Source organism: Budorcas taxicolor, chromosome 8, assembly GCF_023091745.1.
Source record: "Budorcas taxicolor isolate Tak-1 chromosome 8, Takin1.1, whole genome shotgun sequence".
NCBI lineage: Eukaryota > Metazoa > Chordata > Mammalia > Artiodactyla > Bovidae > Budorcas > Budorcas taxicolor.
Window position 1 is genome coordinate 88272827 of NC_068917.1, and position 144179 is coordinate 88417005.

Sequence of the window (144179 nt, forward strand, 5' to 3'; positions counted from 1 at the left end):
CCTAAAGGAAATCAGTCCTGAATATTCATTGGAAGGACTGATGTTGAAGCTGAAACTCCAATACTTTGGCCACCTAATGGGAAGAACTGACTCATTTGAAAAGACTTTGATGCTGGGAAAGATTGAAGGAGGGAGAAGAAGGAGAGGACAGAGGATGAGATGGTTGGATGGCATCACTGACTCAATGGACATGAGTTTAAGTAAACTCCAGGAGTTGGTGAAGGACAGGGAGGCCTGGCGTGCTGCAGTCCATGGGTTCGCGAAGAGTCGTACATGACTGACTGAGGAACTGAATAGAACCGAAAGTTGTAACAGCTGAGAGCATTATAGCACTGTGCATGCCCGTCAGGAGGTGCTCATTCGATCTCGGGTTACAGTGTGCAGTACACCTGTATGGACTCCACCCATATAGCCGTGGGCATTACCGCTGCTGCAACCAGGCTGTGTCTGCTGCGTCTGCCTCCAGAGGCGAGGGGAGAATACAGCGTGTCTACAGTTGAGGCCGCTGCCTCAGCCAAGAGAGAGGTTGTGTTGTGTTAGGTTATGCCATGACTGTTGCCAGAAGAGAATAAATGTGTCTGCAGTTTCTCTGCCTCCTCGAACCTCCTTTCAGCCTCTTAGCTCGTGCTTTGCTTACCCTGGGTTCAACAAACCCCGTGTGTGCTGTGTGAACAGCAAGAGGATCGGCGCTGTGAGCAGGATGATCAGCGATACAGGCAGTGAGGTGTGAAGCAGGGCTGAGGTCCTCACTGTGTCAAATGCTGTGATCTGATCCTATTCTTGGCATTACCTCTTTAGAAACCTCTTTACTGTTTGCAAGAAAATGAAAGATAATAGGTTTGTCATGTGCTTCTGATTATCTAGTGACCAGTGCCCCTAATATCAGGAAGGATATTTACCAAGATGAGATATTAGCACACACACAAACACAAAAGAGCATGATTGCATAGCAAATATTGAAAACACAAAACTAAACTTTAGGAAGAATGGTGCAGTGAGAAACTATTTCATTTTCAAGTTTACTTTCAAAATAAAATTGATTGGTCAACATATCTCTAACTTTTACTACCATTTAGATGCTTTATAAGCATAAATTTCACATTTGTTGTTTTTAGTCACTAAACTATGTTTGAGTATTTTGCAGCCCCATGTACTGTAGCCTGCCAGGCTCCTCTGTCCATGGGATTTTCCAGGCAAGGATGCCATTTCATTCTCCAGGGGATCTTCCTGGGGATCAAACCCATATCGCCTGGATTGGCAGTTGGATTCTTTACCACAGAGCTACTGTTCAGTTCAGTTCAGCTCAGTTCAGTCGCTCAGTCGTGTCCGACTCTTTGTGACCCCATGAATCGCAGCACGCCAAGCCTCCCTGTCCATCACCATCTTCCAGAGTTCACTCAGACTCACGTCCATCGAGTCCGTGATGCCATCCAGCCATCTCATCCTCTGTCGTCCCCTTCTCCTCCTGCCCCCAATCCCTCCCAGCATCAGAGTCTTTTCCAATGAGTCAACTCTTTGCATGAGCTGGCCAAGTACTGGAGTTTCAGCTTTAGCATTATTCCTTCCAAAGAACACCCAGGGCTGATCTCCTTCAGAATGGACTGGTTGGATCTCCATGCAGTTCAAGGGACTCTCAAGAGTCTTCTCCAACACCACAGTTCAAAAGCATCAATTCTTCGGCACTCAGCTTTCTTCACAGTCCAACTCTCACATCCATACATGACTACTGGAAAAACCATAGCCTTGACTAGAAGGACCTTTGTTGGCAAAGTAATATCTCTGCTCTTCAATATGCTATCTAGGTTGGTCATAACTTTTCTTCCAAGGAGTAAGCGTCTTTTAATTTCATGGCTGCAATCACCATCTGCAGTGATTTTGGAGCCCCCCAAAATAAAGTCTGACACTATTTCCACTGTTTCCCCATCTATTTCCCATGACATGATAGGACCAGATGCCATGATCTTCGTTTTCTGAATGTTGAGCTTTAAGCCAACTTTTTCACTCTCTTCTTTCACTTTCATCAAGCGGCTTTTGAGTTCCTCTTCACTTTCTGCCATAAGAGTGATGTCATCCGTATATCTGAGGTTATTGAGATTTCTGCTGGCAATCTTGATTCCAGCTTGTGCTTCCTCTAGCCCAGCGTTTCTCATGATGGACTCTGCATATACGTTAAATAAGCAGGGTGACAATATACAGCCTAGACGTACTCCTTTTCCTATTTGGAACCAGTCTGTTGTTCCATGTTCAGTTCTAACTGTTGCTTCCTGACCTGTATATAGGTTTCTCAAGAGGCAGGTTAGGTGGTCTGGTATTCCCATCTCTTTCACAATTTTCCACAGTTTCTTGTGATCCACACTGTCAAAGGCTTTGGCATAGTCAATAAAGCAGAAATAGATGTTTTTCTGGAACTCTCTTGCTTTTTCTAAGGTCCAGCGGATGTTGGCAATTTGATCTCTGGTTCCTCTGCCTTTTCTAAAACCAGCTTGAACATCTGGAAGTTCACAGTTCACATATTGCTGAAGCCTGGCTTGGAGAATTTTGAGCATTACTTTACTAGCATGTTGGATGAATGCAATTGTGCGGTAGTTTGAGCATTCTTTTGCATTGCCTTTCTTTGGGATTGGAATGAAGACTAACCTTTTCAGTCCGGTGGCCACTGCTGAATTTTCCTAATTTGCAGGCGTATTGAGTGCAGCACTTTCATCATCTTTCAGGATTTGAAATAGGTCAATGGGAATTCCATCACCTCCACTAGCTTTGTTCATAGTGATGCTTTCTAAGGCCCACTTGACTTCACATTCCAGGATGTCTGGCTCTAGGTGAGTTTTCACACCATCGTGATTATCCAGGTCGTGAAGATCTTTTTTGAACAGTTCTTCTGTGTATTCTTGCCACCTCTTCTTAATATCTTCTGCTTCTGTTAGGTCCATACCATTTCTGTCCTTTATCGAGCCCATCTTTGCATGAAATGTTCCCTTGGTATTGCTAATTTTCTTGAAGAGATCTCTAGTCTTTCTCATTCTGTTGTTTTCCTCTATTTCTTTGCAGTGATCATTGAGGAAGCCTTTCTTATCTCTCCTTTCTATTCTTTGGAACTCTGCATTCAGGTGTTTATATCTTTCCTTTTCTCCTTTGCTTTTCACTTCTCTTCTTTTCACAGCTATTTGTAAGGCCTCCCCAGACAGCCATTTTGCTTTTTTTGCATTTCTTTTCCATGGGGATGGTCTTGATCCCTGTCTCCTGTACAATGTCACGAACCTCATTCCATAGTTCATCAGGCACTCTATCTATCAGATCTAGGCCCTTAAATCTATTTCTCACTTCCACTGTATAAAAATAAGGGATTTGATTTAGGTCATACCTGAATGGTCTAGCGGTTTTCCCTACTTCCTTCAATTTCAGTCTGAATTTGGAAATAAGGAGTTCATGATCTGAGCCACAGTCAGCTCCTGGTCTTGTTTTTGGTGACTGTATAAAGCTTCTTCATCTTTGGCTGCAAAGAATATAATCAATCTGATTTCAGTGTTGACCTCTGGTGATGTCCATGTGTAGAGTTTTCTCTTGTGTTGTTGGAAGAGGGTGTTTGCTATGACCAGTGCATTTTCTTGGCAAAACTCTATTAGTCTTTGCCCTGCTTCATTCCATAATCCAAGGCCAAATTTGCCCTTTACTCCAGGTGTTTCTTGACTTCCTACTTTTGCATTCCAGTCCCCTAGAATGAAAAGGATATCTTTGTTGGGTGTTAGTTCTAAAAGGTCTTGTAGATCTTCATAGAACCATTCAACTTCAGGTTCTTCAGCATTACTGGTTGGGGCATAGACTTTTATTACTGTGATATGAATGGTTTGCCTTGGAGATGAACAGAGATCATTCCGTCATTTTTGAGATTGCATCCAAGTACTGCATTTCGGACTCTTGTTGACCATGATGGCTACTCTATTTCTTCTAAGGGATTCCTGCCCTCAGTAGTAGATATAATGGTCATCTGAGTTCAATTCACCCATTCCAGTCCATTTTAGTTCGCTGATTCCTAGAATGTTGACATTCACTCTTGCCATCTCTTGTTTGACCACTTCCAATTTGCCTTGATTCAGGGACCTGACATTCCAGTTCCTATGCAATATTGCTCTTTACAGCATCGGACCTTGCTTCTATCACCAGTCACATCCACAACTAGGTATTGTTTTTGCTTTGGCTCCATCCCTTCATTCTTTCTGGAGTTATTTCTCCACTGATCTCCAGTAGCATATTGGGCACCTACCGACCTGGGGAGTTCCTCTTTCAGTATCCTATCATTTTGCCTTTTCATACTGTTCATGGGGTTCTCAAGGCAAGAACACTGAAGTGGTTTGCCATTCCCTTCTCCAGTGGACCACATTCTGTCAGACCTCTCCACCATGACCTGCCTGTCTTGGGTGGCCCCACGGGCATGGCTTGGTTTCATTGAGTTAGACAAGGCTGTGGTCCTAGTGTGATTAGATTGACTAGTTTTCTGTGAGTATGGTTTCAGTGTGTCTGCCCTCTGATGCCCTCTTGCAACACCTACCATCTTACTTGGGTTTCTCTTACCTTGGGCGTGGGGTATCCCTTCATGGCTGCTCCAGCAAAGTGCAGCCACTGCTCCTTACCTTGGATGAGGGGTATCTCCTCACTGCCGCCCTTCCTGACCTTGAACGTGGAATAGCTCCTCTAGGCCCTCCTGCGCCCACGCAGCCACCCCTCCTTGGACGTGGGGTTGCTCCTCCCGGCCGCCACCCCTGGTCTCGGGCATTGGGTAGCTCCTCTCGGCTGCTCCTGTGCTGTCGCAGCCTGGCACTCTCAGCTGCCATCCCTGACCTCGGATGCGGGGTAGCTCCAGAGCTACTGTAGAAACCTCCAAAGTACACATACTATACGTCAAAGACATAAGACATTGAATAGAAGATTAAATGTCTTGTTAGTATATAAGATAACTCATAAGAATAATATTTGAATATATTGGGTTAAATAAAATATATTATCAAAATTATATACACATTATCAAAATTAATTTCACTTGTTTATTTTTTTAAAATATGCCCACTAAGAAATTTAGAATTATATATGTATTCACATTCTAGGCTTGCACTGTGATTTTTCTGCACAGCTCTAGTCTAAATGGAGACCCCAAACCCACCCAGCTCTGCCACCCTATGGTTCTATTGTGCTGTTGTGATAAGACATGCATCAGTCTGCTGAGGCTCCATAACAAAGCATCACAGACAGAGGGGCTTAAATAACAAAATTTCACTGTCCCACAGTTCTGGAGGCCAGAAGTCCAAAGTCAAGGTGTAGACAGAATTGATTCCTTCTAGGGATGGTAACAGAAGGATGTGTTTCAGGCTTCCCTTCTTGGCTTGTAGATGGCCATCTTCTTCCTGGGTCTTCATTTTTTTCCGTCTAGGTGTGTGTGTGTGTCAAGTGTCCTAATTTCCCCTTTTTATAAAGACACCAGTCATATTGGAGTAAGGCCCACAATAATGACCTGAGTTTAACTTGGTAATCTCTGTAAAGAACTTTCTTCCCTATGAGGTCACATTCTGAGTTTCTGGGGGTTATGACTTCAACATATTAGTATCAGCAGGGACACAATCCATGTCCATAACAGGAAATGACAGGAGAATTCCCCTCTGGATGATTAGTACAATTTGTCAAATTGATAGGAATAACAGGATTCTAGCGCATTCCTTATAGGATAGCATCTTCTGCCAAATGCCATACATTTATAGATCCAGCTGGTTTACACAGCTCTCCAATGACAATGACAGAGAATTCTATTCTGATATCATTCAAAGGTTCAACTTGTTTCAGATCTTCCCCCAAAGACTTAAAACTTAGCTTTTTCTGAACTATTTTGATTTTTCTGGTAAAGGAAACAGCTATATCAATGCATGACTGTTTACTGGTGTCACTGTTGAAGTGTTTAAGCTTAAAATGACACTAAGATTGGAAAAAGATTTTTTAATAATAATTATTTATTCAGCTCTCCCAGGTCTTAATTGTGGGCATGCAAGACGTATCTTCCTTGAGTGTGTGGGATCTTTTCAGGAGGTGAACTCTTAGTTATGGCAGGTGGGATTTATTATAGTTCCTTGACCAGGGATTGAACTTGGGCAGCCTACACTGGAAGTATGGAGTCCTAGCCACTGGGCCACCAGGGAAGCCCAGCAAAGTTCATTTTACTACACCTGCTACAATTTATTTTCATTCCTATCTCAGTTAAAAAACTGTTTCTGAATTTTAAAACCCAATTTAAACATTTGCATATTTGTCTGTTTGAAAAACTTGGCATCACTGTAAATGTGCAAAAGTAGACCAGTTCAGATTTTGGGGCTTATACAAATGCATATTGCAGAAGGGCACAAATATCTTTTTTAAAATGTAAAGAAAGAAAAGAAGGGTTAAAAAAGTACTTTAGCAAGTCCTGGCTTTTGATGGTTTGCTGTGGAGGCAGGATTGAAGAAATTTGTGGCATAGAGATGCTTTTGCAAATAATTACAAGAATTTGCTTTCTGAGTTGATTTGAAGTTGCATCTGACCCCATTTAGAGCTGACGTAGGTGTGGGTGACTACAGGAACACTTGAAATCTCAGGAATTCTTAAGGGACTGAAACCAGCTCAAAACTGTGGAGCTACAGCTAAGCGCCTGAATGTCTGGGTGTCCACACTGAAGCTCCCTGAGAGCAGAACTTGCTCGCCTTGGCCTCGTGCCTCATGTTGGGACCAGTTTTAGCATCATGACTGCTGAATGTGTGTTTACAGGTAACTGGGTCCAAAGATGGCAAAAAGCAGCTCCACAGCAGTGGCTTGCAGTGGGATTGGGTTGATTCTTCCTCATCTGAGACACTGAGAAGATAAGGGGGATAATGCATGGGACTCACTCCACATGGAGGGTGCACTCAGGGGACATGGCAGGCAGATTCGAGCACAGGTGCATGGACATGTCAGCACTAAGATCCTGTGATCTTACCACATCTTGTCATGAAATCTCCAAGTGTGATCTCACCACATCTTGTCTTGAAATCCCCCAAATTTAACTTTTGGTAATTTTAAACACACTATCTAATAAACAATAACTAGGAGAAGGCAATAGCAACCCACTCCAGTACTCTTGCCTGGCAAATCCCACGGAAGGAGAAGCCTGGTAGGCTGCAGTCCATGGGGTCTCGAAGAGTCAGACACCACTGAGTGATGTCACTTTCACTTTTCACTTTCATGCATTGGAGAAGGAAATGGCAACCCACTCCAGTGTTCTTGCCTGGAGAATCCCAGGGACGGGGGAGCCTGGTGGGCTGCCGTCTACGGGGTCGCACAGAGTCGGACACAACGGAAGCGACTTAGCAGCAGCAGCAGTTTAACTTTGAAATGGCTGATTACCTCTTATTATTAAGTAAGACTTCATATTAAGAGGCTATTTAAGTGATTTTTCATGGAGGAAGGCAGAGGAGATGAGTAAAAGTCATCTCTGCCCAGAAGTACTGCTCAATTCTTTTTCTGTTTAATACAATGTTCTACCCATATTACTATTCTAACTAACGTTCTTTTGTTTGAGAGCAATGAATGTCTACTCACAGTGATTTAATCCAAAAAGGGAGAGATTTTTGTGATGGCATCATTGTAATGGCATGGAAGCTTCCATAAGGACCAGAACCAGAAGCTGGAGGAGCTCAGGATCTGACCCAGCTGCTCTAAGTAAATCTCCCTGGGCCTCTGCCCTATCCTCCCAGGTCCTCTCCCAATGTGGCTTTGCTTTTCTTTATAGACTCTATCTATCCGCTTTTCTATGTACTTGGCCAACACGGCAACTGAGAGGTCCCAAATTTAAATATTCTAAAATAATCTACAAGGACAGACCAGCATCCCCCAATCCTAACTCCCAAGTTCTGGAGAGAGAACGTGGTTGTCCCAGGTAGGGACAGTTGTTCCTCTTTGACCCACCTCTGGCTGACACAGGATCATACAGCCAACCTGGAGTGGGGGTGGAGCAGGCTTCAGAGTTAGAAAACTGGAACAGAGCAGCCTTCCCTAGTGGCTCAAACAGTAAAGAACATGCCTGCAATGAAGGAGACCTGCGTTGAATCCCTGGGTTGGGAAGATCTACTGGAGAGGGGAATGGCTACCCACCCTAGTATTTCGGCCTGGAGAATTCCATGAACAGAGGATCCTGGTGGGCTACAGTACATGGGATCACAAAGAGTCGAACAGGACTAAACCACTTTCACTTTCTTATTTTTAGACACACCAAAAGTATTTACTACAGTTATCTCATTCCACTACAGCCCTTTTTTGGGAGGGAGGGGCTGGTTTGTAGTAAGATCAACTCACTGAAAAATGTGAAAAGCTCATATCTCTTAGACCCAGGAAAGGAAAATTAACCATCGTCTCATGTCTGTGGTCCTCACTGTCCTTCCTTTTAAGTTAATTAAAAAGCTCATCCTTTCATGAACTTTAGAATTAAATAAGTAAATTTGTCTAGGAACAGTGTACAAATGGTGATCCATCTGCCAAAGCAGGGGAGGGAAGCAGCGGGCAGGGTCACTGCCAAGCCAATCCCTAGGTAAAACTTTTCTGCTCCTCTTTTTCCCATCCTCAGTCTTTTCTTTGACTTGGGACCTCCTATCTCTTCCTCAGTTTGATGGAGAGAATTAAGACTTCAGGGTTCCAAAAATCAGTGAAAAAGACTCAAATTTAAAGCCTAGATAGAAACTGCATCTTTTGAAATTCAACACTAAATTCACAATCTGCATCAGCTAAATGATTTATACCTGAAAAGTGAACCATAATATTATTTCCCTTGAAGGGAAAAGTACAACCATTTCTAAAGAAATGAGAGCGTGTGCTGTGAAAGAGAAAACAAAGATTCCTGATAACCACGGATCTTGGGACAAGCTTTGTTCTCTACAGGGCTTTCTGCTCTTAATCATCCCTAACCTTGTTGAGTTTTGAATCTCAGACCTAACAATGGAAACAATATGTCAGGAACTGGAGCTTGAAAACGGATACAAAATAGAGAGCTGGCATTTTAAGTTCACAAAGAGGAGAGCAGAAGAGAGTCATTCTTGTAACACTTTCATTGTTAAGACTATGGGACCTCTGATCTTCACCACATTTTCTGAGTTATTAAAAATGGAAGTGGGAAGAAAGCCAGCTGTTGTATGCAAAGTGTTGGCAAACAAGTGCAAAAAATGCAAAAAACAAATACAAAAAGTTTTTTATTAATGAGTCAGGATTAAGGAATGGCAAAAGTAAAATAGGGGATAATGAAATAAATGCCACAGTATCTAGTAGCAGAGTTATAGCGGACCGATTTGTTTGGAGAAAATTATGAAAAGCTGCAGGTCATCATTGATGACAATAGCTTATTAAATGGATAACAAAGTAATTGTGTTTTTCCTCCCTAAAGATTATGCACAAACGAATTCCCTGATTCTATTCAGTTCCTTTATTTCCTGGTGTCACAGATAATTTTCAGAAAAACAATGCCATTGGAGTTCAATATTTCTTTTCCTGAAAATGATATATTACAGGCTTGGCAACTGTAGGAAAGTTCCTAAATTTCCAAAGAATAGATACATCAATGAACATGGACTATTTTGAATATGGATGACAGATGCAATTCAAACGTGCTCTAGCAGGAGAGGCATCTCACCTAGTGTAACCAGTATGCTCAATATTAAGCTTCAGGTATAGCTGTATCCAGGGGAAAAACAATAGCTCGTATCGGGTCTTACCTTCTCTATTCCTGCCTGCCTTGAGCTGGGTTAATTTTCATCTTTTTTTTTTTTTACAATGACTCTTATTTTCTTTGTGTTGGTATTTCATAGTTCATATTCATTTTGTAGACAAGAACATGGGGAGCGCCATGACTGGGAACTAGCATCTCTCTCCTGAGCCCAGGTGAAAATTCTTGGAAGTGAATGTGGATTTGGACAATAGGATCCTAGCTCCAGGTGTTACGTGGAGTTTTCCATTAGAGTGAGGGAAGATGGCTTTCTTTTTTTCTGAGTGTGTAAGCTGTCTGACTCTGCGGATGTCATAAGGTACCTGAAGCTACTTTCCTTTTCCAACCTGAGTCACCTTCTTGCAGCACCCATCTCTCTCCCACTATTCACAGTCAAAAAGTCTTGGAGGATTCTCATTTCCCCATCTTCCACTCACCACTCCACCCACTCACAATGCATATATACCCCCTCCACTAAACAGCCCTTATGACGGTGCCCTAGTCTTCTATGCCATTCACAGTACGTAGATTCCAGGCACCTCGTGCTTGACATCTCTGCAGTAGGGACACTTGTGATGGCTCACTCATTCTGAAAGCAGGACTATTTCAACTCCCACAGACCACGGAGCCTAAGTTCCCTACAGAGTTCAGTCCTGGGCTCACCCTCCATCCATACCCTTGCTTGGTCCCTTCCTCTGTAAGCAGAAGACACAAAACACACAGGCACTCCATAAATGTGAGTCAGAGGGACAGCTGGACGAATGCATAAGGGATGGATGACCAAGGTTCTAAGCACTCCGGGACTCTGGGCAGCTCTTCCAAGCCTGATGGGCATTGACCTCTGCAGGACCACTCAAGAGACCCCACCCCACCTCTGCTGGGCATGGCATTGTCCCTCTGGGCCTGGGAAACCAGTTCCCAAATCTTTTCTGAATCTGCACATCATCCCAGAGTGGTTGGTGAAGAAAAGTTCATTCCCATCTCATGTGGTTCCCGGGTACTTGCAGAGAACCATTCTTCCTCTGTCGACCCACTGGCAGAGAGAGAATAACCTTGCTTGCAAAATGAAGCCATCTCATTCCTTCCCACATAAGTATTGGAGCTTTCCATGCTGGCCCCAGATGCTACTAGAGCAATGTTGTCAGTGGTCGCCACAGCCAGAGAAGGACAGCACCCATCATTCATTCCCTATTCAGGGAACCTGATTTTCACTGACTAATAACTGCTCTGAATTCCCACAGACATATCATAGGTAGCATTGTCCTTTAAAATAAACACATACAAAGTGTTTGATATGGTGGATTATATTTAACATAAATATACAAGCAAATAGATACTAATAAAATCTATTGAGAGCAAAAGTTTTTAAGTTTTGCGTGACAAAAGAGTTATATTAAGACAGAACTTTCAAAAGCCATTTTGACAGGCAATTTAATCTTTCTTGACAGTCCAAGTTATCAACTTTGTAATTAGCAACTCTATAGACAAAATAAATAAGTAAAGAAACTTCATTGATACTTTTTTGGTATCTGAGGAAAAGAGAGAAATATATGTGGAAAAGTCAAGTGCTATTTTATGACAGAGGAGGTCATTTTTTCCTGCTGGAACTACAACAGTAAAATTTATCTAGTTATGGGTGTATACATATATGTGTGTCCTTTGATTCTGGATAGTTTTGAAAACTTTTAATATTTTTAATATATTGTACAAATACTTTACATGGAATTTAAAACTAACAATATTAAACATTAACAAAGAACAATGAATAACTCCTATTGGGGTTATTTACTTTTATCTTATATCTTGAGCATTTTGGTTATATTTACTGCTGCAGAGCTTTAACATGGACATATTCAAAAGTGGCCACTTCCATAGCATCCCAGTTTGATTTGTGTTATCAGACTCTGGACCAGATCTGCATTGTATAATACCGCCCCCTAGTGTCTGAACGCTTCATCGCACAGCAACCCTAAATAGCTGTTGAGGAGCTAAAGTGGTCCACTGGAGAAGGGAAAGGCAAATCACTTTGGGATTCTTGCCTTGAGAACCCCATGAACAATATGAAAAGGCAAAAAGATATGACACTGAAAGGTGAACTCCCCAGATTAGTAGGTATCCCATATGCTACTGGAGAAGAGCGAAGAAAGAGCTCCAGAAGGAATGAAGGTATGAGAAAGCTGAGCCAAAGCAGAAACATGTCTGCATTGTAAATCAAATAATTTCCTGATGCTGGGAAAGATTGAGGAAAGGAGGAGAAGGGGATGACAGAGGATGAGATGGTTGGATGGCATCACCCACTCGGTGGACATGAGTTTGGTTCTAAACTCCGGGAGTTGGTGATGGACAGGGAGGCCTGGCGTGCTGCGGTTCATGAGGTCACAGAGTCGGACACGCAACTGAAGTGAGCTGAAATCAAATATACACCAGTAAAAATTAATTTTAAAAAATTTAAAAGAAATAACTTCATATAAAATACATGCTTGGAAACAAAGGCATATTTCAGTCCTTGGGCATGTGAACAGGCTAGGGCGGGGCTGCCCTCCCCAGAACCTCTTCTCTTTGGTGATGGAAACGGGAAAGAACAGACAGCAGTCAAATTAGATGTATACTTCATTCCCATGTTTAAATCGGAAGATTTTCAACTCCATTTTGAAAAATCTTACTTTATTAAAAATTATTAATCAACAAAGATGCTACTGCAATCAACTTTAAAAGACAAAGACAAAATTGTATTGATGACTTTTTATGGGCAGCTGATAGACATGTCCAAATTGAAATTTGGTGGAGAATGAATACTCAGTTATTCTGTGCTTTCTAGATACTCCTTAAACTTCAGTATCTTAATGTTTTTGGTAGAAATCACATGGCCCTTAACAGCCCCGGACATCAAAGAAGCTCAGCCCTATGACGTATTTCCCATGAAGTTCAGTTTAGTTTAGTCGCTCAGTCGTGTCCGACTCTTTGCGACCCCGTGGAGTGCAGCACACCAGGCTTCCCTGTCCATCACCAACTCCTGGCGCTTGCTCAAACTCATGTCCATTGGGTCGGTGATGCCATATAATTATAGCTCTTCTAAAAGGATCAGCACTACTCTAGATATATTTTTGTTTGTAATTCAAAGATGATCAGCTTATTTTTCCGCTTATTCAGTATAGAAATTACCACCAAAAAATAGCCAAGTAAGGTAGTGAAGATTCTCTTCAAGTCAAAGAAAGGCGTCTCCTGAATCAGAGAGTAATCAATCCATATATAGCTCAGTATTATTTATTCCTTTGCAAAACACCTCAGTGATCCACATTATGATGCGTATAAGTGTTTGTTCTATATTTGCATTACGTAGAGGCCTTACATACCAATTTTCAATTATTCCACCTTCACAGAGAAATGTATCGATGTATTTATTACATGTCTATTCATACTCACTACATGAAGGTTTTCTTTAAAGTTGCATAGAGGAGGAAGGTGGTGGGAAGGTATAAACTTCCAGTTATAAGTCCTTGGGTTGTAACGTACAACTTTATGAAACAGTTAACATTGCTGTATGGTATATATGAAAGTTGTTAAGAGAGTAAATCTAAGAGTTCTTACAAAGAAAAAACATTTTCTCTTTATTGTATATATATATATATGAGATGATGGAGGCTAATTCAACTATTTGTAGTAATCATTTCACAATAAAAGTTTAAACCATTATGCTATACACCTTGAAGTTATACATTGTTACATGTCAATTATATTTCAATAAAACTGGGGAAATTTTTCAAAATAAAGTTGCACAGAAAAATAAGCATAACACCACTGCAAACAGATGTCTCTGCCCGAGTTTCACAGATTTATTTCCTTTTCTTCCAAACCACATCGAATATCACATGGTCCTTGAGTAGTCTCTCTGGATCATGTGTGAAGAGATGGTCATCACAGCCCCTTTGGTAGCACTGCTTTTGCTCTGGGAACCCTGAAGGAATAACGCCACTTGCTGCTAAGGTGCTGAACCATTTGCTTCTCTTGATTATCTGGTGTTTCAGAAGATACCAGCTCCTCTCCATCTACATATATTTTAAAACAAAACAACATCATCTTTTAAAATGTTATGAGATCCCATCCATTAATCTCACATTTTCTCTTGTTAATTTCACAGCTGTTAATGAACTTCACAAATATCATATTGCTCTGATTTCTTAAAGTTCATAGTGGATGAACATGGCAAAATTTCAAGAATAGTAAAACAGCATTAATGAAGAGAATTTAATGTTCAGTGTAAGCCACGCTTAAAAAGAGATCTATTGTGACTTTTATCTACAAAATGACATTATTTCACTGGAAGGAGAGGGCAATCATATTGGTGTCTTTTTACTTTGCTGTTTTTCTCCTACCAGATTTCTGTGGCTAAAGGATATCAAAATTGTTTTTTATGTTGAAAACAATTATAATGATTGTAACTGAGCAAAGCATTTCTGAGGCTCCTTGCAGAAGGAAAAGGTACTGAGGTGGAGTAAGGGGACCCCACTTCCCTTCTCCTGGAGGTAAGAGTCAATCTCTACTTGCTGCTGCTTCTGATCTTTGGGGAAGGACGCACCCTAAGAATCTAGGACTTACTCTGTTTCAGCTCTTCATATCTAGAAGTCAATAAACTGTCACCCAGAAACCCTCAAAACTGTCTTAGACTCCAAAAAGAAAATAACAGTGCTTCTATGGGTTAAATGGTGTCCCCTTAGAAGATGTCATCCTGACCACCCCCCATCCCCCCACCCCGCCTCCACCCCGGCAGGTGAATGTGATATACCTTATTTCCAATTAGGATCTATGCAGAGGATTAAGTTAAGATGAAATCATTGGGGTGGGCCCTAATCTGATCGTGTCCTTATAAAAAGAGGAAGTTTGGACACAGACAAGCACAGGGAGTATCCACATGAAGGTGAAGGCCCATATCAAGGGTGATGCACCTGAAAGCCAAGGAACACGGATTGCCAGCAAGTCACCAGAAGTTAGCAAAGAGACAGGGATAAGGTTTGTTCTCACAGCCCTGAAAAGGAACTAGCCCTGCTGACACCCTGATCTCCGATTCTGGTCGCCAGGACTGAGACAATACGTTTCTGTGGTTTAAGCCACCCAGGCTATGGAAGTCACCACAAACTAATTCTCTGCTGTGCTAGATAGTCCATCCTATAAATTAAATAAGAAAAAAGGAGAGAGAAACCCATCCCTATGACTTGTCTCACACTTCATAGCTGCTACTGTTTATAACGTGGGCGGAAGAAGTTGGAGCAGGGTGACGCGGTGGACTACGTCTGCTTCCCAGCTGTGCACTAAAGCTTGACGTACGTCTGGTCGCAGAGCCGGCTGGGAAATGAATGGCTTTTCACAGTGAGCGTTCAAATGGTGGATTAGTATTTCCAGGTGTTTATGTCCAACCAGCAGTCCTGCTTTAAAAATAGCTGGAGTGTGCAACAAGTAAATGTTTTTATCTCTACTGCTATGTGAGGATGAAAGAGAAATACTCTGCCAGGAGCACATCCCAAGACTGTGTGTAAAGGGCACAGACATTCACGACAGACCCTCTCCACTCACTGGCTCTGTGACTTGGGGCACTCAGCTAGAGACATGGTTTCTTAGCAGAAGTTTTACTAAGAAGAAGTTATTTCTTACTTGTCTTCTTATTTTTGAAATATATTAATCTAATTGTCTCCAAAAGAAAAATATTTAGGGATCCTTCACTATTCAAGGGTCGAACCTAAAATAATAAAAAAAAGATTACCATTTCAATGAATGCTTTTAAAAATTAAATTATATGGCTATTTGCTTACATATAAAGAATTAAGAATAAATATATTCTATTTAAATTGCCCCCTCAATTAAAGGAAATAAATGGTGTTACAAACTCATACTGATAAAATTTCAAAAGCATGAATATTGCAGATTTTAAAAATCTGAATATTACTAATTTAAATAGATATACATATTTCATTCTTCTATTAACTTCCTGACAGTTATCAGTAACTAAAAGATTTTCCTGAGAAGATGCATCTGTCCTGTGAATTTATTTTATCAAACTAAGTGTGACTTGTTCACATTCAGAATGCTGGAAAAGTATATTTTAATATTTTATGTAGTGGGACAGTACTTACAAAAGTTTTTGTTGCTGCTAATATTGTTTAAAGTGGGGCAAAATCTCACATTTAATTGTGAATACTTCCTTCATCCTTTCCTGTGTAAACTTCCTTTTTGATGGCTCAAGCTATATGTACTCCACATATGTAAGAATTAACTATTCTTAAATCTTCAAGCATGGCCTTCTCTTAACAAAACAGCAGTATTTTTACTTTAACATTTTAATGTATATTTCAAATTATTTACAGTATAGATACAAAATTTTTATTTTATTATGAATCTGAAATTCTAATTGAAAATCAGAGCTGAAGCACAGCTTTGGTTATATACTGTTATAACCTGTTATATACTGTTCCTTTTTTTGCCAGTAAAATTTTCCTTCACAGGATGAAAAATTATACTAAGTGAAAATTAGTGATAAATACAAGTGACTAAGGTGAAAGTGGGAAGTAATATCTGTATTGTATGATATAAATATGCATGTGTGTGCTCAGTCGCGTTTGACTCTTTGCAACCCTATGAACAGTTGTCCACCAGGCTCCTCTGTCCATGGGATTCTCCAGGCAAGAATACTGGAGTGGGCTGCTATGCCCTCCTCCAGAGGATCTTTCCGACCTGGGGATCGAGCTTGCATCTGCTTGCATCTCCTGCACAGCACGTGGATTCTTTACCCACTGAGTCACCTGGGAAGCCCCAAATATACATATTTTATCTATATAAATAAACAGCATACATTTATATCATGAAAATCCTACTTTATATAATGCAACTAAATATCACAGGAGAGTTCTTGTACTAGTAGCAAAGTTAACCAATTTGGTTTCTGTTGGTTATTTTTAGTCTTAGCTAAGCCTCTAAATTACCAAGTACACGTTAGAAAGTCTAGCAAATAAATGCACAACTGAGTTTCCATATTCAGTCAGTAATTCATAAGTCACATGATTTCAGTGTCGAGTCACCTTCTTGAGGGGGATGGTCTGGATCCAGTCCATGGTGTTCACATCAAAGATGTCCACTGCGTTTTCACTGTACACTGAGAGATATGGGGCATTATAACCTGGGAGAAGGGGAGGAGGTAATAGCAAGTGTGGGCTTCAGGATTCATTTTTCAGTTAGAATTTTTTATTAGAATAGTTATAAATTCACATGCAACTGTAATAACACAGAAAGATCTCTTACACATTCTGCCCAGTTTTCCCCAATGTAACATTTTGCAGAACTAGCATATTGACCTTGATAGAGCTGACCTATCCATCTTAAGCAGATTTCCCCAGTTTTACTAGCACTCATGCACATGTGTGTGAGTCAAGGTCTATACAATTTTACCACTTGTATAGGTTTATGTGTCCACCACCACAAGATACAGAATAGTTCCAAGGATCTCCCATGATGCCCTTTTATAATCCCACTCACTTCTTTTCCATCTTCCTCTCTTTCCTTAATCTCTTACTCCATTTCTAAAATTTTGTCATTTCAAAACCATTATGTAAATAGAATCATACCGTATTCATGATTAATTATATCTGCTAAGCCCAAAAACATTTTAAGAAAAACTTCAGATTGGAAACCAAAGAGAATCCCTCAATAATATTTTAATTATTATATAGTAGCTCCCTCAAAATCTTTTTTAATAAACAGGATTAACATAAATTAAAATGGTAAATAAATGATGCACATGTGTCAAATTGTAGATTAAAACACATATGTAAAATCTGACCATGATCTTTCTAATGCTATTAGATAATAGCAGTGTCATTAAGTAATTTCATAACTTTTCAAAATCTATGAATCCTAACCCATGTCAGCTCACTGAAAGAGTATGGCATAAGATTAGAAAAGTATATCTGGGGAGTGAAATCAATGAATAATAAAAACAGTTGATTTCTCCTCAGAAATGATGGATGTTAGAAAACAGTAGAATGACATTTTTAAAGTGTTGAAAGAAAAAAATGACTCAGTTTTTTAGCTGACCTTCCCAAACTCACTAGTTTAGATTAAGCTTTCCTCCTTCATGCTTCTATAGAATACTGTACTCTCTATCACAGCACTTGCTTAATTATTGATTTCATACCATGATTATAATCTCCATAGGATTCACTCTGTCTGTTTTACCAGGTTTAATATTGTGCCCTTAACCTTTAGCATAGCAAGTTGTTCATATTAAGTGCTCAATTACTATGCTCTAAGTGAATAAAAAAGAGCTGTACTAAAATTATAAAATGATACCCTGTATCAATAAAATATCAAATAAGCTAAAATTATTTTATTTTAATTTAAATAATTTAAAATTATTTAATATCAAATTATTTGAACAATCTATGTAGACTTTACATAAGCTAAACCCAAAAGGCAAAAAGTAATTTACTTAGTAACTATTTCTTACAGTTAGTCAATGCTTATGTGATTTTCAGTGATCATGAAGACATCTGCTTAGGATCTTACAAAAAGCAACAACTTGGGTTAAGAATATATTCAAGGTGAGTTATCCAATGAATATAGTAAACTTTGAAGGCTAAGTTATTTCACATGTTTGACTTAGATATAACTTCTTTAGAGCTCTTCTACTTGAAAAGACAGAGACAACTTAGGAAAAATCTTCAGTGATGGTTTCAAAAATTAAAGCTGTCATTAACAATATTTAGTCATAGGATATAAAACTGTAACAACAAGGACAGAACTGTACAGAGAGACAAGAAAATAAATTGTAAGATAGCCTTACAGCAATAAGTTGGAGGTGCTGGCCACATCAGTTCAACTGGCCTGGATCTGAGGCCTCTGCTGTCAGTGTAAATTCCAATGCTCTTGAAACATAACAGATACTCAATACTAGAGATCTCAACGGCACAGAGAGCATCCACTGGTTGATGAGCAATAAATGACAGTGTAGGGTCATGGAAGTGCAGCATCCTGTATGGAACTCCTTCTCTCCTCAAGGGGTATCTGAGGAATCCTGACTGAAATCCTACACAGAGCTGTTCACTGAAGATGCCCATCCACTGGACAGTGGTTGGGATTTGGAGTTCTTTAAATTTTCTGTGAGAAATTGTATTGCTCTGAAACAGCTCGTAACAGAAGACTTGGCTTTTCCTAGCCACACAGAGGCATGTATGGGCCCCTTGGCACACTGTTCCAGAAGTCATGGTGTGGCACCCTTTGGTTTCTGCCAGCTTGTGACTATCGGTCTTTCCTCCTTCCAAAATTGACATGGGAAATAGCTGCACGTGGTGACTTCGCCCTGAGATCACTGCAATCATCTGGCCACGGGGGATAAGCTCAATTTGGTGAATCTTCTTGATGTCACTGACGCGAATAATTTCTACACATTTAAACATATTTGTAAGTCATTTTCAAATTCAATATAATTTGTATTTACTTATTTCAAAAGTTCTCCAAATTTCACCCGAAGCAATTAAGAAAGGTCCTAATAAAAATGATCTAATAAATCTTCTTAATGTCACTAATTTGACTATTTTCTCTACAAATAAAATGGCAAGTCTCCTTCAAATTAGGAATGTTTTCTTATTTTTTTAAAATCTCTTTATTGAGGTATAATGGATATATAACAATATATTAGTTTCAGGTGTACAACATAATGATTCAATATTTGTATGTATTGAGAAATGGTCACCAAAATAAATCTAGTCAGTAGCCAACACCATATATAATTATAAGTTTTTTCTTGTAATGAAAACTTTTGCAGTCTACAAACAATAAATAATGAAGAGGGTGTGGAGAAAAGGGAACCCTCTTACACTGTTGGTGGGAATGCAAACTAGTACAGCCACCATGGAGAACAGTGTGGCAATTCCTTAAAAACTAGAAAAACCATATGACCCAGCAATCCCACTGCTGGGCATACACACTGAGGAAACCAGAATTGAAAGAGACATGTGTACGCCAATGTTCACCACAGCACTGTTTACAATAGCTAGGACATGGAAGCAACCTAGATGTCTATCGGCAGAGGAATGGATAAGAAAACTGTGGTATGTATACACAACGCAATATTACTCAGCTATTAAAAAGAACACAGTTGAATCAGTTCTAATGAGGTGGATGAAACTGGGGCCTATTATACAGAGTGAAGTAAGTCAGAAAGAAAGACACCAAAACAGTATATTAATGCATATATATGGAATTTTGAAAGAACAGTAATGATGACCCTATATGTGAGACAGCAAAAGAGACACGGATATAAAGAACAGAAGGTGAGGGTGGAATGATTTGAGAGAATAGCATTGGAATGTGTATATTACCATACGTGAAACAGATCACCAGTCCAGGTTCGATGTATGAAGCAGGGCATGCAAAGCAGTTGCACTGAGACAAACCAGAGGGATGGGATGGGGAAGGAGGTGGGAGGGGAGTTCAGAACGGGGGGGGGGGGGGGGGGCACATGTACACCTGTGGCTGATTCATGTCAATGTATGGCAAAACCCACCACAACATTGTAAAGTGATTAGCCTCCAATTAAAATAAGTAAACTAATTTTAAAAACTTTTTGCAATTAACTCTCTTAGCAATTTTCAAATATGCGTATTATTAACCATAGCCACTTGCCTGTACATGACATACCCAAGACTTATTGATGACGGGAAGTTTACACCTTTAAATCCCCCTCACCCATTTTTCCCATTATCCCCACCTCCAACAACCTCAGTTGTTCTCTGTATCTGTCAATGTGTTTGTGTTTAGATTCCACATAAGTGAGATCATATGCTATTTATCTTTCTCTGACTTTTTTCACTTCAAGTAACACCCTCGAGGTTCATTCATACTGTTGAAAATGGGAAGAGTTCTTTCTTTCTTATGGCTGAATTAAATATATATAATTGTTATTGCTCAGTTGCTGACTCATGTCCGACTCTTTGTGACCGCATGGACTGCAGCACGCCAGGCTTCCCTGTCCTTCACCAACTCCCAGAGTTTTCTCAAACTCATGTCCATTGAGTTGGTGATGCCATCCAACCATCTCGTCCTCTGTCGTCCCCTTCTCCACCTGCCTTCAATCTTTCCCAGCATCAGGATCTTTTCCAATGAGTCAGCTCTTCGCATCAGGTGCCCAAAGTACTGGAGCTTCAGCTTCAGCATCAGTCTGTCCAGTGAATATTCAGGACTGTTTTCCTTTAGGATTCACTGATTTAATTTCCTTGCAGTGCAAAGGATTCTCAAGACTCTTCTTCAACACCACAATTCTTTGACACTCAGCTTACTTTACTCAGCCTACTTTATGGTCCAACTTTCACATCCATATGCAACTACTGGAAAAACCATAGCTTTGACTATACAGACTTTTGTTGGCAAAATAATGTCTCTGCTTTTAATATGCTGTCTAGGTTGGTCATAGCTTTTCTTCCAAGGAGCAAATGTCTTTTCATTTTAAGGCTGCAGTCACCCTCTGCAGTGATTTTGGGGCCCAAGAAAATAAAGTCTGTCACTGTTTCCATTGTTTTCCCATCTATTTGCCATGAAGTGATGGGACTAGATGCCATGATCTTTGTTTTTTGAATGTTGAGTTTTAAGCCAGCTTTTTCACTCTCTTCTTTCACCTTTATCAACAGGCTCTTTAGCTTCTCTTCACTTTCTGCCGTAAGGGTGGTATCATCTGCATATGTGAAGTTATTGATATTTCTCTCAGCAATCTTGATTCCAGCTTGTGCTTCATCCAGTCCAGTATTTTTCATGATGTACTCTGCATGTAAGTTAAATAAGCAGGCTGACAATATACAGCTTTAATGTACTCCTTTTCCAATTTGGAACCAGTCCATTGTTTCACATCCAGTTATAACTGTTGCTTCTTGACCTGGATACAGACTTCTCAGGAGGCAGGTAAGGTGGCCTGGTATTCCCATCTCTTTAAGAATTTTCCACGTTGTGTTGTGATCCACACAGTCAAAAGCTTTAGTGTAGCCAATGAAGCAGATTTTTTTTTTCCTTTAATTCTGTTGTGTTTTCTATGACCCAACAGATTTTGACAATTTGATCTCTAGTTCCTCTGCATTTTCTAAAACCAGCTTGAATATCTGGGAGTTCACAGTTCACTTACTGTTGAAGACTGACTTGGAGAATTTTGAGCATTACTTTACTAGTGTGTGAAATAAGTGCAATTGTGGGGTAGTTTGAGCCTTCTTTGGCATTGCCTTTCTTTGGGATTGGAATGGAAGCTGACCTTTTCCAATTCTGTGACCACTGCTGAGTTTTCCAAATTTGCTGGCATATTGAATGCAGCACTTTCACAGCATCATCTTTTAGGATTTGAAATAGCTCAACTGGAATTCTGTCACCTCCACTAGCTTTATTCATAGTGATGCTTCCTAAGGCCCACTTGACTTTGCACACCAGGATGTCTGGCTCTAAGTGAGTGATCACACCACCATGGTTATCTGAGTCATGAAGATCTTTTTTGTCTAGTTCTTCTGTGTATTCTTGCCACCTCTTCTTAATATCCTCTGCTTCTGTTAGGTCCATACCATTTCTGTCCTTTATTGTGCCCATCTTTGCATGAAATGTTCCCTTGGTATCTTTAATTTTCTTGAAGAGATCTCTAGTCTTTCCCATTCTGTTGTTTTCCTCTATTTCTTTCCATTGATCACTGAGGAAGGCTTTCTTATCTCTCCTTGCTATTTTTTGGAACTCTGCATTCAGATAGGTATATCTTCCCTTTTCTCATTTGCCTTTCCCTTCTCTTCTTTTCTCAGCTATTTGTAAGGCCTCCTCAGACACCCATTTTGCCTTTTTGCATTTCGTTTTCTTGGGGATGGTTTGATCATCGCCTCCTGTACAATGTTTCAAACCTCTGTCGATAGTTCTTCAGGCACTCTGTCTATCAGATTTAATCCCTTGAATCTATATATATGTATATCTATCTCACATCTTTATCTGTTCATGTGTTGGTAAACAGTTAGGTTGTTTTTGTATCTTGACTAGTACAAATAATGCTGCAGTGAGCATGGAGGTACAGATACGTTTTTGAGTTAGTGCTTTTGTTTTCTTTGATAAAATATCCAGAAGTGAAGCTATTGGGTCATACAGTGGTTTTATTTTTAATTTTTGAGGAACTTCAATACTGTTTTCTATGTGCCTGTAGCAATATACATTCCCAACAACAGAGTACAAAGGTTCTCTTTTCTCCACATCCTCACCAATATTTATTATTTCTTGGCTTTTTGATAATAGCCATGTTAACATGTGTGGGATGCTATCTTATTGTGGCTCTGATTTGCATTCTCCTAGTGATCTTGAGCACCTTTCTTGTACTGGTTGGCCATCTGTGTGTCTTCTTTGGGAAAATGTCTATTCAGATCTGCCCATTTTTTAATCAGATTGCTTAGCTTTTTTTCTGCTGTTGAGTTGCACAAGTTCTTTATGTACTTTGGATATTAACCCCTTATAAGCTATGATTTGCAAATATTTTCTCCCATTTGGTAGGCTGCTTTTACCTTTTATTGATGGTATCCTTTGCTGTGCAAAAGAATGTTTTTGTATTTTTTTAATTCTTTCCAATTTAATTTAAATCTCCATTGGATTTAAGTCATGTTCTAATAAAATCACAGACATAACTTAGAGGATAGATTTGAGGACAAAAAAGGATGAGAAGAGAAGAGGTCAGAAATTATATGTTAAAAACAGATAATTATTCCAGAGATAATATAATTACCTTAATCATAAAATTAGCATAATAAAGCGCTCAACTTAATTCTGATATTTCAGATGGCAAAGGAAACATCCCTCAGTGTCTGATGAATAGAAGTATGCTGCTTTTCTTTCTTTTTTTCTTTCTTTTGCCTTGCTGCAAGGCTTGAGGGATCTAGATATCACCAGGGATAAAACTTAGGGTCTTGGCAATGAAAGTGCTAAGTCCTAACCACTGGACAGCCAGGGGAAAAAAAGAAAAACAAAACTGCCCTCTTTTTTCCTGGCACTAATTTGATTCCTTTATTGCACAAATATCTGTTGAGTGACCACTATGTGCCTGGCACTTTTAAGTGCATGGGATACAGTGCTGAAAAAAAAGACACAAGACCCTGCTCTCAAGCTGCCACTTGGTGACCTTTCACGGGTCTCCTCACCAGGACTGGGAAGCCTTTCATGGAGAATAGCTAATGTCCTTCAAATGCAGGTTCTCCTTCATCTAACTTATCATTTGAATGCAAGACATTCACCGGAACAGCTGTATTAGAACGGCTCCTCTTCATGTCAGCTATTCACCCACTTCTCCCTCAAGCAACTCTGAGAACCAAACAAAAACAAACAAAACAAACAGAGAATTCTGCTGTCTTCTCTGGGAAAGATTAAATTTATGTGGTTACTCTTCACGGTGTCCATGTACTAGTGAGGGAAGGGGCATTCAAGCAGCAGTGTTTTCCTCCATGCATCAACTGGAAGATGGTACATTAAGATGGTGTATTTCACAAGGTAAAATCCCTTGTGAATATATATGGACACCCTACTACATATAAAATAATTAACAAGGGCCCACTGTATAGCGCAGGAACTCTAGTCAGTATTCTGTAATAATTACATGGGTAAATTATCTGAAAAAGAATGAATAGGTATAATTGAATCACTTCACAGGACACCTGCAACTAACACAACATTGTAAGTCAGTTATACGCCAATAAGAAATTTTTAAAAACACGTTTGACCTCTGGAGGATTACGGATCTCTGAAAGTAGGGAAGTCATCCTGTGACTTGAAAACACATCAAACCAGATGTGGACAAAAGAGAACAAATTTGATAATATTATTATTAAACTTTAAAGTTATTCCAGAACATTAAAGACTCTCCTTACCATCTATGATAACGTGGACAACAAATAACCCTTCTTCATTTCCCAGAGCAATTCTTTTGTGATCTATATTTGACACATAAATAAAAACATCAAGGAATTTGGGGGCAAACTAAGCAAATCAATTTATCAATGTTGAAAAATTTTAGAAGTCAAATTAAATATATAATTAGAAATAGTCAATGAAAAGAAACATAATAAGAACCAATAATTTATACTATGATTCTTTCAGATTACAGAAGCACAATAAAACATGGTTTTTCTCAATAGAAATTTCATTTTATAAGGTAATCTTTATGAATACTTGAAAGCATAATAGTCAAGTAATGATACACTTTCAGATTTGCTGTAACTGATGTTACACAAATGAAAAAATTTTATAAAATAATTTCTCAGTGACCATGGCTTGAGCTACAACAGCATGGGGGTGTGTGTCAGAACACAGTGAGAACTAAAAAATGCAGATACCACATTAAATGAAGGCTTTGAATACAGAGCACAGAACTTAACATATACAAGTTCATTTAATCCTCTCCGTAACTGAAAAACTGGAATTATCTGCATTTAACACGTGAAAGCTTAGTAACTAGCTCCATGTCACCAAGGAGGCAATAGCTAAGCGGCTCTTATTGTCACCAGTATCTAATGCAGAAATATGCTGTTTAAGAAAGGCAAGTATTCTTGTTTACTGATAAAACTTTCAGTATCAATCTTGGCAATTCATTCATTGATTCCTTTGCTTTTCACTTATTTATTGAGTATTGGGTGTTGGGATTTGAAGGACAGTCTCTGCCCTCAGGGTAAGTAGTTCACAATTACACACAGGGTCACACTCTTTGTGTGTTTGGGGCTAGATGTGTTTGGAAACTAAGAATTTTTCAGACTTGGAAAGGTATAGCTGTAGATTAAAGAAACACCCCTTTAGGCAGAGAACCATAATATAATCAAATATATTTTTGCGGAGAATCTGATGAATAGCCATGGGATGGAGGAAGAAGGACCTCTCCCTTCACCCCACCCCTGCCACCCAGAGAGCCTCATTCAATCAGCTTTTGCTGACAAATGAGTTGTGGATAAAGTTAGTGTTTTCAGATTTCAACACTGGAACTGTGGTGAGGGGTGTGAACCTAGCAGGATAATGTAGTAAATCCATACCTATGATTGCAGCTGTCTGGGTGGATTTGATCAGGGGTAGACTGCTGTCATAAGCCTCTTTCAGAACATAGATTGACCGGTCTCTGGAATGACTTTTTCTCAATATCTTGTGCAATTCACTCAGCACGCCCACCCACTCACTCTTCTTATTCTCGCTATCTGCTAAGATTGGGATTGAATATCTGTTACTAGGTGCTGAGAGCTGGGAAGCTGTGACCTAGAACGATGTAAGGAATATCTAGGTTATAAGAAGGTAGACATTTTCTATGCCAGTCTGTCTAGCATTTTCCCATTACACTTACAACTGGTAAATGACACTTCTAATATTACCCTCTTCCTAGTAGTACTCTTGCCTGGAAAATCCCATGGGCAGAGGAGCCTGGTAGGCTGCAGTCCATGGGGTCGCAAAGAGTCGGACACGATTGAGAGACTTCACTTTCACTTTTCACTTTCATGCATTGGAGAAGGAAATGGCAACCCACTCCAGTGTTCTTGCCTGGAGAATCCCAGGGACGGGGAGCCTGGTGGGCTGCCATCTCTGGGGTTGCACAGAGTCGGACAGGACCGAAGTGACTTAGCAGCAGCAGCAGTAGTAAAATAGGTGATATGAGCCATCAGAGGCAGGCCAGAAAGAAAACGTCAGAATCACTTCTATTTCGATCCTCATAAAACCACCAGTGTTATCTGACTACCTAAGATCTTTTACTTCATCAAATGAAAATAACTGCTATTTATTCCCTGGTGGCTCAGACTGTAAAGAATCTGCCTGCAATGCAGGAGACATGGATTCAATTCCTGGGTTGGGAAGATTCCCTGGAGGAGGAAATGGCAACCTATTCTGGTATTCTTGCCTGGAGAATTCCATGGACTACCTACAGTCCGTGGGGTCGTGGCAAAGAGTCCGACATGCCTGAGTGACTAACACCTTCACATTCATTGTATGCTGTCACTGTACCAGGAACTGCTCTAAGAAATTTACATGTGCTAATTGAATGAATCTTCACGGAAAACTCAGTGGGTAGTTAGGACTCTTCTCTCCATTTTATGGGTGCGAGGACAAGAGCACAGCTGGGTAGAATGCAGGCAATCTGATGCCAGAACCTCCACTCTGAGCCTCTATTTCTTCAGTTCTAACACACACCTTTGCACCTTTATCTCTGAAATGGCAGTGCTTTGTGCAATTGCAATCATCACAATCAATTGTGATGCTACAGAATGCTCAATAGCTTTTTGTTGTTACATTAGAAATATTCAGAAACACTCATGCTTTCCTGACTGCTGCATGTCTATAATTTATATCATTACTCAGTCAGTCAGGTCAGTCGCTCAGTAGTGTCCGACTCTTTGCAACCCCATGAACCGCAGCACACCAGGCCTCCCTTGTCCATCACCAACTCCCGGAGTCCACCCAAACCCATGTCCATTGAGTTGGTGATGCCATCCAATCATCTCATCCTCTGTCGTCCCCTTCTCCTCCTGCACTCAATCTTTCCCAGCATCAGGGTCTTTTCAAATGAGTCAGCTCTTCGCATCAAGTGGCCAAAGTATTAAATGACAAATAAAATTTAAATTTTAAGATGTATAATTAAGCTCAAAGTCTACATTTCTATATAAAACTTTCTTTTGTGATCATCAAGTAAGCATCAGTGATATAGTAAGCTACCACTCTAAGTCAGTTCCAAATAGCCAGATCTTTGTAGGGGCTCTTGTTAGTTGAGTAACATCTAAATAAATGTCTATCTTTGGGTTAAGGAACTAAGAATACTCCTGTGTGGCCTTTGTTAAGGCCAAGATTTCTAGACTGACTAACCACAAGGGTCTCAAGGGAATAACAAACCTTTGCTCTTTCTGTCACCTTATTGTACCCATTCCAGAATCACTTTAATTTTTACATGAGTTTTAAGGAGCAGAGTGTCTGTATTTTAGATTGCAAAATAACATCTTCCCCCAATTTTTCCATTTTGTACTCTTGGTTTGAATCTGAATTATGGCTTCAAAATGTTGCCTCAGAGAAGACTTATTTTACAAAGTGACTATAGTTTTAGAAGCCACTCACTCATGTTACTGCAGGTCCATGAACTGACCTCCCTGCACATCTGACCTGGAAGAATATATCACTCTTCCTCTGTCATTGTTTACCCCTGTTCTTTCACATCCTCTGCCCCAGCACTCTTCTGTTTTGTAAGCTTTCCCTGTTTTCAGCTGTGAATCATATCTGTCTGATTACCTTAGTGTGGAGTGAATGGACACCCTACAGAATATTTGTATTTTAAATCATGGTGTTGGAGAAGACTCTTGAGGGTCCCTTGGACTGCAAGGAGATCCAACCAGTCCATTCTGAAGGAGATCAACCCTGGGATTTCTTTGGAAGGAATGATGCTAAAGTTGAAGTTCCAGTACTTTGGCCACCTCATGCGAAGAGTTGACTCACTGGAAAAGACTCTGATGCTGGGAGAGATTGGGGGCAGGAGGAGAAGGGGACGACTGAGGATGAGATGGCTGAATGGCATCACTGACTCGGACGTGAGTCTGAGTGAACTCCGGGAGATGGTGATGGATAGGGAGGCCTGGTGTGCTGCGACTCATGGGGTTGCAAAGAGTCTGACACGACTGAGCAACTGAACTGAACTGAACTGTAGGATGAAAGACCATGATACCTGTGAAAACCTATTTATAGTATGTTCGAATAAGAATAAGGGGGCTAGATTTCTTGTGGCAAGTGGGATGGAGTGGGGAACAATTCCACAGCCCTTCTAAAATCTTAACCTCCAGGTACTAATACCTTTACCAGCCCAAAGAGGCTTGACCCCTATGAACAGACAAGAAAGGGATGAAACAAAATATATAAGGGATCCAAACAGCAGCACAGACACTTACCTTAAACATACGAGGCATTTCCTTTCTCCTTGCAGGAACAAAATCAGAGGGCCAGACTGAACTGACAGAAAACGCTCCATCCCTGAAGGAAAAGCAAGACTCTGGGAGTGAATTGCCTGAAAGTGAGTAAAATGATACAAAAACATAATCCTCAAACTTAATTTCCCTAACTTTTAACATTCTTTTTTGTAGGAACTGACAGTGATCAAAATATTGTAACAGCAGTTCTCAGCCAGTTACATATTATCAGAAAACCCAAGTTAACTCTGGGCTGTTCATGGAGGAGTCAACTCCCTGTGACTCCCTATATTCACTGGTGGCTCAGACGGTTAGAGAAGGAAATGGCAATCCACTCCAGTACTATTGCCTGGAAAATCCCATGGACAGAGGAGCCTGGTAGGCTACAGTCCATGGGGTCACAAAGAGTCGGACATGACTGAGCCTTCTATGGGTAAGAAAGGAGCACATGTCTGACTGCAAAGCCATTGGCCCTAGAATATGGGCCATATGCCCTCAGATCAGCTTGCTTGTGTATTTTGTCAATGTTACTGAGATACACTTGGCATGTAATAAACTGCATATTTAAAGTAGACAGTTAGATAAGTTTTGATTTATGTATACACCTGTGAGACCATCACCACAATGGAGATAATGAATGTACCCATCACCCCTGAGTTTCTTGGAACAGCTGTGTAACCCTTACCTTTCTCCTTCCTTGGAACTCTTCCTCACTCCCCCACTGATCTGCTTCCTGTCACTCTAGATTAATTTGCATTTTCTAGCACTTTATAGAAATGGAAAGGTACACTATATATTCTTTTTGTCTGACTTTTTCTTAGCATAATACTTTTGAGTGCATTAGTGTTGCTGCATGGATGAATACTTCATTTCTATTTATTGATGAATAATATTTCATTGTATGGATATGCCACAGTGGATCCATTTACCCATTAGTGAACATTTGGCTTATTTCAAGTTTCGGGTGTTTTAAATAAAGGTGCTATGTATGTTCATGTCTGTCTTTGTGGACATACGTGTTCTCTTGGGGAAATACCTAGGAGTAGAATGACTAGATTATATATTCAGTTCAGTTCAGTTGCTCAGTTGTGTCCGACTCATTGCATCCCCATGGACTGCAGCACACCAGGCCTCCTGTCCATCACCAACTCCCAGAGTTTATTCAAAATCATGTTGATTGAGTCGGTGATGCCATCCAACCATCTCACCCTCTGTCTTCTCCTCTCGCCTTCAATCTTTCCCAGTATCAGAGTCTTTTCAAATGAGTCAGCTCTTAGCATCAGGTGGCCAAAGTATCAGAGTTTCAGCTTCAACATCAGTCCTTCCAATGAATATTCAGCACTGATTTCCTTTAGGATGGACTGGTTAGATTTTCTTGCAGTCCAAGGGACTCTCAAGAGTCTTCTCCAACACCGTAGTTCAAAAGCATCAATTCTCTGGTGCTCAGCTTTCTTTATAGTCCAACTCTCACATCCATACATGACTACCAGAAAAACCATACCCTTGATTAGATGGACCTTTGTTGGCAAAGTAACGTTTCTGCTTTTTAATACGCTGTCTAGGTTGGTCATAATTTTTCTTCCAAGGAGTAAGTGTCTTTTTATTTCATGGCTGCAGTCACCATCTGCAGTGATTTTGCAGCCCCACAAAATAAAGTCTGTCACTGTTTTCACTATTTCTCTATCTATTTGCCGTGAAGTGATGGGACCAAATGCCATGATCTTTGTCTTCTGAATGTTGAGCTTTAAGCCAACTTTTTCACTCTCCTCTTATATATTAGGTGTGTGTTTAACTTTTAAAATATTTTTCAAAGTGATTATATGATTTACAAAGCAATGCATGAGAGATTTAGGTCTTCCACATCTAGGTCCTCCAATGCTTGAAATAGTCTTTAATTTTAGCTTTTCTTATGGATATAAAGTGATATCTCATGGTTGTTTTATTTGAATTTCCATTGGAAAAGACCCTGATGCTGGGAGGGATTGGGAGCAGGAGGAGAAGGGCACGACAGAGGATGAGATGGCTGGATGGCATCACGGACTCGATGCACATGAGTTTGAGTGAACTCTGGGAGATGGTGATGGACAGGGAGGCCTGGTGTGCTGCAATTCATGGGGTCACAAAGAGTCAGACATGACTGAGCGACTGAACTGAACTGAATTGAATAATTAATGACATTGAGCATCTGTTAATGTGTTTATTTGACATATGTATCATCTTCTCTATTGAAGTATCTTTCCAAATTCTTGCCCTTTTTTAAATTGAGCTATTTTCTTATTATTGATTTAAAGAATACTTTTACGTATTTGGTATGTAAGTTCTTTTTCAGATATTTTATTTGCCACCAGTCCACCATTTCTATTACTTCTCTTAACAGAGTATTTCAAAGAGCAGAAGTTCTAAATTTGATGAAGTCCAACTTATCAATGTTTAAATTTTATCTGTTGTGCTTTGATGTTATATCTAAAAATTATTTGTCTTATACAAGGTCAGAAAGGCTTTCTCCTAAGTTTACTTCTAGGTACATTACAGCTTTAGGATTTTCATTTCGTTCTATGGTATATTTTGAGTTAATTTTTATACATAGCAAAAAGTACAGATCAAAGTTGATTTTAAAATATATGGATATCTAAAATTCCATACCATTTGTTGGTAGCTATTGTAAGATGTTGAAAATACTGTACATATTAAAGTAACAGAAGAGAAAATATAGAAATAATTTACATATATATGTTATACATATATTATAAATATATATGGTTTATATGTATATTATATATATTCTATATATTTGGGTATATTTATTAATTTGTTCTTTATTTCAAAATTGTTTTGGCTTTTCTAGCTCTTCTGCATTTCCCTATGAATTTTAGAATTAACTTGTCAATTTCTTTTTTTATATTAAACACTCTCCAATAAATTTTTTTACATTTACATATATTCACTCTCTTTTAGATTCTGTTTCCATACAGGATATTGAGTAGAGTTCCCTGGGATATACAGCCAGCCCTTATTAGTTTTCTATTTTATATGTAATAGCATATATGTTTTCATTCCAATCCCAAAGCAAGGCAATGCCAAAGAATGCTCAATACCACACAATTGCATTCATCTCACACACTAGTAAGGTAATGCTCAAAATTCTCCAAGCCAGGCTTCAACAGTACATGAACCAAGAACTTCCAGATGTTCAAGCTGGTTTTAGAAAAGGCAGAGGAACCAGAGATCAAATTGCCAACATCTGCTGGATCATGGAAAAAGCAAGAGAGTTCCAGAAAAACATCTATTTCTGCTTTATTGACTATGCCAAAGCCTTTGACTGTGGATCACAAGAAACTGTGGACAATTCTGAGAGAGATGGGAATACCAGACCACCTGACCTGCCTCCTGAGAAATCTGTATGTAGGTCAGGAAGCAACAGTTAGAACTGGACATGGAACAACAGATTGGTTCTAAATAGGAAAAGGAGGATGTCAAGGCTGTATATTGTCACCCTGCTTATTTAACTTATGCAGAGGACATCATGTGAAATGCTGGGCTCGATGAAGCACAAGCTGAAATCAAGATTGCTGGGAGAAATATTAATAACCTCAGATATACAGATGACACCACCCTTATGGCAGAAAGCGAAGACCTAAAAAGCCTCTTGATGAAAGTGAAAGAGGAGAATGAAAAAGTTGGCTTAAAGCTCAACATTCAGAAAATGAAGATCATGGCATCTGGTCCCATCACTTCATGGCAAATAGATGGGGAAACAATGGAAACAATGAGAGACTATTTTGGGGGGCTCCAAAATCACTGCAGATGGTGACTGCAGCCCTGAAATTAAAAGATGCTTGCTCCTTGGAAGAAAAGTTATGACCAACCTAGACAGCATATTAAAAAGCAGAGACAGCACTTTGCCAACAAAGGTGTGTCTAGTGAAAGCTAGGGTTTTTCCGGTAGTCATGTATGGATGTGAAAGTTGGATCATACAGAAAGCTGAGCACCGAAGAATTGATGCTTTGAACTGTGGTGTTGGAGAAGACTCTTGAGAGTCCCTTGGACTGCAAGGAGATCCAACCAGTCCTTCCTAAAGGAAATCAGTCCTGAATATTCATTGGAAGGACTGATGCTGAAGCTGGAACTCCAATACTTTGGCCACCTGATGCAAAGAACTGACTCATTTGAAAAGACCTTGATGCTGGGAAAGATTGAAGGTGAGAGGAGAAGGGAATGACAGAGGATAAGATGGTTGGATGGCATCGCTGACTCAATGGACGTGAGTTTGAATAAACTCTGGGAGTTGGTGAAGGACAGGAAGGCCTGGCTTGCTGCAGTCCATGGGTTCGCAAAAAGTCGGACATGACTGAGCCATTGAAGTGAACTGAACTGAAGTGTATAAGTGTCAGTTCCAATCTTCCAATTTACCCCTCTCCCCACTTACCTCCCAGTGACCATAAGTTTATTTTCTACATCTGTAACTCTATTTCTGTTTTGTAGATAAGTTCATCTGTAGCCTTTTTTTAGAGTCCACATATAAGTGATACCATATGATATTTATCTTTCTTGCCTGACTGCTTCACTCAGTATAACAATCTCTAGGACCATCTATGTTGCTGCAAATGGCATGATTTCATCTTTTTCATGGCTGAGTAAGTAATATTCCATTCTATATATGTACCACAATTTCTTCATCCACTCCTCTGTTGATGGATATCTAGGTTGCTTCTATGTCTTGGCTATTGTAAATAGTGCTGCTGCAAACATTGGAGTGCATGTATCTTTTCAAATTAGAATTTTCTCTGGATATATGCCCAGGAGTCCATAGTGCTAAAGCTGTGGTTTTATCAATAGTCCTGCACAGATGGAAGAGCTGGACCATAAAGAAGGCTGAGTGCCAAAGAACTCAGGTTTTTGTATTGTGGTGCTGGAGAAGACTCTTGAGAGTCACTTGGACTGCAAGAAGATCAAACCAGTGAATCCTAGAAGGTATCAACTCCGAATGTTCATTGAAAGGACTGATGCTGAAGCTCCAATCCTTTGACCACCTGATGCAAAGAGCTGACTCACTGGAAAAGACCCTAATGCTGGGAAAGATGGAAGGCAGGAAGAGGAGGGGGTGACAGAGGATGAGATGGTTGGATGGCATCATTGACTCAATGGACATTAGTTTAAGCAAACTCCAGGAGACAGTGGAGGACAGGAAAGCCTGCATGCTGTAGTCTATGGGATCTCAGAGTTGGACACAACTTAGTGACTAACCAACAACAACAATATGCCCAGAAGTGGGATTCCTGGATCATATGGTTGCTCTATTTTTAGTTTTTAGAGGAACCTCCATACTGTTCTCTCCATACTGTTGCCACTAGCAGTGTATAAGGGTTCCCTTCTCTCCATACCCTCTCCAGCATTTATTGTTTGCAGATTTTTCTGTGATGGCCATTCTGACTGGTGTGAGGTGATACCTTATTGTAGTTCTGATTTGCTTTTCTCTAATAATTAGTGATGTTGAGCATCTTTTCACCTGCTTTTAAACCATCTATATGTCTTCTTTGGAGAAATGTCTCTTTAGATCTTCTGTCCATTTTTTGATTGGGTTGTTTAGTGTTTATATATATATATATATATTGAGCTGCATGAGCTGTTTGTATATTTTAGAGATTAACCCCTTGTTGGTTTCTTCACTTACAAATATTTGCTCCCATTTTGAGGGTTGTCTTCTCTTTTGTTTATGGCTCCCTTTGCTATGCAAAATCTTCACAGTTTAATTAGGTCTAATTTGTTTATTTTTGTTTTTATTTTCATTAGTGTACTCTAGGAGTTGGATTGAAGCTTGTCAGTTTCTATAAAAAGAATTAAGAAGCTTACTGGGATTTTGATTAAGACTGTGTGAAACTATAGATCAACTTTGGGGACACTCACATTTTTTTAAATACTGAATTTTTCAATGCATGAACACAGTGTCTCTCTCCATTTATTTAAGTCTTCATTAATTTCTCTCATCAATATTTTATACTTTTCAGTATACAAGTCTTACATAGCATTTGCCAGATTTATTTCTAAGTATTTAATATTTTGATGTTATTGCAAATGGTATTACTTATTTATTTTTGATTTCTGATTCTTTATTGCTAATATAAAGAAATGCAATTTATTTTAGTATATTGACCAAGTATCCTGCAAACTTGATAAGTTCCTTTATTACTTCTAAAAGTATTTTTTAGACCACATTGAATTTTCTGCATAGATATTTATTTTGTCTATGAATAATTTTCCTTCCTTCTTTCCAACCTGGATGTATTTTGTAGTTTTTTCTTCCCTGGCCTAGATATCCAATACAGTGTTAACTAAGAGTGGTGAGATCAAATATCTTTGTCTTTTTCCTGATCTTAGGGAGAAAGTATTCACTCTTTTGCCATTAATTATGACGTCAGCTATGGGATTTTCATAGGTGTCCTTTATCAGGATGAAGAAAGTCCCTTCTAAATGTCCATCAAGAATATATAAACACATTTCGTCAGATGTCTTTATTGTATCTATTGACATGATTGTTTCTATTTGTTTATATGATAAAATACATTAATTTTTTAATGTAAATCAGCCTTCCTGAGATACACTACATTTGCTCAAGATGCAAAATAATTTTTACATAATATTGAATTCTATTTACTAACATTTTGTAGCTTTCCTCACATGCATTTGCTGATCAATATCTTGCTGAATCAAGCCAGATCCTCTGCAGGGCCTTGCAGAGCTAATGCACGATCTCTATCAATCCCTATTTCTCTCCCTCCCCGCCCCCCCCCTTTCTCGTCTCTGATACTCTGTCCTGTCAACTCAGGACTCTGGGCCCCTCTGGACTCTCAGTTATATCACACAGGGAGTTCACCTGGGTTTGCGTTATCACTTCAATACAGGGAGTTCACCTGGGTTTGCCTGGAATTCCCATTTTATGTACTGGAAACTCTCATAAGGCAGTAACCATGGGCAAGTATAGAGCTCACCTCACTTGTTTCCTTCATTGTCTGATGGTTAGCACCTTAAATCATTTTATCCTTGTTATTTCAGAGGAAAGGTTAATATAAACATGGCCCCTGTTACTCCATCTTGGCTGAAAGTAGAAGTCTGTTTGATCTATCTCACTTGATAATTTTCGACTTCTGCCACACTTTGAACTAACTCACTTCCTTCCCCTAATGCTCCATCTTGGACACCTTACATCTGTCAATGTGACCCTCAGTTTTTCAGTCTTGATGACTTAAAAACCTCAGTACCATCTGGTATTGTCACTCTTTTCTTCATCTTTCTTTTTTCTGCCACTCACCATGTCCCATGAGGTAACTTCAGTAATATTTCCTGCACCCATTTTTCTTTGGTAATTCCTGCAGCCACCATTTTAATGCAGATTCTTATCTGATCTGAAGGATGGACAGTTGCAGACTGGACTTCTTGGCTCCAGCACTGCTTTCATTTTCTCTGTGCCCAGCATCAAACACACACAGACACACACACACACACACACACACACACACACCTAAACTAACTTTTGATTAAAAATCTACTTCCAGAGTAACCTTACTAAAGTCACCTTCAAGATTATCTTCTTTCCTGTATCAGTTATTCAATGTACTACCAAATTTCTGACAAAGCTATTAGCTGAGGTAAAGAATATAGAAAAGTGTTTGTTGCTGAGGAATCAAAATAAGATAGGATGAATATGCAGACCCACAGAATCTGTGATAAGCAGAAAATTCAGGCTGAGCAAGCATACAGCAATCACAGTACAGGTTACACCTGGTAAAGTAGTATAAAGGAATAATATGAACAAGTTACTCGTTACCTGAACCATAGGAAGTGGAGGAACCACCCAGGGAGTGTGCAGAAAAGGAAGGAAAGAAGGCCAAGGGCAGATGCTCTGAGATACTAAGAGGAAAGTTAGAGGAGCCAAAAAGATTCAGCAAAGTTAGGGAGAGCAGAGAACATACTGCATTTTCCTAAACTGGATACACTTGCTATAATTTCACTGATTCAGTATTTTTTATTAAGCACTTAAACAGTGTCTGGAGTGAAGTCAAAAACAGCAAAGTAAGGGTCTCTGAATGTTCTCTCCTTCATTTAAAAAAAAATGAGAAAACTATCAAATTCATCAGAAACAACCTTTGCAGAACTTGTAAATTACCCAAGTTTTGTGGCAACCTGAGAAGAATTAATTTTTTAGAAAAATAACTGAACCTTGGTAAGAATTATGAGCTTTGTGGTAGTTTAACTTGCCCTGGTGCTATGCTCTATTTCCAGCTCCTCAGTAGACTTGAAAAATGGAAGTCTGTGTTCACAGTACATCCTAGAAGCCTCTAGACACCTGAGGAAGCTAGAAAGAGGAGAAAGAAGGAGAAAGGAGTTGGTGTATGACTTGATTCAGAGCTCTCCATGGGAAAGGTCTATTCCCCAAGGGGCACTTAAAGAAAAGAATTTCATACAAGTATTTTAACTGCATAGCTGCTTACCCAGTACTTAGCAGTCAGACAAGAACTATATATTAACCAAAAATCTTAAAAGGAGAAGACAGAAACTGAGATATCCATAAGGGTTCTGAAAAGTTCTGACATATTGCTATGAATCTTGGTCATCATGTACACGCATAGAACTGTGAACATACTTAGGGTTATGTATATGCTCCAGAAAGACCAGAGAAGGACACACGTTCTCACCTCTGACACTGGATTTGTATATAAATGGTTTTCATCAGACTTTGGAGGCTTTCAGACATTATTTCTTACAACGTTCTTGAGCATTTGCACAAGAAGAAAGTGTTGTAAACTGCCTGGTGGAGTGTTGAAGAAATGTCCCATTTGCACACAGAGCCCTTCAGCAAAGTCTAGGAAATTCATCAGTTCCAAATGTTTAAAGAAATCTCTGCAAAATCATTAGCTGACTACTAAGTTAACAAAGGGGAAACTTCAGTAACCATATATGACTAAGAATAAAGACTTTACAGATTAGTTGAGGCACAAAAGTATGACCAATACACAAGGAAAAAGAGCATCTCTGAGGAAAGCCAGATGTTGGATTTACCAAAGAATCAGCTATTTTAAATATATTTGAAGACCTAAGTGAATCCATGCCTAAAGAAATAAATAAAAGTATGATAATAATGACTCAACAAACAAGAAATATAAATAAGGAAATATAAATCATAAAATAGAACCAGACAGAAATTCTGAGGTTGAAGAGTACAATAACTGAAATGAAAAATTTACCAGAAGGGCTCAGCAACAGATCTGAGCAGGCAGAAACGAGAACCATTGAACTTGAAGACAGGACAAATAATACCATCCAATCTGAGGAAAAGAAAGAAAAAAGAATGAAGAAAAATGAACAGAGCATCAGCGTTCTTTGGGAAACCTAAAGAATGCTAAAATATATTTAATAGAAGTTCCAGAAGGAAAGGAGAGAAGATGGGGTAGAAAAAAATAATTCAGTGAAAATCTCAAATCAATTTATAATCTAACTTCCCATCTTAAGAAACTAGGAAAAGAAGAGCAAACTAAACTCAGATCAAACAGAATGAAGGAGATATAAATTTCAGAGTGGAAATTAATAAAACAGATAGTAGAAAAATAAGAGAAAATGAAGAAAACCAAACTAAATTGACAAACTTTTAGCTAAACAACCAAGAAAAAATCAGAGAAACCTCAAATTATTAAATTCAAAAATAAAGTAGGAAAGAAAAATAAAATAGTTACATTACTTCTGATCTTCCAGAAGTTAAAAGGAAACATAAGGAAATACTATGAATAAGTTTATGCCCACCCCCCAAATTAAACAGTTCTAACTGAAATGGAAACACAAGTCCCCCCAACCAGGAAACTTTCACAAGGCACTGGTCCAACCCCAACGAAGGAGAGCAGACTCTAAAATTAAGAGGAATGAAAAGAAATGAGGACAACATTAAGTGCACCAACATTTGAATGATAGGAATCTCAGAAAAAGAAGAGAAAAAAAAAGGTATGAGAAAACATTTGCAGAGATTGTAGTCAAAAATTTCCTAACAAGGGAATGGAAATAGCCACCCAAGTGCAGAAAGCCAAGAGAGTCCCATACAGGATAAGAGAGAAACATGCCAAGAAATATATGAGTCAAACTAACAAAAATTAAAAGAAAGGAAAAAAGATTAACAGCATCAAGGGAAAAGCAAAAAATAACATATCAGGGGATCCCTATAAGGCTAACAGCTGATCTTTCAACAGAAACTCTGCAGGCCAAAAGCGGGTAGTAGGATAACTTAAAGTGATGAAAGGAAAAAAAAAAAACTTACTACCAAGATTACTTTAAGCAACAAGGATCTCATTCAGATTCAAAGGAGAAATCAAAAGCTTTACAGATAAGCAAAAGTTAAGAGAATTCAGCACCACCAAACCAGCTTTACAACAAATGCAAAAGAAACTTCTCTAGACAGATAACACAAGAGAAAGAAAAGGCCTACAAAAACAAACCCAAAACAATAACATAAATGATAATGGGATCATGCATATCAAAAATTACCTTAAATGTAACTATATTAAATGTTCCAGAAAAAAAGATATTGATTGGCTGAATGGATACAAAAACAAGACCCCTCTATATGCTGTCTACAAGGGACACTTTTCAGACTTAGGGATACATTGTGACTGAAAATGAGAAGCTGGCAAAATATATTCCGTGTAAATTGAAATCAAAAGAAAGCAGTAGTGATGCTTTCTTATTTCAGTTAGAACTGTTTAATTTGGGGGGGTGGGTATAAACTTATGCATAAACTTGAAACTTTTTCAAAGCTCTATTTTATCAGATAAAATAGATTTTTAAATAAAGACTAGACAAGAAAAGACACTACATAATGATCAAGGGATCAATCCAAGAAGAAGATATAATAATTATAACATTTATAAATGTATATGCACCCAACATAGAAGCACATCAAATCAATATGTAAGGCAAATGCTAACAACTATTAAGGGAAACTGGCAGTTAATTTGGCAATAATCGTGGGAGACTTTAACACCCCATCCACACCAATGGACAGATCAACCAGACAGAAAATGAATGATATATTGGGACATTTGTACCTAATTGATATTTACAGAGCATTCCATCCAAAAATAGTAAATTTCACTTTTTTCTAAAGTGCATGTGGAACATTCTCAATGATAGATCACAAATCAAGCATTGGTAAATTTTAAAAAAATTGAAATTATTTCAAGTATACTTTCTGACCACATGCTATAAGATTAGATTTTATTTCAGGGAAAAAAACTATAAAAAACACAAACACATGGAGGCTAAATCATATGCTTCTGAAGAACGAAAATGTCACTAAAGAACCCAAAGAGGGGAAAAAAAAAATACCTGGGAGCAAATGAGAATGAAAACGTGACAACTCAAAACCTATCAGATGCAGTAAAAGCTGGCCAAGAGAGAAGTTTATAGTAATACAAGCCTACCTCAAGAAACAAAAGAACCATCAAGTAAACAACCTAACTACACTTGTAAAACAACTAGAAAAAGAATAATAAAAATACTCCAAAGTTATATATCCTGAGGAAGCCACAGTTCTAAAAGACACATATACCCCAGTGTTCATTGCAACACTATTTACAATAGCTAAGACATGGAACCAGCCTAGATGTCCACTGATAGATGAATGGATAAAGAAGATGTTGTATGTATATACAATGGAATATTACTCTGCCATAAAAATGAACAAATTTGAATCAGTTCTAGTGAGATGGATGAACCTAGAGCCTATTATACAGGTAAGTCAGAAGGAGAAAAACAAATATCATATATTAATGCATATATCACTGAAGAAGGGAATGACAGATCACCTCAGTATTTTTGCCTCAAGAACCCCATGAACAAGGGACATGCTCAGATAACAGAGTAGAAGGATGTGCATTCATCTCCTGTGAGAGAACCAAGACTGCAACTAGCTGTTGAACAACCATCGGCAAGAGGACACTAGAACCCACCAAAAAAAATGATACTTCATATCCAAAGACAAAGAAGAGGCCACAGCGAGACAGTAGGTGGGGTGCAATCACGATAAAATCAAATCCCATACCCTCTGGGTAGGTGACCCACAAAGTGGAGAACAATAGTATAAAAGAAGTTCTGCCACTGTTGTGAAGGTTCTGAACCCCACGTCAGGCATCCCAGCCTTGGGATCCAATACAGGGATGAGAATCCCTAGGGAATGTGGCCTTGAAGGCCAGTGGATTTGACTATAGGGTTTCCACAGGACTGGGGGAAACAGAGACTCCAGTTTTGGAGGGGAAAAAACAAAATCTTGCATGCATCAAGACCCAGAGGAAAGGAGCAGTGATCTTACAAGAGACTGAACCAAAACTACCTGCTAGTGTTGGAGGGCCTCCTGCAGAGGCGTGGGTTGGCAAGGGCTCATCACAGGGACAGGGGCACTGGCAGAAGCAGGCTGAGAAAGTCCCCCTTGACACAAACTCTCTTGGATTTAACCCTACCTTAGAGCCTAGGGCTGGGTTACCTCAGGCCAAACAACTAACAGAGAGGGAGTGCAACCCCGTCCATCAACAGATATTTGGATTACAGTTTTACTGAGCAAGGCTCTGCCCACCAGAGCAAGACTCAGTTTTTCCCACTGCCAGGCCCTCCTTCAAGAAGCTTACACAAGCCTCTTAGCCTCATCCATCGGAGAGCAGACAGAAAAAGCAAGAAGAAGCATAGTCCCACAGCAGCTAAAACAAAAATCATATTACAGAAAATTAATCATGATGAAAAAGGAGAAATTTATGTCCTAGATGAAGGGACAAGATAAAACCCCAGAAAACAGCTAAATGAAGTGGAGATAGGTAAACTTCCAGAAAAAGAATTCAGAATAAGGATAGTGAAGATGATCCAGGATCTCAGGAAAACAATGGAGAGGATGCAAGAAGTGTTTACCAAAGACCTACAGGAACTGAAGAACAAACAGAGAGGCTACTAGAAGGAATCAATAGCAGAATTACTGAGGCAGAAGAAGGGATAAATGACTTGGAAGACAGAATGGTGGAAATCACTGGCACAGAACAGAATATAGAAAACAGAATGAAAAGAAATGAAGACAGTCTGAGACTTCTGGGACAACATTAAATGCACCAACATTCACATTATAGGAATCTCAGAAGGAGAAGAGAAAGAGAAAAGACCTGAGAAAATACTTGAAAATAGCTGAAAACTTCCCTAACATGGGAAAAGAAATAGTCAGTCAAGTTTAGGAAGCACAGAGAGTCCCAGGCAGGATAAACCCAAAGAGGGAAACACCAAGACACACAGTAATCAAACTGACAAAAATTACAGACAAAGATAAAGTATCGAAAGCAACATGGGAAAACAACAAATAACATACAAGGAAGCTCCCATCAGGTAATCAGCTGATTTCTCAACAGAAGCTGCAAGGCAGAAGGGAATGGAACAATATATTTAAAGTGATGAAAGGGAAGAAACTACAACCAGGAGTACTCTACCCAGCAAGACTCTCTTTCTGACTTGATGGAGAAATCAAAAGCTTTCCAGACAAGCAAAAGTTAAGAGAATTCTGCACCAACAAACCAGCTTTACAGCAAATGCTAAAGGAACTTCTCTAGGCAAGAAACCCAAGAAAAAGAAAAGACCTACAGAAAATAAATCCAAAACAATTAGGAAAATGGTAATAGGATCATACATATCGACAGTTACCTGAAATGCAAATGGATTAAATGTACTACAAAAGACATAGACTGGCTGTGTGGATGAAAACATGTGCATGTATGCACTTCCACTTAGCACATGACTCTGCTCAACCCCCTAAATTGTACATAATTATTTTATATTGTTAAGTCATTCATGTCCCATTATGACCTGGAAAAAAAAAAAATCCCATTAACAGTATGAAAATGTAAAAGATATGACACCGGGAGATCTAGCCGCCACGTCGGTTGGTGTCCAATATGCTACTAGGGAAGAGCAGAGAAATAGCTCCAGAAAGAATGAAGAAGCTGGGCCAAAAATGAAGGGGGCAACAGAGGATGAGATGGTTGGATGGCATCACCAACTCAATAGACAGGAGTTTGAGCAGACTCCAAGAGATAGTGAAGGAGAGGAAAGCCTGACATGCTGCAGTCCGTAGAGTCGCAAAGAGGTGGACATGACTTAGTGACTGAAAACAACAAATACCACATATATATGGAATCTAGAAATATGGTATTGATCAACCTATTTGCAGGGAACCAATGGAGAAATGCTGGGCTAGAAGAAGCACAAGCTGGAATCAAGATTGCTGGGAGAAATAGGGAAAGGAGTACGTCAAGGCTATATATTCTCACCCTGCTTATTTAACTTATATGCAGAGTACATCATGAGAAACGCTGGACTGGAGGAAACATAAGCTGGAATCAAGATTGCCGGGAGAAATATCAATAACCTCAGATATGCAGATGACACCACCCTTATGGCAGAAAGTGAAGAGAAACTAAAAAGCCTCTTGATGAAAGTAAAAGAGGAGAGTGAAAAAGTTGGCTTAAAGCTCAACATTCAGAAAACAAAGATCATGGCATCCGGTCCCATCACTTCATGGGAAGTAGATGGGGAAACAGTGGAAACAAGACTTTATTTTTGGTGGCTCCAAAATTGCTGGGACCTAACAAATGCCATGATAGGCTTCAGGGACAAAGGTAGGACTCACAGGAAAGGCTGAGTCATTGCCCAGTGAGGTCATCCCCGCGGATGCCAGGACTTGTCTAATCAGCATACTCCCTGTAACCTGGTTTGAGTTTATCAGGACATAAAAGACATCCCCCTGCAGCCAATAGCCAATTAGTAAATACCAGGAAACCCCTGCAGCCAATAAAGATTAGCCAATTAGTAAATACTAGGAAACTCCTGCAGCCAATCAGCCCTTGCCAACTCTCTGTTCTAAAACCTATAAATACTGCTGTAAATCTGGGCTTGGGGCTCCTTGCTCCACTCCACTGTGTTGGATGTGGCGGGAGCCCTAGCTCGAGCTAGAAATAAAACCCCTTCATGCTTTTGCATTGCTGTGGACATCTTATTCTCTCAGTTTTGGGGACTCAGACTCTGAGCATAACATTTGGGGGCTCGTCCGGGATCCCTTTAACTGGGAAGAATAACACTTTCCCGGTAGAAGGGGTTTCCTCACTAGGAGGAAAGATATCTGAACACCGGTATTAAGTCTGGTTAAGTCCAGCGTAAGGCCGAGGCCCAGCATACACACTGGAAGGCAGCTGGCTCTTGTTAGGCCTAATCAGAGGTGAATTAGTTGTCCTAGCCAGTGTAAGACCGAGGCCCAGTGAGTGTGCTGGAAGGAAACTGGCAGCCAGCATAAGACCGGAGCCCAGCATTCGTGCTGGAAGGCAGCTGGTTCTGTGAGGGATTGGGAAGGAACATCTCTCCTGACGCCGAATCTGGTGGGCAGTGGACGCCCTTCGGTGAGATGACATTGGGAAGCAAGACAACAGTAAGCCGGGATAGACCTAGTCCTGTGTTTTCGGCCGATATTTGTTTGTCTTCTGTCTGTCGCCTTTCTTTGTGTGCCGGCGCCATTTTTGTTTTTTTTTTTTTGTGTTCGTTATGAGCTCCGTCATTATGGGTCAAAGCTCTTCCACCCCTTTGTCTGTAATGACTGATCATGAATATCGGGAGAGTCAGAAGAAGAAGCCAATACTCCAGGAATCCTCTTTATATCCTAGCCTGATTGACTTAGACACTGAGATCTCACCTCCCCCATATATGCAGCCACCCTTGCCCCCGCAGTTACTGCAGGTGTCGTCCGTAGAACAAAGGAGGGACCCAGAACCCTCGGCTCCGCCATGGGAAGGGGGCCAGCCCAAGGAACTCGTGGAAGGACTCCAAGGGGCAGAGACTTGTCTGAGGACGGAAGCTGGGAGGCTCCTTCATCCACAGTTCTGGCATTCCCTGTCTGGGTGGGGTCAGCAAATCCTGGTGGGGAGCGAACATACCAGTACTGGCCGTTTTCTACGAGTGATTTATATAACTGGAAAACTCAAACCCCTTCTTTTTCCGAAAAACCCCAAGGTCTTATTGATCTCTTAGATTCTATCTTGTTTACTCACTATCCTACTTGGGATGATTGTCAGCAGCTATTGCAGGTGCTCTTCACCACGGAGGAACGGGAGCGAATTCTATCAGAAGCATGAAAACATGTTCCAGGAGTGGATGGAAGACCCACCACGCAGCCCCACCTAATTGAGGAGGGGTTTCCTTTGATGCGACCGAACTGGGATTTTGAACGCGCTGAAGGTAGGGAGCATCTCCGAGTGTACCGCCAGACTCTGATGGCTGGCCTCCAGGCAGGCGCCAGGAAACCAACGAATTTGTCTAAGGTAAATTTGATAAGGCAGGAGCCAAATGAGAGCCCGGCAGCCTTTTTAGAGAGGTTAATGGAGGCTTTCAGGCAGTATACGCCCAGGACCCTCAGGCTGATGAGTCACACGCAGCAGTTTTGCTAGCCTTTGTTAATCAGGCAGCTCTGGATATCAGGAGGAAGTTACAGAGGATAGAGAGGCTGGGAGAACAGTCAATACAGGATCTAGTGAGGGCAGCTGAGAAAGTGTTTAATAACAGAGAGACCCCTGAGGAGAAGGAGGAATGAATTAGATGGGAGGAAAGGGAATTTAGAGCTAAGGAAAACCAAAGAAATCAGAAAGAGCTGGCTCAAATTTTCTTTGCGGGGACAAGACTGGGACCTGATTCCCGGAAGACTCAAGACACCCAGCCGAAAGGAAGGGAAAAACCAGCTAGACTGACCCTAAAGAGAGACCAGTGTGCCTATTGCAAAGAGCAAGGGCACTGGAAAAATGAGTGCCCCAAGAGAAACCTGAAAAAAAGGACTGTAAGAAAAGAAGAGTCTCCCTCGGGTGCCCACATTTTATATGCTGGAGAAGATAGTGATTAGGGGGGTCAGGGCTCAGCACCCCTCCCCGAGTCCTGGGTAACTATTAATGTGGAGGGGAAACCGGTCAGTTTCATGGTGGATACGGGAGCCCAATACTCGGTCCTCAATCAAAAATTCAGGCCAATGTCCAAGAAGACTAGCTTGGTCCAGGGAGCCACCGGGACAAAAAGATATTACTGGACTACTAAACAAAAAGTGGACTTGGGAGCCCAACGGGTGTCCCACTCATTTCTGGTGATCCCGGAGTGTCCGGCCCCTTTATTAGGACGAGACCTATTGTCCAAAGTCAATGTGCAAATTCACTTTGACTCTGGAGGGATATCAGTCACAGACGGGCTTGGACAACCAACTCATGTTTTATCCCTGGCACTGAGAGATGAATACAGACTATATTCACCAAAACCCCCTGCAGCTGTGGACCCGGCTATGCTACAATGGATCCAAAAATACCCTCTGGCCTGGGCCGAGACGGCAGGAGTAGGACTGGCAAAACAAAGGCCTCCCATCATTGTTGAATTAAAAGCAAATGCTACCCCTGTGAAGGTAAAGCAGTACCCCATGAGTCAGGAGGCCCGGCAAGGAATCACGCCACACATACAGCGCCTCCTGAAGGTAGGGATTCTTAAAAAGTGCCGGTCCCCATGGAATACTCCCCTGCTGCCTGTGAAAAAGCCTGGGAGAACGGACTTTAGACCCATCCAAGATCTTCGTGAAGTCAACAAACGGGTGACATTCATCCCACTGTCCCTAACCCATACACCCTCCTGAGCGGCTTGCCACCAGACTACATCTGGTATACAATCTTGGACTTAAAAGACACCTTTTTCACTTTGCCTCTGGCCCCCCAGAGCCAAGAGATCTTCGCATTCGAATGGACTGACGAAGACAGTCAAACTGTAGGACAGCTGACCTGGACTCGCCTTCCACAGGGATTTAAAAACTCGCCGACGTTGTTCAACGAGGCTCTAGGCGAGGACCTCTGTGAGTACCGGACTAGCCACCCCCACGGTGTCCCATTGCAGTATGTAGATGACCTCATGCTGGCCGCTACTACCAAGGAGGTATGCCTAGAGGCCACAGGCGACCTCCTTCAGACTTTGGGGACATTGGGGTACCAGGCGAGTGCAAAGAAGGCCCAAACTGCTAAACAGGAAGTCGTTTACTTGGGGTACAAAATAAAACAGGAGCAAAGATGGTTGACTCAGGCTATGAAAGAGACTATTTTACAGATCCCCGAGCCAATGACTCTTCGGCAAGTGAGGGAGTTCTTAGGGACTGTTGGGTACTGCAGGCTATGGATCCTGGGGTTTGCTGAAAAGGCCCGGCCTCTATATGAAAGAAGTAGAGAAAATAAGAACTGGACTTGAACTGAGCCAATGAGGCGGGCGTTTCAGGAACTCCAGCAGGCATTGCTAGAAGCCCCAGCCCTAGCTCTCCCTGACCCGGCTAAGCCATTTCAACTGTGGATGAAAAGCAGGGAGTGGGAAAGGGAGTCCTGACACAGCAATGGGGACCTTGGAGGCGGCCTGTGGCATACCTCTCTAAATGGTTGGACCCGGTAGCTGCTGAATGGCCACCCTGTCTCTGTATCATCACGGCCGCTGCTCTCCTTGTCCATGATGCTGACAGGTTGACTTATGGACAGCGCCTCCTGGTCTACACTCCCCATGCCATAGAGGGAATCCTCAAACAGCCACTGGGTAAGTGGATTTCTAACGCTCGCTTAACCCATTACCAAGCCCTGTTGTTAGATGCTCCCCGGATACACTTTCAGAAACCTTGTTTTCTAAATCCTGCTACTCTCTTGCCCATCCCGGAGGAGGATGGGCCTCTCCATGACTGTGTTGAAGTATTGGCTGAGGTAACCGCCATACGTAGAGACCTCAGTGACATACTATTAAAGGACAGTGACCTGATATGGTTCACAGATGGGAGCAGTTATATAAAGGATGGGCAGAGAAAAGTGGGGGCAGCCATAGTAGATGACACTGGGAGGGTCATCTGGGCCGAGGCTTTGCCCCTGGAACATCCGCCCAAAAAGCAGAATGGATAGCTGTGATACAAGCACTAGAGAGGGTGAAAAGAGAAAAGATCACCATTTACACTGACAGCCGATATGCATTTGGCACCGCGCATATTCAAGGCCCTATATATAAAGAACGGGGGTTCTTGACGGCAGAGGGGAAAGAGATTAAGAACCTACCTGAAATACGCAGACTCTTGGCAGCAGTCCACTTGCCCTGGGCGGTATCCATAGTACATGTCCCAGGACACCAGAAAGAAGATGCCAGGGCCTGAGGCAACCGTGCTGCCGATGTAGCAGCCCGCGAGGTGGCTGCTGGATACTGCCAAGCTCATCTGCTGGCTGTAGGATTACCACCGCCAGGGATGGGGATTCTCCCCCCAAGCCCCATATACTCCCCCTCCGATTTAAGCTGGATGCAGGATAACACCAACCACCCTGCGAGCAAGGACGGATGATATCAGGACCAGGATGACAACCTGTTGCTTCCTGCTGACCTGGGCAGACATCTCTGTACCCATTTACATCAAACCACCCATTTGGGAGAGAAAAAGACTTTGACGCTTCTACAAGCAGCGCAGCTGCGGTTTCCCCGACAAAAGAAAACCATACAGGACATAGTCTGCACCTGCAAGGCCTGTCAGATGATGAGACCGGGAAAAGGACAGCACATGGGTGTAAGATACCAGGGGGAAAGGCCAGACAGCATTGGGAGATAGGTTTTACAGAGGTGAGGCCAGGCAAGTATGACTATCGTTACCTGTTAGTTTTGGTTGATACATTTTCTGGGTGGGTAGAAGCTTACCCCACTAAAAAGGAGACACAATAATAGTGGCTAAGAAGCTCCTAGAAGAGATAATACCTAGGTTTGGGCTGCTGGCATCTATTGGCTCTGATAATGGACCTGCATTTGTGAGCAAAATTGTTAAAGGACTGGTCTCAGCCCTGGGGACCAAATGGAAGCTACATTGCGAGTACAGTCCCCAGAGCTCAGGACAAGTAGAAAGAATGAATCGGACCCTAAAAGAAACTTTAACAAAGCTGGCAATAGAGACTGGTGGGGACTGGGTAACCCTCCTTCCCTTTGCACTTTTTCAGGAGCGCAATACCCCCTATAAACTAGGTTTGACTCCCTTTGAAATTGTATATGGAAGTCCACCCCCCATTTGTTCAGTGTTTGAGGGAAAGACTAAACCATCTCTCTTGCTACGCACGTTCCAACAAGAGATGCTGGCTTTAAGTCAAGTGCATAAACGTATCTGGTCACTGATACGAGAAGTTCATGAGGGCCAGAGTAAAGGAATGATCCCGTCCCATGATATGGGCCTGGGAGATTGGGTCTGGGTTCAGAGACACCAGTCAAAAACCTTAGAGCCAAGATGGAAGGGCCCCTATGTTGTTCTCCTTACCACCCCCACTGCCCTAAAGGTGGACGGAATTGGACCCTGGGTGCACTGCAACCATGTGCGTCATGCCACCCCAGAGGAACAAGAAAAGGCCCAAAAAGAATGGAAGGCGACGCTGCATCCCACCAACCCCTTAAAAATGAAGCTTGTCCACCAGCTGGCCCCAGACGAATCCCCCTGACTCTCCTGTTGGTGGCCCTCCTTCTCCACTCCGGAACTGCTGGTGCTAATCCACATCAACCTGCTAAGATCATCTGGATGCTTCATAATGGACTAACCCATGAGGTACTCAATTCGACTACTGGAATCCCCCCAATACTTGGTGGCCAGATTTATTCTTCGACCTTGGACCTTTGTAAAAAGAACATATCAGTACAGTTCAAGTGATGATGCTGAGACAACAATATCAGGAAATGTCTCAGAATGAAGAGGAGGATTCCTCTCCATGATCAAAGGACAGGGGGGAATGTTGGGACCTAACAAACGCCATGATAGGCTTCAGGGACAAAGGTAGGACTCATGGGAAAGGCTGAGTCATTGCCCAGTGAGGTCATCCCCGCGGATGCCAGGACTTGTCTAATCAGCATACTCCCTGTAACCTGGTTTGAGTTTATCAGGACATAAAAGACATCCCCCTGCAGCCAATAGCCAATTAGTAAATACCAGGAAACCCCTGCAGCCAATAAAGATTAGCCAATTAGTAAATACTAGGAAACTCCTGCAGCCAATCAGCCCTTGCCAACTCTCTGTTCTAAAACCTATAAATACTGCTGTAAATCTGGACTCGGGGCTCCTTGCTCCACTCCACTGTGTTGGATGTGGCGGGAGCCCTAGCTCGAGCTAGAAATAAAACCCCTTCATGCTTTTGCATTGCTGTGGACTTCTTATTCTTCCCGTTTTGGGGACTCAGACCCTGGCCATAACAAAAATCACTGCAGATGGTGACTGCAGCAGTGAAATTAAAAGACGCTTACTCCTTGGAAGAAAAGTTATGACCAACCTAGATAGCATTTTCAAAAGCAGAGACATTACTTTCCAACTAAGGTCCATCTAGTCAAGGCTATGGTTTTTCCAGTAGTCATCTATGGATGTGAGAGTTGGACTGTGAAGAAGGTTGAGCACCAAAGAATTGATGCTTTTGAACTGTGGTGTTGGATAAGACTCTTGAGAGTCCCTCGGACTGCAAGGAGATCCAACCAGTCCATTCTGAAGGAGATCAGCCCTGGGATTTCTTTGGAAGGAATGATGCTAGCTGAAACTCCAGTACTTTGGCCACTTCATGCAAAGAGTTGACTCACTGGAAAAGACTGATGCTGGGAGGGATTGGGGGCAGGAGGAGAAGGGGACAACAGAGGATGAGATGGCTGGATGGCATCACTGACTCGATGGATGTCAGTCTGAGTGAACTCTGGGAGCTGGTGATGGACAGGGAGGCCTGGCGTGCTGTGATTCATGGGGTTGCAAAGAGTCGGACACGACTGAGCGACTGAACTGAACTGAACTGAACTGAATCACTGCAGATGGTGATTGCAGCCATGAGATTAAAAGATGTTTACTCCTTGGAAGGAAAGTTATGACCAACCTAGATAGCATATTCAAAAGCAGAGACATTACTTTGCTGACTAAGGTCCGTCTAGTCAAGGCTATGGTTTTTCCAGTGGTCATGTAGGGATGTGAGAGCTGGACTGTGAAGAAAGCTGAGTGCCAAAGAATTGATGCTTTTGAACTGTGGTGTTGGAGAAGACTCTTGAGAGTCCCTTGGACTGCAAGGAGATCCAACCAGTCCATCCTAAAGGAGATCAGTCCTGGGTGTTCTTTGAAAGGACTGATGCTGAAGCTGAAACTCCAATACTTTGGCCACCTCATGCGAAGAGTTGACTCATTGGAAAAGACTCTGATGCTGGGAGGGATTAGGAACAGGAGGAGAAGGGGACGACAGAGGATAATATGGCTGGATGGCACCACTGACTTGATGGACGTGAGTCTGAGTGAACTCCGGGAGCTGGTGATGGACAGGGAGGCCTGGCGTGCTGCAGTTCATGGGGTCTCAAAGAATCAGACACGACTGGGCAACTGAACTGAACTGAACTGAATGGAGACACAGATGTAGAAAATGGACTTGTGGACACCGTGGGGACAGAGTGGGATGAATGGAGGAAGTAGTGTCAACATATATACACTACTGTGTGTAACATAGGTAACTGGTGAGAAGTTGCTATGTAACACAGGAAACCCAGTCTGGTGCTCTATGACAACCTAGAGGGGTGGGATTGGTGGGGGCAGGGAAGAAGGAGGCTCAAGAGGGAAGGTATATATATATAATTATGGTTGATTTATGTTGTCATACATCAACACAACTTTGTTAAGCAATTTTCCTCCAATTAAAAAATAAATTAAAAAAATAATGTAATAAATTATGGGAGTTAAGGGAAAAACAACAATGATCTCAAGAGACCTGAAAAACCATGTCAATATCCAACAACACCTTTCCAGATAAAAAGACTCAACAAACCAGGAAGAGAAGGCCAGTTTCTCAACCTGACAAAGGGCATCAGCCATGAAAAATGAAGTACTGATAGATGCTCCATGGGTGAGTCTTGAAAAATTATGCTTAGTGAAAGTAGCCAGTCACAAAATTCCACATATTTTATGATTTCAATTATATAAAAATTTTAAATAGGCAAATCCATAGAGATAGAAACAGATTAATGGGGCTGGGGGCAGTGGTGAATGTAGAGAGCCACTGCTAATTAATAAGGGCTTTTTTTTTTTTTTGATGTGATGAAAATCTAAAATTAGTTTATGGTGATGGTTTTACAAGCTTGTGATATACTAAAAACCAGTGGATTGCACGTTTTTAAATGGTGAATTTTAAAATACATAAATAATATCTCAATGTAAAGAACTTTTGGTTTTGAGATTGTATTTCCTTTCCTGCTATACACATGTGCTGTTCTGTGCTAAGTCACTTCAGTCATGTCTGACTCTTTGTGACCCCGTGGACTGCAGCCCACCAAGCTCCTCTGTTCATGGGATTCTGCAGATAAGAATACTGGAGTGGGTTGCCATGCCCTCCTCCAGGGGATCTTCCTGACACAGAGATCAAACCCGCAGCTCCTGCATTGCAGGCAGATTCTTTACTGCTGAGCTAACAGGGAGGCCCTGCTATAAACACATGCAAACATAATAAGAAAATAAACTTCTGACTAAAAAAAAAAAAAAAAACAACCAAACTCTTACAAATATTACGCAGTTATAATCCACATCTAAGAGGTAATGATGCAAACTTTAGGCAAAAATCTTTTTTCAAGTCCTCACGGCAATGGTGAAAATTGGGAACTTAAGTTGTGACAACACTACTTAAAAGAATATCAGAAACCACTTTTATTCCAGATCTTGTTTTGATAAAAACATTCTCCCTTTCAAAGCTTACCTCATGTCAATCACTTGACTCACTACAACACTGGGTTTTGAGTCTTCTTCGTTCATATCATATAGGAAGAGTTTGAAGTCACAAACTACGGCCAATGCCCTCTGCCATCCTCTTTTCCTGCCTGCTTTCTTTGGAATCTTTAGTTTTTATTTTTCAAGAAACAAATAAAAGCAGTCCAAGCTGAAACATCAAACACTACACAATTATGACATACAAAATTAAAACAATACAAGTGTGTTACAAACACTTTTCTTGTTAAAAGATTGGAACCCAACAACATAACATGATTGAAATTTAAAAGCAAGGCAATTCTTTTGATTACTGAATAATTCATGTGTGTGAAAAATATATTAATTCTATTTCAATAAACACAAGCAATTCATTCAAATAGTCACAGCTTTGCCTCTAAGGTAACATTAAATTCAAATTTGGTAACTCCAAAATCACTTCAGATTTTAAATATTTCTCAGGAAGATTTTTTTTTCACTTTTAATCTCATAAGTTATTATTGCTGACTGGAAATCAAAGTTACATCATTAGGACAGATTTTAGCATTTGTTCATTGCAAGGTAATGTCTCAACAGAAAACTTTGGGAAATTTGAAAATATCCTATTGGGAGCAGCTACACTTAGTTTTGAAATCATGTTCTTAGGATGCAAAAAATATTTTCAATTTAATATAATTAATACTGTATAACATATCATAAATACTTCTGACAAATATTGTACATGCATTTTGAAAAGTGATTAATAAACTCTTCAAGAGTTCATGGGAACCCAGAACATTGCCACTTACCCAGACATGGCCTTCATATGCTGTTCCCAAGCCTTTCTGTGGGTCTAGACAGAAGGCACCTTTCTTCTGATGAAAAGGCACTGGACAAGCTCCTGGAGCTTTTTCTACACAGGCTGTGTGACATGAGAACCCACATGCTTTTTGAAGGAAATAGAGAGATATGATTGTAGCAGGTAAAATGGGTTGATTCCCTCAACCCCCACTGCATTTCCGTCTACTCTATCCTAGAGATCAAAATGCTAAAAAACTACCTGTCCCAGACTCCCTTGGAACTAAGTTTTGGACCTGACATAAGTTCTGCTGGTAAGATAACCTGTGAGACTGAATTGAGTCAAGCTAGGATAGGGAGGCCTGGCGTGCTGCAATTCATGGGGTCGCAAAGAGTCAGACACGCTGAGCGACTGAACTGAACTGAGGAGAGCTGTAAAATGCAGCACGTTGATTTTATTGGCTTGGATACTGACAGGGAGTGACAGCTGCAGGAATGGCTTCTGAATTTGATGGGAGCTCTCTTAACTCCGCAGCAGCAGGGTGTTTCTTGACGCTGGCAGACGTTGCAGGTTTTGAGGGCTGCAGTGGTAGTGGCATCTTCCAGATTCACCATCTTCCTGTGACACTGGTGGGAGCTGTTCCAGGCTCAGCAGAGACTGAGAGATGCTGGCAGCAGGAAATGCTCTGGGAGCTCAGGTCAGAAGCTGCCTCTGCTGCCCTGGGAGGATTGCATGGGCACAGAATTCCCCATGTAAAGTCCCACTTTGTTTAATACGCTGGGGTGCATTTATGGTTAAGGCACCTCTGATTGTCATAGTGCTGAGGACAGGAAAGCTGTCTTACTCTGCACCATGTGTTCCTGAGTGGGCACTCGAGAGACTGGCTATTAACACAGAGTCTGTTTCCTAGGATGAGGTATGAGGTGTCAGTGCGGTACTGTGAGATACTGTTTGATACTTCCAAAACTATATTTCTTTCTTTCAATGATGTCATAATAAATTCAATGAGTAAAATAAAAGGATTACAACTCAAGGCTAGCATTCTATTTTCCTGTCATATATGCTGGTGAATGTGGTCCTCACACTCTACTATTGCTATAAACAACAAAATGTATCTAAACACATTTTCCTAATAACTGTGGCCCTGCCTGAAGACTACACAGCACACCTCCCTGGGGTGCTTTCACGTGGGCTGTGAGGGGATGAGGCTGTTTGGAGCTGCACAGTGCAGAGGTCTCTTCAGAAGCCCCCATATGAAATAGATTCAGAGGGATTTTTAGTAATGTGATCAGTTCACTGTCGTGCTTCCACAATTCAAAGAGAATGAAATTTCTGACTGAATGTTGTGTTCCTTCATAAATGATATATCAAAATCGTAATCCCCATGTGATGGTGTTTGGAGATGGGGTCCATATGAGGACATGGGAGTGGAGCCCTCAAGAATGGGATCAGCGCCGTTACAAAAAAGACCGCACAGAACTCCTTGTCTCACATGTACCCCAATGTTCATCGAAGCACTGTTTATAATAGCCAGGACATGGAAACAACCTAGATGTCCATCAGCAGATGAATGGATAAGAAAGCTGTGGTACATATACACAATGGAGTATTACTCAGCTATTAAAAAGAATACATTTGAATCAGTTCTGATGAGATGGATGAAACTGGAGCCGATTATACAGAGTGAAGTAAGCCAGAAAGAAAAACACCAATACAGTATACTAACACATATATATGGAATTTAGAAAGATGGCAATGATGACCCTGTATGCAAGACAGCAAAAAAGACACAGATGTGTATAGTGGACTTTTGGACTCTGAGGGAGAGGGAGAGGGTGGGATGATTTGGGAGAATGGCATTGAAACATGTATACTATCATGTAAGAATCAAATCACCAGTCTATGTCCGATGCAGGATACAGCATGCTTGGGGCTGGTGCACGGGGATGACCCGGAGGGATGTTGTGGGGAGGGAGGTGGAAGGGGGGTTCATGTTTGGGATCGCATGTACACCCGTGGTGGATTCATGTCAATGTATGGCAAAACCAATACAGTATTATAAAGTAAAATAAAGTAAAAATAAAAAGTTAAAAAAAAAAAGAACTCCTTGTCTCCTCCACCAGTTGAAGACACAGCAAGCAGGCAGCCGTCAGCAGCCTGCAAGAAGGCCTCCCCAGAACTGGGTCATACTGACATTCTGGTCTGAGACTTCCAGCCAGTGAGGACCATATGACTGTGTTTGGAAATCACCCAGTCTCTGTACTTTGCTATGGCGCTGAGTTGGCTGAAACACTTAGATACAAGTATTAGGAGTCTGACTCCATGTATTCCTCTCTCAGATCTCACCGTCACAGGTGCAGCCTTGTCTTATCAAACCCACCATCAGAGATGTGCACTGATGACACTTGGTGGGAGCAGTAAAGGATGTGAGGAAAAACCGGTGGGCCTTATGCTATAAAACAAAGAGACCAAATGCACATTGTTAAACAACTTTGAACAGGTGATTCTGGTGATTCCTTCAACCCCTCCTGCCCCACACAAAGAAAAGCAGTGTTCCCTTTTCTCACCAGCATTTAAGATTCTCGCCCCTAAGTACTTCATAATTGGAAAATTCTGATTTAAAAAAATACCAAGAAGAGAAAAGGGGTGCGGAGGAGGAGAAGAAGAAAGAGAACTATTTAAGTGGTGATCAAACGTACATTGTTACTACTTGGAAGTAGTAGCAATAAAGCCTGACTTCTATTTGAGCTGATATGCGCTGAAAATTTAAAAAATTCTAGACTGACAAATTCTTCAAATCATTCCTTTATAACAAATAGAGTCAAAATTGCCTATGTATACATATTTTTATCGGGGAGGGGTAGCAAAAATAAGATGGGTTTTAAAACCTTTAGAAGAAAGAGTAATTTCAAAATTTTATCTCTACAGCAAATTATGTGTTCCATTTTCTACTATCAATTAAAAAAAAATATGCTCCAGGAGATGGGACACTCCTATTAAGTTAAGCAAGACCTATTATACCTTCAGGACAGAAGGCACCCTGAAATTTCTCACTGAAACCCCAAGAACTAAAATTGTAAATGTTTTCACAGAATTATCAAGTTGACAACCCACTATAGATTTTCCATTTCTGTATCATGTCTTTCTGACCTGAAATTATTGTCATAAAATAGCAATATGTATAACAAAATTATAACAAAATCTGGTTTTCCTAAACATTAGTTGGCCAGTTTTCTCACCTTCCTTGTGTCTGTTTCCTAATCTGTGATGGGGACAGACTTGCACTCCCTGCCGTGTGCCGTGGGTGGTGTGTGTACAGGGGCTACTTGCTCTTTCTCAGATGATCAATCTATTCCTCTCTTCAGCACTGCAAGTCACCCCTGCCTCCTGAAGAATCTGGTGTCTCTAGTTCCTGAATGCTTCTAGGTGTGCAAAATCTTAATTATCTTGTGACTTAGCAAGACCTTTCTAAGCCCTTGACATTCAGATTTTTCAGCCCTCCTAACCTCTCACTCAGGTTCTTCCATCTTCCAAAATTACATTGACTTATTTGTCTACTTTTTCTTTCTCTTTGGTTGGATTGGTAAGTTTCATTAGAAAGCAAAAAAAAAAAAAAAAAAAAAGTATGTATTTTTGAATCTGCTATGTTTAACCAGAAGTCTCCAAGGAAAATAAGAAGGAAAGAAGGAAGGGAAAAGAAGGGAAAGTAAGGGGTAGGTTAGAGACCAAAACCAACTTGTCATTTTTCAAAAAGACTTGCTAAATTCATAACTAAATCAAGTACCTTAGTTGGAAAGAGGATTCTACTATGACATTCCTTTCTCTTTATTGTTGGTGTGTGGACTGGAAGGTGAGCAGAATCTGTGATCTGAAACAAAAAGACAAAAATAAAGATAGGTAAGTCACCCATATCACCAAAATGATAAGAATTAAATTATTTCTCAAGTAAAGCAAAAGAATTATATTTGCTATACAAAAAAACAGTAAAAATAAAATTCTCACAGGGCAAAATATATATTTTAAGTAATTTAAATCTCTGCTTTTAGTTTCTATTAAAATATACTTATTTCATATCCTATATTTCAATTTGGCTATTTTAAAATATATGTCATAACATGTAGACTATATTAAAGAAGAATTTTATTTTTTGGCTGAACCCTGCAGCCTGTGGAACTTCCTCTAGCATGTACTGAACATATGACAACTGCAGTGGAAGCATGGAGTCTTAACCACTGGGCTACCTGGGAAGTCCAAAAGAAGAATAGTAATCCTAAACATATTTGAAAGATAATTTTAACAAGTAGATACATGATCAGAATCTTCAAAAGATTTTTGAACTACTAGTTTTATAAATGTAGAAGTAATTTATGATTTGAAATCTGCAGAAATATACTGAAACAATTATAGAGGGTTCAGCAAGATCATGTGAATACTAATAATCTAAAAATCGTGGCATTGTAACATGTGTACTATCATGTAAGAATCGAATCACCAGTCTATGTCCGACGCAGGATACAGCATGCTTGGGGCTGGTGCACGGGGATGACCCAGAGAGATGTTATGGGGAGGGAGGTGGGGGGGGGGTTCATGTTTGGGAACGCATGTACACTCGTGGTGGATTCATGTCAATGTATGGCAAAACCAATACAGTATTGTAAAGTAAAATAAAGTAAAAATAAAAATTAAAAAAAAAATAAAAATCGGCTCAGATAATTTAGATTATGTATCTTAAACAGACTTCAAAATCATATAAAATACAGCTGTCTATGTGACTGGAAAAGGTAAGTTTTCATTCCAATCCCAAAGAAAGGTAAAGCCAAGGAATGCTCAAACTACCGCACAATTGCACTCACCTCAAACGCTAGTAAAGTAATGCTCAAAATTCTACAAGCCAGGCTTCAGCAATACGTGAACCGTGAGCTTCCAGATGTTCAAGCTGGTTTAAGAAAAGGCAGAGGAACCAGAGATCAAATTGCCAGCATCCTCTGGATCGTTGAAAAAGCAAGAGAGATAAAAACATCATTTCTACATTATTGACTATGCCAAACCCTTTGACTGTGTGGATCACAATAAACTGTGGAAAGTTCTGAAACAGATGCGAATACCAGACACCTGACCTGCCCCTTGAGAAACCTGTATGCAGGTCAGGAAGCAACAGACAGAACAGGACATGGAACAACAGAATGGTTCCAAGTAGGAAAAGGAGTACGTCAAGGCTGTATATTGTCACCCTGCTTATTTAACTTATTTATATGCAGAGTACATCATGAGAAATGCTGGGCTGGATGAAGCACAAGCTGGAATCAAGATTGCCAGGAGAAATATCAATAACCTCAGATATGCAAATAACACCACCCTTATGGCAGAAAGTGAAGAACTAAAGAGCTTCTTGATGAAAATGAAAGAGGAGAGGGAAAAAGTTGGCTTAAAACTCAACATTCAGAAAACTAATATCATGGTATCCGGTCCCATCACTTCATGGCAAATAGATGGGGAAACAGTGGAACAGTGGCTGACTTTATTTTTCTGGCCTCCAAAATCACTGCAGATGGTGTCTGCAGTGATGAAATAAAAAGATGCTTACTCCTTGGAAGGAAAGTTATGACCAACCTTGACACCATATTAAAAAGCAGAGACATTACTTTGCCAACAAAGGTCCGTCTAGTCAAGGCTATTGTTATTCCAGTAGTCATGTATGGATGTGAGAGTTGGACAGTAAAGAAAGCTGAGCACCGAAAAATTGATGCTTTTGAACTGTGGTGTTGGAGAAGACACTTGAGAGTCTCTTGGACTGCAAGGAGATCCAACCAGTCCATCCTAAAGGAAATCAGCCCTGAATATTCATTGGAAGGACTGATGCTGAAGCTGAAACTCCAATACTTTGGCCACCTGATATGAAGAGTTGACTCATTTGAAAAGACCCTGATGCTGGGGAAGATTGAGAGCAGGAAGAAAAGGGGATGGCAGAGGATGAGATGGTCGGATGGCATCACTGACTCAATGGACATGAGTTTGAGTAAACTCCAGGAGTTGGTGATGGACAGGGAGGCCTGGCATGCTGCAGTCCAAGGGGTTGCAAAGAGTCGGATGTGACTGAGCAATTAAACTAAGACTTAATTTTTTAGAACACTCAAGGATTCACAACAAAACTGAGGGGAGAATACAGAGATTTCCCATACAGCCCTTACAAAAGCATAGGCACCCCCATCATCAAAATCCCCCACCAGAGTGGTACATTTGTTACACTTGATGAAGCTACACTGATGCATCCTGATTGTCCAAAGTCCATAGTTTACATTAAGGTTTACTGTTACTGTTATGCATTCTATGGGTTTAGACAAATGTTTGATAACATGTATTTATCATGACGGTACCAAAAAAGTAGTTTCACTCCTGTGAAAGTCCTTGGTGATCTACCTGTTCATTTCCTCACCCCAACCCCTGGAAACTACATGATTTTTACACTACATAGTTTTGCCTTTTCTAAAATGTCATGTACTTGAAATCAAACAGAATGTAGCCCTTTTAGATTGGTTTCTTTCACTTGGTAAGGTGCGTTTTAGATTCTTCCATGTCTTTCAATGGCTCTATAACTCACTTATTTTTATGGCTGAGTAATGTTCCATTGTCTTCATATACCACAGTTTATTTATCTAGACACCTACACGAACCAGATAATCATGATGGTGTGATCACCAACCTAGAGCCAGACATCCTAGAATGCAAAGTCAAGTGGGCCTTAGAAAGCATCACTATGAACAAAGCTAATGGAGGTGATGGAATTTCAGTTGAGCTATTTCAAATCCTAAAAGATGATGCTGTGAAAGTGCTACACTCAATATGCCAGCAAATTTGGAAAACTCAGCAGTGGCTACAGGACTGGAAAAGGTCAGTTTCATTCCAATCTCAAAGAAAGGTAATGCCAAAGAATGCAAAAACTACCACACAATTGCACTCATCTCACACACTAGCATGGTGAAGGCAATCGCACCCCATTCCAGTACTCTTGCCTGGAAAATCCCATGGATGGAAGAGCCTGGTGGGGCTGCAGTCCATGGGGTCACTAAGAGTCGGACACGACTGAGAGACTTCACTTTCACTTTTCACTTTCATGCATTGGAGAAGGAAATGGCAACCCACTGCAGTGTTCTTGCCTGGAGAATCCCAGGGACGGGGGAGCCTGGTGGACTTCCGTCTATGGGGTCACACAGAGTCGGACACAAAGGAAGAGACTTAGCAGCAGCAGCAGCAGCACGTGCTAGCAAAGTAATGCTCAAAATTCTCCAAGCCAGGCTTCAGCAGTACGTGAACCATGAACTTCCAGATGTTCGAGCTGGTTTTAGAAAGGGTAAAGGAACCAGAGATCAAATTGCCAACATCCATTGTATCATCAAAAAAACAAGAGAGTTCCAGAAAAACATCTACTTCTGCTTTATTGACTATGCCAAAGCCTTTGACTGTGTGGGTCACAATAAACTGTGGAAAATTCTTAAAGAGATGGGAATACCAGACCACCTGATCTGCCTCTTGAGAAATCTATATGCTGGTCAGGAAGCAACAGTTAGAACTGGACATGGACAGCGATTGGTTCCAAACAGGGAAAGGAGTATGTCAAGGCTGTATATTGTCACCCTGCTTATTTAACTTCTATGCAGAGTATATCATGAGAAAGGCTGGGCTGGATGAAGCACAGCTGGAATCAAGATTGCTGGCAAAATATCAATAACCTCAGATATGCAGATGATACCACCCTTATGGCAGAAAGTGAAGAGGAACTAGAGAGCTTCTTGATGAAGGTGAAAGAGGAGAGTGAAAAAGTTGGCTTAAAACTCAACATTCAGAAAACTAAGATCATGGCATCTGGTCCTGTCAGTTCAGTTCAGTCACTCAGTCATGTCTGAATCTTTGCAACGCCATGAATCACAGCATGCCAGACCTCCCTGTCCATCACCAGCTCCCGTAGCTTACCCAACTCATGTCCATTGAGTCAGTGATGCCATCCAGCCATCTCATGCCCTTCTCCTCATGCTCCCAATTCCTCCCAGCATCAGGATCTTTTCCAATGAGTCAACTCTTTGCATGAGGTGGCCAATATTGGAGTTTCAGCTTCAGCATCAGTCCTTCCAATGAACACCCAGGACTGATGTCCTTTAGCATGGACTGGTTGCATCTCCTTGCAGTCTAAGGGACTCTCAAGAGTCTACTCCAGCACCACAGTTCAAAAGCATCAACTCTTCAGTGCTCAGCTTTCTTCACAGTCCAACTCTCACATCCGTACATGACTACTGGAAAAACCATAGCCTTGACTAGACAGACCTTTGTTGGCAAAGTAATGTCTCTGCTTTTTAATATGCTGTCTAGGTTGGTCATAACTTTCCTTCCAAGGAGTAAGTGTCTTTTAATTTCATGGCTGCAATCACCATCTCCAGTGATTTTGGAGCCCCCCAAAATAAAGTCTGACACTGTTTCCACTGTTTCCCCATCTATTTCCCATGAAGTGATGGGACCAGATGCCATGATCTTCGTTTTCGGAATGTTGAGCTATAAGCCAACTTTTTCACTCTCCTCTTTCACTTTCATCAAGAGGCTTTTTAGTTCTTCGCTTTCTGCCATAAGGGTGGTGTCATCTGCATGTCTGAGGTTATTAATATTTCTCCTGGCAATCTTGATTCCAGCATGTGTTTCATCCAGCCCAGCATTTCACTTGATGTACTCTGCATAGAAGTTAAATAAGCAGGGTGACAATATACAGCCTTGATGTACTCCTTTTCCTATTTGGAACCATGTTCAGTTCTAACTGTTGCTTCCTAACCTGCATATAGGTTTCTCAAGAGGCAGGTCAAGTGGTCTGGTATTCCCATCTCTTTCAGAATTTTCCACAGTTGACTGTGATCCACAGAATCAAAGGCTTTCACAGAGTCAGTAATGCAGAAATAGATGTTTTTCTGGAACTCTCTTGCTTTTTCGATGATCCAGAGGATGTTGGCAATTTGATCTCTGGTTCCTCTGGCTTTTCTAAAAGCAGCTTGAACATCTGGAAGTTCACGGTTCACGTATTGTTGAAGCCCGGCTTGGAGAATTTTGAGCATTACTTTACTAGCGGGTGAGATGAATGCAATTGTGTGGTAGTTTGAGCATTATTTGACATTGCCTTTCTTTGGGATTGGGATGAAAACTGATCTTTTCCAGTCCTGTGGCCACCGCTGAGTTTTCCAAATTTGCTGGCATATTGAGTGCAGCACTTTCACAGCATCATCTTTCAGGATTTGAAATAGCTCCACTGGAATTCCACCACCTCCACTAGCTTTGTTCATAGTGATGCTTTCTAAGGCCCACTTAACTTCATATTTCAGGATGTCTGGGTCTAGGTGAGTGATCATACCATCATAATTATCTGGGTCGTGAAGATCTGTTTTGTACAGTTCTTCTGTGTATTCTTGCCACCTCTTCTTAATATCTTCTGCATCTGTTAGGTCCATACCATTTCTGTCCTTTATTGACCCATCTTTACATGAAATGTTCCCTTGGTATCTCTAATTTTCTTGAAGAGATCTCAATTCTTTCCCATTCTGTTGTTTTCCTCTATATCTTTCCATTGATCACTGAGGAAGCATTAATTATCTCTCCTTGCTATTCTTTGGAACTCTCCATTCAGATGCTTGTATCTTTCCTTTTATTCTTTGCTTTTTGCTTCTCTTTTATTCACAGCTATTTCTAAGGCCTCCCCAGACAGCCATTTTGGTTTTTTGCATTTCTTTTCCATGGGGGTGGTCTTGATCCCTGTCTCCTGTACAATGTCACGAACCTCCGTCCATAGTTCATCAGGTACTCTGTCTATCAGATCTAGTCCCTTAAATCTATTTCTCACTTCCACTGTATAATCATAAGGGCCATCATGGTCATCCAAAATGCAGTACTTGGATGCAATCTCAAAAACAACAGAATGATCTCTGTTCATTTCCAATGCAAACCATTCAATATCACAGTAATCCAAGCCTATGCCTCAAGCAGTAATGCTGAAGAAGCTGAAGTTGAATGGTTCTATGAAGACCTATAAGACCTTTCAGAACTAACACCCAAAAAAGATGTCCTTTTCATTATAGGGAACTGGAATGCAAAAGTAGGAAGTCAAGAAACACCTGGAGTAACAGACAAATTTGGCCATGGGGTACGGAATGAAGCAGGGAAAGACTAATAGAGTTTTGCCAAGAAAATACACTGGTCATAGCAAACACCCTCTTCCAACAACACAATGAAGACTCTACACGTGGACATCACCAGATGGTCAACACTGAAATCAGATTGATTATATTCTTTGCAGCCAAAGATGGAGAAGCTCTATACAGTCAGCAAAAACAAGACCAGGAGCTGACTGTGGCTCAGATCATGAACTCCTTATTTCCAAATTCAGACTGAAATTGAAGAAAGTAGGGAAAACCACTAGACCATTCAGGCATGGCCTAAATCAAATCCCTTATGATTATACAGTGGAAGTGGAAATAGATTTAAGGGACTAGATGTGATAGACAGTGTCTGATGAACTGGTCCTGTCACTTCATGGCAAATAGGTGGGTAAACAGTGGAAACAGTGGCTGACTTTATTTTTGGGGGCTCCAAAATCACTGCAGATGGTGACTGCAGCCATGAAATTAAAAGACGCTTGCTCCTTGGAAGAAAAGTTGTGACCAACCTTGTCATCATTTTAAAAAGCAGAGATATTACTTTGCCAACAGAGGTCCGTCTAGTCAAAGCTATGATTTTCTAGTAGTCATGTATGGATATGAGAGTTGGACTATAAAGAAAGCTGAGCACTGAGGAATTGATGCTTTTGAACTGTGGTGTTGGAGAAGACTCTTGAGAGTCTCTTTACTTCAAGGAAATCCAACCAGTCCATCCTAAAAGAAATCAGTGGAATATTCACTGGAAGGACTGATGCTTTAGCTGAAACTCCAATACTTTGGCCACCTGATATGAAGAGCTGACTCATTTGAAAAGACCTTGATGGTGGGAAAGACTGAAGGCAGGAGGAGAAGCAGACAGCAGAGGATGAGATGGTTGGATGGCATCACCAACTCAACGGACATGAGTTTGAGTGATCTCCAGGAGTTGGCGATGGATCGGGAGGCCTGGTGTGCTGCAAGTCCATGGGGTCACAAAGAGTCGGACACGACTGAGCGACTGATCTGAACTGAACTGAAGAAGGTTGCTTCCAAGATTGGGCCGTTTAATAAAGTTTCTAAATATATCCATGTACAGCATTTTGTGTGGAGATAAGTTTTCATTTCTTTTGAATAATATCAAGGTACATGATTCCAGGACTGTATTGAAAGAGTGTTTAATTTTGTAAGAAATGGCTATACTCCCTTCCAAAGTAGCTGAACCATTTTGCACTCGCACCAGCAATGAATGAGAGTTCCTATTGCTCTACATTTTGCCAGCGCTTGATGTTGTCTGTGTCCCAGATTTTGATGTGTAGAGGTATCTCATCGTTTTAACTTGCATTTTCTGATGACATATATACAGACATTTTTCCTGTGCTTATATGCAATCTCTGTATCTTCTTTTTATTGAGGTCTCTGTTTAGTCTTTGACCCATTTTTAATCAAGTTTTTTGCTTTCTTATGAGTTTCTTCTTGAGTTTTAACAGTTTTTGTATATTTTGGATGACAGGTTTTTAAAATCATATGTGTCTTTTTATTTTCTCCCTGTCTGTGTTTAGTCTTCTTAGTCTCTTTTACAGAGCAAAAGTTTTTAATTTTAATGAAGTGCAGCTTATCAAAAATTTATTTTGTGGCTCTTGCTTTTGATTTTATATTTAAGGAGTTATTATCTAATGCAAGTTTGCTGAGACTTTCACCTATGTTGTAGTTTTGTGTTTTAAATGTAGGCTTATGATCCGAAGTCATTATCTAACGCAAGGTTTCTGCGACTTTCACCTATGTTGTAGTTTTGCATTTTAAATGTAGGCTTATGATCCATCTTGAATTAATTTTTTGAAGAGTGTAAGGTCTGTGTCTAAGGTTTATATTTTTTGCATGTGCAAGTCCAGTTCTTCAAGCACCGTTTGTTGAAGAGACTATCTTTGTTCCTCTGTATGATTCTGGGGATTTTGTTATATTTCATTGGTCTATTTGTCCATTCTTTGCCTTAAAAACAATTGAAATTCTGGCACACACGATAACATGGATGAAATATGAAGATACTATGCCAAGTGAAATTAGCCAGACAAAAAGGGGCAAATATTATACAACTCTACTTATATAAAATATATAGAATAGGCATATTCATACAGATGCAAAGTAGATGAGAGTTTACCAGGGACCAAATGGAAAGGAAATGTCAAATTATGGTTTAATGAGGATAAAACTTCTGTTTGTGGAGATGGAAAATTTTGAGAAATAAATACTGTAATAGTTACATTTGCAGAACACTGTGAAAGTAATTTATTCCACTGAACTCTACACTTAAAAATGAATAAATGGAATATTTTATGTTATGCCAATTTTGTTGTTGTTTTTCACTAAGTTGTGTCCAACTCTTTTGTGACCCCACGGACTATGCCTGCCAAGCTCCTCTATCCATGGGACTTCCCAGGCATAAATACCAGAGCGGGTTGTCATTTTCTTCTCCAGGAGATCTTTTGAACCCAGAGACTGAACTCATGTCTCCTGAATTGGCAGGCAAATTCTTTACCACTGAGCCACCTGGGAAGCCCTTATGTATATTTTCAGTTCAGTTACTCAGTCGTGTCCAACTCTGCAACCCCATGGACTGCAGCATGCCAGGCTTCCCTGTCCATCACCAACTCCTGAAGCTTGCCCAAACTCATGTCCATTGAGTCAGTGATGCCATCCAGCCATCTCATCCTCTGTAGCCCCCTTCTCTTCCTGCCTTCAATCTTTCCCAGCATCAGATTCTTTTCCAATGAGTCAGGTCTTTGCATCAGGTGGCCAAAGTATTAGAGCTTCAGCTTCAGCATCAGTCCTTCCAATGAATATTCAGGACTGATTTACTTTAAGATTGACTGGTTTGATCTCCTTGCAGTCCAAGGGACTTGCAAGAGTCTTCTTGAACACCACAGTTCAAAAGCATGTATATTTTACAACCAAATAAGTAAGTAAATAACTAAAATAAAGCTGGTATATGATAGAAGTGATGTTACAAATTATTAGGAGTTGATAGACTAGTCAATGAATTGGGCCTGGAACAACTAACTATCATGGTATCATGGTGGCAAAAGTCAGATTGCTACTTCAGAGCAAACAAAGATATAATTTCCTGTTGATTTAAGGACCTAAATGCAAAAAGCAAAACTTTAAATCTTTTTGGCACTTCGAGGACCGAAGAATAGGATAGAAATGGAATTCTTAGAAAACAATTAAAAACCTCAAGCAGTAAAAGGAGATATATTTTACTAATAGAATGAAAAACCTCTACATGACAAAATGAAAGCAACAATTAGATACCACTTCATACCTGTCAGAATTACAAAATTTCAGTGGTCTAGTAGTGGCAAGTGTCAACATAGGTATAAGGAAATGAGAACTCTTATGTGCTGCTAAGTTACAGTAGAAATTGGTTTTTAAAAACTCTGTTCCCAGCAAGGTGAGATGAGTGTGCACATGGAGGGTAATCTAAGATAGCGACACAGAGCCCATGCACTGTGAGAAGTAATGAGGTCGTCTGCAATGTGGGAGACCCGGGTTTGGTTCCTGGGTCAGGAAGATCCACTGGGGAAGGAAATGGCAATCCACTCCAACACTCTTGCCTGGAAAATCCCATGGACGGAGGAGCCTGATAGGCTACAGTCCATGGGGTTGCAAAGAGTCGGACACGACTGAACGAATTCACTTCACTTCACTTCACTGAGAGTATAAAGGGGCAAGTTTCTCACTGTCACAGAAGGACGTTACCAATATAGAAAAGGAGAAAACTAGGATGAAACCTATAATGTTGGTTTGGAATTAGAGGTATAAATGTGTGTATGAACTCATAGATTTTATAGGTAAGTAGTTAGATAAGTAGGTAGGTGAGTAGGAGAGTAGAGATGATAAATGAACAGATAGATGACAGATACACAGATATATAGATTTCTACATAGAGACTGATACGTAAATATATTTTTCTCTATCTCTATCCAACAAGCATTCTGGAATAGTGACATCCCATAGCAACGAGCATACCTAACACCCAGATCTTCTAAATACCATTTTCCACTGAAAGCAATCAGTGCTCCTTGGAGAGATGGCTAAATCCATGGCTGGCAAAATACAAGATGAGCTATACAACCATTTGAATACTAGAATAAATTATGACTATAATGGATTGTAAACAATGAAGTAAAATGAAAAACTATGTGTCCATACAGATACAAGTAAATTGCAAATAGTTAAGAAATGTGGTACTTACTGCTTCAAAGTACCTCTATACAAAATACTTATTAATTACAAAGGAAAAAAAGTAATTTCACAGTGGACAGGCCTGGAAATTCCCACCTTAGTGCAGAGGTCAAGTAAGCATGATCAGCAATGGAAAATATCAAAATCATGAACCACCTGATTAGCATATAAGGAGAAGACCACAGCGTCACTTCTGTGATATTTTTGACAAACATGCATAACCTGAATCAAGTCACGAGAAAGCCTTTGTAACATGAGGGATATTCTATTCTAAACCAGCGTGTGATTTTTGAGAGTATCAAGTTAATGAAGTCAAAGAAAGACTTCAGCAAGAGACTAATATGGCAAGAGACTTCCATATGGCAAGAAACTAATGAGAGATGACAACCAAGAGCAAAGATCAGTTTTCAACTGCTTTTTATTTTTTATTTTTTTTGCAATGATGGACACGAGGGGGCAGTTGGTGACACCTGAAGGGGTCTGAGAATTAGATAGTCGATAATGATGCATCAGTGTTAGTGATAATGGTTGTACTCTATACGTATAAGATGTAGGAGAACATTCTTATTTGTAAGAAGTACAAGATTAAGTATTCAAGGTGATGGAAAATCAAATGACAACTTTCAAATAGCCTAGGAAAAATAAATATATACCACACTTACAGTATTTCTGTAAAATGTGTGACTGTTTCAAAAAATTAAAACAGTTGGCAAAATTATGCATTGAAAATATGCATTTCTACTAGCTAGTAGCTAACAAATTCTCCCATATGTACATAGCCAAACAGGTCCCAACAGGCTCTTTGTAATAGAGAAATTGTAATAAGGAAAAAAGACATCAATACATAAAAAGGAACATAATTATATAAATCATGCTGCTGCTGCTGCTGCTGCTAAGCAGCTTCAGTCGTGTCTGACTCTGTGCGACCCCAGAGACAGAAGCCCACCAGGCTCCCCTGTCCCTGGGATTTTCCAGGCAAGAACACTGGGTTGCCATTTCCTTCTCCAATGCATGAAAGTCAAAAGTGAAAGGGAAGTCACTCAGTCGTGTCTGACTCTTCGTGACCCTATGGACTGCAGCCTACCAGGCTCCTCCGTCCATGGGATTTTTCAGGCAAGAGTGATGGAGTGGGGTGCCATTGCCTTCATGGTTATGTAGAAATAAGTATATTTATAATCTAGAATACTACACAGCAGTTAAAGATGAACTGTCTTGACATGAATAAATACTGTGAAAATAGGTTATTTTCACAATAGGGATATTATTTGTGAATTTTGAGCAGACCAAGCAATCCTTTGAAATTGAAGAACACATGTCTAGGATATAAAATATAAGAGGGTGGACAGAAGAATGCACACCATTTCAAACTATCCGATCACCTCCCAGGACAAAAGAATGCAGTTAGATGGGCTCAACTGTTCTGTATCATTCCAATTTTCTTTTTATCTGAACAAAAATGGCAAACTGTTTTCTTAATTTGTGGGTAATAGGTATATGAGCTTGTGATAGATTATTCCTTGTACCTTCTTCCTCCATGAGAGAGATATTATTAAAATTTTAAAACAATAAACTAAAATTGTTATCAAAATTTTAAACGCTCTGAGCAGAATTTGAAAACAATGTCTGACCTGGTTATAAACCACAATGAAATTTTCCAAACTAAACCAGGTATCTCTGGGAGAACTCGCCTCCTAGTCCCCAGGATTCCAAAGTGGGGTAGCAAGAAACCCTACCCAGATTAGCCAGAGTGAGTGAGATGCAGAGGAGGGAAATAGCATTTCTGAAGATGGAAAATATGAGCTGGAAGACACCAAACCCTTTGATTTCTGGAGGAAACATTTGCAGAGAGTCATGTTCTCTGATTATCATAAAGAGCCACAAAGAGCTATTTTGTGTGCCATTATGTGAGACATAAAATTATCTTACATTTTAGTAAGAACAGTAGCAAAGCATTTTTTGTCTTGTTTTGTTTGTGGGGTTTTCTTGTTGTTGTTGCATGATGGATGGCCTCAGGAGGACTATTTGCAGTTTTGTTTTAATTTAATGTTAGAATATAGTGATTTATGGGTTTCCCTGGCAACTCAGCTGATACAGAATCTGCCTGCAGCGCAGGAGACCCCAGCTTGACTCCCGGGTTGGGAAGATCCCCTGGAGAAGGGATAGGCTATGCACTCTAGTATTTTTGGGCTTCCATGGTGCCTCAGATGGTAAAGAATCTGCCTGAAATGCAGGAGACCTGGGTTGGATGCCCGGGCTGGGAAGATCCCCTGGAGGAGGGCATGGCAACACACTCCAGTATTCCTGCCTGGAGAATCCCCATGGACAGAGGAGCCTCGTGGGCTACAGTTCATGTCATTGCAAAGGGTCGGACAAAACTGAGCGACTAAGCACAGCACAGCACGTGTATTGTTAATCCCAAATCCTAGTTTATCCCTCTCTTCCCTGCCCAAGTTTCCCTTTGGTAACCATAAGTTTGTTTTCAAAGTTTGTGAGTCTGTTTAGCAAATGTATTTTTTTTTTAATTTTAAAATCTTTAATTCTTACATGTGTTCCCAAACATGAACCCCCCTCCCACCTCCCTCCCCATAACATCTCTGTGGGTCATCCCCATGCACCAGCCCCAAGCATGCTGTATCCTGCATCAGACATAGACTGGCGATTCAATTCTTACATGATAGTATACATGATAGAATGCCATTCTCCCATATCATCCCACCCTCTCCCTCTCCCTCTGAGTCCAAAAGTCCGTTATACACAGCTGCGTCTTTTTTCCTGTCTTGCATACAGGGTCGTCATTGCCATCTTTCTAAATTCCATATATATGTGTTAGTATACTGTATTGGTGTTTTTCTTTCTGGCTTACTTCACTCTGTATAATCGGCTCCAGTTTCATCCATCTTATCAGAACTGAATCAAATGAATTCTTTTTAACGGCTGAGTAATACTCCATTGTGTATATGTACTACAGCTTTCTTATCCATTCATCTGCTGATGGACATCTAGGTTGTTTCCATGTCCTGGCTATTATAAACAGTGCTGCGATGAACATTGGGGTACATGTGTCTCTTTCAGTTCTGGTTTCCTCGGTGTGTATGCCCAGCAGTGGGATTGCTGGGTCATAAGGGAGTTCTATTTGCAATTTTTTAAGGAATCTCCACACTGTTCTCCATAGTGGCTGTACTAGTTTGCATTCCCACCAACAGTGTAGGAGGGTTCCCTTTTCTCCACACCCTCTCCAGCATTTATTAGCAAATGTATTTTTATGCCTTACCTATTACCAGAGTTTATGTTGTGATAAGATTATGTAAAATATTCCTGTTACAGCTTAACTCCTTGATGTTAATTAAAGCAATGCAAATAATGAGAGCTCTCTCCCTGCCAGACCATGTTCCCTCATGGACATGGTTATCAGTTAAACTTAATATTAACTATCACCTGATAAACTTAGTATTCTCTATAGACTGTTCCTATCTAAGCAATGCATCTGATTAGAGAGAAAGGGCACTGTTTCTGAACAGGATTCAGTCTCTTTTTGTTTGGTACAAGTGAAAAGTTCTGAAGCAAATCTACCCCAGAGAGGTACCTTCACTGTGTCTGCTTCGTCTCCACTATATGAAGATGGAGATGTGGACCTGGAACTGATGTAAAACTTGATCTTTAGATTCTGTTCAAATATATTGTCAACTGGATCGCCCTAGAAAAACAAGTTAAGGAAAACAAAAATTCAAGAGGTCACTGTATAGAATTCAGCACTCTTAACATAAGTCATGAGCATAACACTACTTTCCAATAATGGGTGATAAAACTGTCACTTTAGTATTTTTGAAAGAAGTATGTCAACACTCAAAACTGTAGCCATAATCCTTCAATGGTGGACACAGCTGCTCCTACCTGCACCTCTGAGCACTTCTCTTAGGTGCTGTTTCACATCCATCATTCCATTCCATGTGGAAGTACCATGACATTAAAAAAAAAAAAAAAAGAGCAGGTGGATTCCACTCACAGTGGGTTATAGAGAAATGGATCAGAAACTACAGATAAGAACTCTGTCACTGAGGGCACCTAGTGAAGAGGATCAGAATATGTCACCCCCAAGTATGTCACTTTGGCATATTGATTACTTGAATTAAAGTACTTGAGAAACAGCCATGCAAGGCTACTCTGCCCTCCTTTGTTCTCCTGAAGGAGGAAGGATACAAATCTTCCCTGCAAAAATCACCCTTCCTGTGCCAGGAGGAGGGAAAAACTTTATCACCAGAAACACGGAATTCAAGGCTAGGAAGGCTGTATAAACAAAGATATGATTGTTAAACTACCCATATTTTCCTTGTTACTTCACCATTTGTGACTCATAACCCAAACCCCTTTGTCTTATCGTTTCTTCACAAATATATTGTACCTTTGCCTAAAAAGTATAAAATCTTCCTTTCTCTGGTTACTTAAAGTCTTCTTTCTCTTGGGAAGGCTCCCATGTACATGTAAAAAATTAATAAGATATGTATGCTTTTCTCCTGTTATTCTGTCTTATGACCAATAGAAGGAAGACAAGAATTTTTCCCACCCACAGTGAATTAGGCATTAAATGAAAGTAAATGAAACTGATCACGGTTGTATGACTAACGGCATCAATGTAAACCCCTGCTTATTTAACAGCATAGAAATACTGGCACACAGGGGTCAACATCTATTATCATCAGAATTTTTGTGACTTTACTTTGGAAGATCATGTAGTGCATAATTTAGTGATTTCCAAAGTTATAAAGTTTCTTAAAATGCAGAGGCAGCTCCGGGATTTTTATATAAGTGAGGCTCAATCAGAAGATGAGGTGAAGCTATAGGTCAGCCTTCCTGGGGTTGCATACACACAGTGAGTGTTCCACATGGTACTAAAGAGTATTTTGCTGTTTTCTTTACACATAATGTTTAATATCCATGAGATGATGGTGGTGGTGGTTGTGATGGTGATAGCAGTAGTAACTGGGATTTAGGGGTAGGAGAGCTGGTAGAGATTATTGAAAGGCCAGCCTGCCTGAGCATCCCCCCCCCCCCTTAGTCTCAAGAGCCACAATTGTCAAAATGTCCTATGCATTTGTATGAGCACGTTTTGGGGGTAACAGAACAAACTCTCTTCAGAAAATAAAGCCAAATAATAAAGAGCATAAATAACTGACAATGTGCAAAGCAAAGAGTTTTGTTTAGTAAATTACATCTTAAGCTTGATTTCAGTTCAAGGCAAATTCAGACACATGGCTTAAATCCCCAAATGCCCTGTTCATTTTCTCAGGTTGGATACAGTATCTTCCATTGTTAACTCATGTGACCACTATGGTGAAATATGAATTATTGTTTGTATATTTTATTGATTTTTTTTTGGTGTGGAGAATTTAAAAGTCTGTCTTTTGGATTGATTCCAGGTACAATTTTCTATGTGGCACAGTGGTAAAGAATCCACTTGTCAGTGCAGAAGACCCAAGAGATGTGAGTTTGATCCCTGGATCAGGAAGATTGCCTGGAGTAGGAAATGGCAACCCACTCCAGTATTCTTGCCTGGAAGATTCCATGTACAGAGGAGCCTGTCAGTTACAGACCATGGGGTCACAAAGAGTTGGCTACGATTGAGCAACAGAGCACACACACACACACAGTTTTCTATGTGGTTAATATTTTAGAGATCAACAAGGCTCCCAACAAATACTTGAGCCTAACACTGTAAGTGTTAGTCGCTCACTCCTGTCCAACTTTTTGCAACCTCATGGACTGTAGCCCACCAGGCAACTCTGTCCATGGAATTCTCCAGGCAAGAATACTGAAGTGGGTAGCCATTCCCATCTCCAGGGGATCTTCCTGACCTGGGGATCAAACCTCGGGTCTCCTGCACTGCAGGCAGATTCTTTACCATCTGAGGCACCAGGCTGGAAATTTAAAACCAGCAAGATTGGCTGTCACTTATTGCTAATAATATAATCAAGGCTATGGTCTTCCCAGTGGTCACATATGGTTGTGAGAGGCAGACCATAAAGAAGGCAGAGTGCTAGAGAATTGACACCTTTGAACTGCGGTACTGGAAAAGACTCCTGAGAGTCCTTTGGACAGCAGGGAACTCAAACCAGTCAATCTTGGAGGAAATCAATCCTGAATACTCATTGGAAGGACTTATGCTGAAGCTGAAGCTCCAGTATTTTGGTCATCTGATGCAAACAGTCGACTCACTGGAAGAGTCCCTGTTGCTGGGAAAGATTGAAGGCAGAAAGAGAAGAGGGCATCAGAAGATGAGATGGCTGGATGGCATCACTGATGTAATGGGTATGAACTTGGGCAAACTTTGGGAGATGGTGAGGGACAGGGAAGCCTGGTGTGCTGCAGTCCATGGGGTTGCAAAGAGTTGGATATGACTGTGTGACTGAACAACATTGCTAATAGACTTGTTCCCTGGGAGGGCCATGACCATTACTGTGGGCATAAGCAAGCTAGCTACATGACACAGCTATCAGCAAAACAAGCAGATAAGAAGTTAATTTACTCCTACCAATGAAGATTCCCTTCCGAAAGTTCTCAGTAACCTAGGTAACTGACTACTAGAGAGACCCATCTGTCCTCTCCCATCCCCTGAATCTCACTTTTAAGCTTTAAATTAGGCAACATAGAATGAAACCCTGAAACTCAAGACACCCCACCCTCTATGCTAGTAAAATCAGAGCTCTCAGTCTCCTTTCTCTCCCATTCTCTCTATCTGCCACCTTGTTGTGTGGCCCTTGGGTGTGCCATGTACCCCCCAGGGTCTGTGAGTGATCAATCATGTTCCTCAAATTTCCCTTACAGTTTTTACTTAACTGCATCCTGCTATCATAGTAAGAATCACAAGGCTCGGGCCAGACACACAGTGGTCCCTGTGGTGATGGGGAGGATTGTGTGTGGCACTCACTACCGGTACTACGGCTCAGGTGAATGCCCCAGGCATTCGTAGCCAAGAGCATCACTACCAACCAGCTGAGACTACAAAACAGAGTTTAATCTTGCTCATAGTGTGTTGTCTTTTGTGCTTGACTTTTCTCACTCAACATTATGCTAATGAGATTCACTCATGGTGTTGTGTATAGCTGTAATTTATTCATTTTTATTGCTATAGTGTATTTCATTACATTCATATAGCCTAATTTCTTTATTCGTTCATTCTGATGGACATTTGTGTTTTAGCTATTGCAATCATTCTTCTACATACATCCTGGCATAAAATATGCAAGCATTCCTACAGGATATATTTCCAGAACTGGAATTACACAATATGCAGATTCATATTTCTTCAAGTGTTCACCAACACTTGCTTTTGTAATCATTCTGTGTTAGCTATTTATTTTCACTAGTGGCATCTCATGAGGTTTAGAACTTTTAATATGTTCATTGTCTATTTGGATTTCCTCTTTTATGAATAGTCTGTTAAATTTCTTGCCACTTTCCCATCAGATTCACTGCCTTTTTCTTATTGATTTATAAACTGCTTATATATTCTAGATATGAGCTTTTGTTATTTGTAGTGTTGTAAACATCTATTTCTACTCTAAGGCTTGTGTTTGGATGATCAATTTTCACTGTTCTATAATCCCAGTTTTATAATAAATTAAGTATTTCTAATACAAATTTTTCTGGACACTGTCAAATACCACTGGTCTATGTATTTATGTTTTCACAAATACCACACTGTTTTAATTTACAGATTGTAGTTTAATAATAAATCTTGAATTTCTGGGACTTCTCTGGCAGTCCAGTGGTTAGGACTTCACTTTCTAGTGCAAGAGGTGCCTAGTCCATCTCTGGCTGAGCAGCTAAGATCCCACAAGCCTTGTGGCCAAAAAACCAAAAACATAAAATAGAAGCAATATTGTAACAAATTCAGTAACGACTTTAAAAATGGTCCACATCAAAAATATCAGAGAACAATATGGATATTCCTTAACAAACTAGAAATAAAACTACCATATCACCCAGCAATCCCACTATGGGCATATACTCTGAGAAAACCACAATTCAGAAAGACACATGTACCCCAGTGTTTACTGCAACACTATTTATAATAGCCAGGACATGGAAGCAACCTAGATGTCCATTGACAGATGAATGGATAAAGAACATGTGATACATATATGCATACATATATATATAATATATATAATGGACTATTTCTCAGCCATAAAAAGGAACAAATTTGAATCAGTTGTAGTGAGGTAGATGAACCCAGAGCCTGTTATACAGTGTGAAGTAAATCAGAAAGAGAAAAACAAATATAGTATGTTAATGCATATATATGGAATCTAGAAAAAAAGTACTGATGAATCTATTTGCAGGGAAGGAATTGACATGCAGACATAGAGAAGAGATGTGTGACCACATTGCAAATTTCATGAAGAAAATAGAATTTAATCAGGATTATATTTAATCTTGGTATTTTATATTAAATCTTTATTTTTTTATATTAAATCTTTAATCATGATGGAATCTTGATTGAATTGATATATTATCAGTAAACTCAAACAGGGGCTTTGTATCAACCTAGAGGGGTGGGGTGGGGAGGGAAATGGGAGGGAGGTTCAAAAGGGAGGGGATATATGTATATCTATGGCTGATTCATGTTGAGGCTTGACAGAAAATGACAAAATTCTGTAAAGCAATTATCCCTCAATAAAAAATAAATTAATAAAAAAATGAAGAATTAATATCTTTATAATATTGAGTCTTTCAATCTAGTGTTATAGCTATTTAACTTAGGCCTTTTAAAACATTCCTCTTTAAATTTTATCATATTTCTTCCTAGAAGCCTTCTAGCTATTGTTAGATTTGCTTCTAAATATTTGATTCCTTATGCTATTGTAAATGGTGTATGTTTAAAAAGGTAATTATTTAATATTCTAATATAATGACTTCATATTATTTGATATTCATATAGAGAGATGCATTTGATTTGAGTATATCACTGTGACATATATTTGTTTCTGTATATTGACATTGTAGTCAATGTATTCTGCACATATAATATACTCTGTATATTGATTTTTATATACTAATATGGTAGTGAACCACCTTGCTAAACTATTAATAATTCTAATAATTTATTAAAAAGATCCTCAATTTCATAATGAATTTTATGCTTGTAAACATAAATATTTTAATTTTTTCATTTTTATACTTTTTTGCACTTCATACTTTTCATTTTTTACTTTGTTCATAAGTATAAAAATAGGAAAGCTTCAGTATTTCACCATTATACAGTTATATACATATATAATTATTATATATAATGGTGGCACTAGTGGTAAAGAGGGCTTCCCAGGTGGTGCTAGTGATAAAGAACCCACCTGCCAGTGCAGGAGATGGTAAGAAACATGGGCTTGATGCCTGGGTTGGGAAGAGCCCCTGGAGGAGGGCATGGCAACCCACTCCAGTATTCTTGCCTGGAGAATCCCATGGACAGAGGAGCCTGGTGGACTTTGGTCCATAGTGTTGCAGAGTCAGACATAACTGAAATGACTTAGGATGGAGGATAATAATATTATATAACACATAATTATTATATAATATTAAATATTATTATTATATATGACTTTTGTTGCTGGTGCTGATATCTTTGATCAGATAAAGAAAGTTGTTTTCTATTTCTAGATTGGGAAGAAGGGTTTTGCTTTTCTATTATAAAAGGCTGTTGAATTTTTCAGATGTTCTTATGCTTTTATTGAAATGATATGATTTATATTTTTAATCCATGAAAATCAAGATGGTGGAGTAGAGGGATGTGTGCTCATCTTCTGCAAGAACACCAAAATTGCAACTAAAACAACTAACAACAGGAGAATGCTGGATCCCACAAAAGAGAGATACCCCGTGTCCAAGGGCAAAGAAGTCCCAACAAGATGGTATGAGGGGTGTAATCACATTTAGAATCAAATCTCATAACTGCCAGAGATGCTCAGAGGGTACAAACAAAATCTCATGCTCAGCAGGACCCAGGGAAAGGTGCAGTGACCCCCACAAAAGACTGAACCAAACCTGCCTTTGAGTGTTTGAGGGTCTCCTGTGGAGGCACAGGTCAGCAATGGCCTGCTGTGGGGACAGGGGTTCTGGCTGCCGCAGACCTAGGAGGCACAGTGTGTGGCATAAGTCGTCCTGGAGGAGGTTGCCATTAGCCCCACCACAGAGCCACTGAGCCTACAAACTGGAGAACAATTATAACAAAGAAGTTCTTGCACTGTTGCAAAAGTTCCAGGGCCCAAAACAGACTTTCCAACCTGGGGATCTGAGAACCCTCTGGGAATTTGACTTTGAAGGGCAGTAGAATGGCACCCCGGAGAAGGCAATGGCACCCCACTCCAGTATTCTTGCCTGGAAAATCCCATGGACAGAGGAGCCTGGTAGGCTGCAGTCCATGGGGTCGCTGAGAGTTGGACATGACTCAGTGACTTCACTTTCACTTTTCACTTTCATGCATTGGAGAAGGAAATGGCAGCCCACTCCAGTATTCTTGCCTGGAGAATCCCAGAGACAGCGGAGCCTGGTGGGCTGCCATCTATGGGGTCGCACAGAGTCGGACACGACTGAAGGACTTAGCAGCAGCAGCAGCAGGATGGCACCCCACTCCAGTACTCTTGCCTGGAAAATCCCATGGATGGAGGAGCCTGGTAGGCTGCAGTCCATGGGGTCGCTAAGAGTCGGACACGACTGGGTGACTTCACTTTCACTTTTCACTTTCATGCATTGGAGAAGGACATGGGAACTAACTCCAGTGTTCTTGCCTGGAGAATCCCAGGGTCGGGGGAGCCTGGTGGGCTGCCGTCTACGGGGTCGCACAGAGTAGGACACGACTGAAGCAACTTAGCAGCAGCAGGATTTGATTACAGAACTTCCATAGGACTGGGGAAACAGACTCTTGGAGGGCCAAACAAAACCTTTTGTGCACCAGGACCCAGGAGAAAGGAGCAGTGACCCCACAAGAGACTGAGCCCGGACCCAGGAGAAAGGAGCAGTGACCCCACAAGAGACTGAGCCAGACTTTTAATATTTTTAATCTGTTACTGTGTTATGTTTTTAATGTGTTACTGTGTTATGTTGATTCACTTTCCAGGAGGAAAAGGGGACGACAGAGGATGAGATGGCTGGCTGGCATCACTGACGCGATGGACGTGAGTTTGAGTGAACTCTGGGAGTTGGTGATGGACAGGGAGGCCTGGTGTGCTGCAGTTCATGGGGTCGCAAAGAGTCAGACATGACTGAGCGACTGAACTGAACTGAAAGTGAAACTTTGTGTATCTGTTCAGTTCAGTTCCGTCACTTTGCTGTGTCTTAAAAATCTTTTCAACAGTTTCAGGATTTCATGAGAATTCCCACTGTACAGCTAAGAGTATACAAAAGGTCAGATTTGGTGTGTGTGTGGTGCCGATGTTCTACCACTGGGCAATAGTGATGAAGTATACTGAAAACAGCGTATATAGTCTTTGACCTGTTCCAAGGAATGCCATGGCAATCAGCACAGCTGAAGCCATGGATGTTCTTGTTAAATTTCAAACTAAAGTTCAAAGAATGCTTCTGTAACTTCAGCCAAAATCATGGATTGTATACCTTTGTCTTTAACAAACACATGAGCATCGTTATCCTAGCCTTACCCTCAATAATCTTTTAATGAGTGGCTAAAATTTAAAGCTGTGTTTTCAGTTAAGACAAAACCTGTATTGTTCATAACAGGTATAGGACCAACAAAATACTCATTAATGTCAAAAGTAGAATTCTGTATGTTCACCAGTAAGATTAGACTTCTTCCTTCTAAAATATTCCTTCTCAGGTTTTGGTATCAGGTTACACTAACCACATAAAATAATTTGGGGAGTGTCTTAGTCAACTACAGCTGCCAAAACAAAATACCATGGATTAGATGACTAAACAGCAGGCATGTATTTCTCATAGTTCTGGAGGCTGGATGTTTTAGATCAGGGTGCCAGTGTGGTTGGCTTCTGGTGAGAATTTTCTTTCTAGCTTGCAGACAGCCAGCTCCTCACTGTGCCCTCATATGGAAGAGGCCACCAATACTATCAGACAAGGGTCTCACTTTTACAATCTCATTTAACTGTTTAGTCGCTAGTCGTGTTCAATTCTCTCTGACCCTATGGACTATAGCCTGCCAGGCTCCTCTGTCTATGGGATTGTCCTGACAAGAATACTGGAGTGGGTTGCCATGCCCTCCTCCAGGGGATCTTTCTGACCCAGGGATCAAACCCTCATCTCTTAATGGTTCCTGCATTGGTGAGTGGGTTCTTTACCACTACAATCACCTGGGAAGCCTATAAATATACATAAAGATAGATAAAAAGATACAGACATTATAAGAAATTATCTCACATAAATAGATCATAAATAATTTCCTTAAATAAATGAAAGATTAAAACATATACATATAGATAAACATAAGAACATATAAAAAGATACAGATTTTATAAGGAATTGGCTCACATGATTATGGAACATAACCAGGAGGAGATATTGATATACAAATAGATAGTGATATAAATTTCTGTTGGTTCTGTTCCTCTGGAGAACCCTAAACCAGATTTTGGTGCTGAGAAGAGACTGGTTCCAAATTGGGAAAGGAGTATGTCAAGGCTGTATATTGTTACCCTGCTTATTTAACTTATATGCAGAGTACATTATGCAAAATTCTCATCTGGATGAAGCACAAGCTTGAATCAAGATTGCCAGGAGAAATATCAATAACCTCAGATATGCAGATGATACCACCCTTATGGCAGAAAATGAATAGGAACTAAAGAGCTTCTTGATGAGGGTGAAAGAGGAGAGTGAAAAAACTGACTTAAAACTCAGCATTCAAAAAACTAAGATCATGGCATCCAGTCCCATCACTTCCTGGCAAATAGATGGGGAAACAATGGAAACAGTGAGAGATTTTATTTTGGGGGCTCCAAAATCACTGCAGATGGTGACTGCAGCCATGCAATTAAAAGACAATTGTTTTTTGGAAGAAAAGCTATGACAAACCTAGACATCATATTAAAAAGCAGAGATATTACCGACAATGGTCCATATAGTCAAAGCTATGGTTTTTCCAGTAGTCATGTACGGCTGTGAGAGTTGGACCATAAAGAAGGCTGAGCACCAAAGAATTGATGCTTTTGAACTGTGTTCTTGGAGAAGACTCTTGAGAGGCCCCTGGACTGCAAGGAGATCAAACCAGTCAATTCTAAAGGAAATGAATCCTGGACCTTCATTGTCCGTGAGGTCACAAAGAGTCAGATACGACTGAGTGACCAACACTTCCACTTTCACATGAATGATCCCATAGGACATTATGGAAAGTGAAATAAGCCAGTTACAGAAGACAAATACTACATGATTCCACTTATGGGAAAAATCTAAAGTAGTCAAACTCACAGAAGCAGAGAGTGGAATGCTGGTTGCTGATGACTACAGGAGAGGAAAAGTGGGGAAACATCTGTCAGTGAGTACAAAGTTTCACTTACGCAAGATGAATGAATTCTGGAGATCTGCTGTTTAAAGTTGTGCCCATAGCTAACCATATTGTATTGTGTACTTGAAAACTTGTTAAGAGGGTTTATGTTAAGTGTTCTTACAGGAATGGCAGTAAGAGAACATATTTCTGCCAGGGATGGCAGTCCAGGAGTTAGGACTCCCTGCTTCCACTGCTGAGGGCCTCGGTTCAGTCCCTGGTCAGAGAACTAAGATCCAACAAGCAATGTGAGGGACAAAAGTGTTTCTACAACAATAAAAAGAAGCACAAGGAAATTTTTGTAGGTAATGGATGTATCTATTACTTTGATTGTGGTGATAGTTTCATGGGTGTATGAGTATGTACAAAGTAATCAAATAGTATACATTAAATATGTACATCAGTTGTAAATCAATTGCACCTAAATAAAGTATTAAAAAATAAATAAATAAAATGAAACATCTCTATTAACTGTTATAGTTCTTAGTTTCCTGACTGGAACCAGACACATATCCATGGATTCCCCAAAAACAGAATGGATAAATAAACTATTGTATATTCACATAATAGGTGATCACATATATTGAAATACAGTTGAACATATTATTGGGCTTCCCTGGTGGCTCAGATGGTAAAGCGTCGGTTCAACCCCTGGGTCGGGAAGATCTCCTGGAGAAGGAAATGGCAACCCACTCCAGTATTCTTGCCTTTACTACATATAAATGAGACTCACCCACGCAAAGCTGTGATACAAAAGAACCTGTACAGTGTGATTCTACTTACATACTAAAATTAAATCCTCTTGTTTAGAGATGCATACATTCACTAGATGTAAAAACATCAAAAAGCAAGGTGAGCAGCAGAGTAGCAATTGCCCCCAGCAGAAAGAGAAGGCTTGCTGTTTCTGGGGATGGGCACCCTTGTGGGGCATCAATCATCTTCCCGATTTTCACTTGAGAGCAGGTAACAGAGGTGTTTTACGTACTTTTCTCTATGTGTGTCAGAATTCACGATGTAAAATATTTTGTTATTTTAATTCTAATATAGATGACTTTACAGCCTACATAAACTTGCAGCCTTATTTCCATGAAAACTGTTTCTCTGTTATGTGCTTATGTCAAGCCTCCAGTTATCTCCCATGGAATATTAAAAGAGTTTTATTGCAAAGGGAAGTGCTACTCTGAAAGCATCAGTGACTTCTGAAGTGGCTGCAGCACATACCCAAGAAGTTTAGTACTTACTTCACACTGAGCCACGGCATTAGAAGTTGTGTTAAAAAGTGCCAAGGAAGATGAACTTGGGTCTTGTAACACTAAACCTGGAAGACAACAGCAAGCAGTTTAAAGTGAGAAAACTGAAACCAACATTCATGCCTTTTTCAACCTTAATCTCTTTAAAATTGTTTTCAGACCACATTTTTGGAGATAACCTGACTTATTATGTGTGTGTGTGTGTGTGCTAAGTTGCTTCAGTTGTGTCTGACTCTGTGCAACCCTATGAACTGTAGCCCACCAGGTTTCTCTGTCCAAGGAATTCTCCAGGCAAGAATACTGGGGTGGGTTGCCATGCCCTCCTCCAGGGGATCTTCCTGACCCAGGAAAGGAAACCACGTCTCTTACGTCTCCTGCATTGGCAGGCAGGTTCTTTAAAACCAGTGCCACCTGGGAAGTCCTTGTATACATATTTAAATCAAAATAGGTTTATATTTATTTTTATATATTAAGTATATCTGAGAATTATGCATCTCAAATGAAATAATTTTAGCAAACTTATATAAACTTCTAATGAAACTATATAAATAAATTATGTAAGTTTCCATGAATTAACTCCTGTGTGTCAAGTCATTGCTTTCTTTTCCTTAATAGTATTACATTTAAATAAAATTTGAAACATTTTTAGAAGACTCAAGGGGATTTCAGCAATATAAGCAAATTTCACCAATGATAGATGCTTTTTCTATGTTAGCTTCTCCCTACAGCAGGAATCAATTTCAAATTATTCCTCCCAGGTACCTGGTACAATTATCTGTTAGTATCCACAGGATATGGCTTCCAGTACCCCTTGCAGATACCAAAGTCCTCCGATGCTCGAGTTCTTTACATGAAGTAATGTAGTATTTGCATGTAATAACATACCCACATCCTCCTCTATACTTTAAATCATCTCTAGGTTACTTATAGTACTGAATGCAATGTAAATGCTATGTTAATAGTTGCTGGAAGCTGGCAAATTCAATATAAATTCTATGTAAATAGAATGGTGCACAGCAAAGTCAAGTTTTCCTTTCTGGAACTTTCCATAAATCTTTTATTTTGTATTTTTTATCTGAGTTTGGGTAAATCCACAGACATGGAACTCACAGATACAGAGGGTCAAATGTATGCATTTCTTAGCCTAAGTTATCTATAAGAAGAACACAGGCAGATATAAAACAAATATTAATTATACTTAAAACTTTTATGCTAGTATCAAGGCTTTATTTATTAAGACAAAATAAAATAGCCAACTACAAGTTTCTTTTTTTCCTTAAAGGAATTTTAAAGAAATTCCATACATTATCATTTAGCAATTGTATGAACTTTAAATATATTAAAAAATAAAATCTCATGGTAAGAGTATACCTTTATTTAAGTACGAGAGAAAAAAAAGTAGGAATTTAGACCTTCTCCAATAAGCATACATTTAACAACTGATATTGCTGTGAATGTGAATTTTCCAGCTCTAAATTGCTAACACAATTTCTTAATAGTCAAATAAGGAAATGTGTTCAGAAATGTCACATAATACTGCATAAAGATTGTACTGCTCTACACCATTCAGGGAAAAAAAATGGTAAAAATAAAACTGTGACAAATAAAAATGAAACAGTGATAGACTTCATTTTGGGGGGCTTCAAAATCACTGCAGATGGTGACTGCAGCCATGAAATTAAAAGACGCTTCCTCCTTGGAAGAAAAGTTATAACCAATCTAGACAGCATATTGAAAAGCAGAGACATTACTTTGCCAACAAAGGTCTGTCTAGTCAAGGCTATGGTTTTTCCAGTAGTTATGTATGGATGTGAGAGTTGGACTATAAAGAAAGCTGAGTGCTGAAGAATTGATGCTTTTGAACTGTGGTGTTGAAGAAGACTCTTGAGAGTCCCTGGGACTGCAAGGAATCCCAAACAGTCCATCCTAAAGGAAATCAGTCCTGAATATTAATTAGAGGGACTGATGTTGAAGCTGAAACCAATACTTTGGCCACCTGATACGAAGAGCTGACTCATTTGAAAAGACCTGATGCTGGGAAATATTGAGGGCAGGAGGAGAAGGGGATGACAGAGGATGAGATGGTTGGATGGCATCACCGACTTGATGGACATGGGTTTGGGTGAACTCTGGGAGTTGGTGATAGACAGGGAGGCCTGGCATGCTGCAGTCCATGGGGTCGCAAAGAATCGGACAAGACTGAGCAACTGAACTGAACTGAACTGAAAAATAAAACTTCATGTGAAAAGCTTAAAATGTTAGCTTGATAAATTATTGTGATAATATATAGTCTTTGTTTTTAGGTTCTTTCAAAAAAATGTCAACCTTAGCACTACTCCTACTTATCAAGGTTTTGGGGTCCCAAAGGACCCCATCTACTGGTGCTCTGTAGTGAGCAATACCCTGGCCTTGATTCCTTTGCTGGAGCATCTGCCCTGAGGCCACCACCATCTGAACTTACTGTATCACTTATTCTATGTTCAGTGCATCACTTATCCTACCTCTCTCTTGAATTAGGACCTATCTTGGTTCTTGTCTTTGTAAGGATACTCAAGTTCTTTTTAATTGTTTCTTCTATTGTCCATAAAAAGTCAACCCACAAATATTTATTAGACAAATATTTACTTCTAGAGTTTGCCTATCTTGAATTCCTGATTCACCTATTCCTTCCCCTCCAGAATGTTGATCAGCTCTTGCAGATTCATCCCAGTCTGATACAATCCAACGTGAACCAAAAAACTGTGGAATGAGAGGAACGGTGAACTCAGACAGGCGGAAGCTCTGCTAACATATTTGCTTAAGAAGCAGCTCTGTTGAGAAAATGAAATATCCCTTCCAAGCATTAAAGGTAACACCCACAGTTTATTTTTTTTAAATAAACTCTATATAAAATGAAGTATTACTCAGCCATAAAAAAGAATGAAATTAGGTCATTTGTAGTGATGTGGATGAATCCAGAGTCTGTCATACAGAGTGAAGTAAGTCAGAAAGAGAAAAGCAAATATATATTACTGCATATATATGGAATCTAGAAAAATGGTACTGATGAACCTAGTTTCAGGGCAGGAATAGAGATGCAGACATAGAGAACAGACTTGATGACACAGCCGGGGAAGAAGAGGGTGGGATGAACTAAGAGTAGCATTGACATATATACACTCTAATAGGTAGCTAGTGGGAAGTTGCTGTATAACACAGGGAGCTCAACCTGATGGTCTGTAACAACCTAGAGGGGTGGGGACTGGGAGGGAGGTTTAAGAGGGAAGGGCCTTACGATTCAGCTCAGTTCAGTTCAGTTCAGTTTCTCAGTCATGTTCGACTCTTTGTAACCCCATGAACTGCAGCACGCCAGGCCTCCCTGTCCATCACCAACTCCTGGAGTTTACCCAAACTCATGCACATTGAGTCGGTGATGCCATCTGACTATCACATCCTCTGTCGTCCCCTTCTCCACCTGCCTTAAATCTTTCCCAATATCAGGGTCTTTTCAAATGAGTCAGCTTTTTGCATCAGGCAGCCAAAATATTGGAGTTTCAGCTTCAACATCAGTTCTTCCAATGAACACCCAGGACTGATTTCCTTTAGGATGGACTGGTTGGATCTCCTTACAGTCCAAGGGACTCTCAAGAATCTTCTCCAACACCACAGTTCAAGCATCAATTCTTCTGTGCTCACCTAGAGCCAGACATCCTGGAACGTGAAATCAAGTGAGCCTTAGGAAGTATCACTATGAACAAAGCTAGTAGAGGTGATGGAATTCCAGTTGAGCTATTTCAAATTCTGAAAGATGATGCTGTGAAAGTGCTGCACTCAATATGTCAGCAAATTTTGAAAACTCAGCAGTGGCAACAGGCCTGGAAAATGTCAGTTTTCATTCCAATCCCAAAGAAAGGCAATGCCAGAGAACGCTCACACTACCACACAATTGCACTCATCTCACACGCTAGTAAAGTAATGCTCAAAATTCTCCAAGCCAGGCTTCAGCAACATGTGAACTGTGAATTTCCAGGTGCAGAGGAACCAGAGATACTTATGGCTGATTCACATTGTTGTTTGGCAGAAACCAACATAACATTATAAGGCAATTATCCTCCAATTAAAGTTTTTTTTAAAATGCGCCATGGGAAAAAAGTGGAGGAGGATCAGGAGCATCCTGATGCAAATCCGAGGCATCTCCCATGATGATGTCTCCTCAGCTGCAATTCGCAATATCCCCACTTTGACCCCTACAGCTTTGAACACACAGACACGCACTACCTCGACTCTGTCTAATTTGAATAGCAGATTTTCCCATTGCCAGAGTAGCTTTGCCTTATGCCTGACACATGGGAGCTTCCCAAAACTGGGATGTGACTGGTACAAACTGAAAAAATCTAATTACAAAAGGTCTTTATAAAAGGTAATTCCACTCAAAGTAAAATACTCTGCTTCCACTGTGATAGAAAAATCTCGAAGTTGTATAAAATAAAACCAAACAAAATGACTCTTTGAATATTTTATCAAACAAGAGTAGACATACACACAAACCTTAACCTTGGCTCCAAGCTGGCTTATGAGAGCTAATCTTCCACCCGCATAGTAAACTGGTTCCCTTGTAGTTAACTGGATTCATGGACATGGAGTGCAATAGGTACTGATTTAGGCAACAGTTAGCCCCATACACTTTTAGATCTGAGTGTCTCACCTTTATTCGGGTATTCAGTTTCTAACCACAGGTCAGATTGGTACTTCTCTCTGGCTTTCATTTTACTAAAAAAGGCAGAGAAAAGGGAAGACACCATTAAATGCAAAGTGCAGGATATGGACCTATAAGTGGATCTCACTTAGCTGGAATGTAGGGCTAATGCAGTTAGAGACTTCAGTCAAGCTGAATTTATTACTTATAACATTCCAAATAAAAGGTGTCAGGATTTGTTCCATAGGGAATTGAAATAATGGAGCAAATAAATGTACATACATATAGTATTTTCTGTTTGATTTACATGCTTGCTGCTGCTGCTGCTGCTGCTGCTAAGTCACTTCAGTCATGTCCGACTCTATGCAACCCCAGAGACGGCAGCTCACCAGGCTCCCCCATCCCTGGGATTCTCCAGGTAAGGACACTGGAGTGGGTTGCCATTTCCTTCTCCAATGCATGAAAGTGAAAAGTGAAAGTTTCTGTCTGATTTACATGCCTACTTTTAAGCAAATGTGTGAACTGAGATGCTCTGTGCATAAGATGAAATAATGTGTTTTTTTCTGGAAGATTACACAGATAGCTGTTTACATTGTATCATCCACACACTGAGGAATGTCTTTTTCATGTTTAAATGAAGTATACTGTATAACTGGATCATTTGTAACATATGAAGCTTTTGGCTTTAAGTATTTCAACGTTTACACTGAGGTTGATTCAAATGTTAATAATTACAGTTAAGTGAATTAGTCTTTAAGCCTGAAAGAGGCCCTGAGAGGCTTACATTTCTTCTTGACTCATTAAAATGACTCTTTTGGAGCACACTGATGTAGGAAACAGCTGTCATGTTTATATTTTCACACTGGCTTTGAATTTTCTTGCCTTTTTTCCTTTTACTCTCTGATACTATAACACCTCAAATACACTGATGTATTTATTAGCTACGTTTACTGTCTATTTGTATGATTATCATATTATCATACACATTGTTCTTGCCTGGAGAATCCCAGGGATGCGGGAGCCTAGTGGGCTGCCGTCTATGAAGTTGCACAGAGTCGGACACGACTGAAGCGACTTAGCAGCAGCAGCAGCATACACATTGTTGGAGTTTAATTTGCTCTATGTTTGTGATAAGAATAAAACAAACCACTTTACTGACCAGCAAACAGAATAGAGAGAGGCACCCTTTAAAAAATACACATATTGCCATGTGCAAGTTACAGCTATAATTAAAAATATATGGAAATTAACCTCAGTAGAAGTTAAAGGTTATTTAATAGTTAAAGATCCATGGGAAATATGCCACATTTTGAGTTTACCTCATTCTATTACTATTCAAAACATTTTTTCTACACATACAAGGTATTTCTTACTAGAGGATTTGGCGTACCTTTGAATCAAGGATATTTTGCAAATAAGGAGAAAACAGAAATTTCATTCACAGATGATTTAGTTTTTAATATTATTGATATCATTTTGTAGAGATACTGGAATCAATTAAATCCTGTTGAAAGTACATATGTTAAAAGTAACTAATTGCTTTCAAACTTTCATAATTTTTCATAGAAATAAATCTAATTCTTTTTTTAAAAAAACCCATACTTTACGTCTTAGGAAGAAACTAAACACAACACTTTGTAACCAGATTATAAAACAATCATTTCAAAAATGGTATCAGTTGGTCTCACCAGTTTAGAGTGACTGGCACAGCCTCTGGGAGGATCTTTCTGGAAATTTGCTGTCTGTCCAAACCTGACTCCAACATAATCAGAGTTGACATATCCAGTTTATCACATCGCTCCATTGCCCCTGGCATTTTCTACAAAATCAGGTAAGTAGGTTTTGAGTTCCATCTTAAGTTTACAAAACTTTAAATCACCTCTAGAAAAAGTTAGGAGGTGCTGGGGACTATTAGTTTTCTTGAATAGTGAACAGAAAACTGATTGTTAAAATGTATTATTTTTCAATGAATTTGGGGATAGTATTAAAAATTCCTGTGAACAGTCTCATTTTTATTCTTATAATTCTGATAAATGCCTCCCTCTCCAAAAATAGTAGGGCTGATCTCTTATGAAAAGGCATTTTTCAGGTTGAAATCCAATGAACTGAGATTATTCAGCAAGTTTATTATCATCATTTTAGCTTTCCTTTTTTCCATTTTATGAACCTTCCTGGGCTGGGACTGACACTCACTCTTGCTCCTAAAACCAAGCTGGAATTTCTTAAAGACTCCTCTTCTTTGGTTTTTTCTAACACCAAGTCCTGAGACTCTTTTTCATCCTTGATGCTATAATATAGAAAGTAAAAGACAGATAAAGGCAAACATGGAAAAAAAAATTAATCAACCTAAATGAGGATAAAGAAAGATACAGGACAGCAAATCTTAGCATAAAGTATTTAAGGAGTCATAACAAATAATTTCTGACCAACAGAAAAGAGTAAAAATCTAAAGATACCTCTAAAATATATATTATCCTCGATTTTTATAATGCTCATAGAACACATGAAATGATTGACCAGATTTAGGCCACACTGGACAAGAGTAGACTACTTCCAGGTTCATATCATGTAGTTGGAGAAATCATTAATTCAAGGCAAAGATAGTTTTCAGTCAGTTCGGTTCAGTCGCTCAGTCGTGTTTGACTCTTTGTGACCCCATGGACTGCAGCATGCCAGGCCTCCCTGTCCATCAGCAACTCCCAAGTTTTCTCAAACTCATGTCAATTGAGTTGGTGATGCCATCCAGCCATCTCATCCCCTGTTATCCCCTTCTCCTGCTGCCTTCAATCTTTCCCAGCATCCGGGTCTTTTCAAATGAGTCAGTTATTTGCCAAAGTGGCCAAAGTATTGGAGTTTCAGCTTCAGCATCAGTCCTTCCAATGAATATTCAGGACTGATTTCTTTTAGGATGGACTGGTTTGATCTCCTTGCAGAACAAGGGACTCTCAAGAGTCTTCAGCACCACAGTTCAAAAGTATCAATTCTTTGGCGCTCAGCTTATAGTTTTACTGACTTAATTAAGAAAGGTCACTATTCCAAATTATTTCTTCTTAGAGACTAATTTAAATATTAATGTCATCATTGAAAATCCACACTATGCCCATATGTAAAATAGCTTACTGGTAAGCATAGTGTTAAGCTTCCCTGGTGGCTCAGAGGGTAAAGCATCTGCCTGCAAGATGGGAGACCTGGGTTTGATCCCTGGGTTGGGAAGATCCCCTGGAGAAGGAAATGGCAACCCACTCTAGTACTCTTGCCTGGAGAATCCCATGGACAAAGGAGCCTGGTGCATGGGGTCGACAAAGAGTCAGACATGACTGAGCGATTTCACTTTCACTTTTAAGCATAGTGTATGAGTCCCTCCCTGGCTCAGCTGGTAAAGATCCTACCCGCTAATGCAGGAGACACAAAAGACACAGATTTGATTCCTGGGTCAAGAAGATAACTTTGGAGAAAGAAATGGCAACCTGCTCCAGTATTCTTGACTGGAAAACTCCTGAACTTGACTGGAAAACGGCTGAACATGCACAAACACACACACACACAAGCATTATATACAGTCTACACTACTTTATTAATATAACAGCATTACACCTCCATTCCTAGATGATCACTCAGTTAATGGGATAGTTAGTCCTATCACTCTCTAGGAAACTCTGCTGCTGCTGCTGAGTCGGCCGGGAGCCAGCGTGAGGAATCCCACCTGTGACAAGGTCATGCGGCAGAGATCTGATGGGCAAGATGAATCAGATCTCAGGGTGTCCCCCTGGTATTTCCTGAGCATGTACCCAAAAACCAAAAATCTGCCGGCCTTTGTACTCTGCTTTTCCACTCTTCTGGCACTCTCTGGAAAAAAGTCAACTCAGGGCTTTAGTCTTCTGCATTTGAAAGGGATGTTTCAGTTAAACCCCCTCTGATAACTCTCTAGCTTGCCTAACAGGTTCCCCCGGACCTCTTACAGCTTGTGAATTGCTTACAGCCCCCCAACCTCGAGAGGCACAAAGCTTAAAAGCATCTTAAAGATACAGAGCCTTTTCTAAAGAGCTAAAAATCATATTGGTGATGGGTTTTCACTGCTGACTCAATAATTGCCGCCAGGCCTCCATATTCTTTATCTTTTAGGCACCTGGGAGGATGTTAATCAATGTAAATGGGATATGAAAAAAGGTATATAACAGTTTTGATGTTAGCAACACTAGACTTTTGAGTTAATTACTTTTCTTTTGTTATAAATCACTGTACTCCTTTTACTTGTTATAAATTGCTGTATATTTGCTATGTAAGAATGTAACTTTATTTAGTGTTTTCTGAGAGTGGCACCAGACTTTGAGAAGAACAACACAAATAAATCTTCTGGTTGACAAACCCTTATCAGAAAAAAAGGCTGTAAAATGTTAATTGGCCCTTTTGGCCGGAAGATGATGTAAATCACCTAAGACTTGTGTATGCAACTAGGTATGCAGAGAGAAAAGCCTGGTTTTGACAAGAGTCTGGACTGCTAACACTGCATAACTTTGTATTACCCATTGATCTCTATGTACAATCAAAAAGGTATAAAAGGCCTTTCTAGACAATAGAGGCCGGGCCAGTCATTGGAAGGACTGGTTTCCCCTGTGTCTCCTCTTTACTCTATTTTGTGGCTGAATTCCCATCTGGGGCGTGGAGGCTCGCCATGTATACTTACTTGTCCCGGCTTCTAAGATCCACGCGAGAGGGAGTCCAAGGCGGGGCACCCTCCAATATTCAAGAGGACGCTGGTGGCCTAATGTAGATGGTGCAAGCTCCTTGTCTGGAACTTTATTGGCTTTCCATGTAAACCAAGTTATTCAGCCTCTTTTTCTCCACTTAATTTTCCTACTATATTATTATTTCCTAATCTTATATTAATAAATAAATAAGTTTTTTCCTCGCCAATGCCGTCCCTGCTTCGAATTCCCTGGATCCACCAGGGCTGGATCCCGGCAGTGTCCGACTCTGTGCGACCCCATAGACGGCAGCCCACCAGGCTCCCCCATCCCTGGGGTTCTCCAGGCAAGAACAGTGGAGTGGGTTGCCATTGCCTCCTCTAACAGTGGCTGCTGCTGCTGCTGCTAAGTCGCTTCAATCGTGTCTGACTCTGTGAGACTCCATAGACGGCAACCCACCAGGCTCTGCCATCCCTGGGATTCTCCAGGCAGGAACACTGGAGTGGGTTGCCATTTAACTCTAAGGCTGGCAAATAAAAAATGCAAGTATAAAAGCAAATGAAAGAAAATTTTGGACATACAAAGATGTAGGAAGTGTATGACACAGACTTTTCTGAAAGAAGTCCTCCAGCATGTTCTCTAGTGCAAGACAGACACTGAATTCCAGGGAGAGGGAAGACAGGAAACACAAGAACATGGACACATAATTAGTAACTTACGATTACATCTAAAATATTGTCAGTAAATAATAAACTGGATCTAAACTCCCGTATAATGCCAGAGTTAGAACTGGAGTGAAACTATCAGAAGTATTTTTTTTAAGTATTAAAAAATTATTTTTTAAAAATTAATTTATTTATTTTAATTGGAGGCTAATTTACTTTTCTGGTATTCAGCTGCATGAGCTGCTTGTATATTTTGGAGATTAATTCTTTGTCAGTTGCTTTATTTTACAATATTATGGTGGGTTTTGCCATACATTGACATGAATCAGCCATGGGTGTACATGTGTCCCCATCCTGAATCCCCCTCCTATCTCCCTCCCCAGCCCATCCCTCAGGGTTGTCCCAGTATACCAGCTTTCGGTGCCCTATTTCATGCATCAAACTTGGACTGGTGATCTATTTCACTTATGGTAATATACATGTTTCAGTGCTATTCTCTCAAATCATCCCTCCTTTGCCCTCTCCCACAGAGTCCAAAGTCTGTTTTTTCTATCTGTGTTTCTTTTGCTGTCTCACATATAGGGTCATCATTACCATTTTTTCTAAATTCCATATATATGCATTAATATACTGTATCAGTGTTTTTCTTTCTGACTTACTTCACTTTGTATAATAGGCTCCAGTTTCATCCACCTCAGTAGAACTGATTCAAATGCGTTCTTTTAAATAGCTGAGTGATATTCCATTGTGTATATGTACCACCGCTTTCTTATCCATTCGCCTGCTGGTGGACATCTAGGTTGCTTCTATGTCCTAGCTATTATAGACAGTGCTGCAATGAACATTGGGATACATGTGTCTCTTTCTATTCTGGTTTCCTCGGTGTGTATGTCCAGCAGTGGGATTCCTGGGTCATATGGCAGTTCTGTTTCCAGTGTTTTAAGGAATCTCCACACTGTTCTCCATAGTGGCTCTACTAGTTTGCACTCCCTCCAACAGTATAAGAGTGTTCCCTTTTCTCCACACTCTCTCCAGCATTTATTGTTTATAGACTTTTTGATAGCAGCCATTCTGACCAGCGTGAGATGGTACCTCTTTGTGGTTTTGATTTACATTTCTCTGACAATGAGTGATGTTGAGCATATTTTCATGTGTTTGTTAGCCATCTGTATGTCTTCTTTGGAGAAATGTCTGTTTAGTTCTTTGGCCCATTTTTCGATTGGGTCATTTATTTTTCTGGTATTGAGCTGCATGAGCTGCTTGTATATTTTGGAGATTAATTCTTTGTCAGTTGCTTCATTTGCTATTATTTTCTCCCATTCTGAAGGCTGTCTTTTTACCTTGCTTAGAGTTTCCTTCGTTGTGCAAAAGCTTTTAAGTTTAATTAGGTCCCATTTGTTTATTTTTGCTTTTATTTCTGTTACTCTGGGAAGTGGGTCATAGAGGATCCTGCTGTGATTTATGTCAGAGAGTGGTTTGCTCATGTTTTCCTCTGGGAGTTTTATAGTTTCTGGTCTTACATTTATATTTTTAATTCATTTGAGTTTCTTTTTGTGTATGGTGTAGGAAAGTGTTCTAGTTTCCTTCTTTTACAGGTGGTTGACCAGTTTTCCCAGCACCACATGTCAAATAGATTGTCTTTTCTCCATTGTATATTCTTGCCTCCTTTGTCAAAGATAATGTGTCCATAGGTGCATGGATTTATTTCTGCGCTTTCTAATTTGTTCCATTGATCTATATTTCTGTCTTTGTCCCAGTACCATACTGTCTTGATGACTGGAGCTTTGTAGTATAGTCTGAAGTCAGGCAGGTTGATTCCTCCAGGAACTATCAGAATTCTTAACCAAATGCAGAGAGAATACAAAAGCCCTACTCTCAGTGTCTCCACTGCCTCCACTGTCTCCAATTCAATCGTTATGAAGCAATAGTTCTCATAGAATAATGACTCTGCTGGATTAAATCAATTCCTACCAATAAATAGGCAAATTTTCTTAACACCTTAGAAAAGATATGCCGTATAGAAAAAAAAATGACACAATTTTGAATATTTTAATTGTTAACAAATACTTAGAGCATCTTGTATCCTAACCATAAGAGGTAATATCAAAGATTCTGAATCTAATGTACTGAAAAATACATCTGCTTGAGTCTGATCTCCAGAAAGTTTGTTAGGCTCAATTATGATGCTTTTATATTAAGTGTAATTATAGTGGAACTTTTTGAAACAAGCATGCATCTCATATATACTTACCTGTGATACATGATATATATATGAAGGGCTTTTAAGGGGAAAAAAAAAAATTTTCTAGTGTGGCTTTCCTGCATGTTAATAATCAAAGAAGCAAACTGGATGCAATGATTGAACAAATTCTTAGGGAAATTAAAAGGAAATAATTGCCTAATGACAAATCATAATGAAAAGAGTTTAGACAGAACACACAAACCAAAATATGTGCAAGGAAGAAACATAACAGTGAGGCCAGTGTAGGCATTGGTCACATATTCCCGGGAATCAATTTGGTTCTACCTCCTAGGACTAATGTGAGTCTAAACATATTAAAAGCATCTGAGAATTAAGACACAAAATGGAAAATTGTTATTTATTTAGCTGGCAGAGGAGTTAGAAGCATCTGAAATATATACATTCAAAAAATCATGGCAAATAAATAGGGGGGAAAGTGGAAACAGTGACAGATTTCATTTTCTTGGGCTCCAGAATCACTGAGAACACTGACTGTAGCCACGAAATGAAAAGACATTTGCTACTTGGAAGAAAAGCTATGACAAACTCAGATAGCATATTAAAAAACAGAGACATTACTTTGCGAATAAAGGTCCATATAGTCAAGCTATGGCTTTTGCCAGTAGTCATGAATGGATGTGAGAGCTGGACCATAAAGAAGGCTGAGTGCCAAATTGATGCTTTCAAACTGTGGTCCTGGAGAAGACTCTTGAGAGTCCCTTGGACAGCAAGGAGATCAAACCAGTCAATCCTATGGGAAATCAACCCTGAATATTCACTGGAAGGACTGATGCTGTAGCTAAAGCACCAATACTTCGGCCACCTGATGCAAAGAGCCAACTCATTAGAAAAGACCCCGATGCTGGGTAAGTTTAAGGGCAAGAAGAGAAGGGGATGACAGGGATGAGATGGTTGGATGGCATCAATGACTTATAGACATGAGTTTGAGCAAACTCCAGGAGATAGTGAAGGACAGGGAAGCCTGGCATGCTGCAGTTCATGGAGTTGTAAAGAGTCAGACATGACTTAGCAACTGAGCAACAACATACCCAAACCTCAAAAGATATATAGATACATATATACATGCGTGTGTGTGTGTGTGTGTGTGTGAGTGTGTATATATACATAAAATTTTGCCCCATTTACTTTGTCTATCACTCACTCTCTCTCCATATTTTTTTCTAACTTATTTCAAAATAAGTTGCAGACACAAGGATTTATTACCCTTAAATACTTAAATATAAGAACACTGCTTATATAACCGCAGTACAAAAATCAAAAACTAGAAATTCAACATTGACACACTCATTAACTAAAATATAGACTATATTCAAATTCTAAAAAATTGTTCTAATATATATTTACATATGTTTGTAATACACATATGTATGTGTGTGTATGTGTATATACACATATGTATGTGTGTATACATATTTATATTTGCATATTTTGGACACACAACTTTTTTGCTTTTTTTTAAACATACACTGAAAAAGAGTTCACAGAAAGTGTCATAATTTTATGTCTCATTCAAAACCTTAAACTTGATAAATCAAGAAAGTAAATTGAAGGATGTTTGATAAACACAGTTCATTTCCTAGTTCATTAATTTCATGATGTATTTTAAAATAGTGTGACCTGTATTTCTAAGCACCATTTCTTGTTATAATTAGTGAGAAAAGAAATGAGAAATTTAGCTTAAAAAATATTTTGAAAGCAGAAGTCCAGAGATCCAGCTCTAAGTATAAATGCTATTTAGTGTATATTTTTAAAAAGTATAATTGAGTTATTACTGGTAAATTTGGAGAAGGAAACGGCAGCCCACTTCAGTATTCTTGCATTGATAACCCCATGGAGCCTGGCGTGCTACCATTCATGTGGTTGCAAAGAGTTGGACACGACTTAGTGATTCAGCAACAACTGGTAAATTAACAGGAAAAAAACTGTAGATGGGCCTGACGTACCTTCCTGATGCGTTCTTTAAAGGCTTATAATTATTCAGCCTATAGAATAAGGAAGTTCTGTCTTTGCTCATAGTGACATGAACAGTCCCGGGGTTTCCCTTCCTGGAGATCTTGGTGGAGAAAGAAGGCCGGAAAGAATAGCTCTAAGTCATCCAATTGTCCAAAGGATCTACCGGTGTGAGGCCAACTGCTGCTCCCTGGGGCTGGAAGGGTCCTGCTCCAGGGTTCCAAGGTCAGTTCTGACTTCAGTGGCAGTTGAGTGAGAAGACTCAACTGTGCAGGCTTGATGGGCATCCATGTGTAATGGTTCAGCTTGTGAGAAAGGAGGAAATCATTCCCTGGAACACAGAATGAGAGCCATCCAGGAGGGTATTCTGGTGATGACATTGGGATACTAGATCATTAGACATAATCTTTGACTTGAACTTTCATATATAACACACATATATAAAATAGATATGAATTTATATTGTTGTTGTTCAGTCACCAAGTTGTGTCTGATTCTTTGTGACCCCGTGGACTGCAGCACTCCAGGCTGTCCTGTCCTTCACTATCTCCCAGAGTCTGCTCAAACTCATGTCCACTGAATCAGCGATGTTATCCAACCATCTCATACTCTGTTGCCCTCTTCACCTCCTGCCCTTATATATATATATATGAATATATATATGTATGTGTGCTAAGTCACTTCAGTTATGTCCAACTCTTTGTGACCCTATGGACTGTAGCCCACCAGGCTCCTCTGTCCATGGGATTCTCCAGGAAAGAATACTGGAGTGGGTTACCTTGCCCTTCCTCCAGGGGATCTTCCCAATCCAGGGATCAACACGCGTCTCTTATGTCACCTGCATTGGCAGGTGAGTTCTTTACCACTAGTGCTACCTGGGAAGCCCACAAATATATATATGACAAGTAGGAATTGTTATAAGTTGTTTTACAATTTTTTATTCTGCTTTGTTTTGTTGAGATACTTCCTTTTGGTAATTGTCAATTTTGATAATATTTGAAACTTGTAGAAAATCATAAGACTAGACAAAGAGGTCCTGAAATTATCAAATTTAACATTTTAAATATTTTGTCCCACATACTTTATCTCTCTTTCACTCTCTTTTTCTCCATTTTTTTTCCCCTGAATCATCTGAAAATAAGTCAAAGACACTAGACTTTATTAAAAGATGCTTACTTCTTGGAAGGAAAGTTATGACCAACCTAGACAGCATATTAAAAAGCAGAGACATTACTTTACCAACAAAGGTCCATCTAGTCAAGGCTATGGTTTTTCCAGTGGTCATGTATAGATGTGAGAGTTGGACTAGAAAGAAAGCTGACCACCGAAGAATTGAGGCTTTTTAACTGTGGTGTTGGAAAAGACTCTTCAGAGTCCCTTGGACTGCAAGGAGATCCAACCAGTCCATTCTAAAGGAAATCAGTCCTGGGTGTTCATTGGAAGGACTGATGCTGAAGCTGAAACTCCAATATTTGGCCACCTGATGCGAAGAGCTGACTCACTGGGAAAGACCCTGATGCTGGGAAAGATTGAGGGCAGGAGGAGAAGGGGATGACAGAGGATGAGATGGTTGGATGGCATCACTAACTCAACGGACATGGGTTTGGGTGGACTCTGAGAGTTAGTGATGGACAGGGAGGCCTGGTGTGCTGCGGTTCATGGGGTCACAAAGAGTCGGACACGACTGAGCGACTGAACTGAACTGAACTGAAACATTTAAGAATACACTTATTACATAACCACGGAATTAAAAACCTGGACACTCGTCATCATCACAACACTTTTAACTAAAACATATCCTATATTCAAATTTTGTTATTTGTCCTAATAATGCCCTTCATGATTATGTTGCTCTAGGTTCAGGATAGAATCTGGGACTGCTCATTTCATTTAGGTCATATATCTTTAATCTGGAGACTTTCCTCATGTCTTTCATGACCTGGAAACTTTGAAAAATGTGGACCGATTATTTTTAGTTTGGTTTCCACATGATTAGATACATATTAGCAGCTTGGGGAGGAATTCCATAAAACTGATGTTATGTCCTATAGTACCCTGTAGGATGGCACATACTCCAACACCAAGAACCCCAGGGACACTTGATGGCCATTTGCCTCATTGTTGGTGATATTAACATTGTTTGGGTAAGCAGATTGTTCCTTGACTATAAATTTTCTTGTCTCCATTTCTAACTAATAAGCTGTTTGGTAGGGAAAATATTTCAAAACTAAGCAGTTATCCTGTTCTTCATCAAACTTTCACTCATTGTTCATTCTTAATATGCTCTGAAGTAAGTGTACATGCTAAGTTGCTTCAGTTGTGTCTGACTCTGTGAGACACTATGGACTATAGCCGGCCAGGCTGCTCTGTCCAGGGGATTCTCCAGGTAAGAATACTGGAGTGGGTTGCCATGCTCTTCTCCAAGGGATCTTTCTGACCCAAGGATCAAACTTGAATCCCCTAGAACTCCTGAATTGGCAGGAAGGTTCTTTATCACTGTGCCACCTGGGAAGCCCAATGCTCTGAATACACATCTCCAATGCCATCATTTCTTCTACATTTGTTAATTAGCATTTACTGTAAGAAACAGCTTTTCCGTTTCTCTCACTTATTATGTATTCATTAATTTATTTACATCAGTATATACTCACGTGCTCCTATTTAATTTTATTCCTTAGTTATTTTGAAGCTCAGTTGTCTCCTTTATTAGTCAGTGCAGGGTGCTATAACAAAACACCATAGGTTGGTTGACTTGGATGACATAAATGTATTTTTCACAGTTCTGGAAGTTACAAGTTCAGGAACAAAGCATTATAAAGGCAGGTTTCATCCTGGGGCTTCTCTGTGTTTATAGGTGGCTGCTGTCTCACTGTGTGTTCATGTGGGCTCTTCTTAATGTGCACTTGGAAAAAGGAGGGGTGTTCTGATGTCTCTTGCAAGTGCTTAACTCTCACGATCTCATCAAACCTAGTTACCTCTCAAAAGCCCCACCTCCAAGCTGAACTCGTTGGTGGTTAGAATTTCCACATGTGAATTTAGGAGGGATAAAATGTTCATTCCGTCTGGACAATCATCTCCTGTTGGCCAAAGGGAAAGACTTCAAAACAACTCTGAAGTCCTTTTCACAAGCTGCAATATTACTTGAAGACTTTTTTGCTTTCTGGCATATGTACCAAGGTCATCTTGTTCTTTCACTGTCTGAGACATGGAATCAAGAATTTTCCAAGGACCTTTGTTTTTATTTTATGGGGAGTGGTATTTAGAAAACAGCATGCTACTATGTGCTCATTGGTACTGGCTTATAAATGCTTCTAGGACCTCTCGGCAGAAAGAACTAAATGAACATACAGACACATACACACATAAACACGTACATACATATGTATACACATCCACATACCACACAAATACACATATGCTTCACACACATGCCTATAAACATACTACACATGAACACACACATACATCCACAGACACAGAGGCACAAACATATATACATGTATATAAGCTTTGCAAAACTAATAAAATACACAAAATAGACATTTTTAATATTCTTGTGCCTGACACCATCACAGAACCTTACCTCTTAGGAAATGGAATAAGAGTCAAGGACCATGGCAGACAAAGGTCTTAGAATCGGGAGTTACAGTCTGTTAAATACCTGTTCACCTGAGAAATGGCCATGAGGCATGCTAAACTGAGTGACTGCTGTATCTCTGAGCAATAGCTTGAGTCCTAAATGTGCTGTGTTCAAACTCTATCCCTAAAGTCGCAAAGGTCATACACATTTACTCTAATATTGGAATAAATATAAATAAATATAATAACAATTCTTAGTTTGTAAAACAGAGATGAATACCTGCTTTCCATGAGAACTTTGCTATTCAGGGTCTTCATTTTTTTTTTCACTATGTTTTAATTTATTAAGGGAAGGATAATTGCTTTACAGAATTTTGTTGTTTTCTGTCAAACCTCAACATGAATCAGCCAAAGGTATACATATATCCCCTCCCTTTGGAACCTCCGTCCCATCTCCCTCTCCACTCCACCCCTCTAGGTCGATACAGAGCCACTGTTTGAACTTCCTGAGCCATACAGCAAATTCCCGCTGGCTATCTATTTTACATTTGGCAGCGTAAGTTTCCCTGTTACTCTTTCCATACATCTCACCCTCTCCCCTCTCCTCATGCCCATAAGTCTATTCTCTATGTCTGTTTCTCCATTGCTGCCCTGTAAATAAATTCTTCAGTACCATTTTTCTAGATTCTGTATATATGTGTTAGAATACAATATTTATCTTTCTCTTTCTGACTTACTTCACTCTGTATAATAGGTACTAGGTTCATCCACTTCATTAGAACTGACTCAAATGTGTTCCTTTTTATGGTTGAAAAATATTCCATCGTGTATATGTACCACAACTTCTTTATCCATTCATCTGTCGATGGGCATCTAAGTTGCTTCCATGTTCTAGCTATTGTAAACCGTGCCACAGTGAACAATGGGATACATGTGTCTTTTTCAATTTTGGTTTCCTCGGGGTATGTGCCTAAGAGTGGGATTGCTGGATCATATGGTGGTTTTATTCTGATTTTTTAAAGGAATTTCCATACCATCTTCTATAGTGCCTGTATCAATTTACATTCCCATCAATATTGCAAGGGTGTTCCCTTTTCTCCACACCCTCTCCAGCATTTATTGTTTATAGACTTTTTGATGATGGCCAGTCTGACTGGTATGATATCTCACTGTAGTTTTGATTTGCTTTTCTCTACTAATGAGCAATGTTGAGCATTTTTTCATGTGTTTGTTAGCAATCTGTATGTCTTCTTTGGAGAAATGTCTGTTTAGGTCTTTTTCTCACTTTTTGATTGGGTTGTTTATTTTTCTGGTATTGAGTTGTATGAGCTGCTTGTATATTTTGGAAATTAATCCTTTGTCAGTTGCTTCATTTGCTATTATTTTCTCCCATTCTGAGGGTTGTCTTTTCACCTTGTTTATAGTTTCCTTTTCTGTGCAAAAGTTTTTAAGTTTAACCAGGTCCCACTTGTTTACTTTCGCTTTTATTTCCATTACTCTAGGAGGTGGGTCATAGAGGATCTTGCTTTGATTTATGTCATCAAGTGTTCTGCCTATGTTTTCCTCTAAGAGTTTTATAGTTTCTGGTCTTACATTTAGGTCTTTACTCCATTTTGAGTTATCTTTGTGCATGATATTAGGAAGTGTTCTAATTTCATTCTTTTACATGTAGCTGTCCAGTTTTCCCAGCACCATTCATTAAAGAGGCTGCAGGGCCCTCATTTTGTTGGGCTCATACTGAACAATCACCAACTCAATGGACATGAGTTTGAGCAAACTCTAGGAGATAGAGAAGAACAGGGAAGCCTGGCATGCTGCAGTCCATGGGGTGGCAAATGGTCAGACACTACAGCAACTAAACAACAACATACAGAAAGATGCAGAAAAAAGCAAGCAGGGGGCAAAGGGAAGGCAAGGCTCCACAAGGCACAAACAAATCTCTTAATCTCAACTCTGGACCATGCAGAAATTCTCAGCTATATGAAAATTATATCAGTTCATTCAATTCTCCTAGCTATATTAAATTAATAGGAAGTGTTCTATATTATAACTCTTAATGTAACCTTTGAGAGCAGGATAGATACACTCATAAAGTTTTATTGGATTTCCTGAAATATGCCAAAAGAAGACTAGAAGGCAGTTTGGCAGAATACTGTATCAAGGCTTGCTGAATGATGGATGTCATCAATGGGATCATCCAGTGTGGGCACTGGATGATCAGGGACATTCAGATGATATTTTCCAAGACAAGGGTAAATAAGGATCAGCTAGTTTGAAAGTGTAATTGGAAAATATTCTATACACACCAAACTGTTTTAGAAAAGTTTAATTTAATTCAAGGAAGATAACTGATTGTGTATCTCCATGTGAACTTTTGTTATTAGCAAAGGACGACACACACATACATAATACTATTGAAAAAAATTTAAAAATCCTTCTTTTCAGAATCTTGTCTTCACTAACACATCTGGATAAGAGGACCTGTATAGAAATCCTATACAAATTCCTTTAAACTCTTCCAACAAGCTCAAGCTTCTTCCCTTCTTAAACCAAAAAGAAAAATGATAAGACTTCAGTTCTCAGCTAAGTTTACCCAGAATGACTATAAAATAAGACTAAAATAACCTAAAACAAAAACCTAGGTCTTTGAAGGTCAACCAAGGCCACCAAGATGCCAGAGTAAAGGGAAATACACAGAGTGGGGCTTATGTTCACCACAACATTTCCCTTCAGAGAATTTGTTAGTTTGCCATGCTGGACACACACAGAGCAAAAAGTTAGCAGCCCAGAGCTTATAGCAATCTCACTGGACTGAAGGAGATGACGGCCAAAATTTGAGAAGAAACGGAGCCAAAAAGGACCTGACATTCTGCATTGCAACTTCCTTCTTCATAGTTAGTTAGCTAGTTAGTTTCGTAGCTAAGTTGTGTTCAACTCTTGAGACCCCATGGACTGTAGCCTGCCAGGCTCCTCTGTCCATGGGATTTCCCAGGCTAGAATACTAGAGTGGGTTGCCATTTCCTTTTCCAGGAGATCTTCCCAACCCAGGAATTGAACCCAGGTCTCCTGAATTGCAGGTGGATTCTTTACCAACTGAGGTACGAAGGCACGTATTAATTCCTAAGCTGGATGCCTTTTCTAAACCCAGGTTGAGTATCTGGAAGTTCTTGGTTCATCTAATGTTGAAGCCTAGCTTGGAGGATTTTGAGCATAACCTTACTAACATGGGAGATGAGTGCAATTGTCCAGTAGTTTGAACATTCTTTAGTATTGCCCTTCTTAGGAATTAGGAAAACTCAGAGGAACCAGAGATCAAATTGCCAACATTTGCTGGATCATAGAGAAAGCAAGGGAATTCCCTGACTACGCTAAAGCCTTTGACTGTGTGGATCATAACAAACTGTGGAAAACTCTTAAAGAGATGGAAACACCAGACCATCTTATCTGTCTCCAGAGAAACCTATATGGGGGTCAAGAAGCAAGAGTTAGGATCCTGTATGGAACGACTGACTGGTTCAGAATTGAGAAAGGAGTATGACAAGGCTGTTACTGTCAGTGTATTTATTTAACTTATACGCAGAGCACATCATGTGAAACTCCAGGCTGGATGAGTTACAAGCTAGAATCAAGATTGCCAGGAGAAATATCAACAACTTCAGGTATGTGAATGATACCACCCTAATGGGAGAAAGTGAAGAGGAAGTAAAGAGCCTCCTGGTGAGGGTGAAAGAGGAGAGTGAAAACGCTGGTTTAAAACTAAATATTAAAAATTCTAAGATCATGGCATCTGGTCACATCACTTCATGGCAAATAGAAGGGGAAAAGATAGAACCAGTGACCCATTTCCTCTTCATGGACTCTAAAATCACTGCAGATGGTGAAATTAGGGGTGAAATTAGACATGAAATTAGAAGATGACTGCTCTTGGCAGGACAGCTATGACAAACATGAAAGTGAAAGTCACTGAGTCATGTTCGACTCTTTGTGACCCCATGGACTGTAGCCCGCCAAACTCCTCTATCCACAGACTTCTCTAGGCAAGAATGCTGGAGTAGGTTACCGAATCTTCTCCAGGAGATCTTTCCGACCCAGGGATTGAACCCAGGTCTCCAGCATTGCAGGCATACTCTTTACCATCTGAGCAACAATAGTGTGTTAAAAAGCGAAGATATCACTTTGCCAACAAAGGTCCATATAGCCAAGGCTACTGTCTCTCCAGCAGTCATGTATGATGTGAAAACTGGACAATAAAGAAAGCAGAAGCTGAATAATTAATGCTTTTGGACTGTGGTGCTGGAAAAGATTCTTGAGAGTCCCTTGGAAAGCAAGAAGATCAAACCAGTCAATCTTAAAGAAATCAACCCTGAATACTCTTTGGAAGGTCTGATGCTGAAGCTCCAATACTTTATCCACCTGATGTGAAAAGTCAACTCATTGGAAAAGATCCTGACACTGTGAAAGATTGAAGGCAGAAGGAGAATAGGGCAACAGAGTATGAGATGATTGGATGGCATCACCGATTCAATGAACATGAACTTGGGCAAACTCCGGTAGATGGTGAGGGATAGGGAAGCCCAGCGTGCTGCAGTCCATGGGGTCACTAAGAGTTGGCAACTGAACAAAAACAGACTGGATGCACACATATGAAAAGACAAGCAGAAAAGCAGGGTTTTTTCCCCTTTCTTTTTTTTTAGTATAAATTTATTTATTTTAATTGGAGGCTAATTACTTTACAATATTGTATTGGTTTTGCCATACACTGACATGAATCCACCACGGGTGTACATGTGTTCCCCATCTTGAACCCCCCTCCCTCATCCCTCCCCATACCATCCCTCTGGGTCATCCCAGTACACCAGCCCTGAGCATCCTGTATCATGCATCGAACCTGGACTGGTGATTCATTTCACATGATAATATACATGTTTCAATGCAATTCTCCCAAATCATCCCACCCTCGCCCTCTCCCACAGGGTCCAAAAGACTGTTCTATACATCTGTGTCTTTTTCTGTCTCGCATAAGACAAGCAGAAAAGCAGTTTTAAGAGATTAATAAAACAAAAGCAGGGTTTCAGCTATCTAATTTTGCTGGAGTAATAGAAGCTGGAATTCAGAGCCTATCAAAGAGCAGAAATCTTGGTTAACATTCTAAGCTTTCATTTGAGACTTCAGAAAGTCTTCACCATGGAACTCAGAACAAACCAGAAAGACCAGTTTTAGCAATGTTGGAAATACTATCTGAATAAGATTCAGAGGAACTACTCACTTTTAATCTGCCTACCAGTAGAGAAACCTATCTAAAGAAAACCAACTTCATCTTGAGCCTATATAATTGCTTATCAAAATTTCTGCCATTTAATGAAAATTTAGTACACTAAAAATTCGGGAAACATGATCAGGTATTCAAAAATACAAAAGTAAAAACAGACAAGAGCAAAAACCCACAGGTAATCCATACCTGTCATGCCCTGGATCTCCCAGAAGCCAACTATGAGTCAGAGTTTACTCAGATGCACTTTGAGCAATACTTACAGAAGGAAGGGTACAGGGGCAGGACTGGGAAGAGAGAGAGGTTGAGTCAGCAAGAAGCCCTGATGATAGTCTAAACTGACAACACGAAGAACTCCAGAGCAAGAATGAGCTTTCCAATGTATGTCACCTTGGGCAAAGAAGGGTAGGCTTTTATGCTCTTCATCAGTCAATAGATGTGGGCTACCCTAAAAGGTACTTGACAAAGTGACTTTCTGGAGCTAAGGTAATCCCTGGAGTTGCTGAGAGCTGAATGTTGTCTGCCGGCAGAATTCCCAGCAGTGGAGCCAAAAAATGTTTCAGTGAACAGGGAATCTGGGTACACATCACAGGCTCAAGAAGATATATAAAATATGACAGGTAGATAAAAGTAAACTGGGATTTTAAAAAGATTTAGTGTTACTGTGGCCTACCAAAAAAATAGAAGCCAAGACAAATTAAATGTGCAAGACGCTAAGCCAAAGACCCATCTAAATTGTGTCCAGATTCCTCTGACTCACATGACCTCTGAGATAATAAATGTATGTGGTGTTTTAGCCCCTAAACTTAAGGCCATTGGTTATGCAGAAATAGAAAACTGAACATAGTGGAATAAAGTGCCCTGAACAACAGAGAAAAAATAGATTGGAAAACAAAAAAGGAACAGAGCTTCAGACTTATTGGATGTATCAAAACCTTTAATGTTAAATGTTTGTGTCACTTTATTCACAGAAGAGACTGTGTGAGGAAAAACATTTTTAATACTAAAACCTTCCCAACATTGGCAAAAACATAAACTTCCACATTCAAGAATCTCAGTGAATCCAAATAAATCCATGCCCAAATACATCATAAGCAAAATGCTAAAAAAAAAAAAAAAAAAAAAAAGCAGGCATTACATGGAGAGGCATAGTGATTTGAATCAGGATCAGGAGATGATTTTCATCAAAAACCATGGAGATAAGAAGCTAGAACATATGTTATACTGGGAGAAAAAAAAATCTATGTGCATTTAAAATGTTATTCCGGAATAAAGGCAACATAGACATATTCTGAGATGAAGGAAAACTAAGAGAATCCATTTTAGCAAATTGCTCTAAAATAAATGCTGAAAGGAATTTTTATGAAATAATAACCAACAAAAAGGGTAGAATTTCAGGAATACAAAAAAGAGAAAAAGAAATAGTATCTATTTAAATATTTTAAAATTTTTTCTCAAGTTCTTTTAAATATGTGTGATGATGTCAATAATATAAATAGGGAGAGGTAATGGGCTTATATGGTGGTAAAGAGTTTCTATATTTAATTTGAAGTGCTGAAATATTAGTTTTAGCATAATATGAAAAGGTAAATATATATATTATAATCCTGGAGTGAGTAGCCATTCCCTTCTCCAGGAGATCTTCCCAACCCAGGGATCAAACCCAGGTCTCCTGTATTGCAGGCAGATTCTTTACCATCTGGGCCACTAGGGAAGCCCATTATGATATCTAGAGAAACCAATTTAAAAACTACAGAAGTATTATTTTTTAAATCAATAAATAATTTAAAATGGAAACCTAAAAACAATTCAAATACTCCAAAAGAAGTCAAAAAAGAGTAAACAGGAACAGAAAGCAGAGTGAAAAAACAGAAAACAAGTGATAGGATTGTAGGCCTAAATACACACTTATCAATATTATGTTAAATGTTAATAGTATAAACACACATATTAAAAGACAAATTGTCAGAATGGATTTTCAAATGACTTTACACTGCTAGCAAGAAGTGCACTTTAAATGAATGATACACACAGGTTAAATGGAAAAGGATGGAAAAATATAAGCCCTGCCAACACTGGTGAAAGCAGAAGTCATTACACTGACATCAGACAAATTAGCTCCCTGAGCAATATAAAATAGCGTGGATAGAGAAGAATTTCATCATTACACAATGATGAAAGTGTCCAATAACAAGGATACATAGCAGTGCTAAATGTATATGCACCAAACAACAGAGATTCAAACTACATGAAGTGAAACTGAGAGAATGGGCAGATCTGCAGCAACAGTTATGGTTGAAAACCTCAATATTCTGTTCTCAATACTCAATACAATGGGCAGGTAGAAAATCAGTATGAATACAAAAGAACTGAACAACATCATCTACCAACTTCATCTAGTATTTATAGAACACTTCATTCAAGAGAAGCAGAATTCATATTGTTTTCAAATACACATGGAATAATTTGTCAAGAGAGATCATATCCTAGGTTATAAAACAAGCCTTGACAAATTTAAAAAGAATTAATTCAAACAGAATGTGTTCTCTGACCATAGTGAAACTAAACTAGAAATCAATTACAAAAAGATAAATTAAAAATTCCTAAATACTTAGAAACAAAAGCCATACTTTCAAATAGATATGTGCCAAAAAGGAAGTCTCCGGGGAAATTAGAAAATATTTTGAACTGAATGAAGATGAAAATATAGCTCATCAATATTTGTGATCTAAAGCAGTAGAGAGAAATTTATAGATTTAACAGCTTATATAAGAAAAGAAATAAAATCTCAAATTAATAACTTCATAAAACCTCTAGCCAGAAAAACAAAGGCATAAATTACCAATATCAGAAATGGAGAGAAAAAAAAAAGATATCACCTCAGACCTCACAGACATTAAAAGGATAATAAGAGAGAACTATAACAATTCTAGACACATAAATTAGACTTAGATAAAATGGACCAATTCCCTGAAAGCCATAAACTATACCAAAGATTACCCAAGAAAAAATAAACAAATCAAAGAGTACTATATCTAGCAAGGGCGTTAAAAGTATACTTTAAAAATATTCCCAAAGAAAACTGCAGGTCCCAATAATTTCACTGGAAAATTCTATCAAATTGTTAATGAAGAAATACATCTTTATAAATAAATGCTTCCAGAGCAATTCCTTATCTGTATGCAAAAGAAAAAAGACTCAAACTTAACTTCACACCTTATACAAAATTAACTCAAAAGTGCATCACAGATTTAACTGTAAGGTATAAAACTATAAAACTTACAGAAGAAAAAAGGAGAAATTTTAATTACCTTGGTTGAGCAAAGTATACCTGGCATGTTTCAAAAGAAAAAAGATAAGCTAGACTTCATTAAAATTAAAACTTGTTAAAGACACTATTAAGAGAATGAAGAAACAAGGTACAGGCTGGGATAAACATTTGCAAAACACTTATCTGACAATGAGCTTGTATCCAGAATTCCCAAATCTCAACAGTAAGAAAACAAAGGAACTTTTTAAAATGGAAAAACATTTGAACAGACATTTCACCAAAGAAGATGTATTGTTGTCAAATAAGCTCATGAAAAGATGCTCAATGCATTAGACATTAGCTGTTTGGGAAATGCAAATTAAAATCATAATGAGATACAGTTTCACACATTATAAGAGCTGAAATATTTTTAATAGTCAATACCTTGTCTGGCAAGAACACTGAGTAACTGGAAGTCTCATACATTGTTAGTAAGAATGAAAAATAGTGCAACCACAGTGGAAAATTGCTGAGCAAGTTCAAGAAATTAAATATACACACACCATGACCTGATAATCCTACTCCTATGTATTTGCTCTTGATAAATAAATTCATGTTGACAGAAAATCTGCATGCAGTTATCTATAACAGGACTCTATATAAATCATCAAAAGCTGTCAACTAGTCAAATATCCTTTAATGGGTTATTCAGTAAATTCTGGTACATTCATATAATATAATATTGCATAGTGATAAGAAAACAAGCTATAAATATAGAACTTTGATAGAGGCGGTCCTAAGATGGTGGAGGAATAGGACAGGGACACCACTTTCTCCCCCACAAATTCATCAAAAGAACATTTGAACGCTGAGTAAATTCCACAAAACAACTTTTGAATGCTGGCAGAGGACATCAGGCATCCAGAAAAGCAGGCCATTGTCTTCGAAAGGAGGTAGGAAAAAATATAAAAGATAAAAAGAGAGACAAAAGAGAGGGGGATGGAGCTCCATCCCAGGAAGGAAGTCTTACAAAACAGAGAAGTTTCCAAACACCGGGAAACACACTCACTGCTGGGAGGAAAAGTAAATAAATAATTAAAACCCACAGATTACATGCCCAACGGTAACTCCCCCAGCAGAGAAGCAGCACAGACACCCGCATCCGCCACTAGCAAGCGGGAGCTGGGCAGGGAGGCACGGGCTGCATTGCTTAGAGTAAGGACCGGGCCTGAATGCCCCAAGGGCAATCTGAGGAAACTAACTTGGGATAGCAAACCAGACTGTGGGATAGGAAACCAGACTGTGGGATAGCTATTACGTGAAAAGCCTTAACCTAAGACACCGCCAGGGCCGTTCACAGAGCAAAGGATTGAGCAGAGCTAGCTGACTACAGGCCAGCCCATCCCCCTCCAATGACAGGCAGGCGAGGGCAGCCAGAGCTGGAAGAGGGCAATCATGGCCCCAGAAAGGCATTATTTACCAAACTGCAGGCAGGCTTCATTGCTAACCAAGACTTCTTGGGATTCTGGACAGTCAACATCCGCCTGAGAAGGTGTGTCGGTTGTATACCCAGGAAACCTAGCAGCAGGGACAGGGGACGCGATAAGTTGCAGCAACTGCGCTTGCCAAACACTAGGTCACCTGAGCCACTTGGACCTGGGAAGGGCACAAAACACAGGCCCAACCGAGTCTGTGCCCTTGAGGAGTACCTGAGTACCTGAACCTGAGCAGCTTAGAAGTGGGAAGTGCATACAACCCAGGGCTGGCCTCAGACAGATCCCAGCAGAGCAAGCTAGAGCCCAAGCAGTGTAGACAGGGAAGGCACACATGCCATGAGCGGGGGCAGGCCCAGTGTGGTCGAGACACTGCGAGCACACACCAGTGTTATTTGTTTGCAGCGTCCCTCCCTCCCTGCACCAAGACTGAACAAGTGAGCCTAAAAAAGTGTCTACCACCACCCCCTTGTGTCAGGGCAGAAATTAGACACTGAAGAGACCAGCAAACAGAAGAAGCCAAATCAGAGGGAACCTCCTTGGAAGTGACAGGTGCAATAGATTAAAATCCTGTAGTTAGTACCGACTACATAGGAAGGGGCCCATAGATCTTGAGAAATATAAGCCGAATCAAGGAACTATTTGAAAATGAACTGACCCCACACTGTCCACAACACCAGAGAAAGTCCTAGATATATTTTTACTATCATTCTTTTTTTTCTCAATCTTTTAAAAAATTTTTAAGTCCTCTATTGCTCCTTTAATTTTCATTTTTATAACCTACTATTACTTTGAAAAAAAAAAAAGACAGAGAGAGACTCTATTTTTTAAAGCAAACTTCATATATATATTTTTTCTAATTTTGTGACTTTTTTCCTTTAATATTGAATTTTTGAAAATTCAACCTCTACTCTAGATTTTTAATCTTTGCTTTTCGGTATTTGTTATCAATTTTGTACCTTTAAGAACCCAATCTTCAGTACCCACTTTTACTTGGGAGCGAAATTACTGGCCTGATTGCTCTCTCCCCCTTTGGACTCTCCTTTTTCTCCACCAGGTCACCTCTATCTCCTCCCTCCCACTTCTCTTCTCTGCCCAACTCTGTGAATCTCTTTGTGTGTTCCAGATGGTGGAGAACACTTAGGGAACTGATTACTGGCTGGATCTGTCTCTCTCATTTTGATTCCCCACTTTATCCTCCTGGCCACCTGTTTCCTTCCTCCCTATTCTCTTCTCTGTATAACTCTGTGAACATCTCTGAGTGGTCCAGACTGTGGAGCGCACATAAGGAAGTGATTACTGGCTAGTTTGCTCTCTCCTCTTTTGATTCCACCTCATCTCATCCTGGCCACCTCTATCTCCCTCCTCCCTCTTCTCATCTCCATGTAACTCTGTGACCCTCTCTGGGTGTCCCTCACTGTGGAGAAACTTTTCATCTTTAGCCTAGATGTTTTATCAATGGTGCTGTATAGATGAAGAAGTCTTGAGACTACTGTAAAAATAAGACTGAAAACCAGAAGCAGGAGGCTTAAGTCCAAATCCTGAGAACACCAGAGAACTCCTGACTCCAGGGAACATTAATTGACAGGAGCTCATCAAAAGCCTCCTTACCTACACTGAAACCAAGCACCACCCAAGGGCCAAAAAGTTCAGAGCAAGACATACCATGCAAATTCTCCAGCAACACAGGAACATAGCCCTGAGCTTCAATATACAGGCTGCCCAAAGTCACTCCAAACCCACTGACATCTCATAACTCATTACTGGACACTTCATTGCATTCCAGAGAGAAGAAATCCAGCTCCACCCACCAGAACACTGACACAAGCTTCCCTAACCAGGAAACCTTGACAAGCCACCCACACAACCCCACCCACAATGAGGAAACTCCATAATAAAGAGAACTCCACAAACTGCCAGAATGCAGAAAGGCCACCCCAAACACAGCAATATAAACAGGATGAAGAGACAGAGGAATACCAAGCAGGTAAAGGAACAGGATAAATGCCCACCAAACCAAACAAAAAAGGAAGAGATAGGGAATCTACCTGATAAAGAATTCCAAATAATGATAGTGAAAATGATCCAAAATCTTGAAAACAAAATGGAATCACAGATAAATAGCCTGGAGACAAGGATTGAGAAGATGCAAGAAAGGTTTAACAAAGACCTCGAAGAAATAAAAAAGAGTCAATATATAATGAATAATGCAATAAATGAGATCAAAAACACTCTGGAGGGAACAAATAGTAGAATAACGGAGTCAGAAGATAAGATTAGTGAGGTAGAAGATAGAATGGTAGAAATAAATGAATCAGAGAGGAAAAAAGAAAAACGAATTAAAAGAAATGAGGACAATCTCAGAGACCTCTGGGACAATGTTAAATACCCCAACATTTGAATCATAGTAGTCCCAGATGAAGACAAGAAGAAAGACCATGAGAAAAGACTTAAGGAGATAATGATTGAAAACTTCCCTAAAATGGGGAAGGAAATAATCACCCAAGTCCAAGAAACACAGAGAGTCCCAAACAGGATAAACCCAAGGTGAAACACACCAAGACACATATTAATCAAATTAACAAAGATCAAACACAAAGAACAAATATTAAAAGCATCAAGGGAAAAACAACAAATAAGACACAAGGGGATTCCCATAAGGATAACAGCTGGTCTTTCAATAGAAACTCTTCAGGCCAGGAGGGAATGGCAGGACATATTTAAAGTGATGAAAGAAAATAGTCTACAGCCCAGATTACTGTACCCAGCAAGGATCTCATTCAAATATGAAAGAGAAATCAAAAGGTTTACAGACAAGCAAAAGCTGAGAGAATTCAGTACCACCAAACCAGCTCTCCAACAAATGCTAAAGGATCTTCTCTAAAGAGGAAACACAAAAAAGAAGTATAAACTCGAACCCAAAACAATAAAATAAATGGCAATGGGATCGTACTTATCAATAATTACCTTAAACGTAAATGGGTTGAATGCCCCAACCAAAAGACAAAGACTGGCTGAATAGATACAAAAACAAGACCCCTATAACATGTTGTCTGCAAGAGACCCACCTCAAAACAAGGGACACACACAGACTGAAAGTGAAGAGCTGGAAAAAGATCCATGCAAACAGAGACCAAAAGAAAGCAGGAGTAGCTATACTCATATCAGATAAAATAGACTTTGAAACAAAGGCTGGGGAAAGAGACAAAGAAGGACACCACATAATGATGAAAGTATCAATCCAAGAAGAAGATATAAAAATTATAAATGTATATGCACCCAAAATAGGAGCACTGCATTATGTAAGACAAATGCTAACAAGTATGAAAGGGGAAATTAACAATAACACAATAATAGTGGGAGACTTTAATACCCCACTCACACCTATGGATAGATCAACTAAACAGAAAATTAACAAGGAAACACAAACTTTAAATGATACAATAGACGAGTTAGACCTAATTGATATCTATAGTACATTTCACCCCAAAACAATGAATTTCACCTTTTTCTCAAGTGCACACAGAACTTTCTCAAGGATAGATCACATCCTGGACCATAAATCTAGCCTTGGTAAATTTAAAAAAATTGAAATCATTCCAAGCATCTTTTCTGACCATAACGCAGAGACATTACTTTGCCAACAAAGGTCCGTCTAGTCAAGGCTATGGTTTTCCCAGTGGTCATGTATGGATGTGAGAGTTGGACTGTGAAGAAAGCTGAGCACTGAAGAATTGATGCTTTTGAACTGTGGTGTTGGAGAAGACTCTTGAGAGTCCCTTGGACTGCAAGGACATCCAGCCAGTCCATTCTGAAGGAGATCAGTCCTTGGTGTTCTCTGGAAGGAATGATGCTAAAGCTGAAACTCCAGTACTTTGGCCACCTCATGTGAAGAGTTGACTCATTGGAAAGGACTCTGATGCCAGGAGGGATTGGGGGCAGGAGGAGAAGGGTACGACAGAGGATGAGATGGCTGGATGGCATCACCAACTCGATGGACGTGAGTTTGAGTGAACTCCGGGAGATGGTGATGGACAGGGAGGCCTGGTGTGCTGCGATTCATGGGGTCACAAAGGGTCGGACACGACTGAGCAACTGAACTGAACTGAACAGGATAAAAACTATTAAAAATTCCAACATAGGGAGGCTGAACAACACGCTGCTGAATAACCAACAAATCACAGAAGAAATCAAAAAAGAAATCAAAATATGCATAGAAATGAATGAAAATGAAAACACAACAACCCCAAACCTGTGGGACAGTGCTAAGGGGAAGGTTCATAGCAATACAGGCATACCTCAAGAAACAAGAAAAAAGTTAGATGAATAACCTAACTCTACACCTAAAGCAACTAGAAAAGGAAGAAATGAAGAACCCCAGAGTTAGTAGAAGGAAAGAAATCTTAAAAATTAGGGCAGAAATAAATGCAAAAGAGACCATAGCAAAAATCAACAAAGCCAAAAGCTGGTTCCTTGAAAGGATAAATAAAATTGACAAGCCATTAGCCAGACTCATCAAGAAACAAAGGGAGAAAAATCAAATCAATAAAATTAGAAATGAAAATGGAGAGATCACAACAGACAACACAGAAATACAAAGGATCATAAGAGACTACGATCAGCAATTTTATACCAATAAAATGGACAACTTGGAAGAAATGGACAAATTCTTAGAAAAGTACAACTTTCCAAAAGTGAACCAGGAAGAAACAGAAAATCTTAACAGACTCATCACAAGCACGGAAATTGAAACTGTAATCAGAAATCTTCCAGCAAACAAAAGCCCAGGTCCAGACGGCTTCACAGCTGAATTCTACCAAAAATTTAGAGAAGAGCTAACACCTATCCTACTCAAACTCTTCCAGAAAATTGCAAAGGAAGGAAACTTCCAAACTCATTCTATGAGGCCACCATCACCCTAATACCAAAACCTGACAAAGATGTCACAAAGAAAGAAAACTACAGGCCAATATCACTGATGAACATAAATGCAAAAATCCATAACAAAATTCTAGCAATCAGAATCCAACAACACATTAAAAAGATCATACATCATGACCAAGTGGGCTTTATCCCAGGGATGCAAGGATTCTTCAATATCCGCAAGTCAATCAATGTAATACACCACATTAACAAATTGAAAAATAAAAGCCTTATGATTATCTCAATAGATGCAGAGAAAGCCTTTGACAAAATTAAACATCCATTTATGATAAAAACTCTCCAGAAAGCAGGAATAGAAGGAACATACCTCAACATAATAAAAGCTATATATGACAAACCCACAGCAAACATTATCCTCAATGGTGAAAAATTGAAAGCATTTCCCCTAAAGTCAGGAACAAGACAAGGGTGCCCACTTTCACCACTATAGTAGTGGACATAGTTTTGGAAGTTTTGGCCACAGCTATCAGAGCAGAAAAAGAAATAAAAGGAATCCAAATTGGAAAAGAAGAAGTAAAACTCTCACTGTTTGCAGAAGACATGATCCTCTGCTGCTGCTGCTAAGTCAATGGCAACACACTCCAGTACTCTTGCCTGGAAAATCCCATGGATGGAGGAGCCTGGTAGGCTGCAGTCCATGGGGTCTCTAAGTGTTGGGCACAACTGAGCGACTTCACTTTCATTTTTCACTTTCATGCATTGGAGAAGGCAATGGCAACCCACTCCAGTACTCTTGCCTCGAGAATCCCATGGACAAAGGAGCCTAGTGGGGTGCTGTCTATAGAAAACCCTAAAGACTCCACCAGAAAATTACTAGAGCTAATCAATGAACATAGTAAGCTTGCAGGATATAAAGTCAACACACAGAAATCCCTTGCATTCCTATACACTAATAATGAGAAAATAGAGAAATTAAGGAAACAATTCCATTCACCATTGCAACAAAAAGAATAAAACACTTAGGAATATATCTACCTAAAGAAACAAAAGACCTATATATAGGAAACTATAAAACACTGGTGAAAGAAATCAAAGAGGACACTAATAGATGGAAAAATATATACCGGTGTTCATGGATCGGAAGAATCAATACAGTGAAAATGAGTATACTACACAAGCAATCTATAGATTCAATGCAATCCCTATCAAGCTATTTTTCACAGAGCTAGAACAAATAATTTCAAAATTTGTATGGAAATACAAAAAACCTCGAATAGCCAAAGCAATCTTGAGAAGGAAGAATGGAACTGGAGGAATCAACCTGCCTGACTTCAGGCTCTACTACAAAGCCACAGTCATCAAGACAGTATGGTACTGGCACAAAGACAGAAATATAGATCAATGGAACAAAATAGAAAGCCCAGAGATAAACCCACGCACCTATGAACACCTTATCTTTGACAAAGGAGGCAAGAATATACAATGGAGAAAAGGCAATCTCTTTAACCTGGGAAAACTGGTCAACCACTTGTAAAAGAATGAAACTAGAACACTTTCTAATACCATACATGAAAATAAACTCAAAATAGATTAAAGATCTAAACGTAAGGCCAGAAACTATAAAACTCCTAGAGGAGAACCTAGGCAAAACACTCTCTGACAAAAATCACAGCAGAATCCTCTATGACCCACCTCTCAGAATTTTGGAAATAAAAGCAAAAATAAGCAAATGGGATCTAAGTAAAATTAAAAGCTTCTGTACAACAAAGGAAACTATAAGCAGGGTGAAAAGACAGCCATCAGAATGGGAGAAAATAATAGCAAATGAAGCAACTGACAAAGAATTAATCTCAAAAATATACAAGCAACTCCTGCAGCTCAATTCCAGAAAAATAAAGTACCCAATCAAAAAATGGGCCAAAGAACTAAACAGACATTTCTCCAAAGAAGACATATGGATGGCTAACAAACACATGAGAAGATGCTCAACATCACTCATTATCAGAGAAATAAAAATCAAAACCACATTGAGGTACCATTTCACGCCAGTCAGAATGGCTGCAATCCAAAAGTCTACAAGCAATAAATGCTGGAGAGGGTGTGGAGAAAAGGGAACCCTCTTACACTATTGGTGGGAATGAAAACTAGTAGAGCCACTATGGAGAACAGTGTGGCGATTCCTTAAAAAACTGGAAATAGTACTGCCTTATGACCCAGCAATCCCACTGCTGGGCATACACACTGAGGAAACCAGAATTGAAAGAGACACGTGTACCCCAATGTTCATCGCAGAACTGTTTATAATAGCCAGGACATGGAAACAACCTAGATGTCCATCAGCAGACGAATGGATAAGAAAGCCGTGGTACATATACACAATGAAGTATTACTCAGCCATTAGAAAGAATGCATTTGAATCAGTTCTAATGAGGTGGATGAAACTGGAGCCTATTATACAGAGTGAAGTAAGCCAGAAAGAAAAATAACAATACTGTATACTAACACATATATATGGAATTTAGAAAGATGGTAACGATAACCCTGTATGCAAGACAGCAAAAGAGACACAGATGTATAGAACAGTCTTTTGGACTCTGTGGGAGAGGGCGAGGGTGGGATGATTTGGGAGAATCACATTGAAATGTGTATATTATTATATGTGAAACAAATCACCAGTCCAGGTTCGATGCATGATACAGGATGCTTGGGGCTGGTGCACTGGGATGACCCAGAGGGGTGGTAGGAGGAGGAAGGTGGGAGGGGGGTTCAGGATGGGGAACACGTGTACACCCGTGACAGATTCATGTTGATGTATGGCAAAACCAATACGATATTATAAAGTAATTAGCCTCCAATTAAAATAAATAAATTTATATTAAGAAAAGAACTTTGATAAAGCTTAAGGACAGTACACTGAGTGCAAAAATCCAACCTCGAAAAATCACATACTATATGATTCCATTTTTACAGTACTCTACAAGTATTCAAACTCATACAACTGTACACAAAAGAAAGTTAACTTACTATACGTAAAATTTTAAAATAGCATAAATTAAAATAAATAATGCAAATGCAGTTGTAGCCAAGAAGTACAAGGTTTCTTTGAAGACTTTTCAATTGATTGGATATGTTTTGTCCTGGTCCTTCTCTGAATTCTTAAAAAAAAATTCCCTACACTTGTGAGTAAACTAGGAATCATTCTCCTTTGGCTCATTTCTGTTTCAGTGAACCAATCTCATAATGACCACTAGAAAATGGAAATTCTCATTGGACTTTCCTTTTCACCTTGCCCAATGTCTTACATTTTTACTATCTAAAAGAAAACTAAATGCAAGAAAGGAGAAAAGAGAAACATACTAACCTGTGCACTCGCCATATTTTACACACTAACATAAACTTATAGAAGGGCCTGTCCCACAGCTAAGGTGCTAAGGTCTCTCAGAGCCTTTTGCTGTAGCCCAACTGTACCAGAAGGTTTGAGATCAACTGACTATATGTAAGAGAGTTTCATTTCTCCTGGTAAGGTAAGGAGTGAAAGATGAAGTACATTAAAGGACAGGCAGTGTCACAAGAATTTTTCAGTAAACTTTCTTTAATTTTCAACTCAACATTAGTAATCATCAGATAGTCTATTGGTGATATTTCCTCCCTTGAATGGTTTATGGTAAAAGTCACCACTCACCTATCCTGAGACAGGCAAAGAGGCAGACTGTGTTGACACAACTCTGTAAGCATGATGAGGAGACAAGGCCCCTGCCTCACTCATTCATGTCTGAGATGACAAACAGTAATGACATCTGATTCTAACTCCTTTCTCTGGCACTCAGGGAAGTGGGCCATCTATTAAAGAAATATCACTAAGTAGGAAGCATCACCAGATGGTCAATACCAAAATCAGATTGATTATATTCTTTCCAGCCAAAGATGGAGAAGCTCTACACAGACAGCAAAAACAAGACTGGGAGCTTACTGGGGCTCAGATCATGAATTCCTTATTACCAAATTCAGACTTAAATTGAAGAAAGTAGGGAAAACCACTAGACCATTCAGGTATGACCTAAATCAAATCCCTTATGATTATACAGTGGGAGTGACAAATAGACTTAAGAGATTAGATCTGATAGACAGAGTGCCTAAAGAACTATGGATGGAGGTTCGTGACATTGCACAGGAGGCAGAGATCGAGACCATCCCCAAGAAAAAGAAATGTGAAAAGGCAAAATGGTTGTCTGAGGAGGCCTTACAAATAGCTGAGAAAAGAAGAGAAGTGAAAGGCAAAGGAGAAAAGGAAAGATAAACCCATTTGAATGCAGAGTTCCAAAGAATAGAAAGGAGAGGTAAGTAAGCCTTCCTCAGTGATTAATGCAAAGAAATAGAGGAAAACAATAGAATGGGAAAGACTAGAGATTTCTTCAAGAAAGTTAGAGATACCAAGAGCACATTTCATGTAAAGAAGAGCACAGTGCTGGAGGAGAAGCAGATGACAGAGGATGAGATGGTTGGATGGCATCACCGATGCTATGGACATGAATTTGAATTGGCTCCGGGAGTTGGTGATTAATAGGGAAGCCTGGCGTGCTGCAGTCCATTGGGTCACAAAGAGTTGGCTATGACTGAGCGAGTGAACTGAACTGAACTGAATGAAGCATATAAAAGTTTACAGAGCATAGAACAGATACATAGACTTCATCAGGCCTCTTATGGTTTTATTCCCTCTTGCAACTCATGTAAATTGCCTTTGGGAAAAACAATGGTCCAGCCTCATGGAATTCTCAAGTGACAGCTTAGCAGAGCTATCTTCTCAGTAATGAAAGAATTGTTACATCACAAATGGCCAAAAATCTTGTCCCGTAAAGAGGTATTTTCCAAGGAACTGAACACAGAGCAGGTTTGAGTTTCCTTAATAAAGTTCCAAACCATTGCCAGTGTAGCTACAGCCAAATTCAGCTACAGCCTTGGCCTCTGTCCACATAGTCACCCAGCTGGCACCCCATACACTCACATCTGCCCAGTGATTCCCACTTTTGTGGCCTTTCCCAGCCCACATATTTGCTTTTGTCTTTCTCCTTACTTCATATTTGTGGGAGTGGGTTCATACTAGGTTTGAACCCACTATTCATACTAGGTTTCCTCCAACCTTTTTCCTACTCAGTCTCTAGCACTTCTCCCTGTTTCCCCTGCTCAATTTTTTCAGAATTTTCACTCAACCCTTTTTCTTCTCAGCAGTTCTTTTCTGTTTCTCTAGTTTCCCCCACCCCCATCACTTGGTCATTTATCAAAAGACATTTGTTGAGAGAGATAATAACAAGTGTTGGCAAGGATGTGAAGAAACTGGAACCTTCATACATTGCTGGTGGGAATATGCAACGGTGCAGTTGGAGAAAAAATTCTGGCAGGAGGGATTTCAGGGAACACAGAGAATTAGGATGTGCCAGGAATCTGTCTCTCTATCTAGACAAAAATTGCACTGACAGAATCTGTCTGATGTAACTATTTTGGAAATCTGGAGCCTATTGAAGGCTTGCAACTTCCATGGAAAGTCTTGGACAGTAAATTGCAGTCAATTTGGGCCAATTTCAGCTTTTAACACAGTAGCAGTTACCCATCCCCCCAACTCCAGCCATGTGGCAGGCAGCTGTGCAGGTATTCTTTGAGCAACCTGAACATAGCTTGTGGGATATGGGATGTGCAAAAAGGTTTATATTCTCCAAATATAGGGTAATTTTTGCTCTGATTATTGATTGCTGCTTCTGATCACATAGGCACAGACGAATAGGCACAAGTCATCATTGTTGTACCTCTTCCCATTGTTGCAAAACTCTCCTTTGACTAATGTGATTTCCAGGAGATTTCAAAGGCAGGTGCCATTTTACTACCCCTACATATTTGCTTTTCCTCACTCAGAAGTCAGACATTAAAGACTAGAACATTCGAAAACAAGTGTACATATAGGAAAAAATTAGAAAGTAGCTGTGGATGCCCAAAGATAGAAAAGGCAGAATGCATTAAGTTTACACCATAGGCTGATGCTCAGCAGAGAGGCTACAATAGTCAATGAAAACAATGACAAAAATAGCAACCTCTGGGGAAATGTAGAAACCATGATTTCCAGAGCAAATTCAAATGTCCAGTGTTGAAAAAAAAACCACAAAGCATACAAAGAAACAAGAAAGTATGGCCCCTTCAAAGGAAAAAAAAAGTTCAAGAAAATTTGTCCCTGAAAAAGAGAAGATACACTAGACAAAGACCTTAGAATAATAGTTTAAAAGATGCTTAAAAAACTAAAGGAAAATGTAGAGAAAGTTAAGAAGACAAAGTATGAACAAAATAAAAATGTTAATAAAGAGAAAACCTAAAAGAAACCACAAAGAAATTCTGGAAATGAACAGTACAAAAACTAAAATTTAAAAATTTACTAGAAGGATTCAAAGACAGTTTTGAGCAGGCAGAAAAAAGAATCAGTAAACTTAAAAACAGGACAATGGAAATTATCAAGACTGAGGAGAAAAAGAAAAAAAGATTAAACAGAGCCTAGGAGAAATAGGAACATCATCAAAATAACAAACATTAATATCAGGGAAGTCTTAGAGGAAGAAGTAGAATAGAGAGAAATGAACAGAGAATCCTTGATGAAATAATGGCTGAGATCTCAAATTTGAGGAAAGGCAAGAATATGCTAAACTACAACTAATATGAACACAAAGGGACCTGCATCAAGATATATTATAACCATATTTTCAAGAGCTAAAAATAAAAAGCAAATCTTGAAAGCAGCAAGAGAGAAATGAAGCATCAGTTCCAAGAGATCCTCAATAAGTTTATAAGCAGATTTCCCATCAGAAACTCTGGAGGCCAGAAGAAAGTGGGTTAAAAGGGGGAAAAAAAAAAATCTCTCAAGCACAGTGTTCTTCATAAATGAAGGGACAAGACCTTCCCAGAGAAAGTAAAGCTTAGCAAGTTTGTGACCACAGGACCTGCCCTGCAAGAAACGGTCAAGGGTGTCCTGTGAGGTAAAATGAAAGGACAAAGACTATAACACAAAGCTGTATGAATAAACATAAAATACAAGGACAAATATAAAAGCTAGTATTATTGTAACATTGGTTTGTAACTTTACTTTTTGTGTTCTATATATTTAGAGACTAATGCAAAAGGATGAAGTTAGAAATCAGTAACAAAGTTGGAAAATTCACAAAACTGTGGAAATTAAACAACAAGCTTTTAAACAACCAATGGATAAAATAAGAAATCACAAGGGATATTCAAAAATAATTAGAGGTAGATGAAAACAGAAACATAACATACTTAAACTTATAGTTCCCAGCAAAAGTGGTGTTAAGGGGGAAATGTATAGCTATAAGTTCTTACATTAAAAAAACAAGAAAGATCTAAGATCAACAGAACAAGCTAAAATTAAACCTAACAGAAGGAAGGAAATAATAAAGATTAGGTGAGATAAATGAAATATAGTATATATAAACAATGAAGAAAATTAATAAAATGAAAAGTTGATTCTTTGACAAGAGCAACAAAATTGGCAAGATCTAACTAGATGGGCCACTAAAAAAGAGAAAAAACTCAAATTACTAAAATCAAAAGTGAAAATATAGACATCACCACCAATTCTATAGAAATAAAAAGATTGTATTGTGAATGATTATACCCCAAAATACTGAATAACCTAAAATAAAAATTCCTAGAAACACAAAATCTACTAAGACTGAATCACAAAGTAATAGAAATCGATTAGACCTGTAACTAGTAAGGAGACTGCATCAAAAATCTCCCAATAAATAAAAGCCCTGGATCTTATGGCTCCACTGTGAACTCTGCCAAACATTTAAGAAAGCACTAATACCAATCCTTCTCAAATTTATCGGAATATTAAAGAGGAGGGAACAATTCCTAACTCATTCTATGAGGACAACATAACTTTGACACAAAAGCAAGACAAACATACTACAAGAGGAGAAAAATATAGACCAATATCCCTTATGAAACTTGATGTAAAATCGTCAACAAAATACTACCAAACACAATTCAGCTAAGTGGATTATACACCTTAACCAGGCAAAATTTGTCCCTAGAATAAAAGGATGGCTCAAAATGTGAAAATCAATCAATGTAATATGCCACATTACAAAATGAAGGAAAAAACATGATCATTTAATTTGATGCAGAAAATTTATTTGGAAATAATTGAACATTCTTTTGTGATAAAAAAACCCTCAACAAAATAAGGAAACTACCTCCACATGATAAAAGCCACATATGAAACACTCATAGCAAACATGTGGTTAAAGACTGAAAGCTTTCTCTCCAAGATCAGAAACAAGACAAAGACACCCCCTTTCACGACTTCTATTCAACAGAGTACTAGAAGTTCTAGCTAGAGCAGATAGGCAAGAAAAAGAAAGAAAAGACATCTAAATTAAAATTATCTCTGTTTGCAGATGATATGATCTTATGTAGAAAATCCTAAAGATTCTCCCAAAAAGCTGTTAGAATAAATGAATTCAATAAAGTGATACAAAGTCAACACACAAAATTAACTGCATCTCTACATACAAATAAGGAATAATATGAAAAGGAAATTACAAAGGCAAATTTATACTAACATCAAAAAGAATTAAATACTTAGGAACTATTTTCACCAAGGAAGTGAAAAACTTCTATAAGAAAAACTGCAAAATATTGCTAATAGAAATGAAGATGACAAAAAAAATGGAAACACATTCCATTTTCATGGATTAGAAGACTTAATATTTTTAAAATGTCAATATTCCCCAAATTCAATGCAATCCCTATTTAAATCCCAAAGATATTGTTTGTAGAATTAGATAAACTCACCCTAAAATTCATAAGGAATTTCAATGGAGCCCAAATAACCAAAAAACAATATTGAAAAACACAATAAAACTAGAGAACTCACACGTCCTAATTTCAATACTTATGACAAAGCTGTGGTAATCAAACAGTGTGACACTGGCATAAACACAGACATACAGGTCAATATAATAGAATAACGACCCAGAAATAAGCTCTTGTATATTTGGCCAAATGATTTTTGACCATGGTGCCAGTCATTCAATAAAGGAAAGTCTTTTCAACTAAAAGTCCTGGGAAAGCTGGATATCCATGTGCAAAAGAATAAAGTTGGAAAGTTGGATCCTTACTCAACACCATGTATAAAAATTAGTTCCAAATGGATCAAACATTTAAGACCCAAAACAATGAAACTCTGAAAAAATATAAAGAATAAAAGCTTCACAACATTAGATTTGTCAATGATTTCTTGGATATGACACCAAAGGCACAGGCAACAAAAGTAATAGCAGACAACTGGGATTTATGAAAATGTTAAATTATTTTTATTTGTATATCAAGAGACACCTATTCACAGAGTAAAAAGGCAGCCTACAGATTCAGAGAAAATATTTGCAAATTATATATCTGATAAGGGATAATTATCCAGAATACATGTATAACTCTTAAAACTCAACAACTAAAAACAAACATGATTTAAAAATGGGCAAAGGACTTTAACAGATATTTCTCTGAAGAAGCTATACAAAAGGTCAATAAGCATCTGAAAACATGATCAACTTCACTAATCATTCAGGAAACGCAAATAAAAACTGCAACGAGATGCCACCCCACACTCATTAAGATGGCTACAATCTAAAACAACAACGACAACGCTTTGGTGGTAAAGTAGAAAAATTATAGCCGTATGCAGTGTTGCTGGGAGGGCAGAATCGTAAAGTTACTGTGGAAAACACTATGGGGGTACTTCAAAAAATTAAAAATAGAATTAGCATATGATTTGGTAATACCACATTTGGGTATATACCCAAAAGAAATGAAAGCAGAGCCTCAAAGGAATATTTTTACATCTATGTACACAGCAGCACCATTCACAACAGCTAAAATATGGAAGAAATTCAAATGTCCATTACCAATGAGTAGATAAGTAAAATGTGGTATATACATGCAGTGAAATATTTTTCAGCCTTAAAAAGGAAGAAACTTCTGCAATATGCTACAACATGGATGAGCGTTAAGGCTATTAGGCTAAGTGAAATAAGCCAGTCACAAAAAAATAAACATAAGATTCCACGTATATAAGGTACTTGTTGTCGTTATTTAGTCACTAAGGTCATGTCCAACTCTTATGCAACCCCATGGACTGTAGCCCACCATGCTCCTCTGTCCAGTGGGATTTCCCATGCAAGAATACCAGAGTGGGTTGCCACTGCCTTGTCCAGGGGATCTTCCTGACCTAGGGATCCAAAGGCACAGGCAACAGAAGTAATAGCAGATGACTGGGATTTATGAAAATCCCAGTCTGGGTCTCCTGCATTGGCAGGTGGATTCTTCACTGCTGAGCTACCAGGGAAGCCCATATGAAGCACTTAAAAGTCATCGAAATTATAGAGAAAGTAGAATAGTGGTTGGCAAGGGCTAGAGGGAAGGGAAAAAAGGGAGCTGTTATTTAATAGGCACAGAGTTTCAGATTTGTAAGATTTGTGGGAACGGATAATGTGATGGTTACACATCAGTGTGAATATGATTTAATACCACTTCACTGTACACTTAAAAGTAGTCAAGACGGTAAATTTTACATCACAAGTATTTTAACACATTTTTTTCACATCAGTAACTGAAAATAGTGGGGACAGAGCTGTAAAGGAGCAGACTTATTTTATGCTATTGAATTAAAGCTGATAAATTCAAATTAAGCCTTCCCAGGTGGTGCTAATGGTAAAGAACCATTTGATCCCTGAGTAGAGAAGATCCCCTGGAGGAGGGCATGGCAACCTACTCCAGTCTTCTTGGAGAATACTATAGACAGAGGAGTCTGGTGGGCTAAGGTCCACAGGGTCACAAAGAGTTGGACACAACTGAAGTGACTTGGCAGGCACACATACAAATTCAAATTAGAGTGATTTAATGTGAGGGTTTAAAATGTAATCACCATGGTAATCACAATGAAAACAGAACATGAAAGAAACATAACTGTGATCACTGAAAGATGAATGGATAAACAAAACACAGTGTTTGCATACAATGGAATTCTTCAGCCTTAAAAAGGAAATATTGACACAGGCTCCAACATAGATGAACCTGGAGGACATTATTCTAAGTGAAATAAGCCAGCCACAAAAAGACAAATTCTGTATGATTCCACTCATATGAAGTATCTAGAGCAGTCAAATTCGTAAAAACAGAAAGTAGAATGGGGTTCCTGGGGGCCTGAGAGAAAGGAAGAATGAGAAGTTATTGTTTAGTAGGTACAGAGTTTTGATTTTGCAAGATGGAAAGAGTTTTGGACTGCAGTACACTTCAAAAATGGCTAAGATGGCAAAAATTATATAATGTGCAATTTACCATAATGAAAAAGGGGCAGGGGAGTAGCTGAGTTCCTGAAAATAGGTGTGTGGGTGATGGGACTGCGCAAGCCTTCAGAGCTCAGAAGTATGCACTCTGGAGTGTATTCTTCTATGTGCTTTCATTTGGATGATTTTGCTTGGACCTCACAGTCACTCTGTGAAGAAGGTAGATCCTTAATTCCCCATTTTAAACATTAGGAACCTGAAAAAAATAAAATAAAAAGAAAGAAAACCTAGGACTTCCACCGTGATTTTTCAAACTGAAGCCAAAATGGATGAAAGCATGTTCTGTACCCACTGGCCTAACTGGTTTATGGCACCGTTAGCATTTTCAGCCTTTCCTTACAGAGTGCCTGTAACAGAAACTGAGGCAAACCTTTGTTAGGACAAGAACAGATCAGGGCCCAGGCCAAGCATTGACTAGAGCAGTGTGAACATCTCAGAAGCCCTGGGCTAAGAGGTGAGTATTATTGAGCATGTGTCATGCACCAGGAAACACTTTACAAGGCTAGTTTTGTTCTATCCTCACAGCTACCCTGGGTAGTAGAACATACAGACTCCCCAGTTCTTCTAAGGGACACAGGGTTAATTAGCTAACCACGTGTGTTCAACTAGAAAGAGGTGGAATCAGGACTTGAACTTACACAGGCCACTTGGGAAACTGCATCCAAAGTCTCCCCCAAACCTGCATTTGCCCAGAGTTGGCAACATGGGGGACACCAGAACCCCAATTTTGTCATGCATAACATGGTAGGATGAGCTGGAGGACTAGATCCCTGGAGCCCTAAAATGTTAGTGTGACCTGCCACCCATGAATTGTATCCTGCGAGGCTCTTTTGTCCATGGAATTCTCCAGGCAAGAATACTGGAGTGGGTAGCCATTCCCTTCTCCAGGGGATCTTCCTGACCCAGGGACTGAACCCGGGTCTCCTGCACTGCAGGCAGATTCTTTACCATCCAAGCCACTAGGGAAGCCCTCAGGCTCCTAAGTCAGAACTAAAGCAATTATGCTGTGTGCCAAGCTGCATGTTTGGAATATGTGTCTGAGATACAGGCATTAAGGGTCAGAGCAGCACAGTAAGCTGATCACCAAAAAGACCATGAAATAAGAGAAAGGATATATGTTTTGCCTTTTATCTTGTCTTTAGCCCTTGAAAAATTAAAAGTTTATTTATGTGGAAATACATAATATACATAAATGCAAGTGTATATAATATACAAATCCATAACATAAAATGTTTTATATGAATAAATTTATGAAAATGAAAGTCACTCAGTCGTGTCTGACTCTGCTACCCAGACCAGGATACTGGAGTGGGTAGACTTTCCCTTCTCCAGGGGATCTTCCCAACCCAGGAATTGAACCAGGGTCTCCTCCATTGCAGGCAGATTCTTTACCAGCTGAGCCAACAAGGGAAATCCAAGAATACTGGAGAGGATAGCCTATCCCTTCTCCAGCAGATCTTCCCAACCCAGGAATTGAACCAGGGTCTCCTGCACTGCAGGCGGATTCTTTACCAACTGAGCTATCAGCGAAGTTACAAATACATTTATATTATATATAAATGAACAATAGTTTGTATTATATAAATATAATATGGTATAAAAATGTATATTAATATAAAATATAAATATATGTATTATATAAAACGTGTGTGTATGTAGCTCAGTTGTGTCCAACTCTTTGTGATCCCATGGACTGTAGCCCACTAGGCTCCTCTGTCCCTGGAATTTTCCAGGCAAGAATATTGGAGTGGATTGCCATTTTCTTCTCCAGGAGATCTTCCCAACCCAGGGATCGAACCTGTGTCTCTTGTGTCTCCTCATTGGCAGGTGGATTCTTTACCACTGTACCACAAGGAAGCCCTATATGAAACACATATTTATAGAAATAAATATATATATATATATGTAAGTTTCAGTTCACAGCATGGTGTTTACATTTCATTCCTGATAGCTTACTCCTGTTTCTTTCTATAATGTGTTTAGTATAAGTCTTTGGTTATATGCTGCTACTGCTGCTGCTAAGTCACTTCAGTCGTGCCCAACTCTGTGCAACCCCATAGACGGCAGCTCACCAGGCTCCCCCATCCCGGTGATTCTCCAGGCAAGAACACTGGAGTGGGTTGCCATTTCCTTCTCCAATGCATCAAAGTGAAAAGTGAAAGTGAAGTCGCTCAGTTGTGTTCGACTCTTCGCAGTTAGTTATATATGTAGTCTCAAAAAGTATATCCTGTTTTTTAGTTTTACCTGTAAGATTTGATTTTTTAATACAAATGGCATGTGCTTTTAAAGTTTGTTTCATGTCCTACTTTTATCATCTAGTACTTAGTTTTAAAGTTATATCCATGTTAAGTGTGTGTGGAGGGGGGATATTTTAGCAACCAAGTGAAAGGTTGTTGTTGAATCAAGACGCCGGATTCTTGGCCCCCGGAGCAGAATTCAATCCGGGGCCAGAGACAAGGCTTGATTGCTCAGAGCTTTTGTATAATAAAATATAAAGGAGATAGAGAACGCTTCTGACATAGGCATCAGAAGGGGGCAGAAAGAGTATCCCCCTGCTAGTCTTCAGCTAGATGTTATATAGTCACCAGCAGTCTGTTAATGAAAGAAAGGAATGTCTTAAAACTCAGAATGGCACCAGGCCTCTCACCCATAAGATGCATTTTGGGATAATCTTGGCATGAAATGATTTATCTTGGGCCATAAAATGATTAACGTGAATCTTGAAGAAAGGCAGATCACAAATAGTTTCATTTACATAGATTAGAGGAACAATATCTGAGTATAACATACTGGGTTATCAAGTAGGTTCTGAGCCAAAAGGTGGAACCAACTTGAAGAGTTTGGGGTAAATGCATAGTACATTAGCATAGCTTAAGATAAACATTTCCATAAGAAAAAGGCATTGGTTAACTTCAGGTGAAACCAGGTGTCACTATGGCAACACAGAATTTTAAGAGAAACTTCCTTTTAAATTTGTATAGATAAGGAAAAAATATCAATAGTTTGTTTCCTCAAGCCACTTAAGAGAGATAAAAATGTCTGACACTTGCAGGCTATTTCCTCCGTTTGGAGACCCCTGGCCTTCCTGCCTGTTACCCTCTCACAAGTGAGATTCTAGTATGCATCTGTCTTTTTGAGGATCCCTGCAAGGGAGACCCTGAGATATGAGTGAGATGTGAGTGCATCTCAGAATGAGGGTTCAAGTAATTCATTTAGGAGATGACCCCTATAAACCCCTGATTGCAGTGGGGAAGTGGGCAAGGGAGAGAAGGAAGTTGGTGAAGGGCATGTTGCCAAATCAGTTCCTTCTGTGGCACTTCTGGCCTGACCTAAACGCAGGCAAAGCAGACCAGATGAAGTCCCACAGGTGCTGGTAGAGAAATGGTAAGTGCAGGGGTGTTGTGGAGTGGGGAGGAGGTACAAACAGCCTCTGCTACAGCATCATTCACAATCATTCTCCTTTAGACAGACCTTAGCTTTTTCCTACCACATATCATCTCAGTTCAGATCAGCTGCTCAGTTGTGTCCAACTCTTTGCGACCCAATGGACTGCAGCATACCAGGTCTCCCTGTCCATCACCAACTCCCAGAGTTTACTCAAACTCATGTCCATTGAATCAGTGATGCCATCCAACCATCTCATCCTCTATCATCCACTTCTCCTCGCATCTTCAATCTTTCCCAGCATCAGGGTCTTTTCCAATGAGTCACTTCTTCACATCAAGTGGCCAAAATACTGGAGTTTCAGCTTCAAAATCAGTCCTTCCAATGAACACTCAGGACTGATTTCCTTTAGGATGGATTGGTTGGATCTCCTTGCAGTCCAAGGGACTCTCAAGAGTCTTCTCCAACACCACACTTCAAACGCATCAATTCTTTGGCACTCAGCTTTCTTCACAGTCCAACTCTCATATCCATACACAAAAACTGGAAAAATCATAGCCTTGACTAGACAGACCTTTGTTGGCAAAGTAATGTCTCTGCTTCTTAATATGCTATCTAGGTTGGTCATAGCTTTTCTTTCAAAGAGTAAGCATCTTTTAATTTCATGGCTGCAGTCACCATCTGCAGTGACTTTGGAGCCCAAAAAATAAAGTCTGACACTGTTTCCACTGTTTCCCTATCTACTTGCCATAAAGTGATGGGACCAGATGCCAAGATCTTAGTTTTCTGAATGTTGAGCTTTAGGCCAACTTGTTCACTCTCCTCTTTCACTTTCATCAAGAGCCTCTTTAGTTCTTCTTTTCTTTCTGCCATAAGGGTGGTGTCATCTGCATATTTGAGGTTATTGATATTTCTCCCAGCAATCTTGATTTCATCTTGTGCTTCATCCAGCCCAGCATTTCCATGATGTACTCTGCATAGAAGTTAAATAAGCAGGGTGACAATATACAGCCTTGACGTACTCCTTTTTCTATTTGGAACCAGTTTGTTATTTCATGTCCAGTTCTAACTGTTGCTTCCTACCTGCATACAGGTTTCTCAAGAGGCAGGTCAAGTGGTCTGGTATTCCCATCCCTTTAAGAATTTTATACAGTTTATGTGATCCACACAGTCAAAGGCTTTGGCATAGTCAAAAAAGCAGAAATAGATGTTTTTCTGGAACTCTCTTGCTTTTTCAATGATCCAGAGGATGTTGGCAATTTGATCTCTGTTTCCTCTGCCTTTTCTAAAACCAGCTTGAACATCTGGAAGTTCACGGTTCATGTATTGCTAAAGCCTGGCTTGGAGAATTTTGAGCATTACTTTACTAGCATGTGAGATGAGTGCAATTGTGTGGTAGTTTGAGCATTCTTTGGCATTGCCTTTCTTTGGGATTGGAATAAAAACTGACCTTTTCCAGTCCTGTGGCTACTGCTGAGGTTTCCAAATTTGTTGGCATATTGAGTGGAGCACTTCCACAGCATCATCTTTCAGGATTTGAAATAGCTCAACTGGAATTCTATCACCTCCACTAGCTTTGTTCATAGTGATGCTTTCTAAGGTCGTCATTCATAATTGCCAAAACTTGGAAGCAATGAAGACATCCTCAAGAAAGAGAACAGATAAATAAACTGTGATATATCCAGATAATGGAATGTTATTCATCACTAAAGACAAATGAAGTATGAAGCTATGAAAAGATGTGGAGGAACCCTAAATGCGTATCACTGAATGCAAGGAGGCAATCTGAAAAGGCTACAAACCCTACGATTCCAACTTTATGACATTCTGGAAATGTAAAACTATGGAGCTGAAACTCCAGTACTTTGGCCACCTGATGCAAAGAGCTGACTCATTTGAAAAGACCCTGATGCTGGGAAAGATTGAGGGCAGGAGGAGAACGGGATGACAGAGGATGAGGTAGTTGTATGGCATCACCAACTCAATGGACATGGGTTTGGGTGGAGTCTTGGAGTTGGTGATGGACAGGGAGGCCTGGCGTGCTGCAGTTCATGGGGTTGCAAAGAGTCAGACACAACTGAGTGACTGAACTGGAACTGCCCAAGGATAGAAGAGAGCAAGGGATGAACAGTTTCGAGCACAAGAGACTTTTAGAACAGTAAAGCTATTCTATATGATACTATAGTGCTGTATACATGTCATTATAAATTTGTCAAAACCCATAGAATCTACAACATCAAAAATGAACCCTAATATAGCCTGTTGGCTTTGTGTGATAAAGATGTATCCACGTAGGTTCATTAATTGCAACAAACATACCTATCTGGTGGTGTTAATAGTCGATTTTTACAGTGGAGTAGACTGTGCCTTGTATGGACAGAGAGTAAATGTGAAATTTCTGTACTTTCTGCTCAGTTTTGCTGTGAACCTAAAACTACTCTAAAAAATAGTGTATTCCTTGAAAAAACAAACAAAAACAACCACACAAGTAGCAAAGACATGAACAACAGTGTTCTGCTGTTATCTGTATGGTGATTACATTGCTGATTTTCCTTATAGAGAATGAAGACGTGTTTTAGATATATTAATAAATTTCTAACAACCTGCTCATTCCCTTGGGATTTTATAACTCACTGGGAAACCTACTTTCTCTTCATCAAAATACAGTCTTAGAACTTAAATCCACATTTAATCACAGAAATAAAAAAGGAACACAGCATTAAAGTGGGTAGCCTGGTATACCTCTGATATGCTATTGTGCAAGCCTATCATTGAGAAATCCAGCCAAGAGAAATCCAGCAAAGGAGATCAACATGTTGTCAAACTTGTCCTACTTCTTGTGGATCCTGAATGCTTGACTCCAGAAACCTGGCACTTAATTTTAATCAAGATTTTCAAGAAGACACAGAACATGCCTACTTTCCGTGGTTCTGTCACCATTTTCCACCAAAACAAGATGCACTCTGGGCTCAGGATTAGCATTACCACATACCTAAACTCTTATACATTTAAAATAAAGAAAGAGTGGTTATTAATGGTCTCCAGTCTGTGACATTAAAAAGCAAACAAACTCAGTTTGAGAGCTTGAAGTTGCAGACAAAAAGCACAATAGGATCTCATCTTAAAAATCTAACTAAATCTAACTTGGTCCAGAATTTGGGTGAAGGAAGGGTTCATGGTTCCACCTAGGAGGTTCTGGACCGTACATTTGGAGGGCACTTTGTACAAGGTGGAGAACAAGCTGACTTTCAAATCAAGTAATGAAGAGAAGTGAGGAGAATAGAGACTCTAAGGAGTTTAGCCCCCCCACCTTGGCCTCCACTTGGCACTGCCCTGATTTCACCACCTCCTTTGTGAGCTCCTCTCTGAGTCCCTAGCACGTGGACCAATGGCAGCTCATGATGGGCTCTCCCTTCCCAGATGCTGAGGTCATACTGACTCACTGTGTATGTGCCAGCCTTTTTTGAAACCTTGAAGAAATATACCCCCATCATGCCTGATGTTTTGTTCTGACAAAATATAAAACTGTCCTGAAAACTACATTTCCCTGGATGATTTGCTCAGAGCAATTTGAGAAGATGTCTTCTGAGCTATTGTCCCCAGTTTGAGTTGAATAAAACTCTCTTCTATTCTTATCATAAATTTATTTATTCATTATTTCCATTGACCCCAGCGATCATAGTAAGCACCTTGTCAAACCCTTTTGCATACATATCAGGAAACTGAGGTCAGGAAAGGCAGAATGACTCACCTGAGGACATCAAGTGAATAAGTGGCAAGTACAGAAGGAAGTGTTGTTGGAAATGGGGTTGGAGAAGACTCTTGAGAGTCCCTTCGACTGCAAGGAGATCCAACCAGTTCATCCTAAAGGAAATCAGTCCCGAGTATTCATTGGAAGGACTGATGCTGAAGCTGAAACTCCAATACTTTGGCCACCTGATGCAAAGAACTGACTCACTGGAAAAGACCCTATGCTGGGAAAGATTGAAGGCAGGAGGAGAAGGGGATGACAGAGGATGAGATGGTTGGAGGGCATCACTGACTTTGATGGACATGAGTTTGAGCAAGCTCCAGGAGCTTGTGATGGACAGGGAAGCCTGGTGTGCTGCAGTCCATGGAGTCGCAGAGTAGGACACAACTGAGTGACTGAACTGAACTGAACAGAAGGGAGGTCAGTCACCAATAGGTCACCCTTGTTCACTGTGCCAAGATGAATTGCGTCAATTCTCTGACTCTTTCCTTTAACTTTGGTGGTTGACGTGGGAGGGTAAAAGGAGGTGAAATCATAAGCATGGCTTGGAGAGTCTGTTTGCCTTATGCCCTGATTATATTTTTGTTCAGGGTACATATGAATGCTTTTTTCACCCTAGATGACCCAGATGATGCTATAGGTATATGTGTTTGGTCCATCTCAGCCGGGAATCCTGGCAAGTCAAGTGTTCGCTCTCCAAATTGGCTCTGAATATAGACTTCAGCTTCCTGGTAAAGGGTCCTTCTGTCCCCACTGAAACTGGAACTTCCCCAATGATGATAGCAAATGTCAGTTATTACTGTCTGTTACTATGCTAGATGCTTCATATTTACGAAACCATCTTATATTTGCGACAATCTAAGAGGAAATTACTATTCCCATGGTACAGATAAGAAAACTAAGAAAGCAGAGGAATTTGTTTTAATGTGCTGAGAGCGTGAAAGCTAAGACAGGAGACCAGATCCATTCAACTGGGCTTGGACTACAGTCATTCCCCTATTCTGTGGACTGTCACTTCCTGTCCCCATTCCAGTTCTCAGACATGTGCCTGCAGCCCTCCCAAAGAATCAAACTTAAATCTTTTTTTATTCCATGAACACATCACACATGGAACCCAAGCTGGATTCACAGCCTAAGGATCCTTGACTGTCTAATAGCGAGGACTGATATGATTACTTGGTTCCAAGTCTTCATCTAATAAAAGAATGTAATAGATGAAAAACAGAAGAAAGGCGAAGTGAGGAAGGGAGAGAGAGAAAGATACTACACTGCTTATCTTACTACCCTGGGGGTATTCAAAGTAACGCAAAGTAGTGTATTGATATATACATGCGTACACACACACATACACACAAATGCATGTATATATGCAGGGCTGTGCCGATATAAATATATAGGTTCAGTTCAGTTCAGTCACTCAGTCGTGTCCAACTCTTTGCGACCACATGAATCACAGCACGCCAGGCCTCCCTGTCCATCACCATCTCCCGGAGTTCACTCAGACTCACATCCATCGAGTCCGTAATGCCATCCAGCCATCTCATCCTCGGTCGTCCCCTCCTCCTCCTGCCCGCAATCCCTCCCAGCATCACAGTCTTTTCCAATAAGTCAACTCTTCGCATGAGGTGGCCAAAGTATTGGAGCTTCAGCTTTAACATCATTCCTTGCAAAGAAATCCCAGGGTTGATCTCCTTTAGGATGGACTGGTTGGATCTCCTTGCAGTCCAAGGGACCCTCAAGAGTCTTCTCCAACATCACAGTTCAAAAGCATCAATTCTTTGGCACTCAGCCTTCTTCACAGTGCAACTCTCACATCCATATATGACCACAGGAAAAACCATAGCCTTGACTAGACAGACCTTAGTCGGCAAAGTAATATCTCTGGTTTTGAATATACTATCTAGGTTGGTCATAACTTTTCTTCCAAAGAGTAAGCGTCTTTTCATTTCATGGCTGCAGTCACCATCTGCAGTGATTTTGGAGCCCCGAAAAAAAAAGTCTGACACTGTTTCCACTGTTTCCCCATCTATTTCCCATGAAGTGATGGGACCAGATGCCATGATCTTCATTTTCGGAATGCTGAGCTTTAAGCCAACTTTTTCACTCTCCTCTTTCACTTTCATCAAGAGGCTTTTTAGCTCCTCTTCACTTTCTGCCATAAGGGTGGTATCATCTGCATATCTGAGATTATTGATATTTCTCCCGGCAATCTTGATTCCAGCTTGTGTTTCTTCCAGTCCAGGGTTTCTCATGATGTACTCTGCATAGAAGTTAAATAAGCAGGGTGACAGTATACAGCCTTGACGTACTCCTTTTCCTATTTGGAACCAGTCTGTTGTTCCATGCTCAGTTCTACCTGTTGCTTCCTGACCTGCATACAGATTTCTCAAGAGGCAAGTCAGGTGGTCTGGTATTCCCATCTCTTGAAGAATTTTCCACAGTTTATTGTGATCCACACAGTCAAAGGCTTTGGCATAGTCAATAAAGCAGAAGTAGATGTTTTTCTGGAACTCTCCTGCTTTTTCCATGATCCAGCAGATGTTGGCAATTTGATCTCTGGTTCCTGTGCCTTTTCTAAAACCAGCTTGAATCTGGAAGTTCACGGTTCATGTATTGCTGAAGCCTGGCTTGGAGAATTTTGAGCATTACTATACTAGCATGTGAGATGAGTGCAATTGTGCAGTAGTAATGTATATATTTGTTTCTAATGTATAAATCTGGTACGGATTGGTTGTACATGATTGTGAGTCACTGAAACTAAATGCATGTGAAAAGATGCTTCCTGAATGACAAATGCAAGTCATCCATCTCAACCAGTAGAACTGGAAGAAAGGATGCTTGTGCATCCTGTGACCACCTGGTGGGATCTGAGTAGCTCTGACTTCTCTTCTTTCCTGTCATCAAGGAATGTCTCTAACTGTGCTGGGTGGGAAGTGCCCTATCCCAGTCCCTGTGCCACTGCCCATGGTGTTCCCGTTTCCTGAAAACCTCATCACCAACTCCCTACTCAACCCCTCAGTTCATCCTCTTTCTCATTAAGTGGCCCAGCTTAAGTCTTCCTACTCCAGGAATATTTTCCCTGATCAACACAAGCCTCACAATTCTTCTCTTGTGTAGGGAACAAGGTATAAGGAAGGTTGAGAAGTGCTTGCAAACGAGACTCTCAACCTTCCTTATACCTTATTCCCTACACTGGGCAGAACATCTCGTTTGCAAGAATGTTCAGCCCTGGTTGAGAGTCTCGTTTGCAAGCACTTCTCAACCTTCCTTATACCTTGTTCCCTACACTCTTGTCTGAAACTCTATACAATGAGCTCTTCTCTACTATTACTGTTGAGGTTGCTATGAGGAGTTTGGAGGTAAGCTCCCAGCACTAAGTCTAAAATATGATAGGTACTCAAAAACTGCTACTGTTACAGAGTAACAGTAAGGGTCTAAGTGAACTTAGGTTATGTGCCAGGCACAGTTCTGAGCACTTAGCATGTTCGGTCTTGTTCTGCACGGTTTATTATTCCACAGTCCCCCATGGAAATGATTCCCACCATCATCCCAGCTTGACAGATAAGGAAATGAGGCACACAGCTAGGAAGGGCATATGTGGGGCTTAACTCCTTCTCCTAACCACCCTGCACCCTTTTTCTCTCCCCAACACTAAGCATAGATCTTAAAAGGTCAGAAGCCTCATTTGCAAAATAGCCTCTTCTTTTTAAAAATATTTTTAAAAATTTTGTTGATTTACAGTGTTGGGTAAACTTCCTTTTCCCTCCAAACTTTAATTTCTGCTGTACAGCAAAGTGACTCAGTTATACATATAAATATTCTTTTTCATTATAGTTTATCATAGGACAGTATGTATACTGGGTTGGCCAAAAGTTTGTTCGGATTTTCCTGTAACATAGAAAACTCAAACGAACTTTTCTGGCCAACCCAAGTTCCCTGTGCTAAAAGTAGGATCTTGTTGTTTATCCATCCTAGATATAATCAGTTCAGTTCAGTTCAGTCGCTCAGTCATGTCCAATTCTTTGCAACCCAATGAATCACAGCACGCCAGGCCTCCCTGTCCATCACCAACTCCCAGAGTTCACTCAAACTCACGTCCATCGAGTCAGTGATGCCATGCAGCCATCTCATCCTCTGTCGTTCCCTTTTCCTCCTGCTCCCAATCCTTCCCAGCATCAGAGTCTTATCCAATGAGTCAACTCTTCGCAGGAGGTGGCCAAAGTACTGGAGTTTCAGCTTTAGCATCATTCCTTACAAAGAACACCCAGGACTGATCTCCTTTAGAATGGACTGGTTGGATCTCCTTGCAGTCCAAGGGACTCTCAAGAGTCTTCTCCAACACCCCAGTTCAAAATCATCAATTCTTCAGTGCTCAGCTTTCTTTACAGTCCAACTCTCACATCTATACATGACCACTGGAAAAACCATAGCCTGACTAGATGGACCTTTGTTGGTAAAATAAGGTTATGTGCCAGGCACAGTTCTGAGCACTTAGCATGGTCATAACTTTTCTTCCAAAGAGTAAGCATCTTTTAATTTCATGGCTGCAGTCACCATAGTTTGCATCTAAAATAGAACTTCCTTTTGTCCAAGCCCAAGGCCCCTGGTGGTTTTAAGCTCAGGGTTCTGTTTTTATGAGCAGCAGAGCTGAGAAGTGCAGTGTTCCTGGGACTTCCCTCTAAGCAGCACACTTCCCACCACTCAACACAAAGACACAACACCAGAGTGCAACAGATACTATCAACAGGGATTTTTTTCTTGAGCATATTCATTTCAGTGGTTCATATTCATTTTCAAGTTTCCTACAAGCAGCTTCTTTGTTAAATTTGACTCCTCAGACCTCACATGAACTCTTCACTCTTTTTTCCTTCCTTAGTAAACTAGATTTGCTAGACGGAGGTTCGTGGCATTGTATAGGAGACAGGGATCAAGACCATCCCCAAGAAAAAGAAATGCAAAAAAGCAAAATGGCTGTCTGGGGAGGTCTTGCAAATAGCTGTGAAAAGAAGACAAGCGAAAAGCAAAGGAGAAAAAGAAAGATATAAGCACCTGAATGCAGAGTTTCAAACAATAGCAAGGAGAGATAAGAAAGCCTTCCTCAGCGATCAGTGCAAAGAAATAGAGGAAAACAACAGAATGGGAAAGACTAGAGATCTCTTCAAGAAAATTGGAGATACCAAGGGAACATTTCATGCAAAGATGGGCTCAATAAAGGACAGAAATGGTATGGATCTAACAGAAGTAGAAGATATTAAGAAGAGGTGGCAAGAATACACAGAAGAACTGTACAAAAAAGATCTTCACGACCAAGATAATCACGATGGTGTGATCACTCACCTAGAGCCAGATATCCTGGAATGAGAAGTCAAGTGGGCCTTAGAGTATCACTATGAACAAAGCTAGTGGAGGTGATGGAATTCCAGTTGAGTTATTTCAAATCCTGAAAGATGATGCTGTGGAAGTGCTGCATTCAACGTGCCAGCAAATTTGGAAAACTCAGCAGTAGCCACAGGACTGGAAAACGTCAGTTTTCATTCCAATCCCAAAGAAAGGCAATGCCAAAAAATGCTCAAACTACCACACAATTGCACTCATCTCACATGCTAGTATAGTAATGGTCAAAATTCTCCAAACTAGGCTTCAGCACTATGTGAACCATGAACTTCCAGATGTTCAAGCTGGTTTTAGAAAAGGCAGAGGAAACAGAGATCAAATTGCTAACATCCTCTGGATCATTGAAAAAGCAAGAGAGTTCCAGAAAAACATCTATTTCTGCTTTATTGACTATGCCAAAGCCTTTGACTGTGTGGATCACAATAAACTATGGAAAGTTCTGAAAGGGATGGGAATACTAGACCACTTGACCTGCCTCTTGAGAAACCTATATGCAGGTCAGGAAGCAACAGTTAGAACTGGACATGGAACAACAGACTGGTTCCAAATAGGAAAAGGAGTACGTCAAGGCTGTATATTGTCACCCTGCTTATTTAACTTCTATGCAGAGCACATCATGAGAAACGCTGGACTGGAAGAAACACAACCTGGAATCAATATTGCTGGGAGAAATATCATTAACCTCAGATATGCAGATGACACCACCCTTATGGCAGAAAGGGAAGAGGTAACAAAGAGCCTCTTGATGAAAGTGAAAGAGGAGAGTGAAAAAGTTGGCTTATAGCTCAACATTCCAAAAACGAAGATCATGGCATCTGGTCCCATCACTTCATGGGAAATAGATGGGGAAACAGTGGAAACAATGTCAGATTTTATTTTGGGGGGCTCCAAAATCACTGCAGATGGTGATTGCAGCCATGAAATTAAAAGATGCTTACTCTTTGGAAGGAAAGTTATGACCAACCTAGATAGCATATTAAAAAGCAGAGACATTACTTTGCCAACAAAGGTCTGTCTAGTCAAGGCTGTGGTTTTTCCAGTGGTCATGTATGGATGTGAGAGTTGGACTGTAAAGAAAGCTGAGCACTGAAGATTTGATGCTTTTGAACTGTGGTGTTGGAGAAGACTCTTGAGAGTCCCTTGGACTGCATGGAGATCCAACCAATTCATTCTAAGGGAGATCAGTCCTGGATGTTCTTTGGAATTACTGATGCTAAAGCTGAAACTTCAATACTTTGGCCACCTCCTGCGAAGGGTTGACTCATTGGAAAAGACTGTGATGCTGGGAGGGATTGGGGGCAGGAGGAGAAGGGGACGACAGAGGATGAGATGGCTGGATGGCATGACTGACTTGATGGACATGAGTTTGAGTAAGCTCTGGAAGTTGGTGATGGACAGGGAGGCCTGGTGTGCTCTGGTTCATTTGGTTGCAAAGAGTCAAACACAACTGAGCGACTAAACTGATGTTCTATTTTGTTTTTTCTGGAAATAGGATTTTGGTTAAATTTTGTTTCCTATGAGAGAATAAACACTTTCTTTTCTTTTTTCCTTATTTCCCCAAAATTTGTATTGGGATACAGCCTATTAATGGGGCTTCTCTGGTTGCTCAGCTGGTAAAGGATTCTCCTGCGATGCAGGAGACCCCAGTTTGATTCCTGGGTCACAAAGATCCCCTGGAGAAGGGATAGGCTACCCACTCAAGTATCCTTTGGCTTCCCTGGTGGCTCAGACGGTAAAGAATCTGCCTGCAATGCAGGAGACTTGGGTTTGATCCTTGGGTCGGGAAGATTCCCCGGAGGAGGGCATGACAACCCACTCCAGTATTCTGGCCTGGAGAATCCCCATAGAGGAGCCTGGCAGGCTACAGCCCATGGGGTTGTAAAGACACGACTGAGTGACCAGGCATAGCATAGCACATAGCCTATTAACAATGTTGTGGTAGTTTCAGGTGAACAGTGAAGGGATTCAGCCATACATATATGTGTATCCCTTCTCCCCCAAACCACTTTTAAGTGGGTAAAATTCTATTCTTCACAGGAAGTGGACAAAAGTTCATCAGTAGAAGCCAGCATAGACCTGGGCTAATTCTAGGTTGGCACTGGTTAGCCTTGGTGCCTGATACAGGGGCAAATACACTGAGCAACTGTCTGTCTGAGAGATGAAAATCCCACAACTGCTGCTGGGGTGAGTCTCCCCTGATGGCCCAGATGCATGTCTGGGCCCAATGTTCACTCCTGGCAGCTCCAAACACTGCCCTGAAGTGGGTGCTGGAGCTGTCTCTAGTTCAGACACAGCAAGCTCACTCAGGAGTCACTGAGGGGCCACTCGGGGCTCCCCATTTGGCTCAATGAACCTTCAAGAAATTAGGCCAATTGGATCACTTCCTGCCTTCCGGATATTTATCTGATATGACCTTTGAGCTCTTTATAAAGATATTCTCTATAGGTACACAGTTGTAGTGTTAAAGATCACCCGTTAAGATAAGACCGTACATGTGTGTGTGTGTACAGGGGTGCTCAGTCGTGTCCGACTCTTTGTGACCCCATGGGCTGTAGCCCACCAGGGTCCTCTGTCTATGGAATTTTCCAGGCAAGAATACTGGAGTGGATTGCCATTCCCTTCTCTAGGGGATCTTCCTGACCCAGGAATCAAACTGGCACCTCTTACATCTCCTGCTTTAGCAAGCAGACTCTTTACCACTGGGGCCACCTGGGAAGCCCAAGAGAAGGCTGATTCTCATTAAAAACTAATATAGTCATTTGAAAAAATGTTTCTGTTTTGCTCATTATAGGGAACAGAGATAGAATTTGACTCTTGACCCTGGGCCCTTACACTGGCCTCTGAACCAGGACAGCCTCTGCCCCAGGGTTCCCCAGACTAGCTTTAATCCATCGACTCCTCCTATTCAGAGGACCTGTCTATAACAGGTCCCCTAAAAGACAGTGAAGGGTTAAGGGGTCCCAGCTCATGCAACTAACTTATCCCTGCTTCTCTTACCTTGATGGGTAACAGCTGGACTACAGGAGCTGCAACTCCTAGAAAAGAAGGTGATTACAAATTAACCCAATGTAAATATAATAAAACAAAGTATGTCATCATAAAACAGAGAGGTGCACAATTGTTTTTCTTTTACAACAGGTCTCTGTTTCTAACCACCTAGATGACTTTTAACAAGTCACTTTATCCCTTCTCCTTCCGGCCTGGATTTGTTCCCTCTGAAAAATCATCAAACTTGAGCTTAATGGTTTCTTAATTCCCTTTGTGCCCTGCAGTCCCAGGCACTCTGGCCTGTTACACAGGTATGACGGCTTCTTGGTGGCTGAGACATCAAATAGAGCAGTATTGTCTATCAGGTACTTGCAGCCACAACTTGATTTAATTTAACTTAACCTGTATTTCACAAGGTGGATATTGTTCCTATTACACAGATGAGAATACAGAAGTTTAAAGGGAATAAATGATTTACCAAGGGTCCTAGAGCTGGGTAAGTGGTAGAGCTTGGGTTCAAACTTTGAAAACATATGCTTTTGGTGGCTCCGCAGTGAGATTCTGCCACTATGCTAGACACTGAAATAACCCAGTTGCACAGCAGTTACCACAGGCCAGCCGTTCAAAGCACTTTACATATGCTGACTCACCTAATCCTCACAACAGTCTCATCCCATTTCACAACTGGGGAAACTAGGGCACGGAGAGGTTAAGCAACCCAAGGTTAAAGAGCTGGTATGTATAGGAGGGAAATTCATAAGCACAGACAGTAATTTAAAACAGGGTTTCTCCTTTAAATTAAAGTATGGAAATACTGTTTTTTTTACATCTATCTCTGTAGACTTATTGGCATAGAAGACTGTCCACTACCAAATCATCTACCTTTTAAGTCTTCCTCTAAGATTCTGTTCCCTAAGAAACTCAAGTTACAAGGTCACCTCAGGACACTTAGGTTGAGTATGTGATAAATACATTAGTTTCTAAAAAATTAATTTATCCTTCTTTAAGAGGGCTCTCCTAATTATGTTAATCTGGACTTTTAGAAAAATGTGTAATAGTTATCCAAGACTTGAAAGATAAATAGGATTCTATGACATTATGAATTGTTTATTTATAGTATCCTGAACTGAAACAATAATTTCACCAAGCATAAAATAAACTCTTGTTTAAGCAAAATGGAACTTACTGTTGGGACAATCTAAGATCACCCTCTTGAAGCTTTACAGGATTTAGGATCCAGAGTAATTTTTAAAATGACTTAGTGTTTATACAATAACAGTGTAGGGAGGTATGGGTAAAGGTGAGGGAGTAAAACACAGTCTTTCACATATTTCTTAATTCTGTGTCGAATATCCACTAGTTTCTTGGGAAAACAGGGACAAAATATTTTCACAGCTCTTTAGTCAATGAAGAAGGCAGGCATTAATTCAAACATATACAACTACTTACTAGGTTTTATTACAAGGAATCAAGAAGTGCAGAGTTCTAAAAAGAAAAAGGAAAAAAAGAAGAAGTAGAGAGCATATAACTCGGGGAAGGGGGAACTCCCTGAGAAAGTAGTGTTTGAGTTGAGATCTGAAGGATATATGTCTCAGATCGAGGCTGGGAGAAGACAGCATTCTGGGTACATCCTGCCAAGATACATGGACAAGAAGAAGGAAAAAGTTAGTGGGGAATAGGGCACAGAACAAAGGATGGTTGAGGACTGAGTTTTATGTAACGATGCGGCAGGTACCATGGCACATCCGATTCTACACCTTATTTCCTAAAAACAGAACCCTATTTTATTGAGGCAGTAGGGAGAGACCCCTTGATCTCAGTGAAGGCAGACCCAGCTCCAAGGCTCAAAATATCTGTCATAATTGGTTTGCTATTCTATGCCTCCTTTCCCAGTGACCAATGAGGAGCTGGCAAGTGACCAGTTCTAATCAATAAAGAAAAAAATGGAAGAATGCTGGAAGGTCACTGGGAAAAATCAGATTTTCAAGCAAAACTTCAGAGGTCAAGAGAAGACGTCCTTTTCACCTTGCCCCTCTTGTCCTGACTCTGTGTGACAGGGTGGCACTGGTCATCTGAAACCCGTGATAATCTTAACAACACAAAGCCACCAGGCTGAAGATGGCCAAA

The 144179-nt window shown here is 39.9% G+C and overlaps 1 protein-coding gene across 1 annotated transcript; it reads right to left on the reverse strand.

The window, feature by feature from the left end:
• Positions 1–28711: 28711 nt before the first annotated feature.
• LOC128052869 (serine/threonine-protein kinase MRCK alpha-like) lies at positions 28712–96725 on the reverse strand. Its single transcript, XM_052645431.1, has 11 exons — positions 96655–96725; positions 89292–89385; positions 88787–88917; positions 87108–87172; positions 82415–82491; positions 71259–71369; positions 57061–57144; positions 55623–55728; positions 53287–53423; positions 52491–52627; positions 28712–28769 (listed from the first exon to the last, which is right to left on the reverse strand). The coding sequence occupies exons 1-11, from the start codon at positions 96723–96725 to the stop codon at positions 28712–28714; spliced, it is 1071 nt and encodes a 356-aa protein (XP_052501391.1).
• Between the last annotated feature and the right edge of the window lie 47454 nt (positions 96726–144179).

Coding starts and splice junctions, on each gene's coding strand:
- LOC128052869 (XM_052645431.1), bottom strand. CDS start 96,725: ATGAGCAAAGACAGAACTTCCTTATTCTATAGGCTGAATAATTATAAG. Junction 87,173..88,786: donor GTGCCAGTCACTCTAAACTG/GTGAGACCAACT, acceptor TGCCTTTTTTAG/TAAAATGAAAGCCAGAGAGA. Junction 52,628..53,286: donor CATATGAAGGCCATGTCTGG/GTAAGTGGCAAT, acceptor TAAAAACTAAAG/ATTCCAAAGAAAGCAGGCAG.